Consider the following 144,179-nt stretch of genomic DNA (forward strand, 5'->3'; position numbering starts at 1 on the left):
TTAGAGTCCCGCTCCTTGAAAGAGGCAGCTCTACCCTTTAGCTCAGTGCGGATGTTTCCTGTAATCCATGGCTTCTGGTTGGGGTATGTACGTACGGTCACTGTGGGGACGACATCATCGATGCACTTATTGATGAAGCCAGTGACTGATGTGGTGTACTCCTCAATGCTATCTGAAGAATCCCGGAACATTTTCCAGTCTGTGCTAGCAAAACAGTCCTGTAGCTTAGCATCTGCGTCATCTGACCACTTTTTTATTAACCGAGTCACTGGTGCTTCCTGCTTTAGTTTTTGCTTATAAGCAGGAATCAGGAGGTTAGAGTTATGGTCGGATTTGCCAAATGGAGGGCGAGGGAGAGCTTTGTATGCGTCTCTGTGTGTGGAGTAAAGGTGGTCTAGAGTTTTTTTTTCCTCTGGTTCTACATTTAACATGCTGGTAGAAATTAGGTAGAACGGATTTAAGTTTCCCTGCATTAACGTCCCCGGCCACTAGGAGCGCTGCCTCTGGATGAGCATTTTCCTGTTGACTTATGGCCTTATACAGCTCATTCAGTGCAATCTTAATGCCAGCATTGGTTTGTGGTGGTAAATAGACAGCTATGAAAAATATAGATGAAAACTCTCTTGGTAAATAGTGTGGTCTACAGCTTATCATAAGATACTCTACCTCAGGCGAGCAAAACCTCGAGACTTCCTTAGTATTTGATTTTGTGCACCTGCTGTTGTTTACAAATATACACAGACCGCCACCCCTTGTCTTACCGGAGTCAGCCGTTCTATCCTGCCGATGTAGCGTATAGCTCGCTAGCTGTATGTTGTCCATGTCGTCGTTCAGCCACGACTCGGTGAAACATAAGATATTACAGTTTTTAATGTCCCGTTGGTAGGATAACCGTAATCTTAGGTCATCCAATTTATTCTCAAATGATTGAAGATTGGCTAATAGGATTGATGGGAGTGGCAGTTTACTCGCTCACCGTCGGATCCTTACAAGGCACCCCGACCTACGTCCACGATATCTCTGTCTCTTTCTCATGCGAATGATGGGGATTTGGGCCTTGTCGGGTGTCTGTAGGATATCCTTTGCGGCCGCCTCGTTGAACAAAAAATCTTCGTCCAATACGAGGTGAGTAATCACTGTCCTGATATCCAGAAGCTCTTTTTGGTTATAAGAGACGATGGCAGAAACATTATGTACAAAATAAATTACAAATAACGCGGAAAAACACACATAATAGTACAATTGGTTAGAGGGCTGTAAAACGGCAGCCATCTTCTCCGGCGCCATTATTATAATGGCCACACTGTAGTATCCATCGATCGTGTAATGCTTACTATAAAATGTTGTATTATACTGTATAATACTATACTCCACACTGTATTTACCGTTGATCATTTGTAGTACTTACTATAGAATTGTGTAGTATACTGTAGAACAGGTTTTTCCAAACTCTGTCCTGGGTTCTCCCTGGGTGGACGTATAGTTTTTTGCCCTAGCACTACACAGCTTATTCAAATAATCAAAGCTTGATGATGAGTTGGTTATTTGAATCAGCTGTATACTGCCCTACCAAGCAAAAGAGCAATAACTGCTCAAAGAGCGAAACTGAGAAAAATGACTTCAAAGTTTTGTTTATTGTCCAGCCAAAATAATTGTAGGCAGATCATTGTAGATGTGGTTATCTGTTGTCTTGTTATGAGGTTATTTTTATTCATATTGACCCTGACCTCTGACATGACTCCCGAGTGGCGCAGTGGTCTAAGGCACTAGAGATCCTGGTTCGAATCCAGGCTCTGTCGTAGCCGGCCGCGACCGGGAGACCCATGGGGCGGCGCACAATTGGCCCAGCGTCGTCCAGGGTAGGGGAGGGAATGGCCGGCAGGGATGTAGCTCAGTAGAGCATGGTGTTTGCAACGCCAGGGTTGTGGGTTCGATTCCCACGGGGGGCCAGTATGAAAAACATAAAAAAAATAATGTATGCACTAACTGTAAGTCGCTCTGGATAAGAGCGTCTGCTAAATGACTAGAATGTTAATGTAATGACCTTTGACCCTAGACGGCAGTTACTGCCTTCTTGCTTGGTACACACACTGGAATATGTTTCCATGACGATTTTTATTTAACACAAACTTGTGTTGATTATATTTATTTGTATGTGACTGTCAGTGTCATATAGTTTCATACTTGTATCAGCGAAGAACAATAAATAATACAAAGGTAAACTGTAGACACTGCAGCCCAAAGCTCTGTGAAACCAAGGTAAAAGGCAGTAACTGACGTGAGTGATAGCAGTTACTGCCTTTTTCCTTGGTTTCACTGTAACTTTCTGCAGTTGCTGTAAGCATGACCCCCCATTTTCTCAATTTTCTCAATTTTCTCAATAACACAACACAATGGATAAAGCATGTATTTAATGTATGAAAAATGTCAATGACTCATTTTCAACCAAATGTGCAGTTACTGCTCTTTTGCTTGGTAGGGCAGTATAGTGCTAGGGCAAAACCAAGTTTGGGAAACCCTGCTGTAGAATACTATACTACACACTGTAGTACCCCTTGATCGTGTAGTGCTTACTATAGAATTTTGTAGTATACTGTAGAATGCACTACACACTAAATTCTATATTACATTTACGTCATTTAGCAGACGCTCTTATCCAGAGCGACTTACAGTTAGTGCATACATTATTATTATTATTATTATTAATTTTTTATACTGGCCCCCCGTGGGAATCGAACCCACAACCCTGGCGTTGCAAACGCCATGCTCTACCAACTGAGCTACCTCCCTGCCGGCCATTCCCTCGCTACCTCGCTGGGCCAATTGTGCGCCGCCCCATTGGTCTCCCGGTTGCGGCCGGCTACAGCAGAGCCTGGATTCGAACCAGGATCTCTAGTGGCACAGCTAGCACTGCGATGCAGTGCCTTAGACCACTGCACCCCATCTGTGACATACCATGTACAATATATGGAAAGATCGAGGCAATGGGGACTGTGTATAATTTTGTACAATATTGCGGCCATGCAGAGATGCAGAGAATTAAGTTGGGTTACTTTTACGCAACTTTGGGTTACTCCTAAGTCATCATCTCCAACATTGTGACCTTCCATTATTGCGCTTTGCTTTGGTGTGGATTGAAGCCTTCAGCTACATTCATATCAGTTGTGTTCCTCCATTGTAGTCTCCTTTCCTTATTTCTATTGTGGATTGTGTTTCTGTGCGCCAATAGAAAGTTGACAAAACTTTGAGTAAACCAACCTTTGTATTGAATACATGGAATTGAATTGTGATGATACCAATGAATGAATCCTGCACACAATGTGCTCATTTTATTTATTTATTTTTTATCAGGAATAATCAGTGTTGGGGAGTAGTGAACTACATGTAGTTCAACTAGTAATATAACTACATTTTGCAGTAGCTTGGTGGTAGTTGAACTAAATTCAAATCTTGGTGGTGTTTTCAGTAGTTAATTCAATTTTTTCAATGTAGCGGTGTAGCTAACTACTGGAACTACACACTACTTTTTTTTGAAAAAATATAATAAAATATGGGTGAAGTAAGCAAGAATTGTCTTTCTTTTTCGGCATCAGACCTGCCTAATTCTCACTTGAAACATCGTTTTTTGTGTGTAAGCTACACTATATGCTACCCTTAAGAAAGACATAGTTTACTTAACTAAGGTTACTGTAGCTTCCCCAACACTGGGAATAATATTTGATTTGATGTGTATGAAATTGTTTAGTGAAATATGAATAAAAGGAGAGTAATTGCCCATAATTCTGCACCTTTGGATGGTTATACTTCCAATTTTGACCTGATTTAGTGACTGTAAAGAAAATGTGTTTATCTACTGGGATTTTATAAACACAGACTAACTTTCTGGTTTGTCTGCTTGGACTCAAGAGATAAGTATGGTGGCGTTAATCTTTTGGCAGGCAGTCGTGTTGTTTTGCTGAATGTATTTGTGATGGGTGATTTGAAGGAGTCAGGGGCAGGAGAGTAAATCACAGAATAAAGAGTTTATTCCGGAATACAGAGTTATGCAGAATAGCATCAAACAGTCCAGTGCGCAAAACAGGCACACTGGAACAAAACAGGCACAAGGGGAAAATATACCCCGGCAATACAAAATACATGGAGCTCAACCGAGCTACACTCTCCTCAAATAAAACAATCACCCACAAGGACAAGGGGGCAGAGGGAACACTTATACAAATACTAATGAGGGGATATGAACCAGGTGTGTGTAATAGACAAGACAAAACTAATGGAATGATGAGATGTGATGCAGCAGTGGCTAGAAGGCCGGTGACGATGAACGCTGAAGCCTGCCCGAACAAGGAGAGGAGGCAGCTTCGGAGGAAGTTGTGACAGTACCCCCCCTTGACGCGCAGCTCCAGCAGTGCGCCGACACCGGCAGCCAGGAGGACACGGAGCAGGGCGAGCCGGATGGCGACGGTGGAAATCCCGCAACAGGGAGGGATCGAGGATATCCCTCATCGGGACCCAGCACCATTCGTCCGGACCATACCCTTCCCATAACATGAGGTACTGAAAGCCCCCCACCCGACACCTCAAATCCAGGATGGAACGGACGGAGTACACCGGGGCCCCCTCGATGTCCAGAGGAGGCAGAGGGACCTCCCGCAGCTCAGATTCCTGGAGCGGACCAGCCACCACCAGCCTGAGGAGAGACACATGAAACGAGGGGTTAATACGACAATCATGGGGGAGTAAAAACCCATATGTAACCTCGTTGATCCTCCTCAGGACTTTGAATGGCCCCACAAACCGCGGGCTCAGCTTCTGGCAGCGCAGGCGGAGGGGCAGATTCCGGGTCGAGAGCCAGACCCAAAAACCAGGTACGAAGACCGGGGCCTCACTGCGGTGGCGGTCAGCATTGGCCTTCTGACGACGCACGGCACGTTGAAGGTGGACGTGAGCAGCGTTCCACGTCTCCTCCGCGCGCCGAAACCAGTCATCCACCGCAGGAGCCTCGGTCTGGCTCTGGTGCCACGGTGCCAGAACCGATTGGTAACCTAAAACACATTAGAATGGTGTTAGGTTAGAGGAGGAGTGACAGAGAGAGTTCTGGGCATATTCGGCCCATGGCAAGAACACCGACCACTCCCCCGGTTGGTCCTGGCAGTAGGACCGCAGGAACCTACCCACATCCTGATTTACCCGTTCCACCTGCCCATTAGACTCGGGGTGGAAACCAGAGGTCAGGCTGACAGAGACCCCCAGACGTTCCATGAACGCCTTCCAGACCTTGGATGTGAACTGGGGACCCCGGTCAGACACTATGTCCTCTGGTACCCCGTAGTGCCGGAAGACATGTGTAAACAGAGCCTCCGCAGTCTGAAGGGCCATGGGAGACAGGGCAGAGGAAGGAGGCGGCAGGCCTTTAAAAAGCGGTCCACAATGACCAGGATGGTGGTGTTACCTTAAGAGAGGGGAAGATCAGTCAAGAAATCAATACTTAGGTGAGACCATGGCCGTTGTGGAACTGGTAAGGGCTGTAACTTACCCGCTGGGAGGTGCCTAGGTGCCTTACTCTGGACGCAAACAGAGCAGGAGGAGACATACACCCTCACATCCTTAGCCAAGGTAGGCCACCAGTACTTTCCAGTTTGGCAGCGTACTCTACGACCGATACCTGGGTGACCAGAGGAGGGTGACGTGTGTGCCCAGAAGATCAGACGGTCACGGACAAGAGCAGGCACGTACTGCAGCCCAGCTGTGGAGGTGGCTCTGTGCGTAAAGCCTGCTCTATATCCACGTCCATCGCCAATACTACCACCGCCACAATGCAGGAGGCTGGGAGTATGGGGGTGTTGTCTCTGTGCCTCTCCTCTGTGTCGTACAGCCGTGACAGTGCATCTACCTTCACATTCTTCGTACCCAGGATGTATGATAGAGTGAAATCAAACTGGGTGAAGAACAGGGCCCACCTGGCCTGGTGAGGGTTCAGCCTCCTCGCTGCCCGGATGTACTCCAGGTTATGGTGGTCCGTCCAGACGAGGAAAGGGTGTTTCGCCCCTTCGAGCCAGTGCCTCCACACGGTCAGGGCTCGGACAACAGCCAACAGCTCCCGATCACCAACGTCGTAGTTCTGCTCCGCCGGGCTGATCTTCTTGGAGAAGAAGGCATAGGGATGGAGCTTTGGTGGCGTGCCTGAGCATTGAGATAGGACAGCGCCTATCCCTACCTCGGACGCATCCACCTCCACTACAAATGGTAGTGATGGATCGGGGTGGGCCAGTACCGGGGCTGAGGTGAACAGACCCCTCAGGTTACTGAAGGCCCTGTCAGCCTCAGCAGACCAGCGGAGCCGGGACGGCCCACCCTTCAACAGAGATGTGATGGGAGCTGCGACCTTGCCAAAGCCACCGGATAAACCTCCGTTAGTAGTTGGCAAAGCCAATAAAGCACTGCACCTCCTTTACCGTGGTTGGAGTCGGCCAATTACGCATGGCTGAAATGCGATCTCCCTCCATCTCCACACCTGAGGTGGTAATGCTGTATCCGAGGAAGGAGACGGACTGTTGGTAAAACAGAAACTTGTCTGCCTTGGCATAAAGGTCATTTTCCAACAGTCGGGCCAGCACTTTGCAAACCAGGGACACATGCTCAGCGCGCGTAGTGGAATACACCAGAATGTCATCGATGTAGACCACTGCACCGTGACCAAGCATGTCCTGAAACACCTCGTTCACAAAGGACTGGAAGACTGATGGAGCATTCATCAAACCGTAAGGCATAACCAGGTATTCATAATGCTCGGTGGTTGTGCTGAATGCTGTCTTCCACACGTCCCCCTCTCGGACACGCACCAGGTTGTACGCACTCCGGAGATCTAATTTGGTGAAGAAGCATGCCCCATGCATTGACTCGATCACTGAAGGAATGAGGGAGAGAGGATAACTAAATCGTATCGTCTCCTTGTTCAGTGATCGATAATCAATGCAAGGGCGCAGACCGCCGTCTTTCTTGTTCACAAAAAATAAACTTGAGGAGGCGGGCGAAGTGGAGGGACGTATAAACCCCTTGCGCAGTTACTCGGTGACGTATGTCTCCATAGCCTCCGTTTCAGCCTGTGACAGGGGATACACATGACTCCTGGGAGGCACAGCGTCTACCCGGAGGTTTATCACGCAATCCCCCGCCCGATGAGGTGGTAACTTGGTCGCCTGCATTTTGAAAACACGTGCGCCAAATCGAGGTGTTCGGGGGGAATGCGCACGGTGGAGGTACTGTCTGGACTTTCCACCGAGACACCTACCCTGACACTCTCGCGACCACCCCGTGAGAACCATCTGCGGCCATGAAAAGGTTGGGTTGTGCAGTGCTAACCAAGGAATACCTAAGACAACAGGGAAGGCAGGAGACTCAATAATAAAAGTGACTTGCTCGCGATGAGTCTCGTGGGTAACCATGGTGACTGGTGCTGTAACTTCCCTAACAATCCCGGACCCTAATGGTTGACTGTTAAGTGCTCTGATGGGGAGTGGAATGGATAGGAGAACCAATGAAATGCCTAGACTGTGTGAAAATGACCTGTCCATAAAGTTCCCAGCAGCCGCTGAATCGACTAGCGCCTTACACTGGGGAACTACAATGTAATCAGGAAAGTGGATAGGTAGGGTACAGTGCGCAGCAGAGGGCTCTGAACGAGTGTGGGTGTTCGATACCTGGGGTGACACGAGAGTGCCCTGCCTGCCCTCTCCAGACCCAAAAGAACGCTGACGACATTGGGCAGTGAAATGTCCTCTCGTGCCACCAGAGTGACACTGGCACTGTCATCCTCTGCTCTCTCGGATCGCCGCTCCACCCAGCTCCATCAGCTCTTGATCCGAGTCGGGCGGGGTTGGAATGGGCAGACCCCCTCCAGGACGTCCTCTGGCTGCCAGCAGGTTGTCCAAGTGGATGGCCATGTCCACCAGTTGAGTGAAGGACAACATGGTGTCCCAGCAGGCTAGCTCCCTTCGGATGTCCTCAAGGACACTTATACAAATACTAATGAGGGGATATGAACCAGGTGTGTGTAATAGACAAGACAAAACAAATGGAATGATGAGATGTGATGCGGCAGTGGCTAGAAGGCCGGTGACGACGAACGCCAAAGCCTGCCCGAACAAGGAGAGGAGGCAGCTTCGGAGGAAGTCATGACAGTATTTGCAATTTTGATGGTATAATATAGTTTTGATTAATGTATTTACTGTTTTGCAAAAGGCCACAGTTCCAAAACATGCTTGTACGTGATTTAAAAAACTGTAAAAGCACTTACTATAGAATATTTTACTACATTGTAATAGACAGTCCCATAAGAAATTACACATAGTGTGCTATAGTACGTACTATAGTTTAACATAGTATACCATGGTACGTACTATGGTAGGCCTACAAATACATGTATATGTACTATGATAACTTTGTGACTAACACTCGATCCACTCGATAACACTAACTTTGTGACCAACACTCGATCCCTCTGATGTCAACAACTACAGACCAGTATCCCTTCTTTCTTTTCTCTCCAAAACTATTGAGCGTGCCGTCTTTAGCCAACTCTCTTGCTATCTCTCTCAGAATGACCTTCTTGATCCAAACCAGTCAGGTTTCAAGACTGGTCATTCAACTGAGACTGCTCTTCTCTGTGTCACAGAGGCTCTCCGCACTGCTAAAGCTAACTCTCTCTCCTCTGCTCTTGTCCTTCTAGACCTGTCTGCTGCCTTTGATACTGTGAACCATCAGATCCTCCTCTCCACCCTCTCCGAGCTGGGCATCTCCGGCGCGGCTCACTCTTGGATTGCGTCCTACCTGACCGGTCGCTCCTACCAAGTGGCGTGGCGAGAAGCTGTCTCCGCACCACGTGCTCTCACCACTGGTGTCCCCCAGGGATCAGTTCTAGGCCCTCTCCTATTCTCGCTATACACCAAGTCACTTGGCTCTGTCATATCCTCACATGGCCTCTCCTATCATTGCTACGCTGACGACACACAACTAATCTTCTCCTTTCCCCCTTCTGATAACCAGGTGGCGAATCGCATCTCTGCATGTCTGGCAGACACATCAGTATGGATGACGGATCACCACCTCAAGCTGAATCTCGGCAAGACAGAGCTGCTCTTCCTCCCGGGGAAGGACTACCCGTTCCATGATCTCGCCATCACGGTTGACAACTCTGTTGTGTCCTCCTCCCAGAGTGCGAAGAGCCTTGGCGTGACCCTGGACAACACCCTGTCGTTCTCCGCTAACATCAAGGCGGTGACCCGATCCTGTAGGTTCATGCTCTACAAAATTCGGAGAGTACGACCCTGCCTTACACAGGAAGCGGCACAGGTCCTAATCCAGGTACTTGTCATCTCCTGTCTGGATTACTGCAACTCGCTGTTGGCTGGGCTCCCTGCCTGTGCCATTAAACCCCTACAACTCATCCAGAATGCCGCAGCCCGTCTGGTGTTCAACCTTCCCAAGTTCTCTCACGTCACCCCGCTCCTCCGCACACTCCACTGGCTTCCAGTTGAAGCTCGCATCTGCTACAAGACCATGGTGCTTGCCTACGGAGCTGTGAGGGGAACGGCACCTCCGTACCTTCAGGCTCTGATCAGTCCCTACAACCAAACGAGGGCACTGCGTTCATCCACCTCTGGCCTGCTGGCTCCCCTACCTCTGCGGAAGCATAGTTCCCGCTCAGCCCAGTCAAAACTGTTCGCTGCTCTGGCACCCCAATGGTGGAACAAGCTCCCTCACGACGCCAGGACAGCGGAGTCACTCACCACCTTCCGGAGACATTTGAAACCCCACCTCTTTAAGGAATACCTGGGATAGGATAAAGTAATCCTTCTACCCCCCCCTTTACTCCAACCCACCCCCCCAAAAAAAAAAAAAAAACATTAAAAAAAACAATTAAAAAAACATTGTAAAGTGGTTATCCCACTGGCTATAAGGTGAATGCACCTATTTGTAAGTCGCTCTGGATAAGAGCGTCTGCTAAATGACGTAAATGTAAATGTAAATGTGATGGCATTTATTTATCCATATTACAGTATGTAGCCATTGAAAAAAACGGATGTATCATGGTGGAAAGCTGGAAATCATGCCATGAATAAGATAATTTCATTTATGGAAAATAAATAATGGTTAACACCCTCATACCCTCCTGAAAAAAATAGTATTGTTTACTATAGAACACTGTTGTTTACTAAAGATATTCTCCTCTTTTCTACAGATGTAGGATCTTAATTTGGTCACCCTGTTGCAGGAGAACTTTCCTGCAATGAAGGAAATTTAAAACTTGCAGTGTATTTTAGGTTTAAAAAGGCTTCTGAAGTTTTGAATTTCCACTTTGAAATTTCAGACTTGATTTTCCCTTATGAAAAATGTATCAACCCCTACAAAAATGTCCATTAATTATAATCCACGTAATAATTCACTTTTCCTGTTGTGGTAAACTGGCTCAAATTTAGATACTACATCTGTAGTTATGTTCTTCAAAATGTGCTTATTCTGTTGTTGCTGGCAATATTCCTAAAAACATTTATTTTTTAAATCCCCTTTATTTATTTTTGTTTGTTTTATATTTTTGCAAACCCCTGCAGTGCGTTATGACCCCTAGTGGGCTGCGGACCCCCGGTTGAATACCCCTGTTTTAAAATACCTTTACTTCTTATCATCTCTATGTTTTGCCTTATTAAAGTTTGTTTGAATTACAATCAAGTTGGGAAATAAGTTAGCCAATTGCGTTATGAACCTTGATCCATGAGCACCACCGAATGCACCCTTCAACGGCCCTCCAACTTGTAATTACTAGTGGGGAACTCGTCTGTTATCCCTGCTCTGACTTCTCCCACATACTGAACTCTGACGTCACCTACCAAGGAAATGACCTCGATAACAGCATTTTCGGCAGTTAAATGCAACAACAAAACATTATTCATAAAAAGCTATCTATTATGGTTTTTTAACACTATCATTTGTTTACAAGCATGATAGCTGTACTTTTAGTTTATGTCTGACGCAGCTTGTTTGCCATTAGCCAATCAGCGTTTCTCAATGAGTTCAAAGCATGTGAATGCATCCAACTCGTATTTATGACTGCACAACTGGTAAATTCGCAGAAGAATGCAGCATTCACACCAAGCCTTGAGTTAACTACTCCCTTGCTCATTGCCCCTGCCTTGCCTCCACCTCTCCTCCCATGAGTTGACATGGATAGAAAAGAGCAGAAGCTCTGAACTATCCCAGGTTCCAGTCCTACCTACCTACAGGTTATAGAAAAGAGCAGAAGCTCTGAACGATACCAGGCTCCAGAGTACCTACCTACAAATCCCTGTCTTACCTTAGCTCACTGGTCACCATAGCAACACCCACCCGTAGTCTACGCTCCAGCAGGTATATCTCACTGGTCATCCCCAAAGCCAACACCTCCTTTGGCCGCCATTCCTTCCAGTTCTCTGCTGCCAATGACTGGAACGAACTGCAAAAATCTCTGAAGCTGGAGACTCTTATCTCCCTCATTAACTTTAAGCGTCAGTTGTCAGAGCAGCTTACCGATCACTGCACCTGTACACAGCCATTCTGAAATTAGCCCACCCAACTACCTCATCCCCATATTGTTATTTATTTTGCTAATTTGCACCCCAGTATCTCTATTTGCACATCATCTTTTGCACATCTATCATTCCAGTGTTAATACGAAATTGTAACTATTTTGCACTATGGCCTATTTATTGCCTTACCTCCATAACTTACTACATTCGCACACACTGTATATATATTTTCTGTTTGTATTTTTGACTTTATGTTTTGTTTACCATATGTAACTCTGTGTTGTTGTTTTTATCGCACTGCTTTGCTTTATCTTGGCCAGGTCGCAGTTGTAAATGAGAACTTGTTCTCAACTGGCTTACCTGGTTAAATAAAGGTGAAATAAAAATAAATAAATAAATAAAAATAGAAAAGAGCAGAAGCTCTGAACGATCCCAGGCTCCAGTCCGACCTACCTACAGGTTATAGAAAAGAGCAGAAGCTCTGAACCTAGCCATTCATACCCCCACCTACTTACTTACAGGTTATGGAAAATGTGCTCTTTTAGTATTTGTCCAGCAGGATTCCTCAAGGAGAAAACCCCCACTTCTATGTCAAAGATAATAAAACAAAAACACTATAGTAAATACTACAATAATTTCAGCAAAAACACTACAGTAAATACTACAGTATACTACAGTACTGTCTGCAAAAACACTACAGTAAATACTAGAGTATACTACAGTAATGTCCGAAAATCACTACAGTGAATACTATAGTATATAAATATAGTAATACTACATATTTATAACATATTATAAACTGGCTGATTCGAGCCCTGAATGCTGATTGGCTGACAGCCGTGGTATATCGTCCCTAAGAACAGCCCTTAGCGTGGTATATTGGCCATATACCACACCCCCTCGGGCCTTATTGCTTAAGTATACATTAGTATTTTTTCATATAGGAGGGCTTTGTACTAAATAAAACCATTGCTGAATGAATTAGGAAAAACACAGACATACATCAGTCAGATCTCATGATGTCTTCAGACAAACACACAGAGAACTCAGGTAATGTTACAGATGTTTTTATTGAGGTCTTTAGACACATATTTCATATACACTGCTGTAACTCCGTTAAAGATTACATAGAAACCTGCACGTTATAAGCCTCCTCTCATCTTCTTTCTCCCCCTCTCTTTTTTTCTCTCTCCCGGCAGGAAAAGAAAAGATGACAAGTACAATAAGACCTGACACAAATGAGTGTTGGCACCACCAGTCTCCATAGCAACAGTTGTGTTACACACAACACGTTTGTGTCACGTCTCTGTCCGTGTTCCACATCTCCACTCACCTCCAACATAGAAAGATACTCCACAGAGTCTCAGAGGTATATTACACACAATTATAATGCACTCACGCTCACACAGACGGATGCACGCAGGGACACACACACACATACACAAATATATAATACAAATGTATACACTCAAAATGCCGCACACAGTTGTGCAGTGAGGCTTTATTCATCATGTTTTTACATTGAGTCTATTTTCCTTGTAAAGTTCTCAACAACACAACTGAGATAGAAAAACATTCAACCTACAATAGTGTCTGCAGAAGTCTGCAAGGTGTCATTGAGGTGTTGTTTATGTACGTATGTGTGTGTGTGTGTGTGTATTTGCACGTGTGTTTGCACATGTGTGTGGAATATATGTGTATGTTAACCCTGTCTACCAGGCAGGGAAGACTAAAGGGAGAGAGAGAGAGAGATGCAGGGGTGTGATTTGTGTGTGTGTGTGTCTGTGTGTGCGTGAGTGCGTGCGTGTGCGTGTATGTGTGTGTGTGTGCGTGTATGTGTGTGCGTGTATGTGTGTATGTGTGTGTGTGTTACTGAGGTGAGAGACAGAGGAACAGTCCCGCCTCTCTGGACTTTCTGCTCCAATCACAATAGCGTTAGTACAGTCCGGTCCAATGTCAGTATAGTCCATTCAATCAAAGTATATAGTCAATGGCTCTAGCACATTAGTCCTCTCCTTGATTGTTCCTCTGTCCCATTCTCCGCACTTGAGGTTTACAGTCTTTTTTTAAATGCGTATGAGCATGAATTTCTGGAGGTGCAGTCTCCCATTAGATTATTTTAACAAGTGCGTCTGCTGGCAGCACACTTCACAAGCTCATTGTACGCTCTACCAGTTAGACAACAGAACTGCCAGCTTAGCCAAAGTGTCTATGCACTCAGAAACGCATCAAGACAAAGTATGGTAACGTAAACTCCGTCCTCAGTGTTTAGGGTAGGAGAATAGGACAGAATCAGAGGCTCAAGTCTCTCTGGTGATCCATCAAAACATCCTTCAGTCGATCCAGCGTCTGTCTCATGTTCTCTCTAATGTTCTCTTTGTCTCTCTCTCTGTGCTGTAGGATCAGTGCCAGTCTCTTCTCACACCCCTCCTCTCTTATCCTCTTCATCTCCTCACTTCTTCTCTCCATTCCTTTGCTCCTCTCTTATCCTCTGCTCTCCTCTTCTCTCAGTTCTTCTTCTGTTGATGTTGTTGTTGTTGTTTTGGTTGCCCTTGACATGGTAGTGGAGGATGTGATGTCACAGAAGTTCCTGTGGGTGGCGTTCTAGCTTCCTGTCTGACCCCGAGGACGGGGTTTAGAGGTCAGGGGTCAGGTGAGTATGTGTGCTACAGAGCCTGGAGCAGAAGCCCCAGCATGGTCACACACACACTCACACACCCTCTCACACCCAGGGGTCCAGAGGCTGCTGCAGAGCGCTGGGCTCTACCCTCCTCTCCCTCAGAGTCCACAGAACCCTGGGCCAATAACGCCTGAGAGGGAGAGCGAGAGGGTGGGGTGTGGGTGGGTGGGTGTGTGTGTGTGGGGGGGGGGGGGGGTGTAATGTAAAGGTAATAGGAGAGAGAGAGAGAAAAAGAGGGAAAAAGAGAATTAGTCATCTGATGTAAATGTGCTTGGAAAAGAGAGAGAAGATGAGAGAAAGAGTGACATGACAGGATTGAGTTATGAGTGAATAGATGGATGGATGAACAGAGTGATGAAGATGTTTATAGATGGATGGAGAGAGTAGATGGAGACGCAGAGAAGAGTAAAGCAGATATGACAGATGGACAGAACGTGGAGGAGGAGAGAGAAATGGACAGTGTTACAGAGGAGGAGGAGAGATGGAAGGCTGCTGCTTCCAAAAAACCTGTTATGAGTTCTGTCACAGTCAAAGAGACACACACACACACACACACACCAATGCGCAAACACTCATGCTCACCTCTTCACACTCAAATTCATTGGAAGGAATGCACTTTTGTCCTCCATCCTGTAAAAAAACCACATACCATCAGCATCTACTTACACACGGCATGAGCAACAACACACACACACACACACACACACACTCTCTCTCTCTCGCTCCAACGTCTGCAGTTATCTCCCTCTCCCATCAGCCCCTCTCTGGGTCTCATTAGCATGTCCCCGCCCGTCGCCTGGGTGGGCGAGCCAATCAGATCTTATCTCCTCTCAGAACAGGAAGAGCTCTTTTCATGGCCAGGAAATGAGGAGAATAATAGAGAGCAGAGAACTGAGCGAGAAATAACTAGTATAACAAACACACTCACACACACATACCCTCCCCCTGACCTCTTCGTGATCAGTCTGAATGTCAGGGGTTCCGTGCAGGAGACAGAAGTCCTGGGATTAGACCGCCAGCTGCAGGGCTTTGACAGTTTAAACATACAGTCCAGTATACACACAAACACACACATACACTCATCCATGTACACACAGCATGAATATTTCCATCCATCTCTCTGTTACCCTGAGGTATTCGGTCTGTGTGTGTATTTCCCCCTCCAGCCTCCATCCCAGTTAAGGTATATATAGAACGTCAGGACTAGATATTTCCTCAGCCGGTCAGGTGTCGGATGATTAAATAATTAATACATTACGCTCCCTATACACTATGAAAGTAGATACGTCACATGAACTAACGTCACTATTGATAACCATTGACATGCACACACAGGCACACACACACCTTAAGGTTGGCACAGGTTGAGAAAACACAAGCGCTATCCAGAGGCTTGATGTCATTGGCTTGGGGAGAGGGGGCGGGATTAGAGTTGAGTGGCGGCTGTATGGGAGGAAAGGGCGTGGCCAAAGACTCTGTGACGGGAAGAACACTCCCCTCTGATCCATAGGCAAACGCCTGGATGGAATTCTCTACAGAAACAGGCAGGAGAGAGAGAGAGAAGAAGAGAGAAGAGAGAGGCAAGATGGAGTGCAGGTAATGCAGCTAGGTCACGGTTATTAAAAAAAACACCTAGGGACACACACACCACACACACTTGCACTCCACTCACTGAGGCAGGTGTTGTGTGTGAAGTCTCTGAGGAAGTCGTCACACTCCTGTTCCTGGTTGCCAGTCCCTCTGCAGGAGCACCAGGGAGAGATGGTGCTGTTACTGGGACTGCTGTCCATGTAGTTAGGAGTCACATCAGACCCTGGAGAGAGGGAGGGAGGGAGGGTGGGAGGGAGTAGACAATATTCAGAACCAAGAGTACGTTTGAAGAACACTTCTGCTGGGATAGAAAACCCTCCAGCAAATTGCTGTTAAATGGAGAGAGCAGGCCAAACTCTAGTGGATTACGGCGTGTTTAGGTATATTTGAAATGGTGAAATTATGGCAAGGGGTGACATTTAATTTCCATATACATTTCCTACCATCCACTAGGGGCAACGCGAGCCCCTAATACCATCTAGTAGACTTGCGACGAGCCAGGTCTTTGGGGATAGGGTTGAGAATGGTCTTCAACCGAACATCGCGTTTTCAATCCCAGTGCTAGGCAATCGTTTAGAAATATTTTTTTTTCTGTTTTAAACCTATCCCAAACCTTAACCCTAACCACTCGGAATTAATGCCTAAGAATAAATCTAATGCCTAAATTTAACAAAAATCAAGGTTGGTTTCGGTTTCACTTTTGCGCAGTTTTACTAACATACAGAAAATATGCCGCACACTCCATAATCTGCAGACGGCCCCACACGCCATAATTAAAATGGCAAGCCATGTCATATCTCTGTGTCTGCAGTTATGGGAAGGTATGGCGTTTTCTTTGGAGATTGAGTTGCGAGAGAGTGTGTGTGTACTCACCAATGAGGCCTACGTAGGCCATTAGGCAGCCGTGGTAGTTAGCATTGGGACAGCTGTTGATGGAGTGACCAGTCATCTGACAGGTGGTATGGAAATCAGCCAGTCTTGACCTAAATGCACATACACAAGCAAATCATAAATGTTCATCATAATATCGTCATTTTAGCATTTCAACCGAAGGAACTTAAAGACAGTGACACATACACTGAGTTTACAAAACATTATGGACACCTTCCAAATATTGAGTTGCACCCCCCCTTTTGCCCTCAGAACAGCCTCAATTTGTCGGGACATGGACTCTACAAGGTGTCGAAAGCGTTCCACAAGCATGCTGGCCAATGTTGACTCCAATGCTTTCCACAGTTGTGTCAAGTTGGCTGGATGTCCTTTGGGTGGTGGACCATTCTTGATACACATGGAAAACTGTTGAGCATGAAAAACCCAGCAGTGTGAGTATGAAAAACCCAGCAGCGTTGCAGTTCTTGACACAAACCAGTACGCGTGGCACCTACTACCATACCCTGTTCAAAGACACTTCAATATTTTGTCTTGCCCATTCACCCTCTGAATGGCACACATACACAATTCATGTCTCAATTGTTTCAAGGCTTAAAAATCCTTCTTTAACCTGTCTCCTCCCCTTTATCTACACTGATTGAAGTGGACTTAACAAGTGACATCAATAAGGGATCATAGCTTTCACCTGGTCAGTCTATGTCACGGAAAGAGCAGGTGTCCATAATGTTTCGTACACTCAGTATATGCAGACCATACAGGAATCAAACCCACAACCCTGATGTTGCCAGCATCATGCTCTAACTCACTGAGCCATTGTAACCACCCACGATAGTACTTACAGTAAGCATTATGATCATACTGTAAGGTTATTTTATGGGAGATATTATTGTTTTCTGTAGTTCTAAAATAAGGTGAATCAGTTGTTTTGAATTGTAATGGTTATTGGTTTTCAACCTAGCAACTACTTTTTGATGTTGAAGGGTCTCAATCCCAACCTCCAATTCTACCATCCATTCTCACAGTCCACTTCAAATGATTTGAGAGGGAAAATAATCGACTTCTATACAAGCCAGTGATAATGGAAGGTTGGGTAAAAAAAAATTCACATGTTCCTCAAGACACAGTAAGCTGTCTTTCATTGCATTGTGAATGAAGCTATGTAAGAGAGACTGTTTTAGCTACTGTTTGGCCTTGGCTATCTGCTTAGAAGAGTGCCAGACACCTCCGAAGGCATAGGTAGCCAGTGAAACAAGCGATGCACAGAGAGCAGAGATCATTATTATATTTTCAGTCTCTCACGGGTAGGGGAAGGGTAAATGAGCAGAGCAGGAACGTCCTGTTGATATCTTCCAGTTTTGTCTCAACGCCCATTAAAAAACCACCAAGAACGTTCAAAGTCACCGCTGTGCACTCAAAGAGAAACTCAAAGAGAAACATAAAGGGCCTTTGTCAGTTGTGAATATTTCCCTCATCCGGCCTCTATTCTAATCAGAGGCATTTTCAATGTTATGTCCTAAATGGCACCTTATTCCCTATGGACCCTGGTCAAAAGCAGTGCACTATTTCTTTCTGCCCTAACATCGCACCATTAACACATATTTCTATATGACATCAGCTTCCTAGCTTGGTATAGGGTGTCCTATCAAAAACACATATTATGACCAATGGGTAAAATAATATGTTAATTGTGTAGGTAATCCTCTAAGAAAACCAATGGCCCAAACATCATGACTCTATCATAATCCGTTCAAAATATTTCCCCTTGTAGGATGGTTAAAATTAGGGTGACTAAATCAATGGAGAACAGAGAAAAAAAGTGGTCATAAATAAGGAAAATAGCATTGAGTCAGCTAGGCTAGATGCTGTGCGAGAATGAAGGCTACCTGATAGGCTTACCATTGAACTCGTCGTCTCAAATCCGGAGGACATAAAACAATATAGAGGTAAGATAGATATCGATTTTGAGACATGACATGCAATATTTTCATACACTATATGTATATACAAAAGTATGTGGACACCCCTTCAAATGACTGGATTCAGCTATTTCAGCCACACTCGTTTCTGACAGGTGTATAAAATCGAGCACACAGCCATACAATCTCCATAGACAAACATTGGTTGTAGAATGGCCTTACTGAAGAGCTTAGTGACTTTCAACGTGGCACCGTCAAGGATGCCACCTTTTCAACAAGTCAGTATGTCAAATTTCTTCCCTGCTAGAGCTGCCCCGGTCAACTGTAAGTGCTGTTATTGTGAAGTGGAAATGTCTAGGAGCAACAATGGCTCAGCCGCCAGGTGGTAGGCCACACAACCTCACAGAACGGGACCGCTGAGTGCTGAAGCGTGTAGTGCGTAAATATCGTCTGTCTTCGGTTGAAACACTCACTACCAAGTTCCAAATTGCCTCTGGAAACAACGTCAGCACAATAACTGTTCGTCGGGAGCTTCATGAAAAGGGTTTCCATGGCCGAGCAACCGCACAGAAGCATAAGATCACCATGTGCAATGCAAAGCGTTGGCTGGAGTGGTGTAAAGCTCGCTGCCATTGGACTCTAGAGCAGTGGAAACACGTTCTCTGGAGTGATGAATCACACTTCACCATCTGGCAGTCCGACAGACGAATCTGGGTTTGGCAGATGCCAGGAGACTGCTGCCTGCCCGAATGCATAATGCCAGCTGTAAAGTTTGGTGGAGGAGGAACAATGGTCTGGGGCTGATTTTCATGGTTTGGGCTTTGTGGCAACAGTTTGGGGAAGGCCCTTTCCTGTTTCAGCATGACAATGCCCCCGTGCACAAAGCGAGGTCCATACAGAAATGGTTTGATGAGATTGGTGTGGAAGAACTTGACTGGCCTGTACAGAGCCCTGACCTCAACCCCATCGAACAACTTTGGGATGAATTTGAACGGCGACTGCAAGCCAGGCCTAATCACCCAATATCAGTGCCCGACCTCACTAATGCTCTTGTGGTTGAATGGAAGCAAGTCCCTGCAGCAATGTTCCAACATCTAGTGGAAAGCTTTCACAGAAGAGCAGAAGCTGTTATTGCAGAAAAGGGGGGACCAACTCCATATTAATGCCCATGATTTTGGAATGAGATGTTCAACAAGCTGGTGTCCATATACTTTTGGTCATGTAGTTATTTTAGTATACGCTGTTCATATTAATGCAAAGTTCCTTTGTTCTTCGAAGACTTCTCACAAAAACAATCATAACTCTTTGAAATGTCAACAGAGCACTGAGCGTACCCCAAGCTTTTTATTTTGAAATACTTTTACATTTAATTCAGCTCATGTCATGATAATTTTGCTATTTGCGACCTACGGAAACAACTTGGAAGACGACCACCACAAAATGTAAAATCCTCAAAAGTTTTGGCGATAAAGCTGCACCGCTCTGTCAACAGAGATCGGTGCATATTATCAGATGTATAAGTTACGAAATCCTTTTTGGATGTAATGTTAATATACTGTATGTTAGAGAAAGACCCCACTGAATGATTCAGAACATGAAGAATCATATTTGTCTTGGTAAAATGTATTTTAAAACATAAGGAAATGAAATGTCATCACCAAAGTGCATTTTCACCCACTCTGGGCAGAATGGGTGGACAGACTACCTGGTAACAGATTCCATGCATCTTACACTACCTTGTCACAATACCTAATACACAAGTACTGTTCCATATCATGGGCGAACCAGGGCAGATGGCATAATTAAATAATCATTCAATGGGTGTTTCCACCTGTGTTACAGTGCTGATCACATGTGTGTAATACCACTGATCAAAAAACCAGACACCAGGGTCCCGGTCAACCTGTGATATGTGAATAATAACATATACATCACAGTAGAGCTCCAGAGTGGTACAGCGGTCTAAGGAACTGCATCTCAGTGCTTGAGGTGTCACTACAGACCCCCTGGTTCGATTCCAGGCTGTATCACATCCGGACGTGATTGGGAGTCCCCTAGGGCGGCGCACAATTGGCCCAGCGTTGTCTGGGTTTGGCCGGTGTAGGCCGTCATGGTAAATAAGAATTTGTTCTTAACTTACTTGCCTAGTTAAATAAATAAAAATAAAGAGCTGTCACCACCTATACACTCACTATGACTGCTACAGAACTTGACTCACATAATCTAGCCTATACTTTCTTTCTCAACCTATACTATCTCACTCTTTTGCTCTCTCTTTCTCTGTCCTGTTGAGTGTACATGCAGCGAGGGTCTGTACCACTTAGGGAGTAATTGCACGTGTGTGTGCGTGTGTCTGTGTGTGCGTGTGTCTGTGTGTGTGTGTGTGTGTCTGTGTGTTTGGTATGGGCATTTCCATGAAAAAAGCTCCATAAGCACGAACATGTGACGTGCATATCACATTTGGTGTCAAATGAAAGCTGTTGTTGTTGAAATTAAGGCATACAGATAGCCCAGATAGCCCTATTTGGTAAAAGACCAAGTCCATATTATGGCAAGAACAAATAAGCAAAGAGAAACAACAGTCCGTCATTACTTTAAGACATGAAGGTCAGTCAATACAGAACATTTCAATAACTTTGAACGTTTCTTCAAGTGCAGTTGCAAAAACCATCAAGCGTTATGATGAAACTGGCTCTCATGAGGACCGCCACAGGAATGGAAGACTCAGAGTTACCTCTGCTGCAGAGGATAAGTTCATTAGAGTTACCAGCCTCAGAAATTGCAGCCCAAATAAATGCTTCACAGAGTTCAAGTAACAGACACATCTCAACATCTGTTCAGAGGAAACTGTGTGCATCAGGCCTTCATGGTTGAATTGCTGCAAAGAAACCACTACTAAAGGACACCAATAATAAGAAGAGACTTGCTTGGGCCAAGAAACACGAGCAATGGACATTAGACCGGTGGAAATCTGTCCTTTGGTCTAATATGTGTGTAAAGCTGTCATCAAGGCAAAGGGTGTCTTCTTTGAAGAATCTAAAATCTAAAATATATTTTGATGTGTTTAACACTTTTTTGGTTACCATATGATTCCATATGTGTTATTTAATAGTTTTGATGTCTTCACTATTATTCTACAATGTAGAAAATAGTAAAAATAAAGAAAAACCCTTGAATGAGTAGTTGTGTCCAAACTTTTGTTGACTGGTACTGTATATTCTTCAACTATTTTCCATCCTAAAAATGTGGAATAAGCAAAGGCTTTGATTTCTGGTCAAACAGATGGAAATGTGATCTTAGAAAATATCTACTAGAAAAAGTCTTAAAAAATATAAGAAATACATCAAAACATAATCATCTTGAACTAAATACCCCTGCTTTATAGTATAAACATGCATATTTCGTTTTGCAGAAATGATTGGCCTTCTGTAAGTTTAAGAAATATTGCTCAGTGTCTTGTCATGCTGTTACAAAAACCTGCACATATCTTTAAGATATTTTCTAGATTCTCTCCCTCATGAGGTGGGAGGATAATGAAAGTTCACAGAAGTAACAAGTAAAGGTAGACCTACCAATTACTTATAGTGTTTTTACTAATAACAATTTGGTTTATGATTTATTAAGTGATTAAAACGCTTTCCAAATGGTTACCAAATTGCATTCGTCTGTGTGTGTATGACTGCCGTAAAGACTGATGTGTCTGACAGGTCTGAATGCTGTGCTGTTGACATTCTCATAGAGGTCAGTCACTCCATGGGAGTGTGTGTGTGTTTTGGTGTGTATGTCGGTATGAGTTTAGGTGTTCGAGGATGGATGAGCAATGCTTTACAAGAACCTTTGAAGTGGACACACACACTGACCTCTGTGCCCTTGGTTTGGGGGAGCTGTGATGGTGGATGTGGTGTCTGACTCATAGACAACGCTCAAAAGGCAGAGTGTGTGCGTGCTTGTGTGCATTTGTGTTTGTATTTGTATGTGTGTGTGTGTGTGAGTTAATATTCGATAAGAGAACTGTGTTGAAAGACAAGACAGACTCACTGTCTGACAGCTAACTGCTAGGCTGTATTCTAGTGTCCAAGCTAACAGCCTTGGCTAGCCAAAGTAGTGTACATGCATATCCAATGAGGACATAGACTCTGTACTCTCTCCTCTCTCTCCCCACCGCTCTCTCAACTCTCTCTCCACTCTCACTCGATCCCTCTCTTTTTTTCTCCCTTCCCAGCGCTCTTCTCACTCTCACGCTCTCCCTCTCTCTCTGACCCTGACTTGTCAGTTACAGTGAAGTAGATTCACATTATCCCATGGGAGACACCTTATTATAATCTACATTAGCAGAGGGAAAACACACACAAACCAAACACAGTGAAATTATAATAATATGGAAATGTATAACTGACAATGCTGACCTTGAGAATATAATTGGTCAGAAATAACCTAAACTCCCATTTTAACAACTAACACCTATATTTACTAAAGGAAAGGAGAGGAGAGGAGGAGGGGGGGCATCCATCTATCTCAGAGTCAGCGCTAACAAATGTTGGCCTCAGCTAGAGTGTTGTCTGGGAAAAACATGCAGGTGTGCAGAAAATATTGCATGATAAATTGAATCGCATTTGGTTGTGGTGTGTGTCAGTCATTTTGAAATCAAGTGACAACATCACAGAGATGCTCAGTGAACTCGAATCTCCTTGCACGTATGGCACAGATGTGAGACTTGAGGCCACAGGCTTATTGAAAGCAGTGACAGAGCAGAGCTTTAAGTTCATTGCTAACAATCATTCACGAAATCCTGGGGCTCCTCGACCCTCCTAATAAATTGCTGCAGTCTGAAGCTACTGATCTGCACACTGGTGTCAAATTTGTCCTCAGTACTTATGAGTGCGTTGAAAAACTGCAATATGATGCTGAATTCTAAAAGCTTTAGGGTGAATGCCAGGAGGACATGAGTACACCGGCTCCAAGCAAACTACGGAGACTCATCAGTAAAACTCTGCAAGAGTACTGAAAGCACAGTGGATTATTATGATGGAAATGAGAGGTAAACAACTGTTTTCAGCACTTTGGATGCCGTGCTGGGTTAAATGTCTTCACCATTTAGCGAACCAAATAGTCAAGCGGTGTAGGCTCTGTCTGCCATGGATCCTGAGGCCACATTTTTTTTTATGTGAACAAAGTCAAGCCATTGTTGGATCTAACAAAACTGAACTAGAAGAAGCAGAGTTTATTGTGGCTTGCAAAGTGAAATCGCAACCACAGCCAGCAACACAAATCAGTGTTCTTCCAAGATACGGCGGGCCTTTGTCAGCAATGCCGACTGTGCTGTTCGTACTGAAATATGGATTAACATTTGGGTCATTTACAGCAATGGGTGAATATTCCTACTCCACCCTGAAGTACATATTCAGTGAACAGAGACACAGCATGTTACATCAACGAAAAACCCAGTTGTACAGCTGACATTTGAGAGGGACCTGACAAGTAACTTTCTCCAGGAAGGAGAATGGAATCAGAAACGTATCATGTGGTTCAACACAGTATCGAGGTGGCTGCAACTCTTCTAAATGGTAAGCTACAACCATTTGTTTTCCCTCATGTAAGCCTACTGGTTGTTTGGCAGATTTTATAATGTCATGTATAGTTTAGGCGTTTGCTTTTTACTTCAATGCATATTTTAGATTTTTTTTATTCTTAATGTCATTGCTTGCTTTTGCGGGTCTAATTGCTATTGATAGATATACCGCTTTGCATTATTTGATGAGAAAACGGCCAATGTAGCCTATTGGTTGTGCTCTGAGGTGAGCCCTGGCGCGGTGCTCCTGTTGGGTGGTGCTGAAATTGGCAGTGCATCTAACATTATCCTTTCATAACACTGACGGGTGGTAGCCTTCTGTCCATGGTCCTGGGGTGGCAGGTAGCCTGGCGGTTAGAGAGGCAAGCCAGCAACCAGAGGGTTACTAGTTCATATCCCAGTTCCGACAGGAGAAATCTGTCTGCAAGTGAGCTGTGCTGGTATCAAATCCTAGATGCCATTGCCTGCCGTTCCGCCCTTGAGCAAGGCACTTAACCCCCCACAACAACAGCTCTCGGGCGCCCAGTGTGGCAGCTCCCAATACCTCTCCAAAATAAATGTATGTGTGTCTTTCGGAAGAGTTGGGTTTAAAGCGGAAGTCAAATTTTGGTTGGACCTTGTGTGCAATTGACCAATAAAGTGATCTTAATCAATGGTTACGGTGTGGTTACAGTGTGTGTAGGGCTTCGCTTCAACATTACATGCTTTCTTATGGCTGCATTTCAGAAAGGCCTACATTTTTTACGTTTTGTATGTCGCAGTAGTATAGGCAAACATTCACTCTTATCATTCACTTGCATTACACACAGTCGTTGAGTTATAGGCTACTGTAAAAGTGATGTCAATACTATGAAAATGACACAGCCTACTTTTTCACCCCTCCCTGTTATTTTGCTATAGTGTGTGTTTCTCTCGGAGTGGCCATTTACTCTTATTCACGGCAGATTTAAATTGGCTAATGCCATTTAGGTAATTTCACATCAGCTATGAATATAGAATATGCACTTAGTTTGATTTAGTTTGCTTTTCTGAAACTCTCCCTACAGAAAAATGATGTGTAGGCCTACGGCAGCTACAGCTGCATTTCGGATACACTTGTATGTCATAATGGGGATCATATCTTTCTTTTGTTATTATATAAAACAACAGTTGTTGGCTATATTTCAGATACATTTTTGTACATTTGAAAAGTAATAGGACCAATCTACCTTGTTTTATTGGCCCCTGTAGCATCTGTGAGTGTGCATTTGGTTATAATTAGGCGTTTTGTTCTGCCTAAATCTTCTCTTTAATTAATTGTCCCACACTGGGACCGCTCATTTACATATTTACCATATTTGCATAGCTAATGAGTTCGTGGCTGCCTGCTCCAATCAGCGTCCAACTCAGAGGTTGCCCCAAGTTACAGTTGAAGTCGGAAGTTTATATACACCTTGGCCAAATATATCTAAACTCAGTTTTTAACAATTCCTGACATTTAATCCTAGTAAAAATTCCCTGTCTTAGGTCAGTTAGGATCACCACTTTATTTTAAGAATGTGAAATGTCAGAATAATAGTAGAGAGAATGATTATTTCAGCTTTTATTTCTTTCATCACATTCCCAGTGGGTCAGAAGTTTACATACACTCAATTAGTATTTGGCAGCATTGCCTTTAAATTGTTTAACTTGGGTCAAACGTTTCGGGTAGCCTTCCACAAGCTTCCCACAATAAGTTGGGTGAATTTTGGCCCATTCCTCCTGACAGAGCTGGTGTAACTGAGTCAGGTTTGTAGGCCTCCTTGCTCGCACACACATTTTCAGTTCTGCCCACACATTTTCTATAGGATTGAGGTCAGGGCTTGTGATGGCCACTCCAATACCTTGACTTTGTTGTCCTTAAGCCATTTTGCAACAACTTTGGAAGTATGCTTGGGGTCATTGTACATTTGGAAGACCCATTTGCGACCAAGCTTTAACTTCCTGACTGATGTCTTGAGATGTTGCTTCAATATATCCACATCATTTTCCTTCCTCATGATGCCATCTATTTTGTGAAGTGCACCAGTCCCTCCTGCAGCATAGCACCCCCACAGCATGATGCTGCCACCCCTGTGCTTCACGGTTGGTATGGTGTTCTTCGGCTTGCAAGCAACCCTCTTTTTCCTCCAAACATAACGTTGGTCATTACGGGCAAACAGTTCTATTTTTGTTTAATCAGACCAGACGACATTTCTCCAAAAAGTACGATCTTTGTCCCCATGTGCAGTTGCAAACCGTAGTCTGTCTTTTTTTGGAGCAGTGGCTTCTTCCTTGTTGAGTGGCCTTTCAGGTTATGTCGATATAGGACTTGTTTTACTGTGGAAATAGATACTTTTGTACCTGTTTCCTCTAGCATCTTCACAAGGTCCTTTGCTGTTGTTCTGGGATTGATTTGCACTTTTGGCACCAAAGTACGTTAATTTCAAGGAGACAGAACGCGTCTCCTTCCTGAGTGGTATGACGGCTGCGTGATCCCATGGTGTTTATACTTGCATACTATTGTTTGTACAGATGAATGTGGTACCTTCAGGCATTTGGAAATTGCTTCCAATGATGAACCAGACTTGTGGAGGTCTACCTTTTCTTTTCTGAGGTCTTGGCTGATTCTTTTGATTTTCCCATGATGTCAAGCAAACAGGCACTGAGTTTGAAGGTAGGCCTTGAAATACATCCACAGGTACACCTCCAATTGACTCAAATGATGTCAATTAGCCTATCAGAAGCTTCTAAAGCCATGACATCATTTTCTGGAATTTTCCAAGCTGTTTAAAGGCACCGTCAACTTAGTGTATGTAAACTTCTGACTCACTGGAATTGTGATACAGTGAATTATAAGTGAAATAATCTGTCTGTAAACAATTGTTGGAAAAATTACTTGTGTCATGCACAAAGTAGATGTCCTAACCGACTTCCCAAAACTATAGTTTGTTAACAAGACATTTTGTGGAGTGGTTGAAAAACGAGTTTTAATGACTCCAACCTAAGTGTATGTAAACTTCCGACTTCAACTGTATACCCGCAGTTACCATCCTCTACCTCTCTCTTAATATATCTACCTCTCTCTCTCTCTCTCTCTCTCTTTTTCTCTTCCCCGCTCACTCTTTTTCTTACTCTCTCCTCTGCTCGCTCTCTCTTTCTTTTTACCCTTCTGTCACGACTTCCTCCGAGGCTGCCTCCTCTCCTTGTTCGGGCAGGCTTCAGCGTTCGTTGTCAGCGGCCTTCTAGCCACTGCTGCTCCTCATCTCATCATTCCATTTGTTTTGTCTAGTTTATTACACATACCTGGTTCATATCCCCTCATCAGTACCTGTATAAGTGTTCCCTCTGCCCCCTTGTCTTTGTGTGTGATTGTTTATTGTGGAGGAGAGAGAAGTTCGGTGGAGCACCGTGTATTTTGTATCGCTGGGAATATTCCTCATGTGCCTTGCAAAAACAGGCGCACTGGAGTGTTTTTACGCATTACTGCGTAACTCTGTGGTTCAGAATAAATCCTGTTATTCTGTGATTTACCCTCTTGCGCCTGACTCCTTCAAAATCACCTAATCACACCTTCACCTTCATTCTTTTTCTTTCTCTCTCCATCTCTGCTCTCTGTCTTTCTTTCTATCACTCTCTAAATCACCCTGAAAGCATTTCAGTACACACACACACCAAACCACCCAAACAAACCGCTGGGTTATTTGGGACATTATGTAGGAGGCAGTGAGGAAATCAAATTCATGAGGCAGCCAAAATATTCTGTTCCCAGCGCTCGCTGCGTGTATGGTTGTGTGTGTGTGTTCGTGTATGAGTGTGTGTTCATGCATGTGTGTGTGGATGAGTGTACACACTTGAGTGTGTGTTTGGAAGTGTGTTTGTGCATGCGTGTGCAAATGCGTGTGTACACTTGAGTGTGTGTAGCCTACCTGCAGAGTGTGTCGGAGCGGCAGGTGCGCCGTAGCTCTAGACAGGAGGGTCTGTGTTTCTCCTGGTGGGAGCAGGCAGGTACGATGGTCTGTCTACGTCTCTCTGCACAGGCCTGGTCAGGACATGGGCAGAACAAAAGGGGGTAACTCAGCTCCCACGACACACGCTCAAAAAACTGACGCAGCGCCTGGGGACACACAGGAATAATTGCAATCATTATTGTCATCTTCATCATCAATCAATCAATCAATAAAATGTATTTATAAAGCCCTTTTTACATCAGCAGATGTCACAATGTGCTATACAGAAACCCAGCCTAAAACCCCAAACAGCAAGCAATGCAGATGTAGAAGCACGGTGGATAGGAAAAACTCCCATCATCATCACCATCATCATCATCATCCATCATGAGATGGGACTCTCGTCAGAAGTAGTGTATTACTAGGGAATAGGGTCATTTGAGACTTAGGTCCAACCCCCACCCACCTTGTGACATCGTTTGCGGCTGCAAGGCTCCTGGTTGGCCTGTGAGGGCTGAGGAGGCTTGTTGCAGATAGCGATGTAATTGGAGCGTTGTCTCTTGCAGGTTTCGTTGAGGTTACAGGCCTTGGCTGCGTTAAGACATGGGTTACACGGTTTCCCTGGCTCTGAGCAGGGGTTGGCCTTAAACAGAGAGGAGTCTGTGAGAGGGGTGGGGTTGAGAGAGCGAGAGAGAGAGAGAGAGAGAGAGAGAGAGACAGAGAGAGAGAGAGAGAGAGAGAGAGAGAGAGAGAGAGAGAGAGAGAGAGAGAGAGAGAGAGAGAGAGCGAGAGAGAGAGAGAGAGAGAGAGAGAGAGAGAGAGAGAGAGAGAGAGAGAGAGAGAGAGAGAGAGAGAGAGAGAGAGAGAGAGAGAACACAGTGAGTACACAGTGGCAGAATACCTGACCACTGTGACTGACCCAAAATGAAGGAAAGCTTTGACTATGTACAGACTCAGTGAGCATAGCCTTGCTATTGAGAGAGGCCGCCGTAGGCAGACCTGGCTCTCAGGAGAAGACAGGCTATGTGCACACTGCCCCCAAAATGAGGTGGAAACTGAGCTGCACTTCCTTACCTCCTGCCAAATGAATGACCATATTAGAGACACTTATTTCCCTCAGATTACACAGACCCACAATTTTGATAAACTCCCATATCTATTAGGTGAAAGACATCACAGCAGCAAGATTTGTGACCTGTTGCCACAAGAAACGGGCAACCAGTGAAGAACAAACACCTTTGTAAATACAACCCATATTGATGTTTATTTATTTTCCCTTTTGCACTTTAATTATTTGCACATCGTTACAACACTGTATATAGCCATACTATGACATTTGAAATGTCTCTATTCCTTTGGAACTTTTGTGAGTGTAATGTTTACTGTACATTTTTTATAGTTTATTTCACTTTAGTTAATTATCTATTTCACTTGCTTTGGCAATGTAAACATATGTTTCCCATGCCAATAAAGCCCTTTGAACTGAATTGAATTGAGAGAGGGAGAGAAAAGGCTAATATGAGTACTGAAAGTTAACAGACACAGACACAATCTGTGTATAACCCCAGTGCTTGTCTTGTTACACATCCCTAGAGTCTAACGCAAGGATCATCAACTACATTCAGCTGCGGGCCAATTTTTTCTGGAGTGGATGGTCGGGGGGCTGGAACATAATTACAAATAATTTGTTGACTGCAAATTGACCGCAAGAAGAACAAAACAGATATAATGTTTGACTAAAACATGTGAAGTACAGAGCGTTTTAGGAATACATGGGAACAGATTTCTTAAATTAAAATCACTTGGGGCTGATTTCCTGGTGTTTTTACAGTCTTTTATGTTCAACAATGAAATTCCACACAAAAAAATATAGTTTTCTTTGTTGCTCAGAACACTTGGGGGGCCAAATAAAACCACCGCCAGTTGGGGAACCATGGTCTAATGTGACTGTGGCCAAATATAAACTTAATTAAGCTAGAAACACACACACACACACACACACACACACACACACACACAATCTAAAGAAACAATAGTGTCAGTGGGTAGGATAAACTGTTTAGTAAAGTTCAAGCACTTATTCTCATTTTGGTGACACGGTTTGTTGTAGTGGGAACACATTCTAAATCAGCATTTTTATTTCAGACTCCACATCTTATATTAGACTTCTAATAGTGCCGGATGGCATTGGATATAAGTGTTTCCGATAGTGAAGTCAGCTCACTGCGTATTAGCTTCCATAGTAGACTAACACTGTGTGTTCTGTCTGTCAAGCCTTACAGAGCAGGATTGGTCCCCGTAGGGCAACTCTGACACACACACTGACACACACACACACACTGACACACACACACCTCCTCCTCCTCCTCGTAGTGTATTGATCGTGTCAAATGAGCTGAGCTCAGGGTGATTGAAGTAGACAAGCCTTAATGACTGGAGAATAACGACTTCATTACAGCTTCACCTTCCAGCTGCACAGAATTACTGATGTGTGTACTGATGTCTGTATTCATTTCCGGTATGTGTGGTGAGTGTGTGTGTGTGTGTGTGTGTGTGTGTGTGTGTGTGTGTGTGTGTGTGTGTGTGTTGCTCAAATTGCCTAATGCCATGTAGGAAATTTCACATCAGGGTTTGGTTGTGTGTGCAACTAGCTCTCAAAGTCTCATGTCAGAATTAGAAGTTCTTCCATGTTTCACAATTGTCAAATTTCGAAGTGTTTAAGGTTTAGGCATCAACAGTTTTTCCTATTAAACTGAATTACAGCGAGGATGGCCTTGGGGAATGTTGGGGAACGCTGTGCGTATGTCTCTAGCTACCTGGCTGTGTGTTCCTTCCAATTATGTATTTAATAAACCCTGGATTGCTGATGCTATGTATTGGCCAGTGAGAGGCTTTGAAGCCACCGGTCAGCCATATTGGCACTCCCCAGAAGGAGCTGTCCTCCATAGGAATTAATGGAATTCTACAGTATTTCAATTAAATGTTTCAAGGACAAAATTACATTTATTTTGTTGTTGTAGTAAAGACAGTAACACTATAACTTTCCAAAAATTATACTTTAAGGAACATTTTTACATATTTTCTCTGTTAATTAAATGTTTAGATCATAATATAATAAAAACATACAGTGGGGAAAAAAAGTATTTAGTCAGCCACCAATTGTGCAAGTTCTCCCACTTAAAAAGATGAGAGAGGCCTGTAATGTTCATCTTAGGTACACGTCAACTATGACAGACAAATTGAGGAAAAAAAATCCAGAAAATCACATTGTAGGATTTTTTATGAATTTATTTGCAAATTATGGTGGAAAATAAGTATTTGGTCACCTACAAACAAGCAAGATTTCTGGCTCTCACAGACCTGTAACTTCTTCTTTAAGAGGCTCCTCTGTCCTCCACTCGTTACCTGTATTAATGGCACCTGTTTGAACTTGTTATCAGTATAAAAGACACCTGTCCACAACCTCAAACAGTCACACTCCAAACTCCACTATGGCCAAGACCAAAGAGCTGTCAAAGGACACCAGAAACAAAATTGTAGACCTGCACCAGGCTGGGAAGACTGAATCTGCAATAGGTAAGCAGCTTGGTTTGAAGAAATAAATAAAAATAAATAAAAAAATTGCCATTTAGCAGACGCTCTTATCCAGAGCGACTTACAGGAGCAATTAGGGTTAAGTGCCATGCTCAAGGGCACATCGACAGATTTTTCACCTAGTCGGCTCGGGGATTAGAACCAGCAACCTTTCGGTTACTGGCACAATGCTCTTAACCACTAAGCTACCTGCCGTGGGAGCAATTATTAGGAAATGGAAGACATACAAGACCACTGATAATCTCCCTTGATCTGGGGCTCCACGCAAGATCTCACCCCGTGGGGTCAAAATGATCACAAGAACGGTGAGCAAAAATCCCAGAACCACACGGGGGGACCTAGTGAATGACCTGCAGAGAGCTGGGACCAAAGTAACAAAGCCTACCATCAGTAACACACTACGCCGCCAGGGACTCAAATCCTGCAGTGCTAGACGTGTCCCCCTGCTTAAGCCAGTACATGTCCAGGCCCGTCTGAAGTTTGCTAGAGTGCATTTGGATGATCCAGAAGAGGATTGGGAGAATGTCATATGGTCAGATGAAACCAAAATATAACTTTTTGGTAAAAACTCAACTCGTCGTGTTTGAAGGACAAAGAATGCTGAGTTGCATCCAAAGAACACCATACCTACTGTGAAGCATGGGGGTGGAAACATCATGCTTTGGGGATGTTTTTCTGCAAAGGGACAAGGACGACTGATCCGTGTAAAGGAAAGAATGAATGGGGCCATGTATCGTGAGATTTTTAGTGAAAACCTTCCATCAGCAAGGGCATTGAAGATGAAACGTGGCTGGGTCTTTCAGCATGACAATGATCCCAAACACACCGCCCGGGCAACGAAGGAGTGGCTTCGTAAGAAGCATTTCAAGGTCCTGGAGTGGCCTAGCCAGTCTCCAAATCTCAACCCCATAGAAAATCTTTGGAGGGAGTTGAAAGTCCGTGTTGCCCAGCGACAGCCCCAAAACATCACTGCTCTAGAGGAGATCTGCATGGAGGAATGGGCCAAAATACCAGCAACAGTGTGTGAAAACCTTGTGAAAACTCACAGAAAACGTTTGAACTGTGTCATTGCCAACAAAGGGTATATAACAAAGTATTGAGAAACTTTTGTTATTGACCAAATACTTATTTTCCACCATAATTTGCAAATAAATTCATTAAAAATCCTACAATGTGATTTTCTGGATTTTTTTTTCTCATTTTGTCTGTCATAGTTGACGTGTAACTATGATGAAAATTACAGGCCTCTCTCATCTTTTTAAGTGGGAGAACTTGCACAATTGGTGGCTGACTAAATACTTTTTTCCCCCACTGTATACACTACCAGTCAAAAGTTTGGACACAACTACTCATTCAAGGGTTTGTCTTTATTTTTACTATTTTTTATATTGTAGAATAATAGTGAAGATATCAAAACCATGAAATAAGACATATGGAATCATGTAGTAACCAAAAAAGTTTTAAACATATCAAATAGCCACCCTTTGCCTTGATGACATCTTTGCACACTCTTGGCATTCTCTCAAACAGCTTCATGAGGTAGTCACCTGGAATGTATTTCAATTAACAGGTGTGCCTTCTTAAAGATTAATTTGTGGAATTTATTAGTTCTTAATGTGTTTGAGCCAATCAGTTGTGTTGTGACAAGGTAGGGGGGTATACAGAAGATTGCCCTATTTGGGAAAAAAAACTAAGTCCATATTATGGCAAGAACAGCTCAAATAAGCAAAGAGAAGCAACAGTCCATCATTACTTTAAGACATGAAGGTCAGTCAATATGAAACATTTCAAGAACTTTGAATGTTTCTTCAAGTGCAGTCGCAAAAACCATCAAACACTATGATGAAACTGGCTCTCATGAGGACCGCCACTGGAATGGAAGACCCAGAGTTACCTCTGCTGCAGAGGATAAGTTCATTAGAGTTACCAGCCTCTGAAACTGCAGCCCAAATAAATGCTTCACAGAGTTCAAGTACCAGACACATCTCAACATAAACTGTTCAGAGGAGACTGTGTGAGTCAGGCCTTCATGATCGAATTTCTGCAAAGAAACCACTACTAAAGGACACCAATAATAAGAAGAGACTTGCTTGGGCCAAGAAACACGAGCAATGGACATTAGACCGTTGGAAATCTGTCCTTTGGTCTGGAGTCCAAATTTGAGATTTTTGGTTCCAACCGCCGTGGCTTTGTGAGACGCGGTGTGGGTGAACGGATGATCTCAGCATTTGTATTTCCCACCGTAAAGCATGGAGGAGGAGGTGTTATGGTGTGGGGGTGCTTTGCTGGTGACACTGTCTGTCATTTATTTAGAATTCAAGGCACACTTAACCAGCATGGCTACCACAGCATTCTGCAGTGATACGCCATCACATCTGGTTTGGGCTTTGTGGGACTATCATTTGTTTTTCAACAGAAAAATAGCCCTTACATAGCCTCTAGGCTATGTAAGGGCTATTTTACCAAGAATGAGAGTGATGGAGTGCTGCATCAGATGACCTGGCCTCCACAATCCCCTGACCTCAACCCAATTAAGATGGTTTGGGATGAGTCGGACCGCAGAGTGAAGAAAAAACAGCCAACAAGTGCTCAGCATATGTGGGAACTCCTTCAAGACTGTTGGAAAAGCATTCCAGGTGAAGCTGGTTGAGAGAATGCCAAGAGTGTGCAAAGCTGTCATCAAGGCAAAGGGTGGCAATTTGAAGAATCTCAAATATAAAATATATTTTCATTTGTTTAACACTTTTTTGGTTACTACATTATTCCATATGTGTTATTTCATAGTTTTTTATGTCTCCACTATTATTCTACAATGTAGAAAATAGTAAAAATAAAGAAAAACCCTTGAATGAGTAGGTGTGTCCAAACCTTTGACTGGTACTGTACATTAAGGTGTCTGCAATAGAATAAATGTTGCAAAAACAAATTAATAAATGCTTTTCTATAGCTTTAAAACATATTTTTACAATGGTGGACGAATGCCAAGATGGAGGCGCGGTGGCTTCAAAACAGCACCTAGAGTATAAATCATTGGTTCCTTCCTTATCGTCACCAAATGATGGTGCTCTCTCCTTCTCTCTCTCTGGCCTACCTAATTCCTCTCCTTTCCCCACCTCTGACTCTCTCTATCCCCTCTCTCTTTCTGTCTCTCTCTCTTGCTCTCTCCGTTTCACTCGTCTCTCCCTCCTCCCCTCTCCTCCTCTTCCCCCCCTCTCCACGTAGGCCTCCTATCCAGACAAAGATTGGCATCAAATACTGACTTGTATCACGGGTGACATGGTTGGTTTGTGTTTGTGTGTGTGTGTGTGTGTTCGTGCGCGTGCTGGCGCATAGGTGCGAGGGCTTTTGTTAAAGAGTCTCAACCCCATAGCCCAAGGCCCTGTCTATCTCTTAATCTCATGTCAATCCTCCTCTCCTCTCCTTCCTGTACTAAAGTATTCAGGGGGAAAAGTGAGGGATCCCATGAGAGGAAGCGATAGAGATGGAGAGAGAGAGAGACAGAGAGAGCGAGATAGAGAGAGAGAGAGCAACATCCAGAGTGAGTGCATGGGCCAATTAGAGTGTTGCCCTGGGTCAGCTGTTATCTCTCTCATTCAGCCTTTACGGCATCTACACACAAAGCCTTGCCCCCAGACACACACACACACATGCATTCAGATGCGTACACATGCATGCACGCACACACACACACACACATTTTAACACATACACAGTGTCTTACACATATGTTTTATTAAAGTGCTGCAGTCAGGCAGCTTCTCAACTGCTGCCCCCCCCCACACACACACACACACAACCACACTGCATCGAGACATGATCTAACAAGGTCAGAGAGAGGGGGGAGTGAGGGAAGAGGAGAGAGGAAGATGGGAAACTGGCGAAGTGAGGAGAGGAAAAGGAAAGGGATTTGACAAGGAGGGGAAAAGAGGAGAGATCAAGAGAGACGCCTGAGAGCAGCATAGACACAGCTGGCTAGCCTGACCAAAGCCACACACACACACACACATACACAGACATAAAACACAAACGCATATGTGCACAAGCACATGCACACAGATATCTGTAGAGTTAGATAGATGGAAAGAATATGGTAGAAAAAGATATGGAGATGTATAGATGAAGCTAGACAGAACTGAGCAGAGCGAACTGTACAGCAGAGGAGGATGCTGAGGGGAGGACGGCTCATAATAATGGCTGGAATGGAGTCAATGGAATGGTATCAAATACATCAAACATGTGGTTTCCATGTGGTTAATGCCATTCCATTTACTCCATTCCAGACATTATTATGAGCCGTCCTCCCCTCAGCAGCCTCCACTGCTGTACAGACAGAGCTATGATGTGTCAGATGAAAGAAGAGGAACCTTGTTAGAACCAGAGACTGATAAAACAGAACCAAACATGGAATGTACTCAAACCCCCTCACTTAGATAATGATCAATGTCTAGAGTCCCCTGTACTCAGACGTACTGCAAAGAACACACACAAAAGAGCAAATGTGCATGTAGCAGGCTAGCACAATAGCAGGCATGCACAAACACACACACATGCAATTTCACACTCAAGCATACACACACTGCACGTTTGCACAGCCAGGTCGCGAAATTCTATGTCCATCCATGTACCAAGGATGTCGGGAGATTGCTTAAAAGCCGGCCACTTGGGGTAATGGTTTACCATCAACTAGGCTTGCAGTTTGCTAGGGAGTTGTGGACAGGGATGGTGGATGGGAGAAAGCCGCAAGCTCCAGCTCTGGCTCAGAGGGTTGAGTATTCAATCCAAGTATTAGGCACACGTTTTCCGTTTTAAACCTATCCAAAACCTTAACCCTTAACTTAACCATTCGGAATGAATGCCTAAACTTAAACTGGAACTGACAGCATTTTAGCAACATGAAATCTTATTAAAATCTGTTCATATACACCCCCAGGAAGAATATGAGGCTTTAAAAAAATCTGACAAACGAGCACTTAGATATGGTCATTTTCCCGTTTTCAAAAATTCTTAGACTGTTTAGGAATTACGTACACTACCGGTCGCAAGTTTTAGAACACCTACTCATTCAAGGATTTTTCTTTATTTTTACTATTTTCTACATTGTAGAATAATAGTGAAGATATCAAAACTATGAAATAACACACATGGAATCATGTAGTAACCAAAAAAGTGTTAAACAAATCAAAATATATTTTATATTTGAGATTCTTCAAATAGCCACCCTTTGCCTTGATGACAGCTTTGTACACGCTTGGTATTCTCTCAACCAGCTTCATGAGGTAGTCACCTGGAATGCATTTCAATTAACAGGTGTGCCTTGTTGAAAGTTAGAGTTACCAGCCTCTGAAATTGCAGCCGAAATAAATGCTTCAGAGAGTTCAAGTTACAGACATATCTCAACATCAACTGTTCAGAGGAGACTGTGTGAATCAGGCCTTCGTGGTCGAATTGCTGCAAAGAAATCACTACTAAAGGACACCAATAAGAAGAAGAGACTTACTTGGGCCAAGAAACACGAGCAATGGACATTAGACTGGTGGAAATTTGTTCCAACCGCCGTGTCTTTGTGAGATGCGATGTGGGTGAACGGATGATCTCCGCATGTGTATTTCCCACCGCATGGTGTGGGGGTGCTTTGCTGGTGACACTGTCTGTGATTTATTTAGAAATCAAGGCACACTTAACCAGCATGGCTACCACAGCATTCTGCAGCGATACGCCATCCCATCTGGTTTGGGCTTAGTGGCATTATCATTTGTTTTTCAACAGGACAATGACCCAACACACCTCCAGTCTGTGCTATTTTACCAAGAAGGAGAGTGATGGAGTGCTGCATCAGATGACCTGGCCTCCACAATCACTCGACCTCAACCTAATTGAGATGGTTTGGAATGAGTTGGACAGCAGAGTGAAGGAAGAGCAGCCAACAAGTGCTCAGCATATGTGGGAACTCTTTCAAGACTGTTGGAGAAGCATCCCAGGTGAAGCTGGTTGAGAGAATGCCAAGAGTGCACAAAGCCGTCATCAAGCAAAGGGTGGCTATTTGAAGAATCTCAAATATAAAATATATTTTGATTTGTTTAACACTTTTTTGATTCCACATGTGTTATTTCGTAGTTTTGATGTCTTCACTATTATTATACATTGTAGAAAATAGTAAAAATAAAGAAAAACCCTTGAATGAGTAGGTGTTCTAAAACTTTTGACCGGTAGTGTATACTAAGGCTGTCAGAGCGTCAGTGAATGCGGTGGGCGAAGTCAAACGCAGGACACAGAGCTTACTGGAAACGTACTTTACTCGAAAGTAACCAGAGTATAAACAACCTCCACACAGGGAGGAAAACAACCCGCACACGAACTACTGCCGATGACGAATACAATCACACACGACACACAATGAAAGACAGAGGGTTATATAGGGAAGACAATACAACAGAATGGGAAACAGGTGTACACAATAAAGACCGAACAAGTCAAACACAGAAACATAGATCGGTAGCAGCTAGTATTCCGGGGACGACGAACGCCGAAGCCTGCCCGAGCAAGGAGGAGGGGCAGCCTCGGCTGAATCCGTGACAAAGGCATTTGTGAAAATTCTACAGAAATATAGAGTGGGAAAGCGGCCGCGTGATTGGACAATTAACTGCAGTAAATAAAACCGAATAAAAACATCTGTCTCGTCCAGGAACAGAGTCTACGCAGACCGGGGCGCCATAGCCAATCAGAGCTACAGTAGGCCTTTATTTGCTACACAGGCCTGCCATCATTCACTTTGAACTGGACTGTGTGTTCACCATCTTTTGCAACAGCGCGACTTTAGATCATTAGAACGCATTCGCCAAAAGCCACAAAATACACATAAATGGATTTCTGCAAATATGTCAATACCACTTGGGAGTCCTCTTACATTTGGGAACTTTACAGTTCTATTAATCAAACAACCATGAAAAGGTAGGCTATCTCTCCATCAGTTAGGCACAACAACAACAAAAATATCAACAACTAATGTTAGCCAGAGAAAGATAGCTAACATCTAACGAAGGAACATTAGGTAAACCTCAAACTTTTTCAGTTAGCTGGCTGTCAAAATTGCACTGATAAACGATGGGGAATTGTAGCCTAATTGTCCCAACCAAGCACCCAAAGCTAACTAGCTAAAGTTGGCTAGCTTGCTAGTTAGTTACTTCCAGACACAAATGAGAGAACACCTTACTCTGACCATTTTACTCACCCTAGCAGAGCTGGTTAGGCTGTTTACATTTTATCTAGGGCGTTCGAGACTAACTATTACTTTCTTTGCCTACATTTACTGACACCGGTCGGCCATTTCAAATCAAATGAAATTGTATTTGTCACATGCGGCGAATACAACAGGTGTAGACCTTACCGTGAAATGCTTACTTACAAGCCCTTAACCAACAATGCAGTTTTAAGAAAATAGAGTTAAGAAAATAAAGTCAAAAAAATAAATAAAAATAAAAATAGTAACACAATAAAATAACAATAATGAGGCTATATACAGGGGGTACCGGTACCGAGTCAATGTGCGGGGTCAGTGGGTGTTGCGTGTTCGTAAATTCATCAATTATTCTGCGCTCTGTCACACTCAGACGAGAGTGCTCTGAAATCGGAGTAGATAGCCAGAGTGAATTTGCGAACACTAGTGATATGCTAACTGGATAGCAGTTATTCAAGTTCTTGCTAGCTAACCAACTGTCACCTGCATCTCTAGCTGTGTACAGTATAGCCACTGAAAAATGATATGAAGGGAAAATGTCAGTCACTCACCCACTCCTCCATTGACATGACATGAGATCCTAGCGTTAGCTAGATAGCAAGCTCAAATTAAATCAAATTAAATTTTATTTGCCACATGCGCCGAATACAACAGGTGTAGACATTACAGTGAAATGCTTATTTACAAGCCCTTAACCAACAATGCTAAGTAAAAAAAATATTTAAAAAGTGTTAAGTAAAAAAAAAAAGCAAATAACTAAAGAGCAGCAGTAAAATAAAATAATACTAGGGAGGCTATATACAGGGGGGTACCGGTGCAGAGTCAATGTGCGGGGGCACCAGCTAGTCGAGGGAATTGAGGTTATATGTACATGTGGGTAGAGTTAAAGTGACTATGCATAAATAATAAACAGAGTAGCAGCAGAGTAAAAAAGGGGGACGGGGTGGGGGTGGGTGTGCAGTGCAGACTGTCCGGGTAGCCATGATTAGCTGTTCAGGAGTCTTATGGCTTGGGGGTAGAAGCTGTTGAGAAGCCTTTTGGACCTAGACTTGGCGCTCTGGTACCGCTTGCCGTGCGGTAGCAGAGAGAACAGTCTATGACTAGGGTGGCTGGAGTCTTTGACAATTTTGAGGGCCTTCCTCTGACACCGCCTGGTATAGAGGTCCTGGATGGCAGGAAGCTTGGCCCCAGTGATGTACTGGGCCGTACGCACTACCCTCTGTAGTGCCTTGCGGTCGGAGGCCGAGCAGTTTCCATACCAGGTGGTGATGCAACCAGTCAGGATGCTCTCGATGGTGCAGCTGTAGAACTTTTTGAGGATCTGAGGACCCATGCCAAATGTTTTCAGTCTCCTGAGGGGGAATAGGCTTTGTCGTGCCCTCTTCACGACTGTCTTGGTGTGTTTGGACCATGATAGTTCGTTGCTGATGTGGACACAAAGGAACTTGAAGCTCTCAACCTGTTCCACTACAGCCCCGTCGATGAGAATGGGGGCGTGCTCAGTCCTCTTTTTTTTCCTGTATTCCACAATCATCTCCTTTGTCTTGATCAGGCCTACCACTGTTGTGTTGCCGGCAAACTTAATGATGGTGTTGGAGTCGTGCCTGGCCATGCAGTCATGGGTGAACAGGGAGTACAGGAGGGGACTGAGCACGCACCCCTGAGGGGCCCCCGTGTTGATGATCAGTGTGGCAGATGTGTTGTTACCTACCCTTACCACCTGGGGGCGGCCCGTCAGGAAGTCCAGGATCCAGTTGCAGAGGCAGGTGTTTAGTCCCAGGATCCTTAACTTAGTGATGAGCTTTGAGGGCACTAAAGGTGTTGAACGCTGAGCTGTAGTCAATGAATAGCATTCTCATGTAGGTGTTCCTCTTGTCAAGGTGGGAAAGGGCAGTGTGGAGTGCAATAGAGATTGCATCATCTCTGGATCTGTTGGGGCGGTATGCAAATTGGAGTGGGTCTAGGGTTTCTGGGATAATGGTGTTGATGTGAGCCATGACCAGCCTTTCAAAGCACTTCATGGCTACAGACGTGAGTGCTACAGGTCGGAAGTCATTTAGGCAGGTTACCTTAGTGTCCTTGGGCACAGCGACTATGGCGGTCTGCTTGAAACGTGTTGGTGTTACAGACTCAGTCAGGGAGATGTTGAAAATGTCAGTGAAGACGCATGCCAGTTGGTCAGTACATGCTCAGAGTACACATCCTGGTAATCCGTCTGGCCCTGCGGCCTTGTGAATGTTGACCTGCTTAAAAGTCTTACTCACATCGGCTACGGAGAGCATGATCACATAGTCATCCGGAACAGCTGGTGCTCTCATGCATGCTTCAGTGTTGCTTGCCTCGAAGCGAGCATAGAAATGATTTAGCTCATCTGGTAGGCTTGTGTCACTGGGCAGCTCGCGGCTGTGCTTCCCTTTGTAGTCTGTAATAGTTTTCAAGCCCTGCCACATCCGACGAGCTTCAGAGCCGGTGTAGTACGATTAAATCTTAGTCCTGTATTGACTCTTTGTCTGTTTGATGGTTCGTCGGAGGGCATAGCGGGATTTCTTATAAGCGTCCGGGTTAGAGTCCCGCTCCTTGAAAGTGGCAGCTCTAGCCTTTAGCTCAGTGCGGATGTTGCCTGTAATCCATGGCTTCTGGTTGGGGTATGTACGTACAGTCACTGTGGGGACGACATCATCGATGCACTTATTGATGAAGCCAGTGACTCATGTGACGTACTCCTCAATGCTATCGGAAGAATTTCGGAACATATTCCAGTCTGTGCTAGCAAAACAGTCCTGTAGCTTAGCATCTGCGTCATCTGACCACTTTTTTATTAACCGAGTCACTGGTGCTTCCTGCTTTAGTTTTTGCTTATAAGCAGGAATCAGGCGGATAGAGTTATGGTAAGATTTGCCAAATGGAGGACGAGGGAGAGCTTTGTACGCCTCTCTGTGTATGGAGTAAAGGTGGTCAAGAGTTTTTTTTCCCTCTGGTTGCACATTTAACATGCTGGTAGAAATGAGGTAGAACGGATTTAAGTTTCCCTGCATTAATGTCCCCAGCCACTAGGAGCGCTGCCTCTGGATGAGCGTTTTCCTGTTTACTTATGGCCTTATACAGCTCATTGAGTGCAGTCTTAGTGCCAGCATTGGTTTGTGGTGGTATATAGACAGCTACGAAAAATATAGAAGAAAACTCTCTTGGTAAATAGTGTGGTCTACGGCTTATCATGAGATACTCTACCTCAGGCGAGCAAAACCTTGAGACTTCCTTAGTATTAGATTTTTTGCACCAGCTGTTGTTTACAAATATACACAGACCGCCACCCCTTGTGTTACTGGAGTCAGCCGTTCTATCCTGACAATGTAGCATATATCCCGCCAGCTGTATGTTATCAATGTCGTCGTTCAGCCACGACTCGGTGAAACATAAGATATTACAGTTTTTAATGTCTCGTTGGTAGGATATCCGTAATCTTAGGTCATCCAATTTATTCTCAAATGATTGAAGATTGGCTAATAGGATTGATGGGAGTGGCAGTTTACTCGCTCGCCGTCGGATCCTTACAAGGCACCCCGACCCACGTCCACGATATCTCCGTCTCTTTCTCATGCGAATGACAGGGATTTGGGCCTTGTCGGGTGTCTGTAGGATATCCTTCGCGTCCGAATCGTTGAAGAAAATATCTTCGTCCAATACGAGGTGAGTAATCACTGTCCTGATATCCAGAAGCTATTTTTGGTCACAAGAGACAGTGGCAAAAACATTATGTACAGAATAAATTACAAATAACGCCAAAAAACACACATAATAGTAGAATTGGTTAGAGGGCTGTAAAATGGCAGCCATCTTCTCCGGCGCCATTATTCAAGCTAGCTGTTAGGCTCTGTGTTTTTAGCTTGCTACATACATAGATACGCTAGCCTATTAGCCACGTTATGACTGACTTGTGATCATTGCCCTTGCTAGTTTGATTGTATCGACATTTCCAGCCATAGTTACATTAGTCCGTTTTTGTCCAAAATATTGAGCCATTGAAACTGAAACAGTGCATCCCGAACGCAGCAAACAATGTACCAGGCCAATTGTTATTTGCAACCTGATAACAATATTTTTTGGAGTACCAAGAAATGTATTGGTGAATTATATTAATCATGCATTGAACTGCATCCGTCTATTCTGCCAAAAATGCCTTAGTGTACGTCATGGAATGTTGAAGCAAATAGAAACTACTATAAAACCTCTTATAAAGTTGGTTTTGTAGCATAAACTGGGAATTTGATATTATGATTGTCGGTTTGTTTCATATCTATAAGGTAATTAAATCACTGTCAGTTCCACTTTACCAAGTTGTTTCTGTTGTAACCGTAACTCTATTCCAAACTTAAGGGTCGAACTTTGAAGTTTTGAGAAACGTGGACAAAACCGTGATATCTTGTTGCGTATGCATGCAAGCAAGCATGACATCCATGAAGAGCACACTTCTCCAGCGTGCCAGTCGCCATCAAAGGTGAGCATTTGCCCACTGAAGTCGGTTACGACGCCGAACTGCAGTCAGGTCAAGACCCTGGTGAGGATGACGAGCACGCAGATGAGCTTTCCTGAGGCGGTTTCTGATAGTTTGTGCAGAAATTCTTTGGTTGTGCAAACCCACAGTTTCAAATGCTCACTAACAGGGATGTAAACACATTTCTGCACAAGATTTGAGACAAATAAGCTTTCTGGGATCTTTTATTTCAGCTCGTGAAACATGGGACCAACACTTTACATGTTGCATTTATATTTTTGTTCAGTGTATATCCCCTCTTCCTTCCTTCTTTTCTTGTTCCCTCTCACCCTCCTCTCCTCTCCTCCTTTCCTCTCTTCTGCTCTCTTCGCCTTCTTCTCTTGTCTTTTCTCCTCCTTTGTCCTCTGCTTATCCTCTTCCATAATAATGATATGAGAGGTCTAAATTATGTCACCATGTGATTCAGTCACACCCACTTTTCAAGATGGTGGCAATCATGTCTTTTGTCTCTGATCAGTGTTTTTACCTGAAAAGCTTTTTGTGGATTTTGTCTCATATAACTGTGAACACATTGGACAATAGTGCATACAGAGTTTTTAAGGAGACATACAAAACAGGTATGCTGAAATCTTTGAGGCCTACTTTGATTTACCTACTTTGATTTACCTGGGCACCCTACTCTGCACTGGGGCATTATCTGAGCAGACACCTGCCTACTGCTTTTTTCATCCTTCCACTTGACATTGTGCCTTGGATGTATTTGGATTACTGCCAAACTTACACTCCAATTGGTTTAGCCTACTTGGCTTGACTACTTTTGACTCTCCCACGGCCCGGTATAGTGCTTGCCTCCCTCCCAGCTTCCACCAGCCTGTACTGGAAACTACATACCTTCCAAGGTGCTTCTCTCCTGGCTATCATACTGGTAACATGGCCTCGTTGCGTTGCTGTTTTGCACTCCCAGAGTGCAAAGAACCTTGGCGTGACCCTGGACAACACCCTGTCGTTCTCCGCTAACATCAAAGCGGTGACCCGATCCTGCAGGTTCATGCTCTACAACATTCACAGAGTACGACCCTACCTTACACAGAAAGCGGCACAGGTCCTAATCCAGGCACTTGTCATCTCCCGTCTGGATTACTGCAACTCGCTGTTGGCTGGGCTCCCTGCCTGTGCCATTAAACCCCTACAACTTATCCAGAACGCTGCAGCCCGTCTGGTGTTCAACCTTCCCAAGTTCTCTCATGTCACCACGCTCCTCTGCACACTCCACTGGCTTCCAGTTGAGGCTTGCATCTACTACAAGACCATGGTGCTTGCCTACGGAGCTGTGAGGGGAACGGCACCTCCTTACCTTCAGGCTCTGATCAGACCCTAGACCCAAACGAGGGCACTACGTTCATCCACCTCTGGCCTGCTAGCCCCCCTACCTCTACAGAAGCACAGTTCCCGCTCAGCCCAGTCAAAGCTATTCGCTGCTCTGGCACCCCAATGGTGGAACAAGCTCCCCCACGACGCCAGGACAGCGGAGTCACTGACCACCTTCCGGAGACACTTGAAACCCTACCTCTTTAAGGAATACCTGGAATAGTATTAAATTAATCCTTCTACCCCCCTCCCCCACCCCCCCATAAAAAAAGTGGTTATCCCACTGGCTATCATAAGTTGAATGCACCAATTTGTATGTCGCTCTGCATAAGAGCGTCTGCTAAATGACGTAAATGTACATGTAAAATGGGCCCCAGCATTTAATTGTATTGAGTAAGTCACTGCTCTCTCCTTGCTGTTGTTATGCTGGCGAGTTTTGTGAATTGGTTGTATTTATTGTGGGTCCTAGTACTGGCTGGTTTCTAGTCTGTGGTTGGGTTCTGGCTTGCTGCCTATAACTGTGGTGATCCTACAAACTGTGTGATTCAATCTAACTAACTATCAACCTGTGTGGATTGATTGACTTTTAGCTGATTCCTCGCCAACCTATTTTATTTGTGTGAATTTTAACTGACTTTTCCAAAATTGCATCTACCACTTTCCGCCATATGGGGAAACTGACTTTTTCCAGATTGGCGGCTGCCACCTTCAGACACTGCGGTGAACGTAACACCCACAGAGACCCCTCCGTAGTGAAGTCCCCGCCCATCTCACCCGCCCAGCACAAGGCAGCGGTCTTTGGTGAATGGGGATAAAATGGCTTTGGGGGATCCGGATCCAGAATGCAGTCTCGTCTCTCCCTCCCTCCTCACCATGTTATTTAATCACAGCACGGCTCCTCCCCCGCCTGCTAGAGTGGCACCTCTCTCCCTCCTCTCATGCTTTATCTGCTCCGGTTAATAAAATAGCTTAAAAAATGACTTTTCTGTTGCTTCCCTAACTCAGATCAGACATATTCTGGATCAGACCAGGTCTATACGGAACGGGCCTAGTTGTCTTCGGGTCCTTTCGGAACGGGTCTCTATATTTTGGTACCAAAAAATTTCTGCAGCATTGAAGGTCCCCAAAAACACAATGGCCTCATTCTTGGAACCACCAAGACTCTTCCTAGAGCTGGCCGCCCCGGCCAAACTGAGCAATCGGGGGAGAAGGGCCTTGGTCAGAGAGGTGACCAAGAACCCGATGGTCACTCTGACAGAGCTCCAGAATTCCTCTGTGGAGATGGGAGAACCTTCCAGAAGGAAAACCATCTCTGCAGCACTCCACCAATCAGGCTTTTATGGTAGAGTGGCCAGACGGAAGCCACTCCTCAGTTAAAAGCACGACAGCCCACTTAGAGTTTGCCAAAAGGCATCTAATGGACTCTCAGACCATGAGAAACAAGATTCTCTGGTCTGATGAAACCAAGATTAAACTCTTTGGCCTGAAAGCCAAGCGTCACGTCTGGAGGAAACCTGCCACCATCCCTACGGTGAAGCATGGTGGTTGCAGCATCATGCTGTGGGGATGTTTTTCAGCGGCAGGGACGGGGAGACTAGTTAGGATTGAGGGAAAGATGAACTGAGCAAAGTACAGAGAGATCCTTGATGAAAACCTGCTCCAGAGCACTCAGGACCTCAGACTGGGGCGAAGGTTCCCCTTCCAACAGGACAACGACCCTAAGCACACAGCCAAGACCACGCAGGAGTGGCGCTAATGAAACAGGATTTTATTGAGCTGATCGACACCCTGAAAGGCTCTGAAAAGCAGCTGATTATCTCTGGTCCCGTGCCGTCGCTGGGTAGCGGTTGTGAAAGGTTCAGCAGGCTCTTAGCGCTTCATATCTGGCTTAAAGACTACTGCCACTCAGTTGGCATAACTTTTATTGACAATTTCAACACTTTTTGGAAACAAATTATGCTCTACGGAGATGATGGACTCCACCCAAACCATCTAGGAGCCTGGACCCCCCACATTTCAAGGCCGCGTTAAGATATTAACTCAAAGACAGACCAAACCCCGCTCAGGTAATACCTCCCATCCTTTCTAAGCGTTATCGTCGTACTGTTGTCTATACTGCAAGGGGAGTTGTAATCTTGTACCCATTTGTTTGAACTCCACTCTTAGCTCTGCTATTGTTAGCTCAAAAGTGAAGCCCACTGTGGTCTGCTCACCCAGTGCTTTTGGTTCATATGTGAATTCCATAAACTTGAATACTCCCTCGGTTTTCAAATCATGTAGAGGGCTTGGCCTGTTGCACAATAGCAACCAAAGCCCATGTAACTCATTTTATAACATTCCATCATTGGTTGCTCTGAGAGTTCCTCATATTGACATTGGGTGTGGCCTCAGGCCCTGTGGTGCAAACCTGTGAAATGTAATTCCAATTTCTACTCCTTCCTCTTACTAATAGGGTTAGACCAAATGGTGCAGTTCTATGCAATCTTATAGCCATACCAATATCAGCTATATCAATATTAACCATCAGACAGGGCCTGCAACCGCCTATTGAACATAGCTTGTTTGAGTTTGAGACTTCATGTGACTTCAACAATCGTAAAGGACTTGGGTTGATGCATCTGAACATTAGGAGCTTACTTCCTAAACTGGATTACATCAAGATCTAGGCTATGCAGATGAATCTGGACATTCTGGTATTGACTGAAACTTGGATCTCTGGGGACATTCGGGACTCTGATATTAATATTGAGGGTTTTAATGTGTTCAGAGCTGACAGACAGGGTAGAGATGGTGGAGTGGCCATTCTAATTAAAAATAATTTCTGTCTCTTTACTGAAATCCACTTCCCTTGCCATTTTTTTTTGTTGATACTATCTTTAAGCCTTTGTGTGGGGAAAAATGTATCCATAACTGTTATAGAGGTCTACCGTCCTCCCTCGTCTAACCTTTGTGTACTCAAGGAGTTAAGTAGTTTTGTCTTTACTAAATCAGAAGGTATTATCCTGGGTGACCTACATTACGATTATCTGTCTGAAGCCTGCATTTCCCAATCTAAAAGAAGTGAAATTATCTAAACCTAACCCAGCTGGTGACTAAGCCTACACAGCCCAAACCTAAAGATCCTTCAAAGTCAACTCTGATTGATCTTATCTTATCGAATACACCAGAGATATATGTTTCTACTGGTGTCTTCGCCCAAGATATTAGTGACCATTGTCAAGTTGTTTGTTTTAGAGATGTGAGAATACAAAAATCTAAGGCTTGTGTCATCACAAAGAGGAACTTCAAAAACTTCAGTGAACAGGCTTTTTTACGCAATCTTTATTTTAGTGACCTTGATTGTATTTCAGCTATCGCTGAACCTGATTTAGCTTTGAGCCTTTTTACAGATGTCTCCAATACTATTGTGGATAATCATGTATCCATCAAAACATTAAGGGTTGAAGGTAGATTGAATGCCTGGGACACTGAATTATCAGAAGTCATTCAGAAGAGAGATGATGCTTATTATCTTTCGGATTGTAATGGGAACCCGGCTAAATTCTGGAAAACTGTAAAATCCCTGAAGGGTTCTACTTCCTCTCTGCCACAACAAATGAATTTAAACACTGGCCTCATTATGGAGAAAAAAATGCCACCATTGATGCATTTAATTACAATTTTATTTCAGCTGGCTTTCTCTTTGAAATAACTTCTACGCCATTTCACAATGATATTGGGCTGGATGCTGATAGGGAAACTTGCTGGATGATCAGAGAAATGATAGTCAACGCTTTTCTTTTAGCTTAGAAAAATAAAAATAAGTAATGGATGATTTGCTAGCAATAGACAACTAGAGATCCACAGGGGCCGACCAATTTTTATCCTGGTCTGCTTAAGTGTGCATTGCCCATCATTGTTGGCTCAATAACCCACATTCTTTATTCAACATTTTTATCAGGAAATATTCCAAAAGTATGGAAATCAGCTCTTGTGCTGCCACTCCATAAGGGGGGGATAATAGTGATCTTAATAATTATCGCCCCATTTCAAGGCTTCCTTGTCTAGCTAAGATTCTTGAATCCTTGGTAAATGTACAACTTTGCTCTTTGTTATCTGAGAAATGTTTTTTGAATGTAAACCAATCAGGGTTTAGGCCTGGGCATAGCACTTACAGCAATCACTTTAGTTGTTATTGATCTTGTCAATGCTTTGCACACTAAAGTGAAATGTGCTGCTTTGTTTGTGGACCTGTCAAAAGCTTTTGAAACTGTTGGTCATGCAATTCTATTGAATAAGTTGTCCTCGATAGGCCTGAGCTCTGACACCTGTTCATGGTTTCATGATTATCTTAGTGACAGAACTCAGGCCATCGTGATTGATGGGGTTAAGTCTGAATTTCTTGAAGTACATAAAGGTGTACTACGGGTCGATATTGGGACCTGTTCTCTTCACTATTTATATAAACACCATTGGTCAATCTGTTAAAAATTGAAAACTTAATCTACAGTAGATGAGCTGGTTAAGGAGCTAAGATTTAAAGTTGGCTTTTTCTACAGAAACAGATCATGCCATTCTGTAAGCTGTAGGAAGCAGATTATTCAGTCAACCATTTTATCGGTTCTTGATTATAGTGATATTATTTATCAAAGTGCAGCTGCTACTGCTTCTAAACCTTTGGATGCCATCTACCATGCCTTCGTTTTGTTACAGGTGACAGTTTTGATACTAATCACTGCATCCTGTATCAAAAGGTTGGCTGGACTTCTCTAACATCTCTACATTACTCCCTTTTTGTTTACAAGGCCCTGCTTCATAAACTTCTGTCATCTAAATTTGCTGTTGAAGTATAGACACCTGAGTTGCCTAACCCGTTCACAGGATTGGTTAACTCTTGAGGTTCCTAGGGTCTCCACCGAGCTAGGTAAATCTGATTTTAGTTTTAATGCACCGTATTGCTGGGACAAAATTCAAAATACATTTCATCTTGATGTTCTAGTGCCGTTCGGGCAATTTAATGTATTTATTGGGAACGTATTTGTGGAGGAATGTAACAGCTCTTCTGGGTGATTTGTGATGTTTTATTTGTGTTTCCTTCGCATGACTGTTTTTGTATATGTGACTCGTTTCAGGTAACTAGGCGTATGTAACACGTCACATATTCATAGGAGAGGCATTTGAATGTAAAAAAAAAAGTATTTATCAAAATGTGTGAACTTTCATGTGCCTTAATAAAATGGTTAAGTTACGAGCCTAGTTGGTTTATCCACGGAAAAAGGTAGGAACCTTCCTGCTAGCCATGATTGGCTGAGATAATGGATGGGCAGGACATGCCGGGAGATGAGTTTGGATTGGTCTGCCATGCAGCTTGCTTCTGTCTATGACGTGAGGTGCTCAGTATGTGTTGATAGTCCTTTCTACCGTGCCGTTTTTGGAAGATATAACGTTAGCCATCGAGAACTACTAAAGTTTAGCTACTTTTCTCAACAACATTGATATCCTGAATTTAGCAGGCACTATCGACAGATCAGTTGGAAAAAGTGATGGCTACTTTCTGCACACGCCACGGTCAGTGTGAACCGGAGTGACTTGACACAACGCTGGCCAAACAAGATGTAGCTACAAACAAAACGGAGTTAAGTGGGTCCGGTATGCCGTGAAACATTCATCCATGTATACGGTTAAGAGTCTAGCTACATTTTCAGATATTCTAAGTTTCTAATTTTGTTGAAGTCATTTTCATTGCAAGTTAAAGAGTACTGTTGGCTAGCCAGCTAGCTAACGTTACGTGTATGATCTGTGCAGTAATATTATTAGAATCAGAGAACCATTTGCATTGCTAGTTATAGCCTAATACTACAGCTATGACAATGTTTGCATTGGTAGTAGTATGAGTTGGGATTATGCAGGGTCATTGTTTACATGTCTAAACAAAAGACTTCAATTCGCCAGATGATTATATGACCCATCAAGTTAGCCAGGTTTGTCTGGGGGTGATTACGGCCATCTATTGCATTTCATGAACATGTGTACATGTCTTGACAATAGTGACCCATCCACTTAGCTAGATGTGGTTGGGGGGTGGTTATAGCATTTCCTTCACATGACCCATCAATTTAGACCAGTGTGTCGGGTAAGCATCATCTAATAATTATACAATATTTAAAAAATATGTTTATCTGAACACTTTCTGTTTTTGATATTTGAACCTGGAGTTTTTCCTTATTGTAGGCTACTACTTTTACCACTTTGTCTTGACATCTTTGGTTGTTTAATAAACTACTCACTCTGTTTAGCACAAGGCCTCACATGTGAATCCTTAAAGAGATGGGTGGGGCTAAGGCTTAAGAGGGTGTGAACGATGCTGAATGTGTGTAGACAAAGAAGAGTTCTCCAGTAGGTGTACCAAAACATTCAAGGTCCATTTTCTCAAAAGTGGGGTTACAAGTTTATCAACTTTCAAAGCAGAATTACTTTCCCATTGTTCTAGTTTTATTGATGCGGTCGGTCACAGACATACAGCGCATTCGGAAAGTATTCAGACCCCTTGACTTTTTCTATATTTTGTTATGTTATAGCCTTATTCTAAAATGGATGAGTTTTTCCCCCCTCATCAATCTACACACAATACCCCATAATCACAAAGCCAAAACAGGTTTTAGAAATTTTTGCAAATTTATAATGAAATTACAACGGAAATATTACATTTACATAAGTATTCAGACCCTTTGCTATGAGACTCGAAATTGAGCTCAGGTGCATCCTGTTTAAATTGATCATCCTTGAGATGTTTCTACAACTTGATTGGAGTCCACCTGTGGTCAATTCAATTGATTGGACTTGATTTGGAAAGGCACACACCTGTCTATATAAGGTCCCACAGTTGACAGTGCATGTCAGAGCAAAAACCAAGCCATGAGATCGATGGAATTGTCCGTAGAGCTCAGAGAAAGGATTGTGTCGAGGCACAGATATGGGGAATGGTAACAAAACATTTCCACAGCATTGATGGTCCCCAAGAACACAGTGGCCTCCATCATTCTTAAATGGAAGAAGTTTGGAAACACCAAGACTCCGGCCGCCCAGCCAAACTGAGCAATCGGGGGAAAAGAGCCTTGGTGTATTTCAACAAAGTCCTTATGTAAATGTGATTTGTTTGTAATTTAAAAAATATATATAAATTCTAAAAACCTGTTTTTGCTTTGTCATTATGGGGTATTGTGTGCAGATTGAAAATAAATCCATTTTACAAGAAGGCTGTAACGTAACAAAGTGGAAAAAGTCAATGGGTCTGAATACTTTCCGAATGCACTGTGTGTGTATGTATATATATATATATACAAGAGCATTAGTGAGGTTGGGCACTGATGTTGGGCGATTAGGCCTGGCTCGCTGTCGGCGTTCCAATTCATCCCAAAGGTGTCCGATGGGTTTGAGGTCAGGGCTCTGTGCAGGCCAGTCAAGTTCTTCCATACCGATCTCAACAAACCATTTCTGTATGGACCTCACTTTGTGCATGGGGGCATTGTCATGCTGAAACAGGAAAGGGCCTTCCCCAAACTGTTGCCACAAAGTTGGAAGCACAGAATTGTCTAGAATGTCATCGTATGCTGTAGCGGTAGCATTTCCCTTCACTGGACTGCTAGATGGTGAAGCGTGATTCATCACTCCAGAGAACGCGTTTCCACTGCTCCAGAGTCCAATGGCGGTGAGCTTTACACCACTCCAGCCAATGCTTGGCATTGCGCATGGTGATCTTAGGCTTATGTGCGGCTGCTCAGCCATGGAAAATCATTTCATGAAGCTCCCGATAAACAGTTCTTGTGGTGACGTTGCTTCCAGAGGCAGTTTGGAACTTGGTAGTGAGTGTTGCAACCGATGACAGACGATTTTAACGCGTTACACGCTTCAGCACTCGGCTGCCCCGTTCTGTGAGCTTGTGTGGCCTACCACTTGTTGCTCCTAGACGTTTTCACTTCACAATAACAGCACTTACAGTTGACCGGGAAGCTCTAGCAGGGCAGAAATTTGATGAACTGACTTGTTGGAAAGGTGGCATCCTATGACGGTGCCACGTTGACAGTCATTGAGCTCTTCAGTAAGGCCATTCTACTGCTAATGTTTGTCTATGAAGATTGCATGACTGTGTGCTCGATTATATACACCTGTCAGCAACGGGTGTGACTGAAATAGCTAAATCCAGTAATTTGAAGAGGTGTCCACATACTTTCGTATATAAAGTGTGTGTGTGTGTATATACACTGCTCAAAAAAATAAAGGGAACACTAAAATAACACATCCTAGATCTGAATGAATGAAATAATCTTATTAAATACTTTTTTCTTTACATAGTTGAATGTGCTGACAACAAAATCACACAAAAATTATCAATGGAAATCAAATGTATCAACACGTGGAGGTCTGGATTTGGAGTCACACTCAAAATTAAAGTGGAAAACCACACTACAGGCTGATCCTACTTTGATGTAATGTCCTTAAAACAAGTCAAAATGAGGCTCAGTAGTGTGTGTGGCCTCCACGTGCCTGTATGACCTCCCTACAACGCCTGGGCATGCTCCTGATGAGGTGGCGGATGGTCTCCTGAGGGATCTCCTCCCAGACCTGGGCTAAAGCATCTGCCAACTCCTGGACAGTCTGTGGTGCAACGTGGCGTTGGTGGATGGAGCGAGACATGATGTCCCAGATATGCTCAATTGGATTCAGGTCTGGGGAACGGGAGGGCCAGTCCATAGCATCAATGCCTTCCTCTTGCAGGAACTGCTGACACACTCCAGCCACATGAGGTCTAGCATTGTCTTGCATTAGGAGGAACCCAGGGCCAACCGCACCAGCATATGGTCTCACAAGGGGTCTGAGGATCTCATCTCGGTACCTAATGGCAGTCAGGCTACCTCTGGCGAGCACATGGAGGGCTGTGCGGCCCCCCAAAGAAATGCCACCCCACACCATGACTGACCCACCGCCAAACCGGTCATGCTGGAGGATGTTGCAGGCAGCAGAACGTTCTCCACGGCGTCTCCAGACTCTGTCACGTCTGTCACATGTGCTTAGTTTGAACCTGCTTTCATCTGTGAAGAGCACAGGGCGCCAGTGGCGAATTTGCCAATCTTGGTGTTTTCTGGCAAATGCCAAACGTCCTGCACGGTGTTGGGCTGTAAGCACAACCCCCACCTGTGGACGTCGGGCCCTCATACCACCCTCATGGAGTCTGTTTCTGACCGTTTGAGCAGACACATGCACATTTGTGGCCTGCTGGAGGTCATTTTGCAGGGCTCTGGCAGTGCTCCTCCTGCTCCTCCTTGCACAAAGGCGGAGGTAGCGGTCCTGCTGCTGGGTTGTTGCCCTCCTACGGCCTCCTCCATGTCTCCTGATGTACTGGCTTGTCTCCTGGTAGCGCCTCCATGCTCTGGACACTACGCTGACAGACACAGCAAACCTTCTTGCCACAGCTCGCATTGATGTGCCATCCTGGATGAGCTGCACTACCTGAGCCACTTGTGTGGGTTGTAGACTCAGTCTCATGCTACCACTAGAGTGAAAGCACCACCAGCATTCAAAAGTGACCAAAACATCAGCCAGGAAGCATAGGAACTGAGAAGTGGTCTGTGGTCACCACCTGCAGAACCACTCCTTTATTGGTGTTGTCTTGCTAATTGCCTATAATTTCCACCTGTTGTCTATTCCATTTGCACAACAGTATGTGAAATGTATTGTTAATCAGTGTTGCTTCCTAAGTGGACAGTTTGATTTCACAGAAGTGTGATTGACTTGGAGTTACATTGTCTTGTTTAAGTGTTCACTTTATTTTTTTGAGCAGTGTGTATATATATATATATATATATATATATATATATATATATATATATATATATATATGTGTGTGTGTATAGATAGAGTATATTTATGTCGTATATACAGGGCGCATTTGAAAAAGACACCTAGGTCGCAATAATTGTCTTCCCTGTTAAAATAAATGTTAAATAAAAAATAAAATGAGTAGCCTTATTACATAGGGTTGTCTTGCAGCTCGTCCCAATTCTGTCCAACAGAGAAACTGTCAAAGCATCCCAGTTGAACTCACTCTCAAAAATCATCACATCAGCTCTCTTCTGAGAAATGTTTATGCATAAACACACACACAAACACAACCGCACACACATACACACACACACTTTCTCTCCCTCTCTTTCACACACATACTTGCGTCAGAGCTGTCTATATTGATGCGTCTCAGTGTTTTGGACAAAGACGTGTGTTCGTTGGTGATTGTCTCTCCGCTGTCTCCTCAAATGTCCTTCATCACGCACCCCCCCTCTCTCTCTCTCTCTCTCTCACACTCTCGCTCTGTCACGCTCAGCCTTTCCCGCCAATCGATTGGTAACAGTCTTGTCTAAGACATCCTTTAATGTTCCACTCATCTTTCTTCCTCTTTCTTCTGCACACACTATTTAACACTCCTCTATATCATACTCTTATCTAACGCTCCCTCCCTCTCTCCCCTCCCGATCTGTCTCTCTCTAGCTCTGCATCTTTCTCACTCTCTTGTTGCCTCCATCCCTCTCTCTATCTCTGTCTCTCTCTCTCTCTTTGTCTTTCAGCTCTTTCTCCCTCCTGTCTGTCTGTCTGTCTGTTTTCCGGTCCGTCCATCAGTCTTTCCTCTCTTTCTCTGTCTCTTTGTCAGCCGATATCTGCATGGTGAGTGGAAAGTGGATAGTGTACTATCTAGGGTTGAGTGGGCACCTTCACATGATGTCCCATGTAGCTCAGTTGGAGAGCATGGCGCTTGTAACGCCAGGGTTGTGGGTTCGTTTCCCACGGGGGAATGTATGCACTCACTAACTGTAAGTCGCTCTGGATAAGAGCGTCTGCTAAATGACTAATCAGACTGATAGGATCCTTTTATCTCTGTCTATAAGCTCATCACCTCACTCTAAACAACACACAAGTACACGCACACGCGCACACACACACCGGCTTGCACGTACACATATACAAACGCACACATTGCGCTGTTGGAGTCTTCTAACATTTAAAGGGGCAATATGCACGCGCTATATAAATGTTTTGACACTTAAAGGGACATTTCACCCTGGCTCTGCCACTGCATACTATATTAACAACATTACGTTTTTGTCATACACATCAAAATTATCCACACCATAAGTTAGAACGAGCACTTTTTATTGTCACTGGTAGAATCAGGAACTTTAGACTTCCTGTAAATTCGCTTGCTTATAGTGAACCAAAAAGTCCAGCATTCATAGCGAATGCAGATACCGCCCCGCTAGGTAGAGGGGGCGTGGCCACAAACGTGAATTTAGATGGAATTGTTTACTTTGAATGAACAACACACAGTAACCTTTGAACTTCTCTAGGCAAAAATAATTATTTTTTGGCTTGTTTTTCACTAATGTTTGTCATCATGCCCGTGTGGTGTTCTGTGCCTGGCTGTGCTAATTACAAACAAGCACAAAAAGGAGTTATCTTTCACCGTTCTACCTACCGGAGATTTACCCCGATGCTGCCAATGGCTTGCGGCTATCAAGAATGATGCTTACTGTGACCAAAAATTATCAGAGGGGTTTGCAGGCTGAACTGACTGGGAATACACTTTGACGCCAGCTGAGAAGTAATGCGATACCATCGTTTTTTTCCATCACAACAAGACAGAATGTTCTCGATTAGAGGTAACCTAATGTTAGCTAGCTAGCTACAGTGCTGGGTTGAATTCCGAAAGCCATCAGCTAAATCACATAGCTATCTTTTGGATACACACTGTCAATCAATTTTGCCTACCCAGACAGCAAAATATTTCCTCCCGCTTGCTATTTTCCACCTTCCCAAGGCTATAAATTCCTACCACCAGCGGGCGAGCGGAATTTGCCGTTCAAAATGTGATTTGCATCTCTGGCGGGTAGCCCCCACTCATAGGACCGCTATAAGCCCTTGGCAGGCCGCTTTTGAATCTCTGCCATTTAGCCTCCACTCAGAGGACAGCTATAAGCCCTCGGCCAGCCATCTAGCCATGAGTTAATTTGAAAGACAATAGCAAGGAATTTCTCTAATCTCAAATTGGGCCAACCACCTTCCAGCTAACCACAGCCAGCCAGAGGCTGCAAGCTGTTTTTGTTGTTTCTATAAATACCTTACATTTGTTGTAATTTTAATTTGATTTGATTTATTTGCCAATTTTAAAAACACAATACAACCACACATCTTGACATAATGCATTTAAAATCATCGAGGATACCCCTAATAATTTTCAGTTGAAGTTAATTAATGATATATAGATTATGCCCCAATATAGCCTCCATTTTGCCATTTGATTTAATATACTATATTTTCAAGGCAATACAAACTGTTCCTTTCTATCAATAAAGGGTTTTGCTTTGTTAAAAGATGTCACTCCCTAAACTGCCTAACCCACTTGAAGAAAAGAGTTGATGACTGTTAATTACTGTCAAAGGCGGGTGGGCTGTGTGAGGGAAAATGGCATGTTAACGGCAGGACCATGGTACCCCATGAATGAGGTGCTGGGCAAAAAAATTGACAATATTGAAATGTCCATGTTAGGTGTGCTACGCTAAGTCTAAGAGAGATCAATACAATTAATGGGGTGGTTAAATTGTGTATTTTGTTGTAGGTGGTACGGAATCTGATTCCACCAGAGGTGAAGGTAAGTTCGCAAAAATATTTACAAGCTGATGGCTAAGAGAGCTCAATTTACAGTAAGCATGACCAGTGGCGTGTATTCATGGATCCCATTCCTTCAATTTGCAAGAGGCTGAATGTATCTCACTGGAGAAAGCATCCGAGCAAGCAAAACAGTGCCCCTCTGTCATCTATCTGATGCTGTCTGACCAAACAGAGTATGACATTGGTGCTACCCATAGCATTGAATGCAAGGGAAGCCAGCAAGAATTTGGCCTCCCTTGATATTTTTTAAAATACAATAATAGCCAATCAGCGTTGAGCTAAACTGAGTGAGCTCAACTGTGAATGGTCCTGGCTCACCAAAAAGTGTCAACAAAAGCCGATTTTGGCTTCACACCAATCACATCAAATCAAAAGCCAAACGTCATTGACAGAACTTGAATTGTTATATCTCGTTGTTGTTTGCTTCTTTGTCAAATGATGGACATGTTTGGATGTTGCACTGTCATAGATGATCTTGTCCAATCCAATATTGCTGCTTGCAAGTCTTTCAATGAAGTCTGCATTGCTAAAATGTTGAAATCCATAGCCATTTCATTTGGAGGATGTTAGACTTTTGAACTGTGACCGATAACAGTGGAGACTAAACTTAATATACCCACTTTTTACCCTCCTTTGCCAAAGTAATGTAATTTGCATTAAGGTTTTTGATATACTGTAGGCTACAATCTATGACTCATACTCTCAATCCTGCCAATAGAGAAATCCACACTATGTACAGTAGGTGGTGGCACCTCTTAAACCCCACATAAGAAGTTGAAGTGCCCAATTCCAACGCAGAATCGCATTAGTGGAAACAAAGACTGTTATTAGAGCAAGCCTGGTTGTAGCTAGATATTTTTTGGTTGCATCAGAGACAATTTTAGCTAACCCTAACCCTTTTCATAACCTTAACCTAATTCTCCTAACCTGCCACATTAATTATCCTAAACTGCTGCTTAAGTTCACCTATCCTGCTACGAAAAGTCACTTCTGCTAGTCAAAACTGGCAGATCTGCCCTGAGAGCAGTCTGAGTATCCACTATTGCGGTACAGCAACTTCAACCGGAAGTTACCATTCTCGGCTAGGAGCAAGCAGAATGGCGATTGCGAATTTTTAAAAGAAAATGCCACAGGCTTTTGGAACTAAAGAACAGTTGTAATTGTTTGTATGTATCACCACTAAACGTTTTAAAATATTGAACAAATAATACACTAGTGGCACCCATTCAGTCGATATAGATAGAGCACCAGCTAACTTAAGTAGGTAGCATAGGTTTCTGGCTGTAAAGTGTCTGCATCCCTTTTAAAAAAAGCCCATTTTGGGTTATAGTCTTTCAGAGACTGGAAAAAATGTGTCACCTTGTATATTTAGCAACGACTCCGCTGATAGGAACATCGCTGAAAGACGTACAATGGCTCTATAGAACAAGGACAACCATATCTACACACAATTTTTTTTTAAATAGTGCGATCGGTATAACATAGAGGCTTCGCGAAATGCCACAAAGCAGGACTACATTTGTTTTCAGATCTCGCCCCCCCCCCACCTCAATACGCCGGAAGTCGTCATATGGTGTATTGTTCGGCACGTGAAGCCCAGTCCAGCCCTCTTCGTGGCCAATTATGTGTGAAACACATCTCACTGACTTAGAAATCCCTCGGACATGATTTGAAAAAAAAAACAGGGTCCCCTAGGGGGGAATTCCCCTTTAAATTAATTAATAATATCTATCCATTGATTCTTGAAAAATATGTCTCATGAGCTTAGTTAGACTGTCATACCCCATCAGAACCCAAAATATGTTTGTTTTACTCCATTGTTTGTAAACAATGTGAATGTAAACACACTGTATAACCTCAAAACATGGTGAAAACTATAATTGTGATATGATGAATGGTCAGTCCTTGTATCCATAGCTCTGACCATGAATTTGAAAGTGGTTACATTTCTTCAGCCCCATCCCTCAGCCCTAAAGGCTCAGGAGTCTGTGTGAAATACAGAAACAGAGAGAGAGTTCAAATGAAGTATGATCAATCGTCAGATAGCGTGTTTATCTTTGATGAACTGAGAGGGAATACACAAATTATATAAAATATAAACACTCTCTCTCTTCCACATATACCAAGCAATGGTGGAGTGTGTGTGTGTGTGTGTGTGGTGGATATTTATTCTACAGTGAAGCTCGTATGTCTCCTAGAGAAGCTGCAGATTACTTCTCAGTGCTTTAAATAATGAGAAATGTGAACTGGCGCAAAATGAAATTGGAAAGAAAATAGCTTTTCGTGCCAGGATGGAGGATAGCTTCAGTTACAGACACACACACACATTCAGAGAATAGCTTCTGTTCGTTCATCTCAATCAACAGGGGAGATTTGTATTCTAAGTAGACCCTCCGTATCAGAAACAGACTCACACACACCAACACTGTTACTGTAACAGACATAGCAACAAGGTATAATGGTCTGACTTCAGTATTCAACATTTGTCCAGGGCGGGGCTAAACGTCAAATTTCGACAGTTAAGTTTAGGCATTAATTCTGACTGATTAATGTAAGGGTTAAGGTTTGGGATTGAACCCACAATCCTTGGAGCCAGAGTGTGCAGTTAAAGCCCTTTCTCTACAACCACAATGACCTAGCAAGCCAGGAGCCTACTAGATGGTAATAGGTGCTCACGTTGCCCCTAGTGGACGGTATTCATCTCCCGACGTCCTGGGGACTGGACAAATGTGGAATACTGAAGTCGATCTGGTGTGACCTGCCTGGACATAGACTAAACACACACACATCCAGTGGTACCTGAGATGATGGAGGCATGTCTAAAGTCTTCTGAGAATTCGTGGAGCTCATAGGGCGACAGCTCATAGAAGTCCTCCCCTGGAACACAAGAAAACATTAGTGAGTGAGAGAGCGAGCGTGTGCATGTGTGTGTGTTAGAGAGAAACAGAGGTATTAGGAGCTGTTTAGCATTGGGATGGAACCCAAGACAGCAGCCATTAAACCATTCTTAGAACATCAAATCAAAAGCAAAGACATATACCATTTCATTTTCAATTCCAGCAACAATGTTGCCTTACTTTTAACAGTTGACTACACATTATCAAGCATTCACACTAGTCCTGACAAAACACATTATATTCTGCTGGTGACTCGCTGCTTTGATGTGTGTGTGTGTGTGTGTGTGTGTGTGTGTGTGTGTGTAGAGGGGTATGGTACCTTAGAGGTTTAGTGAAGCAGGTGACAAGGCTCCATGTTTATGTATGAGGCTCTGAAACAAGGTTTCTGTATGTAAGACTGATTCCACCTGCAGTCATACTTACAGTTACTGATTCAACCTCCCCCTCCCCTCTCCTCTCCTCCCATCTCTTTTCTACTCCATCAAAACCATATCCTCTCCTATCCTGGGTTCTCTATCATCCCCTCTCCTCATCTTTCTCCTCCTCCTCCCCCCTTTCTCCTCTCCTACAATCCTCCCCACTCACCTGACCGGTATGTGTGTGGTCAGCTGTATTGCAATCCTCCCCTCTCAACTGACCGGTATGTGTGTGGTGAGCTGTATTGCAATCCTCCAACCTCACCTGACCGGTATGTGTGTCGTCAGCTGTATTGCAATCCTCCAACCTCACCTGACCGGTATGTGTGTGGTCAGCTGTATTGCAATCCTCCAACCTCACCTTGCCAGTTCCTGTAAGTCTCAGCTCACCAATCCCATTGCTCATCAGAGAGCTAATCCACCAACCTCTGGCCTCCTCATTGCTACACTCCATTCCAAAACACACACACACACACACACACTATTGAGGAGTCTTCATTGCGGGGGCGTTCAGCTTACAGGTGGGTAATTTATGTAAAGTCACTGTTTCGCTTCCAACACTACCTCTGATTAAATGTGCGAGTCTCTCTCTCTCTCTCTCTCTCTCTCTCTCTCTCTCTCTCTCTCTCTTTCTCTCTCTTTCTGTGGGCTCACAAATATTGCTCAGGAGAGAACTGATATTATTAGCTGACCACCAGCCTGGCTAACATCAGAACGCTCAGTCAACACCCCAGTCATGATGACAGGAAGTAGGTAACGAAAACACCAATTCTCACAATGCTAATTTGGCCTTATAGCTATGGAAAGACTATAAACATGGACATGAAAATTGTTATGAGTTTAGCCTCCACCACATCCCTGGGTTTTACATTCCTGGTCTACACATTTATACGTCTCCAAGTCAATGTTATTTCAACTTCAGTTCAGGTCTACATTAGCTGAATGTACTGTAAGTTCAATTCTAGTTCAAATTAGCTCAATGTTAGTTCAAAGTTAAAATACTTTAAATTACAGTGGCTCAGTTTGCTAGAGGAAGAAATACACAATCTGCATGTGCGTGCTTGCGTGTGTCTTTGTGTGTGTGCAGAGGGTGAATGTTGGTGTTTGTGTAGAGCAGTGGTTCCCAACCTTTTTCGGTCTACAAGCCATCAGACTGCTGAACACTTTAACTGGACTGACCACCAGCACTGACTGCACCATTGCACACATGCACTCACTCACGCACACACCCACACAGATATACACACACACACCCACTCACATACATACAGTGCCTTCAGAAAGTATTCATACCCCTTGACTTATTCAACATTTTGTTGTTACAGCCTGAATAAAAAATTGCTTAAATCGTTTTTTTTCTCACACATCTACACACAGTACCCCATAATGACAAAGTAAAAACATGTTTTTACACATTTTAACAAATCTATTGAAAATGAAATACAGAAAAATCTCATTTACATAAGTATTCACACCGTCAATACGTTAGAATCACCTTTGGCAGCGATTACAGCTGTGAGTCTTTCTGGATAAGTCTCTAAGAGCTTTGCACAGCTGGATTGTACAATATGTCCATTATTAATTTTTAAAGTTCTTCAAGCTCATTGCTAGATAACCATTTTCAAATATTGCCCAGCAGATTTAAGTCAAAACTGTAACTCGGCCACTGAAGAACATTCAATGTCTTCTTGGTAAGTAACTCCGGTGTAGATTTGGTATTGTGTTTTAGGTTATTGTCCTGCTGAAAGGTTAGTTCATCTCCCAGTGTCTGTTGGAAGGCAGACTGAACCAGGTTTCCTCTAGGATTTTGCCTTTGCTTAGCTCCATTCTGTTAATTTTTTTATCCTGGAAAACTCTCCAGTCCTTAATGATTACAAGCATACCCATAACATAATGCAGCCGCCACTATGCTTGACAATATGGAGTGTGATACTCAGTAATGTGTTGTATTGGATTTTCCCCAAACATAACAATTTTGTATTCAGGACAAAAAGTTAATTGCTTTGCCACATTTTTTGCAGTATTACTTTAGTGCCTTGTTGCAAACAGGATGCATGTTTTGTAATATATTGGTATTCAGTACAGGCTTCCTTTTTTTCACTCTGTCAATTAAGTTAGTATTGTGGAGTAACAACAATTTTATTGATCCATCCTGTTTTCTCCTATCACAGCCATTAAACTCTGTAACTCTTTTAAAGTCACCATTGGCCTCATGGTGAAATACCGGAGTGGTTTCCTTACTCTCCGTCAAATGAGTTAGGAAGGACGGCTGCATCTTTGTAGTGACTGAGTGTATTGATACAGTGCCTTCAGAAAGTATTCAGACCCCTTGACTTTTTCCACATTGTGTTATGTTACAGCCTTATTCTAAAATGTATTTAAAAATAATAATCCTCAGCAAACTACACACAATACCCCATAATCACAAAACAAAAACAGGTTTTTAGAAATGTTTGCAAATGTATAAAGAATTTAAAAACAAAAATACCTTATTTACATAGGTATTCAGACCCTTTGCTATGAGACTCGAAATTGAGCTCAGTTGCATCCTGTTTCCGTTTATCATTCTTGAGATGTTTCTACAACATGGACATGATTTGGAAAGGCACACACCTGCCTATTTAAGAACAAAAACCAAGCCATGAGGTCGAAGGAATTGTCCATAGAGCTCCGAGACAGGATTGTGTCAAGGCACAGATCTGGGGAAGGATACCGAAACATTTCTGCAGCATTGAAGGTCCCCAGAAACACAGTGGCCTCCATCAAACTTAAATGGAAGAAGTTTTGAACCACCAAGACCCTTCCAAGAGCTGTGCGCCCGCCAAACAGCAATCGGGGGAGAAGGGCCTTGGTCAGGGAGGTGATCAAGAACCCGATGGTCACTCTGATAGCGCTCTAGAGTTCCTTGGTGGAGATGGGAGAACCTTCCAGAAGGACAACCATCTCTGCAGCACTCGTCACCAATCAGGCCTTTATGGTAGAGTGGCCAGACGGAAACCACTCCTCAGTAAAAGGCACCTAAAGACTCTCAGACCATGAGAAACAAGATTCTCTGGTCTGATTTAACCAAGATTTCACTCTTTGGCCTGAAAGCCAAGCGTCACGTCTGGAGGAAACCTGGCACCATCCCTACGGTGAAGCATGGTGATGGCAGCATCATGCTGTGGTGATGTTTTTCAGTGGCAGGAACTGGGAGACTAGTCAGGATCGAGGCAAAGATGAATAGAGCAAAATACAGAGAGATCCTTGATGAAAACCTGCTCCAGAGCGCTCAGGACCTCAGACTGGGGTGAAGGTTTACCTTCCAACATGACAATGACTCTAAGCACACAGCCAACACAACGAAGGAGTGGCTTCGGGACAAGTCTCTGAATGTCCTTGAGTGGCCCAGCCAGAGCCTGGACTTCAACCCGATCAAACATCTCTGGAGAAACCTGAAAATAGCTGTGCAGCATTGCTCCACATCTAACCTGACAGAGCATGAAAGGATCTACAGAGAAGAATGGGAGAAACTCCCCAAATACAGGTGTGCCAAGCTTGTAGAGTCATACCCAAGAAGACTTGAGGCTGTAATCGCTGCCAAAGGTGCTTCAACAAAGTACTGAGTAAACGGTCTGAATACTTATGTAAATGTGATATTTCAGTTTTGTATTTTTAATACATTTGCAAAAATTTCTAAAAAACGGTTTTTGCTTTGTCATTATGGGGTATGGTGTGTAGATTGATGAGGGGAAAAACTATTTAATCAATTTTAGAATAAGGCTGTAACCTAACCAAATTTGGGAAAGGTCAAGGGGTCTGAATACTTTCCAAATGCACTGTACACCATCCAAAGTGTACTTAATAACTTCACCATGCTCAAATGAATATTAAATTATTATTTTTATTTTTTATTTTTTTACCCATCTACCAATAGTTGCCTTTCAGGCTGTAACACAACAAAATGTGGAAAAAGTCAAGGGGTGTGAATACTTTCTGAAGGCACTGTACACACACAGACACATATAAACTCATGCTACACACACATCACAACTGCTACCAGACTCTTATTATGATTGCTAAATACTGCATAATTTAAACACTTGTCCCCCAATCCTTTCTTCCCCAAAACACATGTAAACTTTGGACTATAAATTGTGCCTTCCTGTATTATACTTATGCAAAAAAAAATATTATATTCTACTGAGCCATTTACTTCATGTTTGTATTCTTATCTTTTATAATTTTTTATTGTTGTTGCATTGTCGAGAAGGAACCTAGAGTAAGCATTTCATTGGACAGTGTATACCATGTGTATTCCATGCATACGACTAGTAAAACTTGAAACTTGAAGCTACTGTACCACCAACTGAATTTTGCTCTGCCTGGAGAACCCCTGAAGTACCCCCTCATGTGCATTTTACCAGTAGGCCTATGGTCTCATTAGTCTTCTCAAATCCTAGTACCCCTGATTGGGAACCTGGTGTAGTGTGTGTGTGTGTGTGTGTGTGTGTGTGTGTGTGTGTGTGCGCGTGCGTGCGTGCGTGAATGTGTGGCGTGATTGCATGCGTGTTGTGGAGTAAGCTGAATTTGAGGAGTGAGAAACTGCTTTAGCTGCATTCCTCTCTCAAGCCCTCCTCTCATCTTTCACTCCTCCTCCTCCTCCCCTTTTTAATTATTACTGAGAGAGAGGAGGGAGGTATGTAGATGTGTTTTGTTTATCCTGTAATGAGTGAAGCAGTGAACTGCCTCAACAGCCTGAACACTGAACCACGCAGACCTAGCAAAATTAGAGAATAATTACTTATAATTACCCTACTCTGTGTGTGTGTGCCTGTGTATGCGTGTGTATATGTGTATGTGTGTGCGTAAATGTGCGCGTGCGTGTGTGTTTGTGTGTGGAGCAGTGAGTTCTTCTCATTCATTTTTCTGCTCTAGTTCAGTTGCATACTTAGCACTAAATCACTGTTTCTCAACTCTCTCCTGAGGCACCACCACACAGTACAGTTTTGTTCTAGCCCTACACAGACTCTAAATCACCAGCGACACACACACATACACACATGCATGTTCTAACACCATCTTTTGATGCCTACACAGAGTTTGAACTCGCTTAATCATTTATCTCATGAGTCACACAAGCTGTTTCTTTTTACTCTACTGTACGTGTGTGTGTGTTTGTGTGTGTTTCCTGCCAGAAAATGAAGTGAGTAAACAGAGAGCAATAATGCCATTCCTCAGTGGAACAGCACTAAGCTCCTTCATTAGTCTGAATAGCAAATTAGTTTTTATTAGCCCGAATGCTACGTACCCCAGTGATTAGCTTGTAGGCTAAATACCTGAGTCAATGCGTAATCTATTAGCTTGAATTTTTCCTTGTTGATGTGTAAGCCTGCATGCTAAGTACTTGAGTCAATACTAGAAACCTGAGAGATTAGCTTGATCGCTAAATACCGGAGTGCCTAAATGCTACATGGCGGAGTCATTAGAGTGAAAGCTGATTTATTAGCTTGGATGCTAACTGTTGGCATCACTAGGCTGCTCTTTGTTCCCCAATGTGTTCCAGAGAACAATACCTAATGAATCCTGCTCTGCTGTGTTCCTTTCAGCCGGTGTGTGTGCGTGTGTGATGGATCAGCCACAGTCCCGTCAGTCTAATAAGCGCTTAAGACAAAGAACCGTCCAATGACAAACAAGGGCTGTGACAGCCAATGAGTCAACCCTGATTAACCGATCTGTTTGGGACTGGCTGCTGATTAAAATTAAAATAAATGTGACCAAATGTTTTTCTTGTTGGGGAGAGTGGGAGGGGCTACAGACACAATACACACATGTACTGTATATAATTTCATAGCTCTCATCCACCAGTGGGCTGCCACTCACTTTTTTTAAGTACACAAATACAAAGCATTGATCACCATGATCATACCACAGAGCCAAAAAGTAACAATACATTTAGTCAAAAAATAGATAAATCAAAGTGAGCCTCCACCCCCAACCTCCCACCCCATTCCCCCAATCCCACCCATCCAACATGTGTCAATCCAACCACCCACCTCCTGCCCCCGCCCCCCCTCTCAACCGGAAACCATGTTTTCCACCCCTTCTTCACAGATGAATCCCGGTTTCAGCTGTACCGGGAAGATGGCAGACAAATGGTAAGGGTAGGTAACAACACATCTGCCACACTGATCCTCAACACGGGGGCCCCTCAGGGGTGCGTGCTCAGTCCCCTCCTGTACTCTCTGTTCACCCATGACTGCATGGCCAGGCACGACTCCAACACCATCATTAAGTTTGCCGACGACACAACAGTGGTAGGCCTGATCACCGACAACGATGAGACAGCCTATAGGGAGGAGGTCAGAGATCTGGCCGTGTGGTGCCAGGACAACAACCTCTCCCTCAACGTGACCAAGACAAAGGAGATGATTGTGGACTACAGGAAAAAAAAGAGGACTGAGCACGCCCCCATTCTCATCGACGGGGCTGTAGTGGAACAGGTTGAGAGCTTCAAGTTCCTTGGTGTCCACATCACCAACGAACTATCATGGTCCAAACACACCAAGACAGTCGTGAAGAGGGCACGACAAAGCCTATTCCCCCTCAGGAGACTAAAAAGATTTGGCATGGGTCCTCAGATCCTCAAAAAATTCTACAGCTGCACCATCGAGAGCATCCTGACTGGTTGCATCACCGCCTGGTATGGCAACTGCTTGGCCTCTGACCGCAAGGCACTACAGAGGGTAGTGCGTACGGCCCAGTACATCACTGGGGCAAAGCTCCCTGCCATCCAGGACCTCTATACCAGGCGGTGTCAGAGGAAGGCCCTCAAAATTGTCAAAGACTCCAGCCACCCTAGTCATAGACTGTTCTCTCTGCTACCGCGACGGCAAGCGGTACCGAGTGCCAAGTCTAGGTCCAAAAGACTTCTCAACAGCTTCTACCCCAAGCCATAAGACTCCTGAACAGCTAATCATGGCTACCCGGACTATTTGCACTGCCCCCCCACCCCATCCTTTTTACGCTGCTGCTACTCTGTTAAGTATTTATGCATAGTCACTTTAACTCTACCCACATGTACATATTACCTCAACTACCTCAACTAGCCGGTGCCCCCGCACATTGACTCTGCAACGGTACCCCCCTGTATATATAGCCTCCCTACTGTCACTTTATTTTACTGTATATATAGCCTCCCTACTGTCACTTTATTTTACTTCTGCTCTTTTTTTCTCAACACTTTTTTGTTGTTGTTGTTTTATTCTTACTTTTTTTGTTTAAAATAAATGCACTGTTGGTTAAGGGCTGTAAGTAAGCATTTCACTGCAATGTCTGCACCTGTTGTATTCGGCGCATGTGACCAATAAAATTTCATTTGATTTGATTTGATTTGAAATGGCGTTGTGTGGGCGAGCAGTTTGCTGATGTCAACATTGTGAACAGAGTGCCCCATGGTGGCGGTGGGTTTATGGTATGGGCAGGCATAAGCGAAATCCATAGATTAAAAGGGCCTAATTAATTTACTTAAATTGACTGATTTCCTTATATGAACTAACTCAGTAAAATTGTTGAAATTGTTGCCTGTTGCGTTTATAGGTAGGTTGTTTATTTTTATGTGTTGAGATTATTCTTTATAGAGTTAAGTGTATTTGTCCAGGCCTCAATTGTTTCTTGACTAGCACCATTCATTCTCGCTGTCTAAAATTAAAACGTTATAACTTCTAATAGAAACCTTATCCACCTGTGAATTGGGAGAGAGTGAGATGATTTCCATCTACGAGCCAAAATTGTTTTTTTGCCGCAGTTCTGCCTGCCAGCAGTAATCGTCTCTGATTTATTGAGAGATTCAAGGAGCGATCATCGTTAAATAACGTAGAAGATGCAAAGCACTGAATATTTACATTCACACACTTCAACATCTATTTTGTAACTTTGTCCCAGAAGCATTTAACTGCAGGGCACTCCCACATCATATGAAGGAATGTGCCTACCTGATTTAGGGGACACAGTGAACAGTTGGGAGTTGGGGCCAATTTCATCATGAAACGTTTCCTTGGTGTTAAATACAGTCTGTGAAAAAACTTAAAATGCATACAGTGCCTTGCAAAAGCATTCATCCCCCTTGGCGATTTTTCCTATTTTGTTGCATTACAACCTGTAATTTAAAATGATTTTTATTTGGATTTCATGTCACGGACATACACAAAATAGTCCAAATTGGTGAAGTGGAATGAAAAAAAAAAATGGTTTCAAAAAATTATAAAAATAAATAACGGAAAAGTGATGCGTGCATATGTGTTCACCCCCTTTGCTATGAAGCCCCTAAATAAGATCTGGTGCAACCAATTACCTTCAGAAATCACATAATTAGTTAAAAAAGTCTACCTGTGTGCAATCTAAGTGTTACATGATCTGTCACATGATCTCAATATATATATACACCTGTTCTGAAAGGCCCCAGAGTCTGCAACACCACTAAGCAAGGGGCAACACCAAGCAAGCGGCACCATGAAGACCAAGGGGCTCTCCAAACAGGTCAGGAAAAGTACAGATCAGGGTTGGGTTATAAAAAAATATCCAAAACTTTGAACATCCCATGGAGCACATTAAATCCATTATTAAAAATGGAAAGAATATGGCACCACAACAAACCTGCCAAGAGAGGGCAGCACCACCAAAACTCACAGACCAGGCAAGGAGGGCATTAATCAGAGAGGCAACAAAGAGACCAAAGATAACCCTGAAGGAGCTGCAAAGCTCCACTGAGGAGATTGGAGTATCTGTCCATAGGACCACTTTAAGCTGGGCTTTATGAGAGGCCAGAAAAAAGCCATTGCTTAAAGAAAAAAATAAGCAAAAAGCATGTGGGAGATTCCCCAAACATATGGAAGAAGGTACTCTGGTCAGATGAGACTAAAATTGAGCTTTTTGGCCATCAAGGAAAACACTATGTCTGGCGCAAACCCAACACCTCTCATCATCATCCCCACAGTGAAGCATGGTGGTGGCAGCATCATGCTGTGGGGATGTTTTTCATCGGCAGGGACTGGGAGACTGGTCAGAATTGAAGGAATGATGGATGCCACTAAATACAGGGAAATTCTTGAGGGAAACCTGTTTTGTCTTCCAGAGATTTGAGACTGGGACGGTGGTTCACCTTCCAGCAGGACAATGACCCTAAGCATACTGCTAAAGCAACACTCGAGTGGTTTAAGGGGAAACACTTAAATGTCTTGGAATGGCCTGTCAAAGCCCAGACCTCAATCCAATTGAGAATCTGTGGTATGACTTAAAGATTGCTGTACACCAGCTGAACCCATCCAACTTGAAGGAGCTGGAGCAGTTTTGCCTTGAAGAATGGGCAGAAATCCCAGTGGCTAGATGTGCCAAGCTTATAGAGACATACCCCAAGAGACTTGCAGCTGTAATTGCTGCAGAAGGTGGCTCTACAAAGTATTGACTTTGGGGGGGTGAATAGTTATGCACGCTCAAGTTTTGTCTTATTTGTTGTTTGTTTCACAAAAAAATATATTTTGAATATTCAAAGTGGTAGGCATGTTTTGTAAATCAAATGATACAACCCCCCCAAAAAATACATTTTAATTCCAGGTTGTAAGGCAACAAAATAGGAAAAAGGCCAAGGGGGTTTAATACTTTCGCAAGCCACTTTCAGTTGATGGTCCGGATTTGGGGATGCCAATGTCATATTTTTCCATATTCTGTTCCAGTTAAAGGGTTGTTCAGATTCACTTAGATCTGTGGACCATTCCTTTTTAATGCCTAGCTCAGAATATGAGCTTTCAAAAACGTATATTATAGAGTCAAAAGTTATATTATACCAGTCAAAAGTTTGGACACACCTACTCATTCAAGGGTTTTTCTTTATTTTTACTATTTTTTACATTGTAGAATAATAGTGAAGACATCAAAACTATGAAATAACACATATGGAATCATGTAGTAACCAAAAAAGGTTTAAACAAATCAAAATATATTTTATATTTGAGATTCTTCAAAGTAGCCACCATTTGCCTTGATGACAGCTTTGCACACACTTGGCATTCTCTCAGCCAGCTTCATGAGGAATGCTTTTCCAACAGTCTTGAAGGAGTTCCCACATATGCTGAGCACTTGTTGGCTGCTTTTCCTTCACTCTGCGGTCCGACTCATCCCAAACCATCTCTATTGGGTTGAAGTCGGGGGAGTGTGGAGGCCAGGTCATCTGATGCAGTACTCCATCACTTTCCTTGATCATATAGCCCTTACACAGCCTGGAGGTGTGTTTTGGGTCATTGTCCCGTTGAAAAACAAATGGTACCCCCACTAAGCGCAAACCAGATGGGATGGTGTATCGCTGCAGAATGATGTGGTAGCCATGCTGGTTAAGTGTGCCTCGAATTCTAAATAAATCATTGACAGTGTCACCAGCAAAGCACCCCTACACCATCACACCTCCTCCTCCATGCTTCACGGTGGGAACCACAAAAGCGGAGATCATCCATTCACCTACTTTACGTCTCACAAAGACTCGGCAGCTGGAACCAAAAATCTCAAATTTGGACTCATCAGACCAAAGGACAGATTTCCACCGTTGTAATGTCCATTGCTCGTGTTTCTTGGCCCAAACAAGTCCTTCTTCTTATTAGTGTCCTTTAGTAGTGGTTTCTTTGCAGCAATTCGACCATGAAGGCATTATTCACACAGTCTCCTCTGAGCAGTTGATGTTTAGATGTGTCTGTTACTTGAACTCTGTGAAGCATTTATTTGGGCTGCAATCTGAGGTGCATTTAACTCTAATGAACTTATCCTCTGGATCTTCCATTCCTGTGGCGGTCCTCGTGAAAGCCAGTTTCATCATAGCGCTTGAAGGTTTTTGCGACTGCACTTTAAAAGTTATTGAAATGTTCCATATTGACTGACCTTCATGTCTTAAAGTAATGATGGACTGTCGTTTCTCTTTGCTTATTTGAGCTGTTCTTGCCATAATATGGACTTGGTCTTTTACCAAATAGGGCTATCTTCTGTATCCCGCCCCTACCTTGTCACAACACAACTGATTGGCTCAAACACATTAAGAAGGAAATAAATTCCAAAAAGTAACTTTTAACAAGGCACACCTGTTAATTGAAATGCATTCCAGGTGAATACCTCATAAAGCTGGTTGAGAGAATGCCAAGCGTGTGCAAAGCTGTCATCAAGGCAAAGGGTGGCTACTTTGAAGAATCTCAAATATAAAATATATTTTGATTTGTTTAACACTTTGTTGGTTACTACATGATTCCATATGTGTTATTTCAGAGTTTTGATGTCTTCACTATTATTCTACAATGTAAAAAATAGTAAAAATAAAGAAAATCCCTTGAATGAGTAGGTGTGTCCAAACTTTTGACAGGTACTGTATGTGTATAAAACAATATAATTTAGCACACAATAACAAAATATACATATTTAATAAAAGCAATCACATAATTTTACCTGCCTGAGTGGCACCAGCACATCTAACTGCAGTGAACTCTGCAGATTGTTCAACAAATTAGGGGGAAAAAAACAAAACCCAGATTTTCCCAAAACTGTGGAGACTGAAGGGATATCTAGTGTTATCCATTCCTGAGAATGGGTATGGTAACTTATGATTCTTAACTTAATTAATGAACTTATATATGAAGGGAGTTTCTGTAAGATTGCTATGTAAATAAATAAAAGATAATGCAGCTGTCTTCTTACAGACAGAGAGGTCCATCCCACATTTTTATACAGACTACAATGATGAGTCCTAAAATTGTCCCTTGTGATAAAACTTATTGCGGAATGGTAGACTGCGTCCAAGGGTTTCAAAACAGAGGTTGCCACATGCATGTAAACAATATCACCAAAATCCAATACAGGGAGAAGCATTGTTTGAACAATCTTTCTCCTATTTTCAATACTGATGCATGATTTATTTTGATATAAAAAAAAACTATCTTGGATCTTAGCTTCTTAGTAAGATTTTCTATATGCGCTACAAAGGACAACTTGTCATCAATCCAGACATCCAGGTACTTATATTGAGAAACAAGCTCGATTTGGCCTCCATTTGTAACGCAAATATGCAGGTGCTCAAGGTCAACATTTCGTGACCTAGAGAACAGCATGAGCTTGGTTTTACTTGTATTTAACACTAATTTGGTGATTTCTGAATTGAATCAAAGTCATGCAGAAGTTCACGATAGCACAGGAATACAAAATGGTGTAATCTGCATAGAGATTAATGTTTCAAGTATTAACAGTATTTCCTATGTCATTAATATACAAGGTGAACGATAATGGACCCAAAATTGAACCCTGAGGAACACCTTTTTGAATCTCAAGAAATTCAGATTTAACCCCATCTGTGAAGATGGCCTGAGTTCTGTCGCTAAGATCATTCTGAAACCATAAACAGGCTGTATATCCCAGGCCTATTTTTGATAACTTCTTCAGCAAAACAGAATAATCAATAGTGTTGAACGCCTTTGACAGGTCAATAAACAAGGCAGCACAGCTCTTTTTAGCATCCAAGGCATTGACAAGATCATTAACAATTAGCGTGGTTGCTGTGGTAGTACTATTACATTTACATTTTAGTCATTTAGCAGACGCTCTTATCCAGAGCGACTTACAGGAGCAATTAGGGTTAAGTGCCTTGCTCAAGGGCACATTTACGTCATTTAGCAGACGCTCTTAAACAGAGCGACTCACAAATTGGTGCATTCACCCTATAGGCAGTGGGATAACCACTTTACAACTATGCCCAGGCCAAAACCCTGATTGGTTTATATTAAAAATACAATTATCAGATAAAAAGGAACAAAGTTTTACATTAACCAAGGATTCAAAAATCTTAGCTAGTCTTGAAATGTGGCGATAGTTGTTAAGATCATTTGTATACCCACCCTTATGGAGTGGCAGCAAATTTGCAGATTTCCATGCTTTTGGAGTACTTCCTGATAACAATGTTAAATAACAAATTTATGGACCTCACTTTGTGCACGGAGGCATTCCTGCTGAAACAGGAAAGGGCCTTCCCTAAACTGTTTCCAGAAGAATCATCTGGAATGTCATTGTATGCTGTAGTGTTAGCATTTCCCTTCACTGGAAATAACGGGCCTAGCCCGAACCATGAAAAACAGCCACAGACCATTGTTCCTCCTCCACTGAACTTTACAGTTGGCAGGTAGCGTTCTCCTGGCATCCGCCAAACCCAGATTCGTGCGTCGGAATGCCAGATGGTGAAGCATGATTCATCACTCCAGAGAAAGCATTTCCTCTGCTGCAGAGTACAAAGGCGGCGAGCTTTACACCACTCCAGCCGACGCTTGACATCAGTGATCTTAGGCTTGTGTGCAGCTGCTCGGCCATGGAAACCCATTTCATGAAGCTCCCGACGAAAAGTTATTGTGGTGACGTTGCTTCCAGAGGCAGTTTGGAACTTGGCAGTGAGTGTTGCAACCGAGGACAGACGATTTTTACAAGCTACGTGCTTCAGCATGTTCTGTGAGCTTGTGTGGCCTATCACTTCGCGGCTGAGCTGTTGTTGCTCCTAGAAGTTTCCACTTCACAATAACAGCACTTACAGTTGACCGGGTCAATTCTAGCAGGGCATAAATTTGACAAACTGACTTGTTGGAAAGGTGGCATCCTATGACGGTTCCACATTGAAAGTCACTGAGCTCTTCAGTAAGGCCAATGTTTGTCTATGGAGATTGCATGACAGTGTGCTCGATTTTATACACCTGTCAGCAACCGGTATGGCTGAAATAACCGAATCCACTAATTTGAAGGGGTGTCCACATACATTTGTATATATAGTTTAGCTAGCTAGCTAGCAAACGTTAGCCTGCTAGCTAGCTAAGTTAGCTAAGAAAACGTTGGCTAGCAATAAAGAAGTCAATGTACTTACCCAGCAGCTTTGAATCTACAGTAGGCTTAAGCTATTACTGTAAAGAAATACAGTATGTTAGTCATTTTTCAGGCTTCCAATTACAGTTAATTACAGTATTTTTCAGCATTTTACCTATAATGCAGCGCTATCTATAGCATTAATGCTGTAAAACACATGTACAGTATTTTACTGTGCATTCTACAGTGTTTTACTGTTGAGATTACAGAAAAGTCTTACAGTGCAGGAATCAACAAGAAGAAAAACAAGCAAATGCAAAAAAGCAATTGTGTAGTATTATACAATGGTTGGGTATAATCCTGAATGCTGATTGGTTAAAACCGTATTCCAGTCAGTGTCTATTCCACAAGTTACCACGGGCTATATCTATGACGTTAAAATGACTATTTACTCTGTTCCATCTGACTGCGCAATCCACTGTCTCATCAACCCAGCCAGGCACTTAATAAACTTGATCTCCACTATAAAAAGCATCTAGACATTGTCTCACATTTCTTTTAGACTAACATTTTGTTTTCAACAGCGGAGATTTGTATAAACCTTGCTGTCTGTCTCTTTGACATTTGTAACATTGTTTCAATATTCAAATTCGATCTCCAGCTGTCCCATATTAATGAACGTGTCGGGAGTCGGGATGAGAGAGACAGGCAGGCAGCGTTTCTCAGCCAGTCGAAATCTTGAATCAGCTGGCATCATTTTTATGGATATATAAAAAGAAATGTCAATTGAAAAAAGGTCAAATGAAACGACGTCCAGCTTTAGTTTGAAGTGATTGTGTTAGCTGCGTTGTTGGCTAGCTCCTCTGAACAACAGTGTCGTGACGAGTGAGCACATTTTCTATGTCAGGTGAAATCGCGCCTCATTAGCTCATTGTTATGGATGTATCCAAATAAATGTCACTAGAAAACAGCTTAAACAAATGCAAACACGGCTACTTTGCTGTTATTCTGTCTGCACGTGACTGTAAGTTAGCCGTAGTTGGCTAGCTAGCAAGCAAGGGATAAGAAAGTTGCCAGCCAGTATGGCAATGAAAGATTCAGAACGAATGACTGGGTCGCGTCCATAGATACAGAACAAAAAGACTGAACGTCTGGGTCGCGTCTCTAGCAACCGAACCGATAGAATGAATGACCGACCAGCCAGCTTGGGTAGCAACCCTAGATTTGTGTTGGGACTATATCTTGTGGAAGGATGAAATAGTATGAATACATTTTTCAAAATAACATTTTAAATGAAGATATGTCAATCATTATTTAAATATGTTGGTAACCCGTTGTATAAAAGTGATAATGCCCTCGAATGTCATGCGACGTGTATGCGGTCAGCGAAGTCAAACGCAGGACACAGAGCGGCTGGCAACATACTTTTACTGAACACAGTAAATAATGTACAAAAACAACAAACCTCCAAACAGGGAGGAAAACACAATAACCCGTACACCAAAGCAACTGCCGGAATGACAAAGAACAATCACACACAAAAACCAATGAGAGACAGGGGGTAATATAGGGAATACAATACAACATAATGGGAAACAGGTGTAAACAATAAAGACCAAACAAGACAAACACCGAAACATAGATCGGCAGTAGCTAGTACTCCGGGGACGACGAACGCCGAAGCCTGCCCGAGCAAGGAGGAGGAGCAGCCTCGGCTGAATCTGTGACAGTACCCCCCCTTGACGCGCGGCTCCAGCCGTGCGCCGACCCCAGCCTCGGGGATGGCCAGGAGGACGCGGAGCAGGGCGAGTCGGATGACTCCGGTGGAAATACCTCAACAGGGAGGGATCTAGGATGTCCCTCCTAGGGACCCAGCACCGTTCCTCCGGACCGTACCCCTCCCACTCCACGAGATACTGCAGACCCCCCATCCGACGCCTCGAATCCAAGATGGAACGGACTGAGTACGCTGGAGCTCCCTCGATGTCTAGTGGGGGCGGAGGAGCCTCTCGTACCTCATTCTCCTGGAGTGGACCAGCTACCGCCGGCCTGAGGAGAGACACATGGAACGAGGGGCTAATGCGGTAATTAATGGGCAGTTGTAACCTATAACATACCTCGTTCAATCTCCTCAGGACTTTAAATGGCCCCACAAACCGCCGACCCAGCTTCCGGCAGGGCAGGCGAAGGGGCAGGTTTCGGGTCGAGAGCCAGACCCGATCTCGCGTTGCATACACCGGAGCCTCACTGCGGTGGCGATCGGCGCTCGCCTTTTGCCGCCTGATAGCCCGCTGCAGATGGACATATGCAGCGTTCCATGTTACTTCCGAGCGCCGAAACCACTCATCCACCGCAGGGGCTTCGATCTGGCTCTGATGCCAGGGTGCCAGGACCGGCTGATAACCCAGCACACACTGAAAAGGCGTAAGATTAGTGGAGGAGTGGCGGAGTGAGTTTTGGGCTATCTCTGCCCAGGTTATATACCCCGACCACTCCTCCTGTCAATAGGACCTCAGAAACCTACCCACATCTTGTTTTACTCTCTCCACCTGCCCATTACTCTCAGGGTGAAAACCTGAGGTAAGGCTAATCGAGACCCCAGACGTTCCATAAACGCCCTCCAGACTCTAGAGGTGAACTGGGGACCCCGATCAGACACTATATCCTCAGGCACCCCGTAGTGCCGGAAGACGTGAGTAAACAGGGCGTCGGCAGTTTGTAGGGCTGTAGGGAGACCTGGCATAGGAATGAGACGGCAGGCCTTAGAAAACCGATCCACAACGACCAAGATCGTAGTGTTCCCCTGGGAGGGGGGAAGGTCCGTGACAAAATCCACCGATAGGTGAGACCACGGCCGTTGTGGAACGGGTAGGGGCTGTAACTTCCCTCTGGGCAGGTGTCTAGGCGCCTTACACTGGGCGCACACCGAGCAGGAGGAAACGTAAACCCTCACGTCCCTAGCTAAAGTGGGCCACCAGTACTTCCCACTAAGGCAGTGCACTGTCCGACCAATACCAGGATGACCAGAGGAGGGTGACGTGTGAGCCCAATATATCAGTCGATCACGAACCTCGAGCGGCACGTACTTCCATCCCTCTGGACACTGTGGGGGAGAAGGGTCGGCACGTAACGCCCGCTCGATGTCCGCATCGAACTCCCACACCACCAGACAAGACTCTGGAAGTATGGGAGTGGGCTCAATGGACCTCTCCTCTGTGTCATATCGTCGGGACAGGGTGTCTACCTTAGCGTTATGTGATCCTGGTCTATAGGTGAGCTTAAATACAAATCGGGTAAGAAACATGGCCCACCTGGCCTGGCGAGGGTTCAGTCTCCTCGCTGCCCAGATGTACTCCAGGTTACGATGGTCAGTCAGAATGAGAAAAGGGTGTTTAGCCCCCTCAAGCCAATGCCTCCACTCCTTCAGGGCTTGAACCACCGCTAGCAGCTCCCTGTCCCCCACGTCATAATTGCGCTCTGCCGGACTGAGCTTCTTAGAATAGAAGGCACGGGGCGGAGTTTTGGTGGTGTACCCGAGCGCTCAGACAGTATAGCACCGATACCCGCCTCGGACGCATCCACCTCAACTTGGAACGCCAAAGAGGGATCCGGCTGTGCCAGCACCAGAGCCGAGGTGAACAGGTCCTTCAGATGTCTAAACGCCCTGTCCGCCTCAGCCGACCACTGCAGACGCACCGGGCCCCCCCTTAGCAGGGAGGTGATGGGAGCTGCTACCTGTCCAAAGCCCCGGATAAACCTCCGGTAGTAATTGGCAAAACCCAAGAACCGCTGCACCTCCTTCACCGTGGTGGGAGTCTGCCAATTACGCACGGCTGAAACGCGGTCAATCTCCATCTCTACCCCTGACGCGGACAACCGATGTCCCAGGAAGGAGATGGACTCCTGGAAGAACAGACATTTCTCCGCCTTCGCATACAGGTCATGCTCCAACAGTCTACCAAGCACCCGACGCACCAGGGACACATGCTCGGCTCGTGTAGCGGAGTATATTAGAATGTCATCAATATACACCACAATATACACCGCATTCATTAAACCGTATGGCATGACGAGGTACTCATAGTGACCCGAGGTGGTACTGAATGCTGTCTTCCACTCATCTCCCTCCCTAATGCACACCAGGTTGTACGCGCTCCTGAGATCCAATTTTGTGAAGAATCGCGCCCCGTGTAAGGACTCCGTCATACTAGCAATCAGAGGGAGAGGATAGCTGTATTTGATTGTAATCTGATTGAGACCACGGTAATCAATACACGGGCGTAAACCCCCATTCTTCTTCTTCACAAAAAAAGAAACTTGAGGACGCAGGGGAAGTGGACGATCGTATGTATCCCTGTCTCAGAGATTCGGTGACGTATGTCTCCATAGCCGCCGTCACCTCCTGAGACAGAGGATACACATGACTACGAGGAAACGCAGCGCCTACCTGGAGGTCTATCGCACAATCCCCCTGTCGATGAGGTGGTAATTGAGTCGCCTTCTTTTTACAGAAGGCGAGTGCCAAATCGGCATACTCAGCAGGAATGTGCATGGTGGAAACTTGGTTCGGCCTTTCCACCGTCGTTGCCCCTACGGAAACACTTACACACCGCCCGACACACTGATCAGACCATCCCTTGAGAGCCCTCTGTTGCCATGAAATGTTGGGATCATGAGATGTTAACCAGTGAAGCCCCAACACCACGGGAAATGCAGGAGAATCAATCAAATATAACCGTATAATCTCCTCATGGCCCTCCTGCGTCTTCATCTTAAGTGGCGCTGTGACCTCCCTAATCAATCCCGACCCCAAAGGGCGGCTATCTAGGGCATGGATGGGGAAGGGCACATCAACTTGTACAATAGGAATCCCTAACTGATACGTGAACCGGCGATCGATAAAATTCCCAGCTGCGCCTGAATCTACTAGCGCCTTATGCTGGGAGTGAGGAAAAACCTCGGGAAACACAACTTTAATACACATATGCGCAACAGAGAGCTCTGGGTGAGTTGGGTGCTTACTCACCTGGAATGACTCATCAGTGCGCTGCCTACTGCCTCGATTCCTAGGAGACCCTCCCCAGCACCGACCCGCATTGTGTCCTCTGCGGCCACAGTTGGTGCAGGGGACGGCCTCTCTCCTGGTCTCCCTAGCACCAGCACCCCCAACACCAGCACCCCCAAGCTCCATAGGGCTCGGCTCGGAAGTGCTGGGGGGTGGAATGGACGGCCCCGACTCCGGACGTCCGCGGGTAGCCAACAGGGTATCTAGGCGAATCGACATGTCCACCAGCTGATCGAAGCTTAGGTTGGTGTCCCTGCAGGCCAATTCCCGACGCACGTCCTCCCTCAGGCTACACCTGTAGTGGTCGATGAGGGCCCTCTCATTCCATCCCGCGTTGGCAGCCAGAGTCCGGAAGTCCAGTTTGAACTCCTGCGCGCTCCTCTTCCCCTGTCTGAGGTGGAACAGACGCTCACCCGCCGCCTTCCCCTCTGGGGGATGATCGAACACCGCCCTGAAGCGGCGGGTGAACTCCGCATAGTTGACTGTAGCGGCGTCTATTCCCCCCCACTCGGCGTTGGCCCACTCCAGCGCCTTGCCGGACAGACAGAAGATGAGGGCGGACACACTCTCGTATCCCGAGGGCACCGGGTGGATGGTTGCCACTCCTGCTGACTCCATGTCTAGGTGTGTGATTCTGTCACGCGACGTGTATGCGGTCAAAGTACTTTTACTGAACACAGTAAATAATGTACAAAAACAACAAACCTCCAAACGGGGAGGAAAACACAATAACCCGTACACCAAAGCAACTGCCGGAATGACAAAGAACAATCACACACAAAAACCAATGAGAGACAGGGGGTAATATAGGGAATACAATACAACATAATGGGAAACAGGTGTAAACAATAAAGACCAAACAAGACAAACACCGAAACATCGATCGGCAGTAGCTAGTACTCCGGGGACGACGAACGCCGAAGCCTGCCCGAGCAAGGAGGAGGAGCAGCCTCGGCTGAATCCGTGACATCGAAGCTGGTGTTTGGAGGATATATTGGCTCGGTTTGCAACACCCGTGTCAAAATATCCTCCAAACACCGGCTTCTCTGGCATTATCACTTAAGTAGCCCATATGGGACTTGCCATCTCTCCAAGCTAAAGACAAACATTTAACAACAAATTGTAGGGGGATAGCTAACGACTTATTGCCATATTTAGCCCAAATGGATTCAATGTGCTGTAGCCACACAAGAAAGCAGTACCAGTACGTATGACACCTCCATTGTCCATTGTTCATTAATTGGCATGGTATCATCACTGTGTAAATGTCCTGGACCATAGGCAATATAATTATAACAAGTCCAATACTCAGCAATAATATTAATATTGTTCCTTGTACCCAAACATGATGGGGTGTCCTCATCATTGTCTTATGCTGAGGGCAGCATCATAGCCATAGGCTAGGCTGCGTGATTGTGCATGGATAGCATAGCTGACTAATGAGCTAGTCATGTGGTTCCATCTGTCGGCTTGTCCCCTTGTGTGTTGGGTTTGATGTGCTTCCTTGGCAGTGGAAAATGTGAGTGTTGTGTTCTGAAAGGTCAAGATGAGTTTTGCCGATGGATGAAGCAGCATCTCAGGTTTAGCTTGCGTAGCTGGGCTCTCTGTTTTAGCAGTTCGGCACTGAGATCTCGGTAGATGCTGATCCTCTTCCCTGCATAGGTCAGACCCCCATATTCCGCTGCAAGGCGAACAAAACGCTGCTCGACTTCAAAGCTGTGGATCCATACAATCATTCAGCGAGAGCCGTTGAGGAGTTGACCCGTGCGGTGCGCAATGTTAATCAGCGGCATGGGACCCAGCTTCTCCTCCCCGAACATTCATAGAAAAGATTGCTCATGAAGGAAGTTGGGTTGCCTGCTTCCACATCAGTTTCAAATCCTGTGACCCGCACATTGACCCGCACACGTTTAATTATCCCTTCCAACTTAGCTTGCGCTGTTTCCAAGTCAGAGCCAATGCACCTCTGTTGCATTGGCTGTCTTCTACAGACTTTACACTTTAGTTGAATAGGTATCCACTTTAGCAGTGAGCACCGCCAATGATTCATTTACTGGTTTTAATTGTAAGTCAAGGGCAGAGGTAATCTCCTCACAAACAATCTCTTGTACAATCTCTTGTATAGTAGCAGCCAGCTCTTTCTGTTGTCTGGTGTTGAGAGACGCCTTGTTCCCACAGTTGAATTGTGGAAGGAAAATTCTACCTGCTGGAGCATAATAGACCTGCTAGTTATTTCTTGTCACACAATGAATGTCCCACACCTTAATATGAGGTTTGGTGTTAACAAGTTTTAGGAAATAAATCTGTTAATTCATAGCAATTTGCAAAAGAAAGCCACGAAAAGGCCACGCTTTTCAATGCATGCCACCAGAACCGGAGCCTATCATCTTCCAAGCAAAGTTTTGGCTGCTGTTATTTTCTGAAAAACATTGTGTGCTTGCATTATGTCAAACACTACTTGTAAATGAGAAGCAACAAATAATTGGTGCGACAAACCTGCAACCCAGAGAGTCCTGAACAACAACTTATTCATAACAAGCTAGCATGACTCACTGATTAGCTACAGTTTACTCAGGCCATTATAAACTGTAATTAACATTTGTGTGAACATATGGCTGGTATATAAACACATCTGTTCTGTTGTTATTTGATGTAAAGAATGCTGATTGTGTTTTCCTCCAGCTGTTGACAGGATAACAAAGGAAAAACAGCTCTATCAGAGCTGTATGAATCTTCTCTTCCCCTCTCCTCTGTCCTCTCTCCTGTCCTCTCTCCTGTCCTCTCCTCTCCTTTTTCTGTCCTCCACTTTTCCCTTCCTCCCTTCCTATTTCCTACACCAGGGATTTCCAAACTCGGTCCTCGGGACCCCAATGGGTGCACTAATCATCAAGCTTTGATCATTTGAATAAGCTGTGTAGTGTTAGGGCAAAACATGCACCCCTTGGGGTCCCGAGGACCGAGTTTGGGAAACGCTGTCCTACACACAAAAACATAATGGTTCTAAATACTACCAGATAGGGGTTCTTTGGGTTGGAACCATAGCGGAACCCTTTTTGGTGCTATATACAGTCCCTTGCAAAAGTATTCATCCCCCTTGGCGTTTTTCCTATTTTGTTGCATTACAACCTGTTGCATTACAAAATAGTCCAAATTGGTGAAGTGAAATGAAAAAAAAAACGTATTTCAAAAAAGTCTAAAGAATTAAGAACGGAAAAGTGGTGCGTGCATATGTTTTCACCCCCTTTGCTATGATGCCCCTAAATAAGATCTGGTGCAACCAATTACCTTCAGAAGACACATAATTAGTTAAATAAAGTCCACCTGGGTGCAATCTAAGTGTCACATGATCTGTCACATGATCTCAGAATATATACACCTGTTCTGAAAGGCCCCAGAGTCTGCTACACCACTAAGCAAGGGGCATCACCAAGCAAGCGGCACCATGAAGACCAAGGAGCTCTCCAAACAGGTCAGGGACAAAGTTGTGGAGAAGTACAGATCAGGGTTGGGTTATGAAAAAAAATCTGACACACCCTACTGAGCACCATTAAATCCATTATTAAAAAATGGAAAGAATATGGCACCACAACAAACCTGCCAAGAGAGGGCCGCCCACCAAAATTCACGGACCAGGCAAGGAGGGCATTAATCAGAGAGGCAACAAAGAGACCAAAGATAACCCTGAAGGAGCTGCAAAGCTTCACATCGGATATTGGAGTATCTGTCCATAGGACCACATTAAGCCATACACACCACAGAGCTGGGCTTTACGGAAGAGTGGCCAGAAAAAAAGCCATTGCTTAAAGAAAGAAATATGCCAAAAGGCATGTGGGAGACTCCCCAACAGTGGCGGCTGGCCGATAGAGGGCGCTAGGGCGCCGCCCCCTTAAATAAAATTATTTAAAAAAATAAAATAAAAAATAAATAAAAATAATAATAATAATAATAAAAACATCAGTATGTCAATATTTGTGTGTTTGAAATATGGAATGCACACAGTAATATGTGTAAGATATGATAGAAAATCATATTCGCAACCTTTCCTCTGCCTGTCAAACGCCTCGTCAGCTCTGGGCGATACAGAAAGTGCCCGAGGAGGCGGGTCTACGTAGCAGTTAAGCCAATTGCTAATTTAAGATATGAATGTATGACATAAAATGTAGCCAATCAGCGATCTTAAATCGAATCCAAGGAGGGCGATTATTTTATCGCCCCAAGCTCGCCCCTGATAAAATAAGGACCGGGCTCCAGTGGCGCCATTTTTACTAGACGACAATGGCGAGCGCAAACGTTACTCCTCCAAGACCCAACCCTAACTCGGTGAAATCTCTCCTCCAAGATCCGTTTGAGAGGAGAACTTTGTCAGAGAAAGTTCGGGTGAAAGAGCTGGGCCCAGATCAACCTGACCTCTCAATCAGACAGCAGGCTAGCGAGAAAGGGAAGCAGTATATGCGCGGCTTCTCCCGTAGCTGGTACACCAGGAAGGCTTGGCTAGCTGGGTGCACTGATGCTAATGCTTTATTTTGCTTTCCGTGCTTGCTTTTTAAAACGACGGGGTCAGATTCAGCATGGACAGGTACCGGAGTGAGGGATATGAAGCACCTGTCAGAGAAGGTAAAGAAACATGAGAACACCAGGGCACACATGGACAACTCTGTAAAGCTAGCTGTATTAGGAAGGGTGAACATTGCTACGCAGCTGGATGACGGCCACAGGATTGCGGTGAGGAAACACAATGAGGAGGTGGATAAAAACAGGCACATTCTATCCAAAATTATCAATTGTGTGAAGTTCTGTGGGGCTTTTGAGTTGGCCTTCGTGGGCACGAGGAGACTGACTCTCGGACAACCCCGGCATTTTCCGGGCTTAGTGGATTTTGTTGCCTCCCTCGACAGTGTGCTGGAGGAGCACCTGAAGACAGCTACCGCTTTTTAAGGGCACGTCAAAGACGATACAGAACGAGCTGTTGGACTGTATGCTGTCAGTGCTTAAGGATTACATCCTGGAGGAAGTAAAGAGTGCTGATTTTATCGCCATTCAAGCTGACGAGATGACTGACGTTTCCACCCACTGCCAGTTGGTGCTTGTGATACGCTACATCGATGCTAAAAGTAACGTCCAAGAGCTTTTTTCGAGTTCATTTTGATCGAGAACGCAACCGCCGACACCATCGCTACAGCGCTGCTGGAGAGGCTCAGCACCATACTCTCACATGGACAAAAGGCCAAACTTATTGCCCAGGCTTACGACGGAGCAAGTGTGATGAGGGGAGCCACCGGCGGAGTGCAGCGTAAAATAGTGGATGTGTACGAAAATGCGCACTACGTCCACTGCTATGCACATCAGCTGAACCTCATCATGCAGCAGGCTACTTCACGCATCCCCAGGATCGGCACTTTCTTTTCCGACCTTGCAGGATTTTCTGCTTTCTTCTCCAGGTCTCCCAAGCGAACCACCGTGCTTGACGAAGTGGTTGCGCATAGACTCCCCAGAGCCTCTACAACACGGTGGAACTTCCACAGTCGCGCTGTAAACACTGTGTACGAGTACAGGGATGACCTCCTAACGTGTTTCCAGACCATCAGAGACTCTGGGAACTTTGATGCCCCGACTGTCAGAGAGGCGGGGGCTTTGTGAGGATGCTCGAAGACGAGGCTTTCTGTTTTTTCCTGGCACTGTTCCACAAGATCATGCCAAATGTGGACATGCTTTTCAGCCAGCTGCAGAAGAGGAACATCGACCCTGTCTTCATTAAAGCACTTGTCCAGAGGTTCACAGACAGCATGCTAACAATCAGGTAAATAACTATATTTACTATTGGCTGATAAAGATGTTGTTAGAAAGATGAATAGTTCACTTACAACAGTTTAAAAGCCTAAATGTGTCTGGTCATCAAAGTGAGTGATTATCATAGAGCCGTCACAATTATATTTGTTTTAGTATTTTAAAAGGAAAGAGAAGACACAATCAGACGTTGATAATAATGCAGGAAAGTACTACACAGTTTGTAATAATTATTCAGGTGTCCACCAGGTCAATTTCTAGAAGAGGCCTAGTTGTTATTGAAGATTAACTTTATTGCTAAGTGCACAGCAGAACAAAATGATGTTGCATCCCTCTCACAAATGTAATAGAAAAAGGCTTTAAAACGTAATAACATCAGTTAATTATGTACATCACAGGTTAAAAGCAGTTACTAGACATAGTTTGTGTGTATATACACACTATCTGTCTGTCTGTCTGTCTGTCTGTCTGTCTATATATATATATATATATATATATATATATATATATATATATATATATATAAAAGTCACTGGTTGTGTGTTGAGGGGGGAATTACAGTGAGTTAAGAAGTCTGATTGCAAGTTATCAAATTAAACTTTATTTTTTGGACCCAGGGCCTCAATTCCCTCTTTGTGTGGGGACAGCGCATCTGACGAGCAGCAACAGCCCATCAAGCGACGGAGGATGCTGGGACCAGGAGAACAACAGAGGTTGGCTATAGAGGTAAGTTGTGATGTAATTGTCAGTGTTTCCCCCTATAACTTTTTTCAGGCCTGGTAGTATGTAGCCAAAACCCTGAACAATCAGCACCTTGGTAATCATATACTTGAGTTGGACATAGGCATGTGTCAGTCAGGATCACTTCAAAATAGCTTAATTGCAAATTAAAGCTGATGATGTATCTTTTACAGGTATGTGATACCATCCTGAGTCATGCCAAAGAGAGGTTCTCCTTCACCCAGCACCTCATCAGCGCAACACTATTGCACGGAGAGTTGTTCCCACAACACAGTGTGAAGTTCCCCGATACAGCGCTTGAAACAACCGTGGAGGCGTACCCCATGTTGAACAAGGCCAAGCTCAAAACCGAACTGTCCCTCATCTATGAGAACAGTGAGTTCAAGGCTTGTAGTGGTGCAGTGCCCCTGTACCAGTTCTTCATGGAGAACAACCTTCAGAGCACTTTCACAGAGACTGCCAGCCTCCTCAAGATCCTCATCACCACACCCATGACAACTGCTGAGTCAGAAAGGTGCTTCTCTACACTGAAAAGGATCAAGACCTTCCTGAGAAACAGCATGACACAGGATCGCCTGAACGCTCTGGCCATGCTCTCCATGGAGAAGAAACTTGTCAGGGACATTCCTGACTTTAATCAAAGGGTCATTGAGAGGTTTGCCACTCAGAAGGACAGACGGGCAAAATTCCTGTACAAATAAGATGACAGACACACACACACAGAGCAGCTCTGGCCGCATGTTTCTTTGTATATAGTTGACCTTAGCATAAAAAAATCCAGTTATATATGGTACTCTAGAAAGTCTTAATAGTGTCTTTGCTAATATTACTGTATATATGTTGTTTTGTATCAATTAATTGTTGCAGTTCTGGAGCACATTAACAATTAGTCACATTTAGTATGATCATAAAATACTGTATGCTATTCTTCCAGTCAAAGGTTTGAGTTAATCCACTTGATATCCATTTCTATATTATACATCCTTTTATACAGTGTAAGATTTCCTATAAACTTTATAATAATTTCATGTTATTGTCCACGTTCCACTCTGTTCTGACAGCATGCCTGTTGCGTTGCCTGTTTACTACCAATGGTGAAAAGTTCACTTTAAATGCAAATGAAAGGCTTGGGTTTGTGTAATATGTTTTTGTGTAAGAATGCCTCAACTTTTTAATATTGGCATTAAATAATTACTGAATGTTTCACTGAGCACTGCTGTCCTGCAGTTTGTGTTAAAATATATCGCGATGGTTACAGGAAAAAAAAAGTATGGCACAGCCCCACCGAGAATATTTTTCACCAGCCGCCACTGCTCCCCAAACATGTGGAAGAAGGTACTCTGGTCAGATGACACTAAAATTGAGCTTTTTGGCCATCAAGGAAAACGCTATGTCTGACGCAAACCCAACACCTCTCATCACCCCGAGAACACCATCCCCACAGTGAAGCATGGTGGTGGCAGCATCATGCTGTGGGGATGTTTTTCATTGGCAGGGACTGGGAAACTGGTCAGAATTGAAGGAATGATGGATGGCACTAAATACAAGGAAATTCTTGAGGGAAACCTGTTTTTCAGTTTTTTTGTCTTCTTCTTGTTTGTTTCACAATAAAAAATATGCTGCATCTTCAAAGTGGTAGGCATGTTGTGTAAATCAAATTATACAAACCCCCAAAAAATCTATTATAATTCCAGGTTGTAAGGCAACAAAATAGGAAAAATGCCAAGGGGGGTGAATACTTTCGCAAGCCACTGTAGAAACCTTTTTTGAAGGTTCTATAAAGAACCATGCTTATAAGGTTCTAAATGGAACCTGTATGGTGCTATAAAGAACCATTAAAAATGTTCTATATAGCACCGAAAAAGGGTTCCACTACAGTTACAAACCAAAGAACCCCTATCTGGCAATATTTAGAACCATTATGTTTTTGTGTTTTAATTGACAATCTCAATCAAGTGAGCTACCTCTGGAACAGCTGGGGGTCCCTGAGGAGAGAATTGAGAACCACTGATTGATTTAGTCAACCGTTCTCAATTGACACAAGGCCATGCGTGAGTCTTTCACAAGAAACCGTCACTGGCCATAGTCATATATAATACGTAATGGCATAACACAAGAAATTAGATAAACTGGTATGACACTATCACTAACAGTTTGCTGTGAGCAAACCCAACAAGCTCTCACAATCTCACGTCAGAATTAAACGTTCATCCATGTTTCTCAAACATCAAATTGTGTTTGATTACTTCTCTGTATCGTTCCAAGGTTAAGTTTAGGCATTAACTCTGAATGGTTAAAGTTTGGGACAGGCTTAAAAAATACCACGACCACGACCACGACCACGACCACGACCACGACCACGACCACGACCACGACCACGACCACGACCACGACCACGACCACGACCACTACTTGAAGGTAACAGCACTCACTGTTGCCGCTAGTGGCTAGCTACCACGTCATCTCCCAACGTCCTCAGACATGGATGGACGTTGAATACTGACTTGTATCACGGGTAACCTGCCTAAGCAACCATGCCCCAAAATATTCTAATGAGCCGTCTCCCCTACATTTTAATTATCACTAAAAGAGCAAAGAACCCTTTTGTGGACTGTAAAGAACCATTGACGAGCTCAAAGAGTTATTTGAGTCATTATGGTTCCCAGTGGCAGTTTTAGCATGTAAATCTTGGTGGGGCAAACGCAACATTTAAAAAAAATGCATGCCAGCAAAGCTACTTCACAACACAACACTAAACAATACATTAATTGCACTATAACGGTGACAAACGGTGCCAACAAACTGTCAGAGCTTTATTTTCACCATGGAGTGAATCCTTACCACCGCTGCACCTGGCTATCAGCGGAGTCTTGTCTGGCAGCAAAACAGTTCATTCAGCCTCATTTATTGCCTTTTTTTAAATCATAGCTGATATGATTGACTTGCTTAAACAAATGTGTTTTCTACTGACAATTGAGATGTACAAATTATGTCAAAAGGAAACAATGAGCAGATAAGAGGCAATCAGTAATTTCGATTAAGACATTAATGAGCAAGCTAGGACGGACGTAGTCAATATAACTATTTGTTCAGCACTTTTGAAATGTACAGCAACAGAATTCAGAACATATTCTCCCTGTACACCAAGTCAGAACTGCAGGACAAATAAAGGTGGCAAATAAGCAGACAATGAAAGCTCTTACAATATTCAATGATGACATTTCTCTAAACAGGCTATACGTTACATGTGCACCACCAAGTCAGAACAGTAGGCTAAGTTATGAGGGGGGAAAGGGACCAAATTATTAGGGTGAGGCACATGGGCTACTAACAGCTTACTACACAACATACACTTAGTATTACTTTCTTAGCTACAGTATACATATCTCCCTGGCATATTACATCATTTATGCAGCAGCATACAAGACATTTTAGGACTCACCTTGTTGTGCTGCGCTCACTTGAACAGGAAGATGGCACGGCAGTCCTTCTTGTGGGCAAATTTTGTCATCAAACTTTGTCATCAAAGTCTGGCATTCTCTGGATTTATGGTGCTTTCAAGACAACTGGGAACTTGTTTTTTTTCCAAGGTCAAATCATGACGTCAGGGATCTTCAGGTCGGAGCTCTAGAAAGAGGCCAGAGTTCCCGACTTGGAATTCCGAGTTGGATGACCGTTCAAAACTTATTTTCCCAGTCGGAGCTCGTTTTTTTCAGAGTTCCCAGTTGTCATGAACTCACTGAAGTCTGAGATTTCCCAGTTCCAAGTTTCCAGTTGTTTTGAACACGGCAGAAGTCATGCTGGATTGACAGCATTGCCAATGTATTCAACCTTTTCTGGCCCATGGTGTTGCATGTGAATGTTTATCCTTTTAAGCTTGGAAAAGAGATCCTTAAACCCAGACTTGGACCACACACCCTCTCCACCGAATAGCAGGCCAGTGATTGCTTTGCAACGCTTGCAGTTAGCCACTGATTCCTTCCAAACCACTCATTGTTGAATTTGCGATTTCCATCTTGTTGTGTAATGTTTATGTCCAATGAGCACCAGCACGTTTTATCTATAATTTATCTTCATATGACAAGGATTGAAAAGGATTTGCCAGTAGATTGTCAACTTGATTCATGATGATGAAGATTGTCTAGCTTGCTAGTTAAGATTTTGAAGGTATAATGTTGAAATGATCAGTCCAATCAAAGCTACGGTAGATACAACGTGATTTGACGTTATGTTCTCTGTGGCCAATGACCTTGCGCCTTCTTGGATGGGCACTTCTATTGTAAATCTATGGCAGCACCCAAGGGGATTGAACTTTCTAGCTTTTCCTGTAGATTTTGCGCTGACGTGGTGTCCCCATGAGTGACAGAACACTGAGCCAATCACGGCGCAACTAGAGAACATTACCAACCCCTATGCTCTGTATTTTCCGCTGGCTGCCCCACCACCACAGAAAGCACTGAGCTAGGCTGAAACACCTACATTTTGGAGATGCCTTACTCAAGAAAGCAAAAAATAGAAAATTATTGTATGTGGCTTAATTAACTCAATTTTTTTTTTTTTACATTGTTTGCAAACTGATATGTGACACGTATTAATGCCAAAATAACATGCAAAACAGGAAAAAAATTAATTAAAATCTGCCAAGACACGCATGCTAAATCCCCCATCCCTAGTGCCTGCATTATTGTTTGCCACTTGGCCTTAAATTATACATCTCGGTCACCCATGCTATTTCAATATTTCAATAATGAATCATAAGATTTTTCCATTGTGCCAATGATGGCGGATTGATTGACTTCCAAGTTCTTAGTATATGTTTTTTCAAGATGACTGATGAGAATCGTCCAGCCCATTGGGTATCTCACTACACCCCCATATGCCATGTCATGAAATATGCAGACAGACGGATTAAAATTATGTTTACATTGTAATACTTCTGACAGCCAACTTTATAGCTCCGCCGACAACTTCCAGACTTCATAGCATTCCCAGAAAGCATGGATTATTGAGTCATTATTAGTTTTACACTTTAGACATGACTCTGCCGTTGTGCTGTAGAATTTGTAAATGTTGTCTCGTTTTATAAATTCTACACATTAGTTCATACTGGATTAAGCATACATTTTTGTTAACTGTAATTATGTTAGTTATGCTGCAACTTTCCCTCCATCTTGTGCCAACATCAGTTCTTTTTAAGTCTTGGTTCCAATTGTTAATTTTTTTTTCTAAGAGATTGTCAGTTGAATATTCTCTCTGCAAGGTTTTGTATAATCTTCCCTATCATATGAAAATCATTTTCTGATTTAAATAAGATTCCCTCAAGTTTGCGCTGATATCCAAAAGAATTTCAATCGACATTTTGTGATTTGTAACTTTTAAGTTGCATGGACAGTGCATTCGGAAAGCATTCAGACCCCTTGACTTTTGCACACATTTTGTTACGTTACAGCCTTATTTTAAAATAGATTACATTATTTTGTTTTTTCTCATCAATCTACACACAATACCCAATAATGACAAAGCAAAAACAGCTTTTAGAAATGTTTGCAAATGAATAAAAAATAAAAAGCTGAAATATCATATTTACATAAGTATTCAGACCATTACTCAGTACTTTGTTGAAGCACCTTCGACAGCGATTACAGCCTCAAGTCTTCTTGGGTATGACACTATAAGCTTGACACACCTGTATTTGGGGAGTTTATTCTATTCTCTCTGCAGATCCTCTCAAGCTCTGTCAGGTTGGATGGGGAGCGTTGCTGCACAGCTATTTTCAGGTCTCTCCAGAGATGTTAGATCGGGTTCAAGTCCAGGCTCTGGCTGGGCCACTCAAGGACATTGAGACTTGTCCCGAAGCCACTCCTGTGTTGTCTTGGCTGTGAGCTTAGGGTCGTTGTCCTGTTGGAAGGTGAACCTTCACCCCAGTCTGAGTGCTCTGGAGCAGGTGATTCAAGGATCTCTCTGTACTTTGCTCCGTTCATCTTTCCCTTGATCCTGACTAGTCTCCCAGTCCCTGCCGCTGAAAAACATCCCCACAGCATGATGCTGCCACCACCACGCTTCACCGTAGGGATGGTGCCTGGTTTTCCTTCAGACGCTTGGCATTCAGGCCAAAGAGTTCAACCTTGGTTCTCATACTCTGAGAGTCCTATTGGTGCCTTTTGGCAAAATCCAAGCAGGCTGTCATGTTCCTTTTACTGAGGAGTGGCTTCCGTCTGGCCACTCTACCATAAAGGCCTGATTAGTGGAGTGCTGCAGAGATGGTTGTTCTTCAGGAAGGTTCTCCCATATCCACAGAGGAATTCTGGAGCTCTGTCAGAGTGACCATCGGGATCTTGGTCACCTCCCTGACCAAGGCCCTTCTCCCTCGATTGCTCAGTTTGGCCGGGCGGCCAGCTCTAGGAAGAGTCTTGGTGATTCTGAACTTCTTCCATTTAAGAATGATGGAGGCCACTGTGTTCTTGGGGACCTTCAATTTTGCAGATATTTTTTGGTACCCTTCCCCAGATCTGTATCTCAACACAATCCTGCCTCGGAGCTCTACGGACAACTCCTTCGACCTCATGGCTTGGTTTTTGCTCTGACATTCACTGTCAACTGTGGGACCTTATATAGACAGGTGTGTGCTTTTCCAAATCATGTCCAATCAATTAAATGTACCACAGGTGGACTCTAATTAAGTTGTAGAAATATCTCAAGGATGATCAATAAGAATGGAAACAGGATGCACCTGAGCTCAATTCCAAGTCTCATAGCAAAGTGTCTGAATACTTATGTAAATAAGGTATTTCAGTTTTTTTTTTTTTTTTATAAATTTGCAACAATTTCTAAAAACCTGTTTTCGCTTTGTCATTATGGGGTATTGTGTGTAGATTTATAAGGAAAAAAAGTAATTAAACAATTTTAGAATAAGGTTGTAACGTAACAAAATGTGGAAAAAGTCAATGGGTCTGAATACTTTTCCCGAATGCACTGTATTTGAAACTATCTACATTGGTCAGTCCAAAATTACTTTTTAATTCGATTATGGAAATAAGTGCATTTCCTGTTATCAAGTAATTTGTGGTTTAAATGCCATTAGTTTTCCATGTGGAACAATTTATCGGTGATTATTCCATTTAATTAGATTTGCTTTCATATTGTTGAGTAATGGAATAAAGTTATCTTTATATATTTGTTGTTTGTTGTCACGTATTCCTTTCCTTTCCTGTTCTCATTTCCTTTCCCTTCCTCTCCTCTTCACCTCTCTTCTCCATTCCTCTCCTCCCTCTATTTGTTTAGTGAGCCTGTATATTTCTGAAAATACTATTGAGTATAATACAGACCCAGTACTGCGCTGGTGTTCTTTCAGCTCTGTTTCTGCTTGGCTGAAACACAAACACATGCACACACACACACACACGGCTGGGGTGCTTATATGAACATAGCATTTTAGTTTCCAAATGTTTCTTCATGGGCCAAACTGGAACCCACTGTGACAAATGTATTATATCTGATAACAGTCACACCCACACCTAGAAGCTCTCTCTCTCTCTCTCTTGCTCTCTGTCTGTGCCCTTGAGCTCTGTGTGCCACCAGTCATGCTGAGGGGGAGAGTGTGTGTGTGTGTGTGTGTGCATCGTTGTATGTGTGTTTGTGTCTGTGTGTTGGCAGCAAACGTCCAGAGAGGAAGGGAGAACAAAGAGCGAAACTTCTTAATGAGGCCTACTGCCGCAACCACTAAACTAGGCCAGCTACCCCTGCCCAGAAGGAGAGAGAATTTGTGTGTGTGTGTGTGGAGCCACCGTGCCTCGGGGAACACACACACACACAATACACACACACAAACACAAAGGGAGCATTGAGTTCTGAGCCAGCAGATGCACTCCAGGCAAACCCCCCCACCCCCTCCCTCCTCCTGCGTAGTCCAGGTAACTCACCGGTCTCTGTCAGGCCCTGGTGTATACTCCAGTAGTTCTGCAGACACTGTAGTTCCTTCTTCATGCCTCTCTTACAGCGACAGTTGTAGAGTGACGAATCCTGTAGGACCTCTATGGCCCCCTTGCACTCCCTGCTAGCCAGCATGGTCTGGCGATCTTGCGCCCCACCTGACAGGCACTGACGCATGATCCTGTAGCTGGAGCTGCACTGGCTGTCCCCGTTACACAGCTCTAATGCCCGCACGCACTCCAGGGACTCCCTCCATCCATGCCCACACACACATACCACACAAACACACCCTGCAGCAGAGAGAGAAGAGGAATAATGATTAGTCACAATGTTAATAATAGTTAACCCTAACCCACCCACCAACACAGCATCTGGGGGGGAAAGATCATAATTATAGCTTAGACTCACTAGCCAACTTGGCTAACAAAAACAAGTAAAATTGCCAAGCAAAGCTCACTGTTCAATTATTTCAAGAGACCGTGTATAGAAGAGAAGGATTGGCGGTCTCCTCCTGAGCATCTTATTGCACCAGCAACGACTGACCCCGAAGCCGAAGCCACCAACGACTGACCCCGAAGCCGAAGCCAGCAACGACTGACCCCGAAGCCGAAGCCAGCAACGACTGACCCCGAAGCCGAAGCCACCAACGACTGACCCCGTAGCCGAAGCAACTGAAACCACCTCGCCTTGTCCTACCCTCCCCTCAGCGGCCACAGCCCTTGCCCCGGCTTCATCAGAACCTGCAGACTTGTTGGCAATAGACGAGCCTGCTTCCCAGCACAAACTGCGAGCGTTCCCTGCAACAATAATGATTACAGGCAAGGATAGATGTTTTTCCTTTCGATTATATGAAAAATGTCAATGGATGGAATATAGAATATATCAAGGGATGCTGTGTTTTGCCAGAAATTCAGCCATTTCTTTGATGCGGACATGGCGGATCAGTTCATTAAAAAAGATTGGTTTTAAAGATTTGAAGCATATCAGACAGTTTTGTGTTAAACATGAAGCTAGCAGAGCACACACTGCTGCAGTGGCCAGAGACACAGCCTTCAGAGAATGGCACCAGTCAAGACGTGGAAATATTTTTTACCAGCTCAACAGAGGTACAAGCAGTGTCCTACATTGAAAGGAGTCGATCACACATCAAAGTTGCAATAGACATTGTGCTTTTATCTGCCAAGTAGGATATACAATTGCGTGGGCACCGCGAAAACCAGGAGGCTCTTAATAGGGGGCACTTTCTTGAAATGTTCAAATTTGCAGCTATGATCCCGAGATTTAAAAAAAATAAGAAAAAAAAGACTGGAGCAACAACCCAAGAATGGAACTCTCATGAGCCCTGATATCCAGAACGAGCTGCTGGAAATGGCAGCATCACTTCTACATTTACATTTACATTTTAGTCATTTAGCAGACGCTCTTATCCAGAGCGACTTACAGTTAGTGCATACATTACTTTTTGTTTTTTGATACCCCCCGTGGGAATCGAACCCACAACCCTGGCGTTGCAAACGCCATGCTCTACGAACTGAGCTACATCCCCTGCCAGCCATTCCCTCCCCTACCCTAGACGACTTTGCAAGACACTCATCGTGGTGCTTGATACCTGTCCCAAATAAATGTTTCCCAACATGAACAGGCTTCTTCGAGACATAAACACTCTGCCAATCACCAGCTGCACTGTAGAATGTCTATTCTCCACTGTCAATCGGATCAAAATGTGCAACAGGGCATCCATGCTCACAGGGCACTTGAACAATTTGTCACTGCTCTCTTTTGAAAGAGAACTGACTGAGTCATTGGATTATGATGATGTCATTTCAATGTTCAACACCAAGCCCTGTTATCTTGTGCTGTGACCGTGAGTCTGACAACGATGGCAGGTATATGTTATTTTTTCCTTTTTCTTTTAGTGAACTGCTTTACTGTACTGTACATTGTAGCCTACTGTTATTATTTACATTACCTTTGTTTGATGTAAGTGTAGGGCTAATCTAATGCAAAATAATCTGATCTGATTGGCCTCTATTCTGCTATTCTGTTCACTTGAAAAACTTTTTTTTTTTGCACCATAATGTTTCGTAAGTCCTGCCTAAACGAAATGATCAATTTCTTTGTGATGGTGTATTCAATTAATTTATTACGGATTAATTGCTCATTGAAGCAATTATGTCACTATGCTTCTATGGCTACATGCACCATGACACTGCCTATTTCATTTGTTCATTTAGCAAACAAGACAGCTCATAATCCAGTGCCTTAATCAGAGTCAACACAACATGTCTAAAATCAACATGTATGTGCATTATAAACCTGAGACTCTCTTCTATTAGAAGGTCTACACTGCATGGAACTTTATATAAAGTCACATGTTGGTAAAAAAAAAAAAAAAAGCATGGCTCTGTTCCCTGCCTTAAATACACACGCTGTTCATCAGTATCTTCATTCATAATTTGACAATGAATATAGGCTATTAATAATATTGTCACGAATCAGACTATTAGTTCCCTCACCACCCCAATTAGTTCCGCCGATATCCTGGATGGGATCCAGTTAAACTGAGAGGCCTGCCGAGCCAATTTGCAATGTCATGGCATTATGTTCTAGGTCTAGGCTATAGCCTATGGTTTATTGTGTGTGTGTATTGTGTCGGCTGTGGGTCGCTTGTGAAATGCAAGAGCCATGAATTTACATTGGAAGTAAATTACTGTTTGGTCTGCGAAATCAGATGTTAAATGGTTCGTGTGCGATCGAGTACAGTAGCGCAGCAGTAAGGTAGCCTATGCTTTTAACGTTAACTTAATGATGATTTGAGTGCTTCAAATTCGCCCACCCAAATTTCTGCAGACCCACCCACCAACGAACTTCTGGCTATGCTACTGGTGCGTGTGGTAGCTGTTTACAGGGGAGTTCGTGAACGTGTCAAATACTGTCTGGGGCAGTAACCTCTCCTCTATCCTCCTCTCCTCCATTCTTCTCTCCTCTCCTCTACCCTCATATCCTCTACTCTCCTCTCCTTTCTCCTCTCCTCCCCATCCCCTCCTTTCCTCTCCTCTCCTTCTCCTCCCTCTCCCTCCCTCCCCTCTCTCTCATATCTCTCCCTCCCCTTCTCCCTCCCCTCTCTCTCTCTCTCTCTCTCTCTCTCTCTCTCTCTCTCTCTCTCTCTCTCATATCTCTCTCTCATCTCTCCCTCCCCTTCTCTCTCCCTCTCTCCCCTCCCTCTCCCTCTCCCTCCCTCTCTCTCTCTCTCATATCCCCCTCTCCCTCCGCTCCCCTTCTCTCTCTCTCCTCTCACTCTCTCCTCCCCTCCCCTCCTCCCTCGCTCTCCTCCCTCTCCCTCTCTCTCCTCCCTCTCCCTCTCCCTCCCCTTCTCTCTCTCCTCTCCCTCTCTCCTCCCTCTCCTCTTCTCCCCTTCTCTCTCTCCTCTCCCTCTCCCTCCCCTCCCCTTCTCCCTCTCTCTCCTCCCTCTCCCCCTCCCCTTCTCTCTTTCCTATCCCTCTCTCCTCCCCTCTCCCTCTCCCCCTCCCCTCCCCTCCCCTCCCCTCCCTCCCTCCCCTCCCTCTCCCTCTCCCTCCCCTACTCCCTCTCCCTCATATCCCTCTCTCTCCCCCCTCTCCCTCCACTCCCCTTCACTCTCATATCTCTCATCTCTCACCCCCTTTCTCTCTCCTCTACTATTTTAGATCACCTCAAAACATAAAGCTATGACAATAAAGGGTGAAAATGGCAATAATGTCAATATAGGAAAACAGCGTAAACTTCTGGATTTGTGAATAATGGGTTCTAGATTAATCTATAAAAAACTCATAGCGATCACACCGTGCCTGACTGGACAGACATGCAGGTAGCACGTGGAGGGAAAAAAAGTGACACACAACAGGCTCGCGCCACTACCGTGAACAGATTTCAGCACCAAGGACAGTTCTGCCGCGTGAGCCCATGCAGTCGTCAGGCACAGCAGCAAGCAGATTCACATGCACACACACGCACACACATTTTAGCAAGCAGCTGAGACGGAGGGAACATGCCCCATGCGCTGTCCCTTTGACCGTCAGCTCCTACCAGACAGGAGAGCTTGAACGTCTCTTCATCTTTTACCATCTAAAGAACTATGTTTGATATATTACCCTGAATCACCTTTAGATGCTTACTACATCAGGTCATATAATTATCAAATAATAGGCTATACATTCTACTTCACCAACATCACTTTAGATCACAAACCTTCACTAGCAGCAGCAAGGAACCAGGTGCACACAAAAACAAATATGGTTCTAAATAGTACCAAATAGGGGTTATTTGGCTTGTAACTGTAGCGGAACCCTTTTTAGTGCTATATAGAACCCTTTTTTGAAGGTTCTATAAAGAACCATGCTCATAAGGTTCTAAATGGAACCTGTATGGTGCTATAAAGAACCTTTTGTTAAGGTTCTATAAAGAACCATTAAAAAAGGTTATATTTAGCTCCAATGGTTCTGCTATGGTTTGGCTGCTGATAATTTCTGGAGAAACGTTGTGTGCTTGCATTATGTCAAACACTACATGTAAATAAGAAGCAACAAATAATGGGTGTGACACACCTGCAACCCAGGGAGTCCTAAGACAACTTATTCATAAAAAAGTTTTTTGAAGGTTCTATAAAGAACCATGGTCATAAGGTTCTAAATGATTTAATCAATCGTTCTCAATTGACACAGGGCCATACATGAGTCTTTCACAAGACATTGTCACTGGCCATAGTCATATATAATAAGTAATATTCTTCTTCTTCATGTGGTTTTCCGGCAGACTAGACGCTTTGTTGCGCATTGCTGCCTTTCACAGTTCGGAAAGAGCATTGCACATTGGGCTCAAAATAAGGGAAAAGGGACATGGGGGGAAAAATAAGATTGCAACACCGTCTAACCCCATGTATATAACACTCAGCAACACACCCCACCACCCCTTTCCACTACTTTGGCCCTAACAGATCCTACACCAGGCCATCGGCTGGAACCCCTTCTCTCAAAAACCCCTATAGTTATTCTGCACTAAAATCTCTGACACCCGAAAACGTTCACTGCTGCTGCTTCTACCAATTCAAACTTCTGGAATTTCCTTTCCATCTGTGCGGTACAATGAATGACCATTATAGCTACGGGAAGTAGAGGTGCTGAGGGTGCTGCAGCACCTCCTGATAAATCAGAATAAAAATAAAAATAAATGTGCATGGTAGTGCACTGACACCGGGGATCCTCAACTTCAGTTGATCGACCTCAACACTCAACGCCACCCCAGTTACCACTCCTTTCAGCGGCGCTCTACTCCGGAGAGCAAAGGACACAGCTCTCGTCCAGAGTCACGAAACGCGTTGCGCCCTTTCCCCCCTGGGCAACAGACACACAAAAAGTCCACTTCTGGATACTCTGACCGAATTGACAAAACCCAAATCCTTCTTCACCCAGCCTGATACCACAAACAGATCGGCCAAAAGGCATGGATCCACTTTCTCCACGAAACGTACTCCCACTGGGCCAGAGTCATACTGGCCATTTTCCTCATCATTGGGGTGAGGCTCGGAAGCCTTCACCTCACTTCTGTCAGGTAGAATTTCTGAGATTTCACTATCTGTCGACTGCTCAGGGTTTTCAGGAGCGTATCATGTAATTATCTCTCCTGTATTTGACTCAAAGGAGAAAGTACTCTGCTTGTATTTCACAGATGTCAGTCTGGCTTGCTGCCTTATGTCATCTCACCATCCACCATCATATATAATGCTATGGCATAACACAACACATTAGATGAACTGGACTGACACTATCACTCACGGTTGCACAAAAAGAGTTGTGAGAAAACCACGCCCCAAAATATGCTAATGAGCAACCTCATGAGCAACCTTTTGTGAACTCTAAAAAACAATTGAAGATCTCAAAGGGTTCTTTGAGTCATTATGATTCCACATAGAACCATCACGCTTCTCAAAGAACCCGTGAGGAACCCTAATTCTTTAGTGTGTGGAGGCATGAGTTATTGTTATGTCCTTAACTGAATGTTTGTTGGCTTAGTGGGTGCCCTCTTACCTGTGTGTGTGTGTGTGTGTGTGTGTGTGTGTGTGTGTGTGTGTGTGTATGTGTGTGTGTGTGTGTGTGTGTGTGTACTCACCCAGCAGAAACAGTACGCTGAGAATGTTCAACAGAATCATTGCAGGTTCCAAAGCAGTAATCCCAAAGTCACGAGGCGGAATGCGGACTTTCCGGGTCAGCCGTTAACGGCTAAATAAATGGGTAAATCGTTAAAACAGAGAAACATCTCTAACACTGCTCCTCACCGGTTAATAATCCAAAACCCACAACCGCGCCAGACGAAACCAAAAACAAACACACGAATGTCGTCATTTGAAACCGCATACACAGGCTACACAGACACATACACACTCTGACGGAGTGTTTTCATGTGAAACGGACCGTTAACGATAACATCCTCTCTGGAAGGAGCGATTGTTGAAAATCATCCAAAGTTTCCCCGGTAATAACGCCCTTCCTTGCGAGACAGAGACCCGCCGCGGGGCCAAGAAACTGCTTGACTGGCTGGATGTCCGGTATCCGTTAAAAGGTTTGAGAGTACCCGTTCCTCTCTGACTTCGATTAGAGGATTCCGTTATAAACGCTCTATCCTTGACCACAAGCCACACGCAGTCAAACTTTCTTCTGTGAGTGTGCGATGGAGGATGGTGTGTGCGCTTGAGTGAGCGAAAGAGAAAGAGAGTGAGAGAGAGGAGTGGACGGGAGGAGAGAAGTACGTCAGACAGCAGTATGCTATTTCTAACTCTGTGGTTCTTCCCGTCTCGCAGAGGCAGCTGATGGCTGTATAGTACAGATGTCGTTAAAATAATTAAACTTCCGAGACCGGGAGTGTGTAGCCTATGTGCTGGTAGCCTATGCACGCCTCCCTGGGAGACAGTTAACCAGTAATAGATCTAGGAGAGTTCTAATTCACTCCAGGAAACTCAAGTCCGCCTGCGGGAGAAAAGCAGGTCCTGTTCTATCAGAGGGAGGGAGGAAATCTCTCTCTCCTCTCCTCTCCTCCTCCTCTCCTCTCCTCCCCACCCCACCCCCCAGTGGAAGACAGTGGGGTCAGTCCCAATGAGCCGGACCTTTAATGTAATTAACCAAGCAGAAAGTCTAATGAATAATTAAGGCTGATTAATGAGCTGAAGTTAAAGGATACATCAGTGATAATGATGGAGTGATATTGGGCTTTGTTAGAAGAGAGGGTGATCCAACTTTCTCTCTCGATGACAGTCCCATTATAAGAGCAGAATGATAGCTGTCTCTTTCTCACTGTGTTCCAGTATTCAAGGTATTTTCTCTCGATTCAGCAGAGGATGCTTAAGGACTTATATAAATACATTCAGCACATACACTACATGGCCAAAAGTATGTGGACACCTACTCGTCGAACATCTCATTCCAAAATCACGGGCATCAACATGGAGTTGGTCCCCCCTTTGCTGCTATAACAGCCGCCACTCTTCTGGGATGGCCTCCACCCAGGACCCTGCACTGAACCTTAGTCACTGTTCTAGCCGGCCACCACCCGGTACTCTACCCTGCACCTTAGAGATTGCAGCCCTATGTACAGTGGGGGAAAAAAGTATTTAGTCAGCCACCAATTGTGCAAGTTCTCCCACTTAAAAAGATGAGAGAGGCCTGTAATTTTCATCATAGGTACACGTCAACTATGACAGACAAAATGAGAAAAAAAATCCAGAAAATCACATTGTAGGATTTTTAATGAATTTATTTGCAAATTATGGTGGAAAACAAGTATTTGGTAAATAACAAAAGTTTCTCAATACTTTGTTATATACCCTTTGTTGGCAATGACACAGGTCAAACGTTTTCTGTAAGTCTTCACAAGGTTTTCACACACTGTTGCTGGTATTTTGGCCCATTCCTCCATGCAGATCTCCTCTAGAGCAGTGATGTTTTGGGGCTGTCGCTGGGCAACACGGGCTTTCAACTCCCTCCAAAGATTTTCTATGGGGTTGAGATTTGGAGACTGGCTAGGCCACTCCAGGACTAGCCAGTCTTCTTACGAAGCCAATCCTTCGTTGCCCGGGCGGTGTGTTTGGGATCATTGTCATGCTGAAAGACCCAGCCACGTTTCATCTTCAATGCCCTTGCTGATGGAAGGAGGTTTTCACTCAAAATCTCACGATACATTGCCCCATTCATTCTTTCCTTTACACGGATCAGTCGTCCTGGCCCCTTTGCAGAAAAACAGCCCCAAAGCATGATGTTTCCACCCCCATGCTTCACAGTAGGTATGGTGTTCTTTGGATGCAACTCAGCATTCTTTGTCCTCCAAACACGACGAGTTGAGTTTTTACCAAAGAGTTCTATTTTGGTTTCATCTGACCATATGACATTCTCCCAATCCTCTTCTGGATCATCCAAATGCACTCTAGCAAACTTCAGACGGGCCTGGACATGTACTGGCTTAAGCAGGGGGGACACGTCTGGCACTGCAGGATTTGAGTCCCTGGCGGCGTAGTGTGTTACTGATGGTAGGCTTTGTTACTTTGGTCCCAGCTCTCTGCAGGTCATTCACTAGGTCCCCCCGTGTGGTTCTGGGATTTTTGCTCACCGTTCTTGTGATCATTTTGACCCCACGGGGTGAGATCTTGCGTGGAGCCCCAGATCAAGGGAGATTATCAGTGGTCTTGTATGTCTTCCATTTCCTAATAATTGCTCCCACAGTTGATTTCTTCAAACCAAGCTGCTTACCTATTGCAGATTCAGTCTTCCCAGCCTGGTGCAGGTCTACAAGTTTGTTTCTGGTGTCCTTTGACAGCTCTTTGGTCTTGGCCATAGTGGAGTTTGGAGTGTGACTGTTTGAGGTTGTGGACAGGTGTCTTTTATACTGATAACAAGTTCAAACAGGTGCCATTAATACAGGTAACGAGTGGAGGACAGAGGAGCCTCTTAAAGAAGAAGTTACAGGTCTGTGAGAGCCAGAAATCTTGCTTGTTTGTAGGTGACCAAATACTTATTTTCCACCATAATTTGCAAATAAATTCATTAAAAATCCTACAATGTGATTTTCTGGATTATTTTTTCTCAATTTGTCTGTCATAGTTGACGTGTAACTATGATGAAAATTACAGACCTCTCTCATCTTTTTAAGTGGGAGAACTTGCACAATTGGTGGCTGACTAAATACTTTTTCCCCCACTGTACATAGTCATTGAACACTGGTCACTTTAATAATGTTTACGTACTGTTACACCCACTTTGTATGTACAGTGCTTTTAGAAAGTATTCACACCCCTTGACTTTTTACACATTTTGTTGTGTTACAGCTTGAATTTAAAATGGATTAAATTTAGATTTTTTGGGTCACTGGCCTACACACATTACCCCATAATGTCAAAGTGGAATTATGTTTTTCGAAATTTCTACAAATGAATTACAAATGAAAAGCTGAAATGTTCAACCGCTTTGTTACGGTGTTGTGTCGAGTAAACGTTGCTAATTATGCTGTGAAACCAAGGAGTCCGCTTATACTGTACTTTGAGTATACGTTTTATTTATATCACAAGATTTCAGCATAAGTTACAGACGTCTGCAGCATCTGGAGAACAATGTCCCAAAATAATATGTCTGTTCTGATCTTCTTTGTCTCAAACCAGTACTTAGAATCTTTACCAGGATATGGGTGGTTTCCCATACTGACCAATCACCTGTCTCCACACAACATACTTCCTCTGTTCTATGGGGTGTCCCTCTAAAACTGCTCCCCCTAAAACTGAATAAACATCCTCTCAGGTTCCACTTTGAAAACATTAGCAAAGTCATAATCCCTCAGACACTACATATTCCCCCCTTCGAGACAAATTAAGTCTCGAAAACAAACATAATAGGATTATGACAAGTAACAATTTATCTTATTGAGTATCTTTAACAATAAACCAAAAACACATTTTTCTATGGAGTGTAAATACATTTCTATGAAATATGAACAAATCTCTATGAAGCGTGAATACATTTCTATGAAATATGAACAAATCTCTATGGAGTGTGAGAGCGAAAAACCTGTCTGGCAGCCTTCTTTCCAAATATCCATCCATCAATCAAGACAGTAAAATTCTCTCACGGCCCCTCTGCCCCAGGCAACCACCTAAGTACTCCAGATCAATTCATAAATTTGTATCAATGCATTTGAAACTATGATGCAACTAAATACACATGAAAGCCTCAGCAAACAAAATACTATCAAAAATGTCCACACTCAGGCTGGTCTACCCATCGGACCCTACTGTGGATTCTCTCTATCCCTGCCTAGACCCAATATCCCTAAGCATCCACGAAATAAACAAAAACATCTGAGATCCCCACATGTACCCAATAACAGCAAATATCATTCTACAAAAATTAATACAGAAAGAATATGACACAAATTATGTATTACACATGCAAATATGTCTATATATCATTGCAGACACTGGAATGTAGTCCACTACACTTCATCTCCTCAGCAGTGTCGACTTCCAATGCATCGTCGATGATGGAATCGGAACATTTCCACACCTTCCTTGTTCCATCTCCTCCAGTCCCTTCATATTGTCCTTTCATATTGTCCTTGTTTGAGCATTTGAATCCCCTCTACCTATTCCCCCATATGCTTCTGGAAGAAAAGAAAAGACCAAACAGTATCTTTTGCAAAACAACACATTCAAATTAAAACATCAATATCAACTAAGAATATAAAAATGATATATAAAATGAATCACATTCTATTTCCCCCCTTTGATTCATAACAAAATACTAAAATCACACTAATATTGAAAAACATTTGAAAAATGATCAGATAATCAAAATGGATATTTATCCATCAATACTCCATCCAGTCCCACTTGTCCATCTTCATCCAGATCAGTAACAGTCAACAACGGCATCTGAGTGTTGTCTCCAGGCATCACAACTCCAACCCATCTCAATATCATAGCCTTCGCAAAGGTCAGTAACAAAGTACAAAAGCAAAACATCACACACAACACTATCAGAGCTGCTACTAAAATCTGAACCATCACTGCTCCCACTGGGCCTAACTGATCTTGCAACCAAGTCTTCGCTGACCATCCAGCTCCTTCAGATCTACCAAACGCATCCCTTATATTCTTCAATGCATCTATAACACTAGTGATATTATCGGAACTATCTGGGATCAAAGTATAACAATCATCCCCCGTCAAATTCATAGCCAAACATAAGCCACCTTGTTTTGCTAAAATATAGTCAAGAGCCATGTCATGTTTCAACAGCGTCAGTCTGTGACTTCTTTGAGTATTCGACAGAAGGTTAAACCTTCTTATCGTTTCATTTGCAAAACCCTGCAAAGTATAGGTAATATTATCAATATGATCTGCCAAAAATGTTACACCATACCATGGAAAAAGTCCCAGTCCCCACTTCTCTCCTAGACTTATCCTCCAATGGTAGGCTTCCAGACTATGAAATTCCGCCATGTCCCTTTTCACCCTATTTCCAAACCTAGACTCAGATTTATCTGTGTCCGGTGCTTCCCCTCTTTCAATGGTAAAAACCTCATATGGAAGCTTCAATGTCGACATGTAACAACATCCTGTCCATCCATAGGGTAAGAATATATACTCTCACCACAAACCCCTAAATATCTCTAAAATCCCCCAATAGTCACATTACCATTCAAAACTTCTCTCCACATGAGAGGAACGTCACCTCTACACATTCCTTCTCTCACATCTACAAGGAAGATGAGCTTTATCACCCATCCTTACCCTAATAACAGTCTTTTCCTCTAAAATTGGTGCTGGAGCGATTGGCTCCCTTGTAATCAAATGTGATATGTTTATAGCTTTAATAACTGTCAATGTTGAAAGAGTTAAATTGCTTCTCACTGTTGTTATAATAGGCTGAAGTGTTGATGTCATTGTTGTTAATTCACCCATTCTCCCTAAGGCTTTGAACTCTTGACTTGTATTTCAATCTATCACCACTAGTGTCACTACATTAACTCTCAGTCCTAACTCTAATCCCTCACTTTCAAACTGTTGATTATAAAAAATACACTTATAATCACCTTGATCTTCCTGCTGGGAATTGTAAATATAGATACCGCAATCACCCTCAATCTTCATTCTTCTCTCATCATTCAGCAATGCATACTTTCTCAATGCAACTGCTCCTAACAGATCTAAACTCCTGCCATATCTATCTTCCCACTGAACTCTAAATTTCCCTTCACCACTGTTCTCTCTCGTGCACTTACATTGAAGCTTAGCTTACTGTCCTAGAGTTCCTTCAACCCTAGTTTTCTTAACTTTTTAATCTGACTTTTTCTCCTAACTTTTAAAAACCATTTCACTGATTTATCCACAAAATCCTTTCCCACTAAATTTTAGAATATGTGATCAGGAAGTCCCCACCTGTTTATGACTTCTTTACACACAGACTTGGCAAACGACTGAGCATCTTTTAGCCTAATTTGACATCTTATGCACCTCTTGGTGTAGGAATGTAACCAAGAATAACAGTCACACCCTGTAAACATTATTTTTCAGACAGATTGTCCTCCTTTCTCTCCAATTCTTTCACAGTCCAGAAACTATCTATGGATATGAAACAACTTGTACCACTAGTTGTGGCTGGTACAATTGCATTTGACCTCGTTCAGTTGAAGCTGTGGCAGTGATTGTTGATTTGGTTCACACTGATTCTTCATAACCAAAGCTTTTCTTCTCCTTCTTATTCTCCACCAGTTGTATTTGATTGAGTTTTCTGAGAGTTTCTTGGTCCTGTTCTTTCTGGTTGTGTTCCTTTTTCCTGTACAGATCCACTTGATGGGCTATATGATCTGTATAGACGCCTTTTGTCATGCTTCCATGTCCAACCACCTCTGCCAGTTTGCTCCTTACTGGTGAGGGCAGTCCCATCTGCAGTTTAGCTCTCAAAATTGACTGCTCAATTTGACTCACATCTGGATCATTTCCAGTAATATTTCTCCACACTTGATGGACTCTTGACACATAGGCTCTCGGATTTTCTTGTTGTCCTAGTGGGTCAATCAGAATGTTATCAGGATGCACATTTGTTGGAAACGTATCTTTCAGTGCTCTCCACAGACGATTCCTACTTGCAGCCAACAATTCAGGGTCGTTCACTGCAGTCCCCACATATCTATTGAGTCCCGCTCTATGGAAAATTTCTTCCATACCTGGAATCCCAAGGAGATTAGCCAAAAGTCTCTTAATGTCTCCTATAGCAGACTGTGTTCCCACCGTAATTTCTTCCAATTTTGAAATCCAAGGATAGGCTCCATCTTGAAGAGTAGGCAGCTTCTCAAGTATATCTGACATATCGGTATTTTGCAAAGGCTTATATTCTAAGTTTTAACCTCGAATGATCACTGGCATCATCTTCTTACTGGTGCTCCCTTGTCTTGGCCTTAATGTATACCTCTTCTCCAATTCTTGGGATCCTTTTTTCAGCAGTTTTTTCTTCTGTATCTTCTGCTTCTTGAGTTGTTCTTCCAGTTCCTTTACTTCTTCTAAATCATTCGCTTTATCCAGGCATGATACGCATCGGTCTATATCTCGTTCTATTTCTTCTGTGCTAGTCATTGTAGGATAAAATCCTCTTGAATATGAAGCACCTTTAATCTCCAAATCTTTATCGCTGTCTCCATTTTTACTTTCATCAGAACTTGAATCTCTTGTATTCTTCTTCTTCAAACATCCATCACCCCTTCTTTCCGCTCTGGCCAACCTCCGTCTGATCACAGGGTCATATCCACCCATGATCTCTTCTGAATCAATCTGATCATCATCATCATCATCATCATCATCATCATCATCTTCAAGTTCCATCCTCCTGAACCTCATTCTACCCTTAGTTTCCAGACATCTCGGTTTTTTCTTACTTCTGGAGTTTGGATTCATTTTTATGGTCGTTTCTGCTTGTCCTCTCTCTATTATTCGTTCATCTTCATCTCTGATGCAATAATCACCCTCCTGAATGATCACTGGAAGCTGAGGATAGACGTCCTTAAACTCTACTTCTTTCTCATAAGGTGGGGGTCTTTTTGCTGAATCCGTATGTGAGAAAGATGTACTAACTTCTGTCATTAGTTTTTCTGTCACCTTCACTGCATTTTCAATTTTCTCTATACCTTTGTTTCTTTTATCGCTGGTATCTTTTATGAGTTTTTGTCCTTCATTTTCAAACAACTTAAGAACACCCAGCTCTCTTTGTCTCTTTTCTTTACGTTGTTCCCTTTTTTTTCCTTTCTTTTGATCTGCTTTATGAATTGACAGAAGCACTTTCATTATGTTGATGACGTCAGGGTTAAGAGTCCCTTCCACTGGCCATGGTTGTTCAATGTCAGGCCAACGTTTATTCCATTTTCCAGATAACCTTGCAATACCATTAACTAGAGGATTACTATTTTGTACTATATCAACAGGTGTAATTACCTTCATAGTCTTGATGTCCTTTTTCCCCATTGTAACAACTGTTTTATATTCCTTTATTGTGAATTATTTTATTATTTTAGACTATATAGCTTATAGTTTCCTCCCTTTAATTATTAATATAAACTAACTTTTTTATTCTTTTATTAATCAAACAATTAATCAATAAATGTATGAATAATCAAAAAATATCAATTCTTTTTAATTATTTATATATTTTTTATTTTACCAAGTTATTAATTAGTGGCAATCTTACCACCTCCAATCAGGAAAAGTAAAGGAAAGTAGTCAACTTCAGAGCAATCCAAAAAAGAAAAGACCTATAATCCAGCAACACTACAGTACTCATAAACCAATTGCTTAATAAGCACCCAATGACCTCAATTTTACAGAATAATGTCAGTACTCGATTCCCAACACAACTCTAATCAAACCCACTCATGCACAAAAACTCCAATACGCAATTACGTCAATTGATCAGTCTGTTGCCAAGTCCCTGTCAAATTGTCATAACATCAAATATGCTAGGCACACAAAATATCCTGTATGGGAAGGTAGGTTTTGTAAATAAGACAGCACTGGCCTTAGTTTGACTGGGTCCCGTTGCAGCAGACTCTTGTCGCGTGATGTATACGTCAGCACTTCCGCTCTCTCCTCCTCTTATCGTCTCTCATATGACAGAATAACAAAGGACAAACAAGAATTTAGTATTATATGCACACACTGAGTTATGTCAATCATTCAATACTCCTCCGTTCACATTTGCGCTAAGAAATAAGCAAACAACTTAATATTATAAATAACTCAATAACATTTTATTTTATATATTTTTAATCCGTCAACATATCTCTAGTTTATCAATTCAATAGGTCTCAAGAAAACAGTTTCATCTTCAAACAACAGCCGATGTAACAACCAGAATACACTATTAGCCTCTAAATCTCTATCTCTTTGTTTGTCTGTATCTCCCCGCAGAGGAGTGTAGGCAGAGGAATGGCATATTTACCCCTACGTAACTCTAGAGACATAAAATCACGCGCATGCGTAGTTCAAACATCAATACGATTTCACAGTGGAAGGACCTCTCTCCCAGCTCTCTCCACGCCAGACAACAGAAAGTTAACAGTCCCGCTATACCTCCTCTCTTTTACCCCTCATAGACAAACAATAACACTTAACAGAGCTCACAAACCATAGGACACAAATCCCACACTATTCTAAACACAGTTTTGGAGGCTCGATAAATTCCTATGGACCCCCAAGGTAACAATGTAGCATGTAGCATGTATCATTTAGCATGTAGCATGTATCATTTTACCTCCGCTGCGCCGTATAATTCCTTTGTTCTCTAAATTTTTGCTACCACGAGGTCCCGCGGAAATTCAATGAGCGGTCACATCACCCATATGATTCGTCAACCCTATGTTGAGCGGTAACATACAATCGAAAATATATACCACAGCCTCAAGCCCCATGGACTTACCTAACTTCACCTAACGTGTTATTAGGATTTTTGGCCCATCCTAGTGATCACCTCCTTTAAGAGGGTTTTTCCATAGATTCGCAACGGTTCTAAGTTATACACATATACCTTGGCCTTATTCCTTTCAATCTATTCTTCTTGAACTTTATTCATGCAAAATATCCCTATAGACACTCCCCCCTATTTGCGTCGTTTACCAGCGCAAACAAATTTAGAATTCTTAGAACAGACCCCCATCCCACAGCAATAACAGCAACATCAGCACACACAAGTCCTTTACACGGTACATCTCCCCAGCGCACACACCCATAACCAAGCGAACCAAACCGCACACAAGATTGTGAGAAATCTCACCTTATGAGCCGGCGTCTTGAGCGGGAGTCACTTCGCTGCTCATGTATGTAACACAGGAGAGACGCAGACCGCCCCAATCACTCGTCGCCATTTTGTTGTGTCGAGTAAACGTTGCTAATTATGCTGTGAAACCAAGGAGTCCGCTTATACTGTACTTTGATTATACGTTTTATTTATATCACAAGATTTCAGCATGTTTACAGACGTCTGCAGCATCTGGAGAACAGTGTCCCAAAATAATATGTCTGTTCTTCTTTGTCTCAAACCAGTACTTATAATCTTTACCAGGATATGGGTGGTTTCCCATACTGACCAATCACCTGTCTCCACACAACAGACTTCCTCTGTTCTATGGGGTGTCCCTCTAAAACTGCTCCCCCTAAAACTGAATAAACATCCTCTCAGGTTCCACTTTGAAAACATTAGCAAAGTCATAATCCCTCAGACACTACAACGGCAAGCATAAATAAGTTCAGGAGTGAAAATGTGCTTAACAAGTCACATAATAAGTTGCATGAGCTCACCGTGTGCAATAATAGTGTTTAACATGATTTTTTTATGACTACCTCACCTCTGTACCCTACACATACAATTATCTGTAAGGTCCCTCATTCGAGCAGTGAATTTCAAACACACTCAAACACAAAGACCAGGGAGGTTTTCCAATTCCTCACAAAAAGGGCACCTATTGGTAGATGGGTAAAAACATTGTAGTTTTGTATTACACTTTGGATGGTGTATCAATACACCCAGTCACTAGATGCAGGCGTCCTTCCTAACTTAGTTGCCGGAGTGGAAGGAAACCACTCAGGGATTTCACCATGAGGCCAATGGTGACTTTAAAACAGTTACAGAGTTTAATGGCTGTGATAGGAGAAAACTGAGGATGGATCAACAACATTGTAGTTACTCCACAATACTAACCTAATTGATAGATTGAAAAGAAGGAAACCTGTACAGAGTAAAAAAGATTTTAAAACATGCATCCTGTTTGCAACAAGGCACTAAAGTAATACTGCAAATAATGTGGCAAAGCAATTAACTTTTTGTCCTGAATATGAAGTGTTATGTTTGGGGTAAATCCAATAAAATACATTACTGAGTACCACTCTCCATATGTTCATGCATAGTGGTGGCTGCATCATGTTATGGGTATGCTTGTAATTGTTAAGATCTGAAGAGTTTTTCAGGATAAAAAATAAACTTCTGCTTTCCACCAGACATTAAAAGATGAATTCACCTTTCAGCAGGACAATAACCTGAAACGCAAGGAAAATATACGCTGGAGTTGCTTACCAAGATGACATTGAATGTTCCTGAGTGGCGTAGTTACAGTTTTGACTTAAATAGGCTTGGAAATCTATGGCAAGATTTTAAAATGGCTGTTGACGACCAATCAAGGGGATTAGAAAACTCTGTTGGAAAATGGAAACCAACCAATCTTGCTAGCTACCTACCAAAGTTGTCCGGTGAGTGTCTAACTAACTAAACTTTGTAATAAATTTAAAAAATGGTGTTAGCTAATTAATACCTAGTTAGCAATGTCATGTTTTATGGGATAGAGTGAAAAACATTTTGTTGATACCAGTTTCAACCTGTCAGCACCACTGACTAGCTAGAGCTTAGCAAGATGGCTAGTGTTTAGCTAGCTAGCTAATGTTAGCTATCATATTTGTGACTAGTTTCAGGAAAGTAGACATATGTCGCGCGTCATTACTTCACAGGAGAGGCATTTGAACGTAAACCTCGTTTTTGGGGAGAAATGCTTTCTGGAAAATGTGAACTTTCATGTGCCTTAATAACAAACTTGTATGCCATCTGTAACTACGAATAAAATTGTTAAATTACCAACCTAGTTGGTTTAGTTGGTTTAGCCATGATTGGCTGAGATAATGGATGGGCTTGACATGCCGAGAGATGAGTTCAGATTGGTCTGCCATGTAGCATGCTTCTGTCTATAACATGAGCTGGTCAGTATGTGTCGATAATCCTTTCTAATGTGGCTTTTTTGAAAGATACCACGAATAACTGCTAAAGTGTTGCTGTCCATTTTCTGGAGGACCGAGTTTTGAAATCAGTGGAATACCTGGTGGAAGCTTAAGGAGATGGAGAAAATTCTGGCGTTTGATTGCAAATATGCAGAAGGAGTCAAAAAGAGAACACACAGAAGGCTGTTGTATAAAACCTCGGTCTCCGGATTATATCTTCAAACTAAGGGCAACCATGGCATCCGTGACAGAGAGGGAGAAGCATTCATCCACGTATATGGGTAAGATAGTCTAGCTAGCTACATTTTCAGATATTATATGTTTCTAATTAAGTCAGAAAGTCATTTTCATTGTAAGTTAAAGCATATTGTTAGCTAGCTAGCTAACATTAGCTGGCTGGCTCGCTAGCTAACGTTACATGTATGATCTGTGTAGTAATATTATTCATATCTCAGAGTCATTTGCATTGCTAGTTATAGCCTAATGTTAGCTAGCTAGCTAACATTGAACCTGGTTGGTTAGATACCTGCAGATTCATGCAGGGTAGTAATGTTATGAGTTGGGATTATGGTTCTTTGTTTAGATAGCTAGCTAGCTACATGTCTAAACAAAAGACTCCATTATGCACGTAACCATTTCAATGTACCGTTTACACCTTCTGTATCCTGTGCATGTGACAAATACACTTTGATTTTATTTGATATAGCACGTGTTTACCAGAGACGGTAATGTGAAGAACAACATGACCTGCACCAAAGTCAAATTAGGATATAACGTTAGGCCAACAAGATAGTGTCCAAGTTCTAAAATTGCCCTGCTTTTATTTCGTCACACTTACAACCATATGCTATTTTCTGTAATTGGATTGCCATTTATTTGTAAATATCAATCTTGTTGTGAGTTTATTTTCCTGTAATAATTAATACAAATTAGCTAATGTGAAGACGTTGTCAACTGTATGATATGGTCATTATTTGAACTGGCTAGCCAGCTAACTTAACTTTAGCTAGATAGCTAACAATCTAGAAACAAACCAAAACATTGTTTAGAAAGTTACTATTAGTTGCCTGGTTTGCTATATTGACATATATTAAATTCATTTTTAAGCGGATGGGTTTATTGGTGTTAAAATACACCAGTTATTATATTTTGGACCACCAGGCTGCTGATGTCATGAAGCCTGTAGTTTTTGTGTTTATACTTTTTCATAACGGCAAGTTTGATGTCGGACGACAGTAGAATGTTCATGATGTCACTGTGACAACTGTCTACAGCAGTGGCGGTCAGTGCCATTTCAGATGAGGGAGGACGATTTATTTTTCATGAGCATGGCCTTATTTCTATTACAGCATATTGGATGACTGTCATTCATATTCCATTCACCCAGTTAAATGTAACAGCGATAGGTTTAGGCTACTACATGATACTCTAATTTTCCGTATACCCATCATGAGTTTGCTTCAACCTAGCCTATGAATGAAAGTTTACAACGTCGGTGCACACAGGTCAAGAGAAAAATTTGATGTGACAGACAGTGACACATGGACAGACAGTGACATTCAATACTACCTTGCACACTCTTGCCTGCATCTAGCTGATAGTGGGTCTAATCATTAGTCCAACAGTTGCAAACGAGAGTTTCTATTGGACAAATTCAGGTATGTTCAGGTCCGTTTTGTTATTTTCTTCATTAACATGCTGATGATTTCAAGTTGTATTGGATTGATTGTCATCTGTTAAGACATTGAATACATGTTTAGTATATTTACTATCTTTAGTTTAGTCTTCTCTGTGAGAAGCAAGTTCATTTAAAGTTATATGTGATTTGGTTTATGTAGTTTCCGGAGAGTTGTTTGCCAAAAGTTCACAAGTTGCCACAAATTTGCCGCAACTGTTTGCCACAAAACTAATTTGCATGTGGAAATATGAGTTTCCCGCAAATTTGCGTCAAATTGGCCAAAGGTTTGTCACAACTGTTTGCCAGAAGCCTGTTTTTTTGGTAAGGGATTATACGTATATACAGTATATTTACATACATTATATGTACACTACCCGTCAAAAGTTTGGAGAAACCTACTCATTCAAGGATTTTTCTATATTTTGACAATTTTTTACATTGTAGAATAATAGTGAAGACATCAAAACTATGAAATAACACATATGGAATCATGTAGTAAACAAAAAAGTGTTAAACAAATCAAAAATATATTTTATATTTGAGATTATTCAAATAGCCACCCTTTCCCTTGATGACAGCTCTGCACACTCTTGGCATTCTCTCAACCAGCTTCACCTGGAATGCTTTTCCAACAGTCTTGAAGGAGTTCCCACATATGCTGAGCACTTGTTGGCTGCTTTTCCTTCACTCTGCGGTCCAACTCATCCCAAATCATCTCAATTGGGTTGAGGTCGGGGGATTGTGGAGGCCAGGTTATCTGATGCAGCACTCCATCACTCTCCTTCTTGGTAAAATAGCCCTTACACAGCCTGGAGGTGTGTTGGGTCATTGTCCTGTTGAAAAACAAATGATAGTCCCACTAAGCCCAAACCAGATGAAATGACGTATCTGTAAGGGTTGGTGTGAGGTGTGATCCAGGTGCGGTGCAGGATATACAGTAGGCAGTAGACAGAGATGGTGAAACAAGGATCTTTACTGGTGGTCCCGAAGCCAGAATACAAAATAACAGACTTATCACCATAAAAGAAAGGCGGAGCAAATAAGTCACCAAAAACCGTCTGACAGCCAAAATACTACCTACGACTGAAACAAATAACGAAACAGGGAGAACATTTCTCAAGTACCTGTACATAGGTCTCCGATCAGACACTGAGTAGTACTGCTGGACATAGAGAAACTAACAGAGAAAACTGAGTAAGGGAACACAGGAAAGTGAGGGGATAAATACACAGGTGAACAGGTAGACACAGGTGACACCAATAGGATACTGATTAGTCCAGACTGTGAGTGAGGAGGTGCCTAAGGTTGTTGGAGGAGGACATCTAGTGGATCGCTCTGGAACTGCGACCCCCTCCTATAACAGTGCAAACACACTCTGTTATGAAAGGCTTTTTATTCATAACATCGAATAGCACTTACTTGCCCACATCAATCTAGTGATTTAACTTTAGTCAATAATCCAATTACTGAACCACTAAGGCCAGAAACATTGGAACATTCTACATTTGAACAGGACTGCATAAAGTCTCAGTAAAGGACCTAGAAGTAAGCAACCAAGAATGTGGTTATTCCAATGGTACGTTGTTTTACTGTTAAGTGTGAATATAGTTAGTGTGTCTATATCATTACTGTAGCATGTGTACAGAATGCTAATATATCATTAGTATGTGTACATTATAGCATGTATACTAACAGTGTACATAATATTCTATTGTATGTAGTCACAGTGTATTCTGGTGTGGGAATCCCTAGATTGGTCTCAGTGGAGCCTCATGGAGCCTCATGGTACAGCAGCATGGCAGGAGAATGATTGTTGTGGTTTAGTGAAAACCCCTTGGACAGTCTTTATTCTGCACAGCTTGAAATAGGGATTGTCTTAACTGCCTCCAAATATAACACCACACACACACACGCACGCACACACACACACACACAGACACACATACACACATGCACACACACACGCACACAGTCTTGTATAACTAACCTTGTGGGGACACACAATTCAGTCCCATTCAAAATCATATTTACTCTAACCCTAACCTTAACCCTAACCCTAACCCTAACCTTAACCCGAAAACATAACCTTAACCCAAAAACTAACCGTAGCTCCTAACCCTAAAACTAACTCTAGCTCCTAACCCTAATTCTAACCCTAACACTAATTCTATCCTAAACCCGAAACCCCCTAGAAATAGCATTTGACCTTGTCCCCACTTGGTGAAATTTTGGTTTGCTTACTGTTCTGGTCCCCACAAGTATAGTTAAACACACACTCTCACACACACACACACACACACACACACACACACACACACACACACACACACACACACACACACACACACACACACACACACACACACACACACACAAATACATACAGACAGACACACACAAATACCCCCCTGCCACATATACACATACTGGTTGTCTGCAGGGTATGATATTGTGTGTGTGTGTGTGTGTGGCTTTTGGCTAATGAGTTAGCTGGTATTGATGTGTAATAATCATCACATGCCATGGGGGTGTGACACGTCAAACTATTGCCAGCGCACCCTCAGGAATCACTCACACACACACACTCACACACATAGCTTAGCAAAAGTATACAGTTTGGCGATACAGCCTGTTTATCATTTATGACAGATATGACACAGTACTGTAACCACATATGTCATTATCAGCTGTCTTCTCTCTTTAACTCTCTCTCTCTCTCTCTCTCTCTCTCTCTCTCATTCTATCACTCACTTTCTCTATCTTTCTCTCTTTCTCTCTCCCTCTCAATCTCTCCCTCTTTCTTATTCCTCTATTTCTTTCTCTGTTCCCCCTCTCCCCCTCCCTATCGCTCTCTCTCTGGCCTTATATGACATTAGGGAATCTGTTCATATTTTAATGTAATAATATTATTATGTAATGGAGGTAGACATCTGCTGGGAGGATATGTAATCATCTCATATCTAATCCTATCTCGTCATCTCTGATGACTTTATCTCTCTGGGCAAATCTCAGCAACAGTAAATAATAAACCAATTCCTTTGCAGTGCAAAACTTTTGACATGAAACATGTCAATAAAAACGTTTTCAGTTTCTCAACTTCTTCAAGATCATAGGCAAGGCAAATCTTTCAATACGAAGGCAAATCACTGCTAACCCTGTTACTCCATGCATAGAGCAGGCCATAAAAATAAAAATAAACATTTGGGGATGAAAGGTGTATGATGATTGGCTTCTCAACCATCTTCATATCCAATCAGAATAAGCCTGGGGTAATGATGACATTTAACCTCTGGGGTTGGCGTCACTGGGGTCATATAGGGTCACTCGATATGATTGCCCCCCCCCCCAGGAGTTGTGTTACGGTGGAAATCAGTCCAGCGGAAAATTATTGATTAGTCTATCATGCTCCCACCAGGGGCAGAGGGCTGCTTATCTAATGATTATCTAACGGTACAGTGTACACACACACACACACACACACAGAGTGGGGTATTGCTATATTTGTGAGGACTTTTAGGGGACAAACAATTGATTCACATTCAAAATCCTATTTCCCCTAACCCTAACCCTAACCTTAACCCTAACCTTAACCCCAATTCTAACCCTAACCCTAATTCTAACCCTAAACCTAACCCATAAGCCTATAATAGCCTTTTTATGAATGAGGACCTGCAAAAAGTTTTCCTTAGTTTACTATTCTTGTGAGGACTTCACAAGTATAGCACTACAACCCTATACACACACGTCATGACTCTCCTGACAGTGGATCAAAGGACTCGGTCTTGACACCTTAACACTGGGTCGTAAATCTAAGCAGGAGAGAACTCTCTCCCTGGCTCTCTAGTATTGAGAAAATAATGCCTTTGTCTAGAGAGAGAGTTTTGCCGCCAAAACCTTTTTCCCTAAAAGGTGAACATTGGAACATTTATTTATATCATCCGAATGTTAAGAATGGTCAGGGGGACCTATAGAATAATCATGTCATGTTGTTTATTATTTTGTGATGTCATTAAGGATGGTATCAATAAATAACTGTAACTCGGAAAGTGTACACACTATTTGTCAACTTGACATCTAAATGTTTTATAAAATATATGATTAAAGATTAGAGTATTTTGTGAAGATAAGAATGTGATTTTAGTCTTCTAAATGAAATAATTGTTTTTCATATAAACTTTTTCCGTCAGTAACCACGCCCAAGTGAGCACAGACATTGTGTCGGCGTGATGGAATGCCCCCTTTTTACCCGAGGATAAAAAGCCATGGTAACGAAATTTACCTCAGACCAGAAAATGTGAGAGTGGCGACTGCACGTTTAAAATGGTTAGACCAGAAAGACCAGCAGACGTGAAGCGTGAGCTATATCGTTACAAAATGGTTAGACCAGAAAGACCAGCAGACGTGAAGTGTGAGCTATATCGTTACAAAATGGTTAGACCAGAAAGACCAGCAGACGTGAAGCGTGAGCTATATCGTTACAAAATGGTTAGACCAGAAAGACCAGCAGACGTGAAGCGTGAGCTATATCGTTACAAAATGGTTAGACCAGAAAGACCAGAAAGCCTGTAGCTGTGGCTACACGGCTGAAAATGTTTAGAACTTTGAATCTCTACACGAGGTGAAGAAGATAAACTCACTAGATCAAAAAGCATTGGCAGTCTGCAGCTGTACATGTAAAGTAGTCTAGAACTTTGACTAAAGACACGAGGTGGAAAGAAAGGAGAATCCCATCTCAGACAACCATTGGGGCATCTGAAGTATTTGTTCTAACAAACACTTCACTACCAGAGGAGCTCTACAAAGAAGAAGGACATTGTGACCTCTGGTGGACAATCATAGCCTTACAAGTAAGCTGAGCGAAGACCCAGCCAAAACCTCCTTTCCAAGAGGGCTTGGGTCAACAGAGATAGACGAGCAGCAAACACGTAAATACATTCATTGGTTTCTTACTCCGAACGGGCGGTGGTTAGGGTGCTAAGTATTCTGATTACCGTGAGCGTATTTCCAAATGTACAGTATGTACAATAAGTTTGACTCTCTTTGTCCCTCTCTCCCTCCTTCTTTTGACCCCTCCCTTTTTGATAACCAAGCAGTCATGCTGTTGTTAGGCCGCTAGGGACTTTTCTCATGTATTAAGTATGTATGTATCCTGTGTTATTATTTATTTAGCCAGTAAATAAATAATTAAGCCAATTTGTGTATTGCTGACTCATAAGTAAGGTTAGGGTTCTTGCGGATTTAAGGATTATGCGATGTTTAGAATGAGACTGATATGAGGTAATGATTAATGAGTGACTGTTATCGATATATAACATACATATATATATATATATATAGACATATATATATATATATATATATACATATATATATATATATATATATATCTTCTAAGAGTTTAATTTGGGAGATGGTAACTCGTTAAACAACTTCTTCCGTGGTGCCCCAAAATCCTAATGAGTTAATAGTTACATGATTAATTTAATAGAGTGACAATTAAACATAGTTAGTTGATTCAATAAATAACAGTCATCAGATTAATGAAAGTCACGTCACGACACACACATACAGTACATGTGTCATGTCTCCTCCCGTTGCTCCCCTCCGGCGCTCTGATTCGACCGGTGTACTGAGCCAACGGTCTGAGTGCACCACCTCGGCAACACCGGAATGGAAACCCAACGCACCCTAATCACCTCCAGCGCACCTGCACCTCATCATCTCATCACCACCCCTATATAGCCCTGGACTGTTCAGTGTTGCGTTGTGTGTGATTGTTAGCGTCATGTCGTGTACTCGCTCTTTGTTGTTCTCTTACTCAGTGTTAAGTAAACCTTTACATTGTTGATTCCTGCGTCTGCGTCCTGCCTCTTCGTATCCTCAGTACTTGTCACAACATGAGCACAGAGGCACGTATGAAGACCCAGACACACGTACGCTGCTATTCCAGATGTACACACACAGAGGCATTATGTGTTAAATGACAGTTATTGTTGGGTACAGAACAGTCTATCAATGGCTGCTCTTAGGGCTTATCTCTCTTACTTCACTTGTCATGTAGACTGACACTCTCAAATCACCTCTTTCTCTCAGCACTATAATCATACACACACACATGTACCAGATAGCGGCACAAATGGATACTATGGTGGGCGGGAGGTCTCTAGGTAGTTATAGGGAGGTATAGTGTGTAGGTACAGTTATGGGTGTCTGTGTGTGTTCAAGAGTGTGCTTCCACGTGCACGTGTGTGTGTGTGTGTGTGTGTGTGTGTGTGTGTGTGTGTGTGTTTGTGTATGAGTGTCTAGTTAGGTTACACAGACGAGTTGTGCAGTTAGGTAACATATATATCCTAGTTGTAATTGGGGACTTTGTCAGTGCAGACTTGGAGAAACAGAGATTTAATTTAATTTAATTTGAACATTCTTCCAGGGGGAAGTAAGATAATATTAATTATATTTTTCTCTTCAAATTTAGAACATGGCTCTGCTCCTGCAGCACTTCTGCACAGCTTCTCTCTCTCTCTCTCTCTCCCTCTCTTTCATCCTTTATTTCTCCCTCTCTTTTTGTGATTCTCTCTCTCTCACTCACTTTATCTCCACTTCTCCCATTATCAGTCTCCCCCACCGCCTCTCTTTTTGTATTTCCCCTTTTCTCCTTCTCCATTGCCCCTCTCTCTCTCTGTGTCTCTCTCTCCTCCCCCCAGCCCTGTCTCTCTCTCTCTGTATCTCTCTCCTCCCCCCAGCCCTCTCTCTCTCTCTCTCTCTGTATTTCTCTCCTCCCCCCAGCCCCCTCTCTGTATTTCTTCTTCACTCCTTCTTCCTCTCCCCATCCCCTTCTGTCTGGCTCTGGGGTGGTTAAGGTGACAGTCAGTTCAGTAGATAGCAGGGTGTTTAAAACAGTTAAAGAGCTCCAGTGAAAGCAGAGCTACGTTTAGCTGCTGAATGGCTGATAGTTACTGTCTCCTGTGTGTGTGTGTATACAGCAGGGGTGAAAGTCTGCCGGTTATTTTCGGTACGGAACCTATCACAATAATTAAAACAAAGATGCTAAGAAAATGATTATAGCTTTTGCACTATTATTTATCACTACCGCATATCACCGGCATGAAAAATATGCAAATGGACTTGAAAACGTGTGGTTCTACGATAACAGTGACATTTTGAAAAGGTAGAGATGAGTGGCCGAGACTGAGAAGCATGCAGACAGTAGACTCATCAATTGACGTTACAAGTGTTGGCGTAATAATGACAGTCAACGAATGTCATTCATTATTATTTTGGTGTTTTGTTACAGATACAGTGCCTTCAGAAAGTATTCACACCCCTTGACTTTTGCCAAATGTTGTTGTGTTATAGCCTGAATTTAAAATCGATTAAATTTCATTTTTTTTGTCAATGGCCTACACACAATACACCATAATGTCAAAGTGGAAAAATGTTTTTCAAATGTTTTACAAATTAATTAAAAATGAAAACCTGAAATGTCTTGAGTCAATAAGTATTCAACCACTTTGTTATGGCAAGCCTAAATAAGTTCAGGAGTAAAAATGTACTTAACAAGTCACATAATTAGTTGCATGGACTCACTCTGTGTGCAATAATAGTGTTTAACATGATTTTTGAATGACTATCTCAATCTCTGTATGCCACACATACAATTATCTGTAAGGTTCCTCAGTCGAGCAGTGAATTTCAAATACAGATTCAACCACAAAAAACAGGGAGGTTTTCCAATGCCTCACAAAGAAGGGCACCTTTTGGTAGATGGGTAAAAAAACAACAAGCAGACATTGAATATTCCTTTGAGCGTGGTGAGGTTATTAATTACACTTTGCATGGTGTATCAATACACCCAGTCACTACGAAGATACAGGCGTCTTTCCTAACTCAGTTGCCGGAGAGGAAGGAAACCGTTGTGAGAGAAAAATCAACATGTAACATGTTTACCTGCTTTGTTTAATATTAATAGTTAACAATTATATACTGTTCTACTAATGCTGTGTTTTTGTAAAGCGATGGTATCTACTCCAGCTCCCTGCAGCTAGTCTAGGCGTGTGGTCAAGGACATGGGTTTTACTCGAGATATGGGTATCTGGAGCTGACAATTGATTTATGAATGGCTAGGTGATAAAACCAACAGCCACATTCCATTCTATGATTAGTGGTGTGTGAAAGGGAGATGTCCCCGGTCTGACTGAGCCTGCATTTTCATAGAATGAATTGGTGTTTGTGTAATGTAAGGTACCAGGGAGAGATGGCTCGGGTATGGATAATGTTGATAAGAACCTTGTCTTAAACCCTGGTTTCCATACAATGAGAACAGTGAATTATTCATTTCTTTCATACAAATCCTAACCGTTTGATTCATTCCACACATCTGCTGTTTGTCATGTAGACTGAGAGGGTGTATCTTTGCTGTAAAATATATTTATATTGTCTGTATGTCAGAGCTCTCGGCCCAACACTCAAGAGTGTTGGGTTGACCAGCCTCACTTCCTGCCCTATTAATACGTTTTGAATAAAGTAATATCCTGATTGGTGATTGACCTGGTCTCTCCTCATTATTGATTAGAATTTCCACTACAATTTTGGCGACGAGGATGGGATCTGCACTTCACCTGTTGACCGCTGCTGAAGACCTGGGTAAACTGTGCACAGGAGATCAGAAATTGGGATCTCAGGGAAAACCACGCTCCTGTAGAGCAGCTGGACCCGCCTAAGATCTGAGAGGAAAACCTCCCTTTTTTTGTGGTTGAATCTGTATTTGAAATTTACTGCTCGACTGACGAAACTTACAGACAATTGTATGTGTGGCGTACAGAGATGAGATATTCATTCAAAAATCTTGTTAAACACTATTATTGCACACAGAGTGAGTCCATGCAACTAATTATGTGACTTCTTAAGCACATTTTTACTCCTGAACTTATTTAGGCTTGCCAGATCCCGAACATAGTATTGAGAGAGGTGAGCTTGAACAATCTATCAATAAGTGATGAAAAGATCAGATACATTTTTTTTGTTTAAATAAATAAGAAAAGCCCCTGTTGTATGCCCAGAGCGAGGTCCTCCTTAAGGGGGCCACAGCTTGGTTAACTGGCAGGACTGTGTTGAGTGTTCTTAAGTGAGGTATCCTTGGACATAATTGTTAAATTAGCCAGTTGCGGGCAACCAAAAGTTCAGATCTGTGGTACTGGGTTGATGACAGTAGGTGTCACGTTCGTTGAAGGACGGGACGGACCAAGGCGCAGCGTGATATGCATACATGTTTATTTGAAACGAATAAACAACGACAAAACAACAAACTAAACGAAACGTGAAGTCCAAGGTACACAAACAACATACCTCACACGGAACAAGATCCCACAACTTAACGAGTGCCAATAGGCTGCCTAAGTATGATCCCCAATCAGAGACAACGATTGACAGCTGCCTCTGATTGGGAACCACACCAGCCAACATAGAACTACACATACTAGAACATAAACGTAGATATACACCACATAGAAAATCACACCCTGACTCAACAAATAAGAGTCCCCTGAGTCAGGGAGTGACAGTACCCCCCACCCCCCCAAAGGTGCGGACTCCCACCGCACAACCTTTACTTAACAGGGTAATGGCCAGGTGGGTATTCCGCCTCAGAGGCGGATCCGGCTCCGGGCGTGACGACCACCTATTCTCCGCCTCTCTGTTGCGCCCCTGGTCTGGTCTGGACCTCGGCGCGCTGCTTCCCCTCTCCTTCCTCCCACTATACTCCAGGCCCTGTCTGGACCCTGGTGTGGGAGACCCCGAACCTGGAGAGGGGCTGACGTCATGGTCTGGACTGGAGCCGCTGACCGGAGCTGTACTGGGCACCGGTGGAGCGGACTGCTCTGGCTCCGGAGTGGATCCGCTGACCGGAGCTGGATCAAGCACCGGTGGAGCGGACTGCTCTGGCTCCGGAGTGGAGCAGCTGACCGGAGCTGGATCAGGCACCGGTGGAGCGGACTGCTCTGGCTCCGGAGTGGAGCAGCTGACCGGAGCTGGATCAGGCACCGGTGGAGCGGACTGCTCTGGCTCCAGAGTGGAGCAGCTGACCGGTGCCGGACCAGGCACCGGTGGAACGGGCACGGGCCGTGCTGGACTGGACAAACGCACCACTGGTCTGGTGCGAAGAGCAGGCACGGGCCGGACAGGACTGGTGATGCGCACCACTGGTTTGGTGCGAGGAGCAGGAACAGGCCGGGCCAGGCTGGCGACGCGAACCACTGGCTTGGTGCGAGGAGCAGGAACAGGCCGGGCCGGGCTGGTGACGCGCACCACTGGCTTGGTGCGAGGAGCAGGAACAGGCCGGGCCGGGCTGGCGACGCGCACCACTGGCTTGGTGCGAGGAGCAGGAACAGGCCGGGCCGGGCTGGCGACGCGCACCACTGGCTTGGTGCGAGGAGCAGGTACAGGCCGGGCCGGGCTGGCGACGCGCACCACTGGCTTGGTGCGAGGGACAGGAACAGGCCGGGCTGGACTGTGGAGACGGACTGGAGGTCTGGAGCGGAGAGCTGACACAACCCGTCCTGGCTGAATGCCTATTTCCACACAATCTGTGTGAGGCATCAGCACAGGACGTACAGGGCTGTGCACTCGTACTGGCACTACAGCACGTGGCACTGGCGCAGGATATCCAGGACCGAGGAGGGGTACTGGAGGCCACGAGCGTTGAGCCGGCACACTCCGTCCTGGCTGCATGCCCACCTTAGCACGACACGTGCGTGGTGCTAGCACAGGACGTACAGGACTGTGCCGGAACACTCGCGGCACAGTACGTGGCTCCGCATAACACGGAACCTGCCCAGTCTCACGCTGCCTAGCCTGAGTACGGGGAGTTGGCTCTGCTCTACCTCCAGGCTCCGCCAACCATCCTTCCAGCCCCCCAAACCTGGTGGCCTCCTCTCCTAGTCCGCCGATTCGCCCTGTAGCTGCCTCCAGCAGCCCCGTCGTCCACGCCGTGTGCCCCCCCCAAAATGTTTATTGGGGTTGCCTCTTGCGTGTCCGTCGTCAGCACGGTTGGCGCCGTTTCTCCTCTCCTGCCTGGGCATTTACTTTTGCCCATGGCCCTCTGCCCGCGAATATGTCCTCCCAAGACCACCATTCGCCCACCTGGGACATCGCCAACCTCTCCTCCTGGGCACGCTGCTTGGTCCTCTGGTGGTGGGATCTTCTGTCACGATCGTCGACAGATGAAGCGGACCAAGGCGCAGCGTGATAAGCGTACATTCTTTATTAGTGTACACACGAACCAAAACAATAAACCAAACGATACGTGAAGTCCTAGGTTATACACAAAACCTTACGGAACAAGATCCCACACCAAACTAGTGAAAACAGGCTGCCTAAGTATGGTCCCCAACCAGAGACAACGAGCTACAGCTGTCTCTGATTGGGAACCACCCTGGCCAACATAGATCAACACGATCTAGCACCAAAAACATAGAAAACAAAACATAGAAAATCCACACCCTGGCTCAACATATAAGAGTCCCCAGAGCCAGGGCGTGACAGTTTAATAATAATAATATACCAACTTGTGCACCCATAAGTAGACATACATAAGGGGTGTACAAAGTATTCTGAGAGGTTCAGAGTGGTTCGTTTATAGATCATTTGATAAAGATAAGGTTTAAGCATTATATGACTGTCTACAAAGTCTGGGCAATAGTCTGAGAAAATAGTTGGCGTATATCCACTTTTGGTAAAACAATTGGATTTTCTCCGTCTGGTTACAACATGTAAGAAAAAAAACAGCCCATAAGGCCTGGAAATTATCGACGTAACTTATAACATAGTACAAAACCAAATGAGGGTTTCCATCAAAATAATGATCATTGCAGAGCTAATGTGATGTAGTAAAGGAATTTCATTATGTCGCAAGGGAAAAGATCATCAGTTTTTTAAAACTCACCAGATCTGTTTCAAAATAAATGAATGTGGATTTAACTCGTTGACTGCTAATTTATTCCCTTTGAGCATGTGAGATCTCTGCAAAGAAACAATTGGACGACCTTTAAGGCTGTTTACTGGTAATTGTGACGCTATTATGTGCCAGATGTTAAGACTACAAACCATTATAATTGGGTTATTTGTGGTATTTAATTGTCATTTAAATAGGCATAGGTTCTGTGTTACTGACTGAAATCTGGGATTCTGATTATAATTCAACTATGGCCATGGGCAACCCAGGGATGTGAGAGTGTGATTTGAAGAAGTCAGGCGCAGGAGGGTAAATCACAGAATACAGAGTTTATTCCATAGTACACAGTTACGTGTGGAGTGTTATTCCCATGACCCGCAGGGCAGCGTCCGGGAAACTTGAGTTTTTTCCGCTGGGAGTATGTTTGGAGCTGCTTTATAGCAATGAAGAGTACATGGAGTGTTGGATGTGAGAACCTACGTTTTCTAACATTACATATAGCTTCTGTGAATATATGAAAATATATTGTACAGTGGGGGAAAAAAGTATTTAGTCAGCCACCAATTGTGCAAGTTCTCCAACTTAAAAAGATGAGAGGCCTGTAATTTTCATCATAGGTACACGTCAACTATGACAGACAAATTGAGATTTTTTTTTTCAGAAAATCACATTGTAGGATTTTTAATGAATTTATTTGCAAATTATGGTGGAAAATAAGTATTTGGTCACCTACAAACAAGCAAGATTTCTGGCTCTCACAGACCTGTAACTTCTTCTTTAAGAGGCTCCTCTGTCCTCCACTCGTTACCTGTATTAATGGCACCTGTTTGAACTTGTTATCAGTATAAACAGTCACACTCCAAACTCCACTATGGCCAAGACCAAAGAGCTGTCAAAGGACACCAGAAACAAAATTGTAGACCTGCACCAGGCTGGGAAGACTGAATCTGCAATAGGTAAGCAGCTTGGTTTGAAGAAATCAACTGTGGGAGCAATTATTAGGAAATGGAAGACATACAAGACCACTGATAATCTCCCTCGATCTGGGGCTTCACGCAAGATCTCACCCCGTGGGGTCAAAATGATCACAAGAACGGTGAGCAAAAATCCCAGAACCACACGGGGGGACCTAGTGAATGACCTGCAGAGAGCTGGGACCAAAGTAACAAAGCCTACCATCAGTAACACCCTACGCCACCAGGGACTCAAATCCTGCAGTGCCAGACGTCTCCCCCTGCTTAAGCCAGTACATGTCCAGGCCCGTCTGAAGTTTGCTAGAGTGCATTTGGATGATCCAGAAGAGGATTGGGAGAATGTCATATGGTCAGATGAAACCAAAATATAACTTTTTGTTAAAAACTCAAAGAATGCTGAGTTGCATCCAAAGAATACCATACCTACTGTGAAGCATGGGGGTGGACACATCATGCTTTGGGGCTGTTTTTCTGCAAAGGGACTAGGATGACTGATTCGTGTAAAGGAAAGAATGAATGGGGCCATGTATCGTGAGATTTTGAGTGAAAACCTCCTTCCATCAGCAAGGGCATTGAAGATGAAACGTGGCTGGGTCTTTCAGCATGACAATGATCCCAAACACACCGCCCGGGCAACGAAGGAGTGGCTTCGTAAGAAGCATTTCAAGGTCCTGGAGTGGCCTAGCCAGTCTCCAGATCTCAACCCCATAAAAAATCTTTGGAGGGAGTTGAAAGTCCGTGTTGCCCAGCGACAGCCCCAAAACATCACTGCTCTAGAGGAGATCTGCATGGAGGAATGGGCCAAAATACCAGCAACAGTGTGTGAAAACCTTGTGAAGACTTACAGAAAACGTTTGACCTGTGTCATTGCCAGCAAAGGGTATATAACAAAGTATTGAGAAACTTTTGTTATTGACCAAATACTTATTTTCCACCATAATTTGCAAATAAATTCATTAAAAATCCTACAATGTGATTTTCTGGAGAAAAAAATTCTCATTTTGTCTGTCATAGTTGACGTGTACCTATGATGAAAATTACAGGCATCTCTCATCTTTTTAAGTGGGAGAACTTGCACAATTGGTGGCTGACTAAATACTTTTTTCCCCCACTGTATGTGAGTATAATCGATTACTACAGATTTACGCTGGATAGCGTCAACAGTCCAGTGCCCAAAACAGGCGCACTGGAACAAATACAGGCACACAGGGAAAAATATACCCGGCAATACAAAGTACAGGTAGCGCCAACGAGCTACACTCATCTCACATGAAACAATCACCCACAAGGACAAAGGGGCAGAGGGAACACTTAAACAAATACTAATGAGGGGAATATGAACCAGGTGTGTGTAATTGACAAGACAAGACAATTGGAATGATGAGATATGGAGCGGCAGTGGCTAGAAGGCCGGTGATGACGAACGCCAAAGCCTGCCCGAACAAGGAGGGGAGGCAGCTTCGGAGGATGTCGTGACAAGGGAATTAGCTAGATACAGCAGTCAGTGTTTGTTTTAAGATGTAAACTGAATGATTTAGCAGCTTGCTTAGTTCAAATTTAAAGACTAATTTATTCAAAATGAATAGCTGGACAATTTCGAGGTAATAATGATTTGTGTTGCTTAATGGTTTGCTGGTGAAAACTACTGAGAATGGGGTCGTAATTTCAATCACTACATTGAATATTAATACTATGGTTGAGAAAGGTTTATATTTGTATTAATTTTTCTACTGGAACGAATTGAAGGGTTTCCATGTTTTAGTCTGCGGGTGTTAGCGACTGGTGGGCTGTATGGGACATAGTGGGTTAGTTTGGTGTAGAGGTATGACTAAGTTGAATGCGGAGATGTTCTTTGACAATTTCTAATTATTATTTCTCAATTCTATAGTTTGGATAACACCAGTACATTTGAGCAGAAAGTTAATGTATTCTAAAACGATAATCTGTTTCCATTACATGGAACAGTGTCAAGTCATTGATGTGGATTGCAGTTAGTACTATTACGCTGATGAGAGAGCACCAACTTGTAGAAGGTTCTAGATTTGTTAATCAAAAGGTTTCTATTTTTACTTAATTAATGCACTAGGTTACAATAATAAGATTACCGGAAAGGGATTCTGGGTTTGTTTATTTTAGAAGGTGTTTGTTCTGCTTAACGTGATGCTGTATCATCTAATGTGTTTTAACTTTACCCTACGGGAAATTAGTTTGGAGTTAATATTGTGAGTAATTGTTAGTAGAGTTTTGAAGAAGCAATTCTGTCAAACGACAGCATTGGGGTTACCAAACCTAAAATGACCTTTTAAAAATGTTTGTTCATGAACATGAAGGGCATTGTGGTGTGTTGGATACGGGAAATCATGGGGATAAGAGAGACCAGTCAGATACAGGAGTGAATCGTTAGACTCGGGGTAGCGCATGCTAAAATATGGGCATATAAACGTTGGGGTAGAGTAAAATAAACAATTAATGATTGGAGGGAGTACAGTGGACTTATCATTATCATGTTTTGTTTGTAATTAAAACTTTTGGGTTACTGATTAAGATGTAGCATAGTGAATGTTAATGAAATGTACACTTTCTCTTCGAGGTCATTATCTCTCTCTCTTTGAAATGTTTCCCGAGACTGTGGTCTGGGGAGTGCAGTTAGTGAAATTCTGCAGTTTTATAAGTATAAGGTATCCGGATTCGGCCGTAAAGGGAGCAACCAAATTAAATAAGTTCTGGCCATTTTTGTTTGTTTTGCCCTATGGTTTGCAAATACCCACACACAACACACTTGTTATGAATATTTGTTAGTGTTTTTAATACCATGTCTGATTTATTGTGAGTGGTCTATTTCATTTGGTATCTTAAAGGGGCACACACATGGCATTTTCTGAAGTTTTTATTTTCTGAGATTTAATTGACAGCATGTGAATTCTTTTCATAAGAAATGTACTGAGAAACCTTACTGTAACCCTGTGATACGAAATGTATGAAATGTTTGATTGTTTTTAAATAATTAATCTAATATAGAAAGAAACACTTCTTTGAAGGGTTTGAATGACCTCTGACCGCTGTCCTGACTTTCCAGTGTGGTTTGATCTCCCTCACTGGAAAGCCAAGAGACATTGGGTGATGATTTAAAGGTCATATGTAATACTGATTTGAAGGCCGTTTGTAATACTAATAATTATTGACAAGTTCATTTGTGATTCGGACCACGGGGAGAAGGAGTGGGCGTTCCCTCTCATTAAGGGTAGGCTGTCTTAAGTCTATTTTCCTATGACCGTATGGGTGCAAGTTTTTCATTATGGAGTTATTTTATTTGTATTTATCCAGTAGTATTGTTGAATTTACACATTAATCACATTGTGAGTAATGTGTCAAAATGGGGGAATTACCAGTCCTCTGAAGGTTTTTTGGATTGAAGATTTACACACCTTGAGTGATATATAGAAGTGATTGAGTGATATATGAAGGAATGTATTCTTGTGTTGTTTGTTCTGTTGTGTTTTGATACAAATCTCACCAGATCGGGTCTGCTGGATGATTGAGATTAGCGGTCTAACTTCCTGATCCAGTGACTCTGCGGTGAGGTCAACAGTGTGATAGGGGAGTACAAGCCAATTTGAAAAATGGTTTCAACAAAATGTGTTGTAATTTTCTTTGACATTTGTATTAGAATTTTTATTTTTTTATTTTTTTTATTTCACCTTTATTTAACCAGGTAAGCCAGTTGAGAACAGGTTCTCATTTACAACTGCGACCTGGCCAAGATAAAGCAAAGTAGTGCAATAAAAACAACACAGAGTTACATATGGGGTAAAAAACAAAGTCAGAAATACAACAGAAAATATATATACAGTGTGTGCAAATGTAGCAAGTTATGGAGGTAAGGCAATAAATAGGCTATAGTGCAGAATAATTACAATAGTATTAACACTGGAATGCTAGATGTGCAAGAGATTATGTGCAAATAGAGATACTGGGGTGCAAAAGAGCAAAATAAATAACAATATAGGGATGAGGTAGTTGGGTGGGCTAATTTCAGATGGGCTGTGTACAGGTGCAGTGATCGGTAAGGTGCTCTGACAACTGATGCTTAAAGTTATTGAGGGAGATAAGAGTCTCCAGCTTCAGAGATTTTTGCAATTCGTTCCAGTCATTGGCAGCAGAGAACTGGAAGGAATGGCGGCCAAAGGAGGTGTTGGCTTTGGGAATGACCAGTGAGATATACCTGCTGGAGCGCAGACTACGGATGGGTGCTGCTATGGTGACCAATGAGCTAAGATAAGACGGGGATTTGCCTAGCAGTGATTTATAGATGGCCTGGAGCCAGTGGGTTTGACGACGAACATGTAGTGAGGACCAGCCAACAAGAGCGTACAGGTCACAGTGGTGGGTAGTGTATGGGGCTTTGGAGACAAAACAGATGGCACTGTGATAGACTACATCCAATTTGCTGAGTAGAGTGTTGGAGGCTATTTTGTAAATGACATCACCGAAGTCAAGGATCGGTAGGATAGTCAGTTTTACGAGGGCATGTTTGGCAGCATGAGTGAAGGAGGCTTTGTTGTGAAATAGGAAGCCGATTCTAGATTTAACTTTGGATTGGAGATTCTTTATGTGAGTCTGGAAGTTGAGTTTACAGTCTAACCAGACACCTAGGTATTTGTAGTTGTCCACATACTCTAGGTCAGACCCAGAGAGTGGTGATTCTAGTCGGGTGGGCGGGTGCCAGCAGCGTTCGATTGAAAAGCATGCATTTAGTTTTACTAGTGTTTAAGAGCAGTTGGAGGCTACTGAAGGATTGTTGTATGGCATTGAAGCTCGTTTGGAGGTTTGTTAACACAGTGTCCAATGAAGGGCCAGATGTATACAAAATGGTGTCGTCTGCGTAGAGGTGGATCTGAGAGTCACCAGCAGCAAGAGCGACATCATTGATATACACGGAGAAAAGTGTCGGCCCAAGAATTGAACCCTGTGGCACCCCCATAGAGACTGCCATAGGTCCAGACAACAGGCCCTCCGATTTGACACACTGAACTCTATCTGAGAAGTAGTTGGTGAACCAGGCGAGGCAGTCATTTGAGAAACCAAGGCTATTTAGTCTGCCAATAAGAATGCGGTGGTTGACAGAGTCGAAAGCCTTGGCCAGGTCGATGAAGACGGCTGCACAGTACTGTCTATTATCAATCGTGGTTATAATATCGTTTAGGACCTTGAGCGTGGCTGAAGTGCACCCGTGACCAGCTCGAAACCGGATTGCATAGCGGAGAAGGTACGGTGGTATTCGAAATGGTCGATGATCTGTTTGTTAACTTGGCTTTCGAATACTTTCAAAGGCAGGGCAGGATGGATATAGGTCTGTAGCAGTTTGGATCTAGAGTGTCACCCCCTTTGAAGAGGGGGATGACCGCGGCAGCTTTCCAATCTCTGGGGATCTCAGACGTTATGAAAGAGAGGTTGAACAGACTAGTAATAGGGGTTGCGACAATTTCGGCGGCTGGTTTTAGAAAGAAAGGGTCCAGATTGTCTAGCCCAGCTGATTTGTAGGGGTCCAGATTTTGCAGCGCTTTCAAAACATCAGCTGTCTGAATTTGTGTGAAGGAGAAGCGGGGGGGGCATGGGCAAGTTGCAGCAGAGGGTGCAGAGTTGGTGGCCGGGGTTAGTGGTAGCCAGATGGAAAACATGGCCAGCTGTAGCAAAATGCTTGTTGAAATTCTCGATTATTGTAGATTTATCGGTGGTGATAGTGTTTCCTAGCCTCAGTGCAGTGGGCAGCTGGGAGGAAGTGCTCTTATTCTCCATGGACTTTACAGTGTCCCAAAACTTTTTGGAGTTAGTGCTACAGGATGCAAATTTCTGTTTCAAAAAGTTAGCCTTTGCTTTCCTGACTGCTTGTGTATATTGGTTCCTAACTTCCCTGAAAAGTTGCATATCGCGGGGCTATTTGATGCTAATGCTGTACGCCACAGGATGTTTTTGTGCTGGTCAAGGGCAGTCAAGTCTGAGGAGAACCAGGGGCTATATCGGTTCTTAGTTCTGTATTTTTTGAATGGGGCATGTTTATTTAAGATTGAGAGGAAATTACTTTTAAGGAACAACCAGGCATCCTCTACTGACGGAATGAGATCTATATCCATCCAGGATACCTGGGCCAGGTCAATTAGGAAGGCCTCCTCCTAAAGTGTTTTAGGGAGCGTTTGACAGTGATGAGGGGTGGTCGTTTGACCGCGGACCCGTTACGGACGCAGGCAATAAGGCAGTGATCGCTGAGATCCTGGTTGAAGACAGCTGAGGTGTATTTAGAGGGTATGTTAGTCAGGATGATATCTATGAGGGTACCCATGTTTACGGATTTAGGGTTGTACCTGGTAGGTTCGTTGATAATTTGCGTGAGGTTGAGGGCATCTAGCTTGGATTGTAGGATGGCTGGGGTATTAAGCATATCCCAATTTAGGTCACCAAGCAGTACAAACTCTGAGGATAAATGGGGGCAATCAATTCACATATGGTGTCCAGGGCACAGCTGGGGGCTGAGGGGGTCTGTAGCAAGCGGCAACAGTGAGAGACTTATTTCTGGAAAGGTGGATTTTTAGAAGTAGAAGCTCAAACTGTTTGGGCACAGACCTGGATGGTATGATAGAGCTCTGCAGGCTATCTCTACAGTAGATTGCAACTCCACCCCCTTTGGCAGTTCTATCTAGACGGAAAATGTTATAGTTGGGGATGGAAATTTCAGAATTTTTGGTGGCCTTCCTGAGCCAGGATTCAGACACTGCTAGAACATCAGGGTTGGCAGAGTGTGCTAACGCAGTGAATAACTCAAACTTAGAAAGTAGACTTCTGATATTTATGTGCAAGAAACCAAGACTTTTGCGATTACAGAAGTCATCAAATGATAGCGCCTGGGGAGTAGGAGTGATACTGAGGGCTGCAGGGCCTGGGTTAGCCTCTACATCACCAGAGGAACAGAGGAGGACTAGAATAAGGATACGGCTAAAGGCTTTAAGAACTGGTCTTCTAGTGCGTTGGGTACATAGAATAAAGGGGGGCAGATTTCCGGGTGTTATAGAAAAGATTCAGGGCATTATGTACAGACAAGGATATGGAAGGATATGAGTAAAGTGGAGGTAAACCTAAGCGTTGGGTAACAATGAAAGAGATAGCATCGCTGGAGGCATCAATTGAGTCGGTCTCCGCGTGTATAGGGGGAGGGGCAAAGGAGCTATCTAAGGCAGGTTTAGCTAGGCTGGGGGGTCTACAGTGATATAGTACAATTAGAAATAACCGAAACAACAATAAACTAACCATGTTTGGGCTGAGGCTAAACATAAACAGGATGTAGTACCGTAAAAAGGAACAGTCCAGCAGATATCAGCTGTATAGCTGAGTTATCATAAGGTCCGGTGGTGAAGTACTAGTGAGTAAGAGGCCAAGGCTAGCGTGTACTAGCGGGCCAGGGCTAGCAGATGGATGGAATCTTCGTGGTTAACGTCGTAACCACATCAGACGATTTCGTCGGCAGACCAGTCGTGTAGGATCGGCGGGGCTCCGTGTCAACACTAGGTGGTCCCGTCCGGTTGACAGAGAGGTAGATAGCCGGGAGATGGGCCTAGCTCAGGATGATTAGCCAGACCACAGCGTCCGTTTTGTTGTAGCTAGCTGGTAGCGATGAATCCGGAGTTAAAGGTCCAGCGATTCAGTGATTCAGGCGGAAAAACTGATATGTTCTGGGTCGATAACGCGCTGTGCAGACTGGCCGAATATCCGGTGATCAATGTCCAGTGATTAAAATTAATCCCGCAGAAAAAAAAATCCAATGTTCTGGGTGAAACACCGCTAGCTGTGGCTAATAGCAAGTAGCTAGTTAGCTGGCTAGCTAGTTTCAACTGGAGATTCTAGATTCTAGATAAAGGTAAGTCAATAATAGAATCCGTTCCACATTGAGTGAGGCGGGTTGCAGGAAAGTATATCTTGTAGAAGGATGAAAAGTCTGATAGGGAAATATGTACGAAATATGTACGAAAAATAGGGTATTTACAGGCTATTTACAGACATACGATAAAAACACAACTGCACTACTACGCCATCTTGGATTGCCATCTTGGAAATTTGCATTGAGAACATTGGAAGTAGTAATAATTTGTCATGCAGTAAATCATTTGTTTGGATTTCTTGAATGCTTGTTTATTTTGGGGTATCAGGTTGATTGTCCGAGTATTCATTACAGTATAGACCTCCACAGAGTGGTAAGATCCAATCGCAGAATAGCGATGCTTTATTAGAGTACAGACAAGGGAATAGCTTAATCGTGGTCGGGCGGGCTGTGGTCAAAACCGGGCCAGGTATAGACAGGCAGAGGTACCAATGGAGCGGGCTTAGTCGTAGTCGAGGGCACAGGTACAGGATCAGAGGACGGTAATCACTGGGGTAGACAAGCAGAGGATTAAGCAATTCGGGGAGTCAAACAACAAGGCACAGGTCAGATACACGGGTAATCAAAAACAACAAACTCTCTCTCTCTCTCGGAACAAAACGCTTAGCAAGTCACAAAGGAACAATACCTCACAGCTGACTGAGCTTCTGAGCACACCTTAAATCCTACACTAATTACTGCCAGGTGTGCTCAGAACTCAGGTGAACCAGATCGAGTCTGATGACTCCCCCTGTCTGTAGATCGGGGAAGTGTCAGACTCTGTCTAGACCCTGCCAACCCCCGATCCCTTACAGTATCCCCCTCCCCAGGGCCGGCTCCTGACGGCCTTCTACCTCTACCGGGTGGTCTTCCTCTGGGTCGGGGTCCTGGATGATCTGGGTGCTCAGTGTGGAAAGTGGCCTTGAGAGCGGGATCCAGTATGTCCTTAGCCGGAACCCAGGACCGTTCCTCAGGTCCATATCCCTCCCAGTCCACGAGATATTCGATGCCCCCTCGTCTCCGTCTTGACTCCAGTATCTCGTGGACTGTATAGGTGGTGTCCTGTTCATCCTCCAAAGGTGGTGTAGTAGGTTGTTGAGCGATTGGTGGATACATCGGGCTATAATGGACAGGTTTCAACAGGGAGACGTGGAACGTAGGGTTTATCCTGTAGTGTCGAGGGAGTAACAGACGGTAGGTGACAGGGTTAATACGTCTCTGAACTTTGAAAGGACCAATGTACCTGGGTTGGAGCTTCTTGCAGCTCCGTCGGAACCGCAGGTCTCGGGTAGACAGCCACACTCGTTGCCCGGGTTGATAAGTGGGAGTAGGTCTCCGGCGTCGGTCGGCCTAGGTCTTTTGCTGTTGTGAGGCTTGACTGAGATGTTGATGGGCCGTCTCCCAGACCTGCGCACTCCGATGGAACCACTCGTCCACCGCCGGTACCATCCCTGATGCGGTATCCCACGGGAACAGGGGGGGTTGATACCCTAGAACACACTGGAAGGGCGTTAAGCGTAGGGAGGTGTGAATGAGTGAGTTCTGAGCATACTCTACCCAAGGAAGGAATCGACTCACTCTTGCGGCTGCCGCGAACATTGTTGCCGTAGATATTTCCCAATTTCCTGGTTGAGCCGTTCTGTCTGCCCATTGGCCTGGGGATGATATCCGGAGGTTAGGCTAACCGAGATGCCCAAGCGTTCGCAGAAGGCCTTCCATACCCGGGATACAAACTGGGGTCCCCGGTCGGAAACAATATCCTCCGGGACACCAAACTGCCGGAACACCTGGGTAAACATAGTCTCAGCCATCTGAGTGGCGTTAGGCAAACGGGTCATGGGTACTAACCGGCACATCTTGGAGAAACGATCGATGACCACGAGAATTACAGTATGGCCCTCTGATTCTGGTAGGTCGTTAAAACAAAGTCCATAGCAATGTGCGACCATGGTCGTTGAGGAGTTGGCAATGGCATCAGCTTACCCTCCGGTAGTGCACGAGGTACCTTGGACTGAGCACATACTGGACAGGATAAGACATGGTCTCTGACGTCATCTGTGAGGGAATCCCACCAGTATTTTCGGCTGATGAGTCGTGTAGTTCGAGTGATTCGTGGATGACCAGATCCCAGCGACGTGTGGCACCATTCCATCAGTTGAGGTCGAAAAGGAGCTGGCACAAACACCTTAGACCCCGGGGTTTCTGGAGGGGCTGGTTCCGCTTGTAAGCTCTCCTGAATCGTGTCATCAATAGCCCACCTCACCGGACCAGCACGGTAACTCATAGGGAGAATAGGTTCTGGCTCCACGGGTCTTTCCGTGCGCTCGAACCGTCGGGAAAGCGCGTCCGCCTTACTATTCTTGGACCCGGGGATATAAGAGACAGTGAATCAGAAACGGTTGAAGAATAAAGACCACCTTGCCTGTCGGGAGTTCAGTCGTTTGGCACTGTGAAGATACTCCAGGGTGCGGTGGTCTGTGAGCACTTGGAACGGATGCTCTGCTCCCTCCAACCAATGTCTCCACTCCTCCAGTGCTAACTTCACCGCCAGTAATTCCCGATTACCCACGTCATAGTTCTGCTCGGCAGAATTCAGTTTCCTTGAAAAGAAAGCACAGGGTCGTGATTTAGGCGGCTCACCTTGGCGTTGGGATAACACGGCTCCAACTCCAACCTCCGAAGCGTCCACTTCCACGATAAACGGTAAGGTAGGGTCCGGCTGACATAGAATAGGAGCGGTGGTAAAGCGTTGTTTCAACGTCTCAAACGCACGCACTGCCCCCTCCGTCCAGTTCAGACCGCGACCCTTGTAACTGGTCATCGCCGACAGGGGCGCTGCGGTTGTGCTGAAATTACGCACAAACCGTCTATAGTAATTGGCAAACCCTAAGAACCTCTGGAGCTCCTTCACCGTCTTGGGTTGAGGCCAGTCTTGTACCGCTTGCACCTTGGATTCATCCAGTTTAACCCCGTCGGGAGTGAGTATGGCCCCAAGGAAGGAAATCGTAGTGACATGGAATTCACTCTTTTCTGCCTTCACGAACAGAGAATGTTGTAGGAGCCGATCCAGAACCTGTCGTACATGGGACACATGTTCACTCAGAGAGTTAGAATATATTAGGATGTCATCAATGTACACTATGACAAATCGATCAATCATGTCCCTGAAAATGTCATTCATGAACGCCTGGAATACTGAGGGCGCGTTGGTAAGTCCATAGGGCATGACACAATATTCGTAGTGTCCTCGATGTGTGATGAAGGCGGTCTTCCATTCATCCCCCTCTCTAATACGCACCAGATTGTACGCACTCCTGAGGTCCAGTTTACTGTACATGGAGGCCTGTCCCACCTGTTCAAGGGCTGCTGGAATCAAAGGAAGAGGGTAACGATTTTTGATGGTAATATCGTTCAACCCTCGATAGTCTATACAAGGACGCAGTCCGCCATCCTTTTCTTCACAAAGAAAAAAACTGGATGCGGCGGGAGACGCCGATGGGCGAATGGCCCCCTTGCTGTAGCGCCTCATCAATATACTGGCTCATCGCTTCTTGTTCCGGCTGTGACAACGGGTAGATTCTTCCACGAGGAGGTGTAGCTCCGGATAGCAGATCAATCCCGCAGTCCCAGGCCCGATGAGGTGGTAACACGGTAGCCCTCTCCTTGGAGAACACCTGCGCGTAATCCTGTTATTCTGTAGGGACCACAGTAGACACCGCACCCTGCGCATCCTCCACAGTAGACATTTTGCACGGTAAATTGAGGCACCCTGCCCTACATACCTCACTTCAAGCTGTGATATCGCCAGATTTCCAGGAGATGACCGGATCATGGAGGACGCAGCCAGGGGTGGCCGAGAACTAGTGGCTCCCGTGGAGCGGAGATGACGAAAAAAAAGATGTTCTCCTGGTGTATGGAGCCCACTTGTAACTTGATTACCTCTGTACGGTGCGTAATGAACCCAGTGCCCATGGGCTCACCGTCTAGCGCGTTGACTCGCAGCGGAGTTTGAATTGGGATAAGTTGAACTCCCAACTCCTCAGCAAGACCCATATCCAGAAAGCTGGCAGCCGCTCCGGAATCAATAAGTCCTTCCAACCTGCGCACTTTCTCTCCGACAGATAAGGTAACTGGCACATACATTTGTTTCGATGTAATGTTCAAAACTTGATTCTCACTCACCGGTTTGGCAGTTCCGAGGCGATATCCTGGTGTACGGTTAGGTCGTACCGGACATTGACGAACGAAATGACCCGACTGACCACAATACAGGCATAGTCCGTCTTGCCGACGTTGTTGTCTCACCGAACCTTGTAGAGGTGACCGTCCCAGTTGCATAGGTTCCTCCTCAGATTATCTCCTCCGCTCTGTCGATTGCATAGGACCAGTGATCGAGGACTCCCGGACTGTGGATGCCTTGTGTTGCACTATAAGATTATAAATAGAGATGGCTATTTTGATAAACTCATGTAGCGCAGTGATATCTCCTCGACAAGCCAACTCAGTCTGTACGTCTTTGCGCAGTCATCTTCGGAAAACTGTGAGCAAAGCAGTCTCGCTCCATCCGCTACCGGCTGCTATAGTACGGAACTCTAAAGCGTAGTCGGCTACTGTGCGACGGCCCTGCTGAAGTTCGCATAGTTGGTCTCCCACACTACGCCCAGATACTGGGTGGTCGAACACCTCTTGAAACAGTCTCTTGAACTGAACTTCCGCATTCAACTCGGGGACCTCAGCTGCCAAAAGCGCAGTAGCCCAATCCAGTGCTCTTCCCGTTAGCAGAGAAATCATGAAATCCACCCTGCTACGGTCATCGGAAAACATAGTACGATTATACGACATATACAGGGACGTCTGGAGTAGAAACCCCTGACATTTGCCAGGTTCCCCGTCGTACCTTGTAGGTAGAGAAATCGGAGGTGCATGACGAGGACTGACCGTGCTCGGGGTGGTGCCTTCAGCCGCACCAGCGTTGAGTAACTGTAGGAGTTCATCCATCCGTTTCTCCTGTATCTCCCATCGCCTCTGTAATTCCGCTGGATCCATGGTAATGGCGAGGTATTCTGTAATGAATACTCGGACAGAGTGGTAAGATCCAATCGCAGAATAGCGATGCTTTATTAGAGTACAGACAAGGGAATAGCTTAATCGTGGTCGGGCGGGCTGTGGTCAAAACCGGGCCAGGTATAGACAGGCAGAGGTACCAATGGAGCGGGCTTAGTCGTAGTCGAGGGCACAGGTACAGGATCAGAGGACGGTAATCACTGGGGTAGACAAGCAGAGGATTAAGCAATTCGGGGAGTCAAACAACAAGGCACAGTTCGGATACACGGGTAATCAAAAACAACAATCTCTCTCTCTCTCTCTCTCTCTCTCTCTCTCTCTCTCTCTCTCTCTCTCTCTCTCTCTCTCTCTCTCTCTCTCTCTCTCTCTCTCTCTCTCTCTCTCTCTCTCTCTCTCTCGGAACAAAACGCTTAGCAAGTCACAAAGGAACAATACCTCGCGCCGACTGAGCTTCTGAGCACACCTTAAATCCTACACTAATTACTGCCAGGTGTGCTCAGAACTCAGGTGAACCAGATCGAGTCTGATGACTCCCCCTCTCTGTAGATCGGGGAAGTGTCAGACTCTGTCTAGACCCTGCCAACCCCCGATCCCTTACATATACACTGTTCCATTTATAGTAATTTAGATAAAGAATGCATTAAGATACTGATCTGTAATTATAATCCTGATGAGAAAGTAATACTAGAATTATGAATAATTATATTGTATATTAATATAAATGTACATTCTGCCAGTGTCGATATGTGTTAAGTTGAGGGTTTTAACTTTGAGTGATAGAACTAATGTGAATCACTGAAGCATTGTCATTCTAAATTTGGGTAGGATCATTAATTGGGTTTTGATTATGATTTGGGAACTGAATGATTTCTAAAACGGACTAATTGATTTGAGTAAGTTTATAGTATGTTAATAATTACATTATGGATTTTTCACATAGAAGGTACAGTACCAGGAAGAAAATACATCTACTTTCATCCCTGGTATACAGTCACATTCAAAATTATTGGTACTCTTGATAAAGATGAGCAAAGCAATTAAATAATACAAAACCAAGCTACATGTAACAGCCAAAATAGTGGAAACACCAACATAAAGTGTCTTAAAGGTCCAATGCAGCCATATTTTTCTCAATATCAAATCATTTCTGAGTAACAATTAAGTACCAAATAATAAAAATAGCTTCTTAGCAAATTTTGCTAGTACCGTCTTTAAGTAGTTTGAGTGGGAAGGGGAGAACTGAAAACTAGCTGTTATTGGCAGAGAGGTTTGGAACCCTCTTTGTCTTGGTCTATTATTGGTGATGTCACCAGGCAGGCCAAAACTCCATCTCAGCAAAACAGGCTGACATTTTCGGGGGTCTTTTCAAACAGCTCTTACACTAAAATTGATTTATCACAATTTTCACAATTTCACAGTATTATTCTAATCAAATCAAAGTTTACTGGTCGTGTACACATATTTGCAGATGTTCTCGCAGGTGCAGTGAAATGCTTGTGTTTCTAGCTCCAACAGTGCAGTAATACCTAGCAATAAATATAATATACAATACACATCATCCAGAAAAATAAAAAATCAGTTTTATAGGATGAGCCATGACTAGAATACAGTATATACTGTACATATAAAGTGGGCGAAACAGTATGTAAACATTATTAAAGTTACCAGTGTTCAATGACTCTATGTACATAGGGCAGCAGTCTCCAAGGTGCAGGGTAGAGTACCAGGTGGTAGCCGGCTAGAAGAGTGACTAAGGTTCAGGGCAGGGTGCTGGGCGGATGCTGGGTAGTGGTGACTGTTTAACAATCTGATGGCCTTGAGATAGAAGCTGTTTCTCAGTCTCTCGGTCACAGCTTTGATGCACCTGTACTGTCTAAGTGGTAGCAGGGTGAACACGCCGTGGCTCGGGTGGCTGAGGTCCTTGAAGATCTCCTTGGCCTTCCTGTGACACCGGGTGCTGTAGATGTCCTGGAGGGCAGGCAGTGTGCCACCGGTGATGCGTTGGGCTGACCGCACCACCCTCTGGAGAGCCCTGCTGTTGCGGACGGTACAATTGCCGTATCAGGCGGGGACAGGATGCTGTCAATGGTGCATCTGTAGAAGTTAGTGAGGGGACCATTGCACCTTCTTCACAATGCTGTCTGGGTGAAGGGACCATTTCAAGTTGTCAGTGATGTAAACACCAAGGAACTTGAAGCTTTTGACCCTCTCCACTGCAGCCCCGTCGATATGGATGGGGGCATGCTCTTTCTGCTGTCTCCTTTAGTCCACCATCAGCTCCTTCGTTTTGTTGAGGGAGAGAGTTATTTTCCTGGCACCATTCTGCCAGGGCTCTCACCTCCTCCCTGTAGGCTGTCTCATCATTGTTGGTAATCACGCCTACAACTGTTGTGTCGTAAGCAAGCTTGATGATTGAGTTGGAGATGTGCGTGGCCAAGCAGTCATTGGTGAACAAGGAGTACAGGAGGGGGCTGAGCACGCTACCATGTGGGGCCCTCGTGTTGAGGATCAGCGTGGCGGAGGTGTTGTTGCCTACCTTCACCCCTTGGGGTCAGCCCATCAGGAAGTCCAGGACCCAGTTGCACAGGGAGAGGTTCAGATCCAGGGCCATGAGTTTAGTGATGAGCTTGGAGGGCACTACGGTGTTGAAGGCAGAGCTGTAGTCGAAGAACACCATTCGAACATAGGTATTTCTCTTGTCCAGGTGGGATAGGGAAGTGTGTAGTGCAATGGTGATTGCATCGTCTGTGGATCTGTTGGTGCGATATGCGAATTGTAGTGGGTCTAGGGCGTCGGGTAAGGCGGAGGTGATATGGTCCTTAACTAGCCTCTCAAAGCACTTCATCATGACAGAAGTGAGTGTGTAAGCATACATGAAACACAGGAAAATCACGTTTTTGACTGCACTGGGCCTTTAATAGGGTGTTGGGCCACCACGAGCTGTCAGAACAGCGTCAATGTGCCTTCGCATAGATTCTAATTGTCTGGAACTCTATTGGAGGGATACATCACTATTCTTCCACGAGAAATCAAATAATTTGGTGTTTGTTGATGGTGGTAGAAAGCACTGTCTAAGGTATAGCTCCACAATCTCCCATAAGTGTTCAATTGGATTGAGATCTGGTGACTGAGACATACACATGGTGCCGTTTAAGATGAAGCAGGATGATAATTTATTTGTATGAACATGGCCTTATTTCTATTACAGTATATTGGATGACTGTCATTCATATTCCATTCACTCAGCTCAATGTAACATCAATAGGTTTAGGCAATTACATGATACTCACATTTTCTCTGTACCCATCATGAGGTTTCTACAACCTAGCCTATGAATGAAAGTTTACAACGTACTACAGGTGCACAGGTAGAGAGAATTTTTTGTTATCAAGGTGACAGACAGCGAGTGACACGTTCAATACCGCGTTGCACACTCTTGCCTGCATTTATCTGATCTAGGGAGTAATCAGTAGTCCAACAGTTGCAAACAAGAGTTTCTATTGAACAAATTCAGGTATGTTTATCCCTGTTTCATTCCAATTTCTTCCGTTTAAGAAACATTTTTCAACAGAATCGCAAACAGAGTTCACTTTCATAGCAGCCAGAAACAAACAGCTCGTTGTATACAGTGGGAAAAAAAGTATTTGATCCCATGCTGATTTTGTATGTTTGCCCACTGACAAAGAAATTATCAGTCTATAATTTTAATGGTAGGTTTATTTGAACAATGAGACACAGAATAACAACAAAAAAATCCAGAAAAACGCATGTCAAAAATGTTATAAATTGATTTGCATTTTAATGAGGGAAATAAGTATTTGACCCCCTCTCAATCAGAAAGATTTCTGGCTCCCAGGTGTCTTTTATACAGGTAATGAGCTGAGATTAGGAGCACACTCTTAAAGGGAGTGCTCCTAATCTCAGCTTGTTACCTGTATAAAAGACACCTGTTCACAGAAGCAATCAATCAATCAGATTCCAAACTCTCCACCATGGCCAAGACCAAAGAGCTCTCCAAGGACGTCAGGAACAAGATTGTAGACCTACACAAGACTGGAATGGGCTACAAGACCATCGCCAAT

General features: G+C 43.7%; 1 protein-coding gene and 1 non-coding gene across 2 annotated transcripts; one reads left to right on the forward strand and one right to left on the reverse strand.

Annotated features, from left to right (window-relative positions):
- Window positions 1-12,087: 12,087 nt before the first annotated feature.
- Window positions 12,088-12,140, forward strand: LOC121542233. Its single transcript, XR_005995844.1, has one exon. It is a non-coding gene; the product is annotated as a U7 small nuclear RNA (small nuclear RNA).
- A 1,248-nt stretch (window positions 12,141-13,388) lies between these two features.
- Window positions 13,389-101,210, reverse strand: LOC121541550 (GDNF family receptor alpha-2). The gene is made up of 11 exons (XM_041850628.1): window positions 100,656-101,210; window positions 100,354-100,463; window positions 94,200-94,499; window positions 60,335-60,412; window positions 28,618-28,811; window positions 28,131-28,318; window positions 16,702-16,811; window positions 15,911-16,051; window positions 15,586-15,770; window positions 14,821-14,868; window positions 13,389-14,368 (listed from the first exon to the last, which is right to left on the reverse strand). The coding sequence occupies exons 2-11, from the start codon at window positions 100,391-100,393 to the stop codon at window positions 14,225-14,227; spliced, it is 1,428 nt and encodes a 475-aa protein (XP_041706562.1). The 5' UTR covers window positions 100,394-100,463; window positions 100,656-101,210; the 3' UTR covers window positions 13,389-14,224.
- Window positions 101,211-144,179: the final 42,969 nt, after the last annotated feature.

Source organism: Coregonus clupeaformis, chromosome 27 (assembly GCF_020615455.1).
Source record: "Coregonus clupeaformis isolate EN_2021a chromosome 27, ASM2061545v1, whole genome shotgun sequence".
NCBI lineage: Eukaryota > Metazoa > Chordata > Actinopteri > Salmoniformes > Salmonidae > Coregonus > Coregonus clupeaformis.

Bases quoted from the DNA above. Each gene is read 5' to 3' on its own strand.
- LOC121541550 (XM_041850628.1), bottom strand. From the start codon at position 100,393: ATGATTCTGTTGAACATTCTCAGCGTACTGTTTCTGCTGG. The intron at 16,052-16,701 runs GTGAGTACACAC...CCCTCTCTCCAG, and splicing joins GGCCTACGTAGGCCTCATTG to GGTCTGATGTGACTCCTAAC. The intron at 14,869-15,585 runs GTGTGTGTGTGC...GTTTTTTTACAG, and splicing joins CAACCTGTGCCAACCTTAAG to GATGGAGGACAAAAGTGCAT.